Source organism: Tachypleus tridentatus, chromosome 13 (genome assembly GCF_004210375.1).
Source record: "Tachypleus tridentatus isolate NWPU-2018 chromosome 13, ASM421037v1, whole genome shotgun sequence".
Taxonomy (NCBI): domain Eukaryota; kingdom Metazoa; phylum Arthropoda; class Merostomata; order Xiphosura; family Limulidae; genus Tachypleus; species Tachypleus tridentatus.
This window is the reverse complement of record NC_134837.1, coordinates 200,582,756-200,726,934: the sequence shown is the minus strand read 5'-3', so window position 1 is coordinate 200,726,934 and position 144,179 is coordinate 200,582,756. Positions and strand designations below refer to the sequence as shown.

The 144,179-nt window shown below is 32.7% G+C and overlaps 2 protein-coding genes across 19 annotated transcripts; both read left to right on the top strand.

Moving 5' to 3' along the window:
• Nucleotides 1-31,792: 31,792 nt before the first annotated feature.
• LOC143239868 (splicing factor 1-like) lies at nt 31,793-71,151 on the top strand. Its single transcript, XM_076481460.1, has 11 exons — nt 31,793-32,207; nt 39,927-40,079; nt 42,069-42,144; nt 54,428-54,580; nt 55,002-55,122; nt 57,542-57,694; nt 60,062-60,361; nt 62,195-62,362; nt 62,975-63,115; nt 64,699-64,837; nt 68,623-71,151. Exons 1-11 carry the CDS (start codon nt 32,051-32,053, stop codon nt 68,949-68,951), a joined length of 1,890 nt encoding a protein of 629 aa, XP_076337575.1. The 5' UTR covers nt 31,793-32,050; the 3' UTR covers nt 68,952-71,151.
• Nucleotides 71,152-79,219: 8,068 nt separating this feature from the next.
• On the top strand, nt 79,220-143,475 carry LOC143240771 (tRNA (guanosine(18)-2'-O)-methyltransferase TARBP1). 18 transcript variants are annotated; one of them, XR_013021946.1, is made up of 27 exons: nt 79,220-80,803; nt 88,100-88,163; nt 89,439-89,608; nt 90,049-90,101; nt 91,727-91,827; nt 92,679-92,811; nt 95,873-95,969; nt 98,205-98,526; nt 100,723-100,974; nt 102,491-102,585; nt 103,930-104,067; nt 108,577-108,764; nt 109,946-110,138; nt 112,964-113,134; nt 114,776-114,936; nt 117,292-117,363; nt 119,597-119,819; nt 119,908-120,060; nt 121,552-121,823; nt 123,882-123,970; nt 126,470-126,595; nt 127,761-127,842; nt 130,895-131,081; nt 131,939-132,106; nt 136,588-136,712; nt 140,278-140,414; nt 141,846-143,475. XR_013021946.1 is itself a non-coding variant. In XM_076483777.1 (25 exons), exons 1-25 carry the CDS (start codon nt 79,481-79,483, stop codon nt 142,000-142,002), a joined length of 4,977 nt encoding a protein of 1,658 aa, XP_076339892.1. In that variant the 5' UTR covers nt 79,226-79,480; the 3' UTR covers nt 142,003-143,475. The 18 variants fall into 18 exon arrangements, 5 of the variants coding, with proteins under 5 accessions (XP_076339894.1, XP_076339895.1, XP_076339892.1 ...); XR_013021943.1 differs by having other exon boundaries at nt 119,594-119,819; XR_013021937.1 differs by lacking the exon at nt 123,882-123,970 and having other exon boundaries at nt 119,594-119,819; nt 126,470-126,562.
• Nucleotides 143,476-144,179: the final 704 nt, after the last annotated feature.

Sequence of the window (144,179 nt, the reverse complement as noted above, 5' to 3'; positions counted from 1 at the left end):
ATACCTTTTCATACCTGTCAACTGCTTTGAAAACGAAACCGCATACCTTGTTATACCTGTAAACTGGTTCATAAACCAAACCAGAATACCTTGTCATACCAGTCAACTGGTTCAAAAACCAAACCAGAATACCTTGTCATACCTGTCAACTGGTTCAAAATGCAAACCAGGATACGTTGTGATACCTGTCAACTGGTTGGAAAACCAAACCAGAATACATTGTCATACTTCTCAACTGATTGGAAAACCAAACCGGAATACCTTGTCATACCTATCAACTGGTTGGAAAACCAAACCAAAATACCTTTTCATACCTGTCAACTGGTAGGAAAACCACCAAACCAGAATACCTTGTTGCACCTGTTGGTTCTGAAACCAAACCAAATACCTTCTCATACCTGTCAACTAGTTAAAAAAACCAAAACCAGAATACCATGTAATACCTGTTAACTGGTTTGAAAACGAAACCACATACCTTATTATACCTGTCAACTGGTTTGAGAAAACAAACCAAAATACCTTTTCATACCTATCAACTGGTTGGAAAACCAAATCAGAGCACCTTGTCATACATGTCAACTGGTTGGTAAACCAAACTAGAATACCTTGTCATACCTGTCAACTGGTTCAAAAACCAAACCAGAATACCTTGCAATACCTGTCAACTGGTTCAAAAAGCAAACCAGAATACTTTGTCATACCTGTCAACTGGTTTGAGAAACCAAACCAGAATGCCTTGTGATACCTGTTATCTGGATGGAATAAGGAAACCAGAATACGTTGTGATACCTGTCAAGTGGTTGGAAAAAGCAAACAAGAATATCTTGTCATAGCTGTCAACTGGTTGGAAAAAGCAAACCACAATACCTTGTTGTACCTATTGGTTGTAAATCCAAAACAGAATATTTTGTCATATTTGTTAACTGATTGGAAAAAACAAACCAGAATACCTTGTTGCACCTGTTGGTTGTAAAACCAGACCAGAATATATTGTCATGCCTGTCAACTGGTTTGAGAAACCAAACGAGAATACCCATTGATACCTGTCAACTGGATGGAAAAAGCAAACCAGAATACCTTGTGATACCTGTCAACTTTTTGGAAAAACCAAACCAGAATACCTTGTCATACCTGTCAACGTGTTCAAAAAGCAAACCAGAATACTTTGTCATACCTGACAACTGGTTTGAGAAAGCAAACCAGAATACGTTGGGTTATCTGTCAACTGGTTGGAAAAAGCAGACCAGAATACCTTGTTGCACCTGTTGGTTGTAAAACCAAACCAGAATATATTGTCATTCCTGTGAACTGGTTTGAGAAACCAAACGAGAATACCTTGTGATACCTGTCAACTGGATGGAAAAAGCAAACCAGAATACCTTGTGATACCTGTCAACTTTTTGGAAACACCAAACCAGAATACCTTGTCATACCTATCATCGGGTTGGAAAACCAAACCAGAATACCTTGTCATACCTGTCAACTGGTTCAAAAACCAAACCAGAAAACTTTGTCATACCTCTAAACTGGTTGGAAAACCAAACCAGAATACCTTGTCATACTTGTAAAGTGGTTGGAAAACCAAACCAGAATACTTAATCATACTTCTCAACTGATTGGGAAACCAAACCGGAATACCTTGTCATACCTATCAACTGGTTGAAAACCAAACCAGAACAGTTTGTCATACTTGTCAACTGGTTGGAAAACCAAACCAGAACAGTTTGTCATACCTGTCAACTGGTTCAAAAACCAAACCAGAATATTTTGTCATACCTGACAACTGGTTTGAGAAAGCAAACCAGAATACGTTGTCATACCTGTCAACTGGTTGGAAAAAGCAGACCAGAATACCTTGTTGCACCTGTTGGTTGTAAAACCAAACCAGAATATATTGTCATTTCTGTCAACTGGTTTGAGAAACCAAACCAGAATACCTTGTCATACCTGTCAACTGGTTGGAAAAGCAAACCAGAATACCTTGTGATACCTGTCAACGTTTTGGGAAAACTAAACCAGAATACCTTGTCATACCTATCATCGGGTTGGAAAACCAAACCAGAATATTTTGTGATTCCTGTCAACTGGTTCAAAAACCAAACCAAATACCTTGTCATACCTGTCAACTGGTAGGAAAACACCAAACCAGAATACCTTGTTGCACCTGTTGGTTCTGAAACCAAACCAAATACCTTCTCATACCTGTCAACTAGTTAAAAAAACCAAAACCAGAATACCATGTAATACCTGTTAACTGGTTTGAAAACGAAACCACATACCTTATTATACCTGTCAACTGGTTTGAGAAAACAAACCAAAATACCTTTTCATACCTATCAACTGGTTGGAAAACCAAATCAGAGCACCTTGTCATATATGTCAACTGGTTGGTAAACCAAACTAGAATACCTTGTCATACCTGTCAACTGGTTCAAAAACCAAACCAGAATACCTTGCAATACCTGTCAACTGGTTTAAAAACCAAACCAGAATACTTTGTCATACCTGTCAACTGGTTTGAGAAACAAAACCAGAATGCCTTTTGATATCTGTTATCTGGATGTAATAAGTAAACCAGAATACGTTGTGATACCTGTCAAGTGGTTGGAAAAAGCAAACAAGAATATCTTGTCATAGCTGTCAACTGGTTGGAAAAAGCAAACCACAATACCTTGTTGTACCTATTGGTTGTAAAACCAAAACAGAATATTTTGTCATATTTGTTAACTGATTGGAAAAAACAAACCAGAATACCTTGTTGCACCTGTTGGTTGTAAAACCAAACCAGAATATATTGTCATAACTGTCAACTGGTTTGAGAAACCAAACCAGAATACCTTGTGATACCTGTCAACTGGATGGAAAAAGCAAACCAGAATACCTTGTGATACCTGTCAACTTTTTGGAAAAACCAAACCAGAATACATTGTCATACCTATCAACTTGTTTGAAAACAAAACCAGAATACCTTTTCATACCTGTCAACTGCTTTGAAAACGAAACCTCATACCTTGTCATACCTGTCAACTGGTTCATAAACCAAACCAGAATACCTTGTCATACCTGTCAACTGGTTCAAAAACCAAACCAGAATACCTTGTCATACCTGTCAACTGGTTGGAAAAACCAGACCAGAATACCTTATTGCACCTGTTGGTTGTAAAACCAAACCAGAATATATTGTCATTCCTGTCAACTGGTTTAAGAAACCAAACGAGAATACCTTGTGATACCTGTCAACTGGTTGGAAAAGCAAACCAGAATACCTTGTCATACCTGTCAACTTTTGGAAAACCAAACCAGAATACCTTGTCATACCTGTCAACTGGTTGGAAAACCAAACCAGAATACCTTGTCATACCTGTCAACTGGTTGAAAAACCAAACCAGAATACCTTGTCATACCTGTCAACTGGTTTGAAAACCAAACCAGAATACTTTGTCATACCTGTCAACTGGTTGGAAAACCAAACCAGAATACCTTGTCATACTTGTCAACTGGTTGGAAAACCAAACCAGAATACTTTGTCATACTTCTCAACTGATTGGAAAACCAAATCGGAATACCTTTTCATACCTGTCAACTGGAAGGAAAACACCAAACCAGAACACGTTGTTGCACCTGTTAAGTTCTGAAACCAAACCAGAATACCTTGTCATACCTGTCAACTGGTTAAAAAAACCAAAACCAGAATATCATGTCATACCTGTCAACTGGTTTGAAAACCAAACCAGAATACCTTATTATACCTGTCAACTGGTTTGAAAACCAAACCAGAATACCTTTTCATAACTATCAACTGGTTGGAAAACCAAATCAGAGTACCTTGTCATACATGTCAACTGGTTGGAAAACCAAAACATAATACCTTGTCATACCTGTCAACTGGTTCATAAACCAAACCAGAATACCTTGTCATACCTGTCAACTGGTTCAAAAGCCAAACCAGAATACCTTGTCATACCTGTCAACTGGTTCAAAAAGCAAACCAGAATACTTTATCATACCTGACAACTGGTTTGAGAAAGCAAACCAGAATACATTGTAATACCTGTCAAATGGTTGGAAAAAGCAGACCAGAATACCTTGTTGCACCTGTTGGTTGTAAAACCAAACCAGAATATATTGTCATTCCTGTCAACTGGTTTGAGAAACCAAACGAGAACACCTTGTGATACCTGTCAACTGGATGGAAAAGCTAACCAGAATACCTTGTGATACCTGTCAACTTTTTGGAAAAACCAAACCAGAATACCTTGTCATACCTATCAACGGGTTGAAAACCAAACCAGAATACTTTGTCATACCTGTCAACTGGTTCAAAAACCAAACCAAATACCTTGTCATACCTGTCAACTGGTTTGAAAACTAAACCAGAATACTTTGTCATACTTCTCAACTGATTGGAAAACCAAACCGGAATACCTTGTCATACCTATCAACTGGTTGGAAAACCAAACCAAAATACCTTTTCATACCTGTCAACTGGTAGGAAAACACCAAACCAGAATACCTTGTTGCACCTGTTGGTTCTGAAACCAAACCAAATACCTTCTCATACCTATCAACTGGTTCGAAAACCAAATCAGAGCACCTTGTCATATATGTCAACTGGTTGGAAAACCAAACCAGAATACCTTGTCATACCTATCAACTGGTTGGAAAACCAAACCAAAATACCTTTTCATACCTGTCAACTGGTAGGAAAACACCAAACCAGAATACCTTGTTGCACCTGTTGGTTCTGAAACCAAACCATATACCTTCTCATACCTGTCAACTAGTTAAAAAACCAAAACCAGAATACCATGTAATACCTGTTAACTGGTTTGAAAACGAAACCACATACCTTATTATACCTGTCAACTGGTTTGAGAAAACAAACCAAAATAACTTTTCATACCTATAAACTGGTTGGAAAACCAAATCAGAGCACCTTGTCATATATGTCAACTGGTTGGTAAACCAAACTAGAATACCTTGTCATACCTGTCAACTGGTTCAAAAACCAAACCAGAATACCTTGCAATACCTGTCAACTGGTTCAAAAAGCAAATCAGAATTCTTTGTCATACCTGTCAACTGGTTTGAGAAACCAAACCAGAATGCCTTGTGATACCTGTTATCTGGATGGAATAAGCAAACCAGAATACGTTGTGATACCTGTAAAGTGGTTGGAAAAAGCAAACAAGAATATCTTGTCATAGCTGTCAACTGGTTGGAAAAAGCAAACCACAATACCTTGTTGTACCTATTGGTTGTAAAACCAAACAGAATATTTTGTCATATTTGTTAACTGATTGGAAAAAACAAACCAGAATACCTTGTTGCACCTGTTGGTTGTAAAACCAAACCAGAATATATTGTCATACCTGTCAACTGGTTTGAGAAACCAAACGAGAATACCCATTGATACCTGTCAACTGGATGGAAAAAGCAAACCAGAATACCTTGTGATACCTGTCAACTTTTTGGAAAAACCAAACCAGAATACCTTGTCATACCTATCAACTTGTTGGAAAACCAAACCAGAATACCTTTTCATACCTGTCAACTGCTTTGAAAACGAAACCTCATACATTGTCATACCTGTCAACTGGTTCAAAAACCAAACCAGAATACCATGCCATACCTGTCAACTGGTTCAAAAAGCAAACCAGAATACTTTGTCATACCTGACAACTGGTTTGAGAAAGCAAACCAGAATACGTTGTGATACCTGTCAACTGGTTCGAAAAAGCAGACCAGAATACCTTGTTGCACCTGTTGGTTGTGAAACCAAACCAGAATATATTGTCATTCCTGTCAACTGGTTTGAGAAACCAAACGAGAACACCTTGTGATACCTGTCAACTAGATGGAAAAAGCTAACCAGAATACCTTGTGATACCTGTCAACTTTCTGGAAAAACCAAACCAGAATACCTTGTCATACCTATCAACGGGTTGGAAAACCAAACCAGAATACCTTGTCATACCTGTCAACTGGGTCAAAAACCAAACCAAATACCTTGTCATACCTGTCAACTGGTTTGAAAACCAAACCAGAATACTTTGTCATACCTCTAAACTGGTTGGAAAACCAAACCAGAATACCTTGTCATACTTGTCAACTGGTTGGAAAACCAAACCAGAATACTTTGTCATACTTCTCAACTGATTGGAAAACCAAACCAGAATACTTTCTCATACTTCTCAACTGATTGGAAAACCAAACCGGAATACATTGTCATACCTATCAACTGGTTGGAAAACCAAACCAGAATACCTTTTCATACCTTTCAACTGGTTGAAAAAACGAAACCAGAATATTTTGTCATACATGTCAACTCGTTCAAAAACCAAACCAAATACCTAGTCATACCTGTCAACTGGTTGGAAAACCAAACTAGAATACTTTGTCATACCTATCAAATGGTTGTAAAACCAAATAAGAATACCTTGTCATACCTATCTATTGATTGGAAAACCAAACCAGAATACCTTGTCATACCTTTCAACTGATATCAAAAATCAAAACAAATATTTTGTCATGCCTGTCAATTGTTTTAAAAACCAAACCAGAATACCTTGTCATACCTGTCAACTGAATCAAGAAGAAAACCAGAATACTTTGTCATACCTGTCAACTAGGTTGGAAAACCAAACCAGAATACGCTGTGATACCTGTCGACTGGTTGCAAAAAGCAAATTAGAATACCTTGTCATAGCTGTCAAATGGTTGGTAAAAGCAAACCAGAATACCTTGTTGTACCTGTTGGTTGTAAAACCAAACTAGAATATATTGTCATACCTGTCAACTGGTTTGAAAAACAAACCAGAATATGTTGTCATACATGTCATTTGGTTGGTAAACCAAACCAGAATACCTGGTCATACCAGCCAACTGGTTCAAAAACCAAACCAGAAAACCTTGTCATACCTGTCAACTGGTTTCAAAAACCAAAACAAATATTTTGTCATGCCTGTCAACTGTTTTAAAAACCAAACCAGAATACCTTGTGATACTTGTCAACTGGTTCAAAAAGCAAACCAGAATACTTTGTCATACCTGTCAACTGGTTTAAGAAACCAAACCAGAATACGTTGTGATACCTGTCAACTGGTTGGGAAAAGCAAACTAGAATACCCTGTCATAGCTGTCAAATGGTTGGTAAAAGCAAACCAAAATACCTTGTAGTACCTGTTGGTTGTAAAACCAAAACAGAATATTTCGTCATATTTGTTAATTGGCTGGAAAAAACAAACCAGAATACCTTGTTGCAACTCTTGGTTCTAAAACCAAACTATAATATATTGTCATACCTGTCAACTGGTTGGAAAAAACACACCAGAATATGTTGTCATACATGTCAACTGGTTGGTAAACCAAACCAGAATACATTGTCATACATGTCAAGTTGTTGGAAAAAACAAACCAGAATACCTTGTTGCACCTGTTGGTTGTAAAACGAAATCAGAATAATTTGTCATACCTGTCAACTGGTTTGAGAAACCAAACCAAAATACCTTGTCATACCTGTCACCTGGTTGGAAAACCAAATCAGAATACCTTGTCATACATGTCAACTGGTTCAAAAACCAAACCAGAATACCTTGTCATACCTGTTAACTGGTTTCAAAAAGCAAACCAGAATACCTTGTGATACCTATCAACTGGTTGGAAAAAGCAAACCAGAATATTTTGTCATAGCTGTCATCTGGTTGGAAAAAGCAAACCAGAATATTTTGTCATAGCTGTCATCTGGTTGGAAAAAGCAAACCAGAATACCTTGTTGTACCTGATGGTTGTAAAACCAAACCAGAATATTTTGTCATATTTGTTAATTGGTTGGAAAAAACAAACCAGAATACCTTGTTGCAACTGTTGGTTCTAAAATCAAACTTGAATATATTGTCATACCTGTCAACTGGTTGGAAAACCAAAGCAGAATAACTTGTCATACCTGTCAACTGATTTGAAAACAAAACCAAATATTTTGTCATACCTGTCAACTTGTTTCAGAAACCAAACCAAAATACCTTGTCATACCTGTCACCTGGTTGGAAAACCAAATCAGAATACCTTGTCATACATGTCAACTGGTTCAAAAACCAAACCAGAATACCTTGTCATACCTGTTAACTGGTTTCAAAAACCAAACCAAATACCTTGTCATACCTGTAAACTGGATGCAAAAAGCAAACCAGAATACTTTGTGATACCTATCAACTTTTTGGAAAAAGCAAACCAGAATATTTTGTCATATCTGTCAACTGGTTGGAAAAAGCAAACCAGAATACCTTGTTGTACCTTTTGGTTGTAAAACCAAACCAGAATATTTTGTCATTCCTGTCAACTGGTTTGAGAAACCAAAGCAGAATAACTTGTCATACCTGTCAACTGATTTGAAAACAAAACCAAATATTTTGTCATACTTGTCAACTGGTTGTAAAACCAAACCAGAATATATTGTCATACCTATCAACTGGTTTGAGAAACCAAACGAGAATACCTTGTCATACCTGCCAACTGGTTCAAAAACCAAACCAGAATACCTTGTCATACCTGTCAACTGGTTCAAAAACCAAACCAGAATACCATGCCATACCTGTCAACTGGTTCAAAAAGCAAACCAGAATACTTTGTCATACCTGTCAACTGGTTTGAGAAAGCAAACCAGAATACGTTGTCATACCTGTCAACTGGTTCGAAAAAGCAGACCAGAATACCTTGTTGCACCTGTTGGTTGTGAAACCAAACCAGAATATATTGTCATACCTGTCAACTGGTTTGAGAAACCAAACCAGAATACCTTGTGATACCTGTCAACTGGTTGGAAAAAGCAAACCAGAATACCTTGTCATACCTTTCAACTGGTTGGAAAAACCAAACCAGAATACCTTGTCATACCTATCAACGGGTTGGAAAACCAAACCAGAATACCTTGTCATACCTGTCAACTGGGTCAAAAACCAAACCAAATACCTTGTCATACCTGTCAACTGGTTTGAAAACCAAACCAGAATACTTTGTCATACCTCTAAACTGGTTGGAAAACCAAACCAGAATACCTTGTCATACTTGTCAACTGGTTGGAAAACCAAACCAGAATACTTTGTCATACTTCTCAACTGATTGGAAAACCAAACCAGAATACTTTCTCATACTTCTCAACTGATTGGAAAACCAAACCGGAATACATTGTCATACCTATCAACTGGTTGGAAAACCAAACCAGAATACCTTTTCATACCTTTCAACTGGTTGAAAAAACGAAACCAGAATGTTTTGTCATACCTGTCAACTGGTTGGAAAACCAAACTAGAATACTTTGTCATACCTATCAAGTGGTTGTAAAACCAAATAAGAATACCTTGTCATACCTATCAATTGATTGGAAAACCAAACCAGAATACCTTGTCATACCTTTCAACTGATATCAAAAATCAAAACAAATATTTTGTCATGCCTGTCAATTGTTTTAAAAACCAAACCAGAATACCTTGTCATACCTGTCAACTGAATCAAAAAGAAAACCAGAATACTTTGTCATACCTGTCAACTAGGTTGGAAAACCAAACCAGAATACGCTGTGATACCTGTCGACTGGTTGCAAAAAGCAAATTAGAATACCTTGTCATAGCTGTCAAATGGTTGGTAAAAGCAAACCAGAATACCTTGTTGTACCTGTTGGTTGTAAAACCAAACTAGAATATATTGTCATACCTGTCAACTGGTTTGAAAAAACAAACCAGAATATGTTGTCATACATGTCATTTGGTTGGTAAACCAAACCAGAATACCTGGTCATACCAGCCAACTGGTTCAAAAACCAAACCAGAAAACCTTGTCATACCTGTCAACTGGTTTCAAAAACCAAAACAAATATTTTGTCATGCCTGTCAACTGTTTTAAAAACCAAACCAGAATACCTTGTGATACTTGTCAACTGGTTCAAAAAGCAAACCAGAATACTTTGTCATACCTGTCAACTGGTTTAAGAAACCAAACCAGAATACGTTGTGATACCTGTCAACTGGTTGGGAAAAGCAAACTAGAATACCCTGTCATAGCTGTCAAATGGTTGGTAAAAGCAAACCAAAATACCTTGTAGTACCTGTTGGTTGTAAAACCAAAACAGAATATTTCGTCATATTTGTTAATTGGCTGGAAAAAACAAACCAGAATACCTTGTTGCAACTCTTGGTTCTAAAACCAAACTATAATATATTGTCATACCTGTCAACTGGTTGGAAAAAACACACCAAAATATGTTGTCATACATGTCAACTGGTTGGTAAACCAAACCAGAATACATTGTCATACATGTCAAGTTGTTGGAAAAAACAAACCAGAATACCTTGTTGCACCTGTTGGTTGTAAAACGAAATCAGAATAATTTGTCATACCTGTCAACTGGTTTGAGAAACCAAACCAAAATACCTTGTCATACCTGTCACCTGGTTGGAAAACCAAATCAGAATACCTTGTCATACATGTCAACTGGTTCAAAAACCAAACCAGAATACCTTGTCATACCTGTTAACTGGTTTCAAAAACCAAACCAAATACCTTGTCATACCTGTAAACTGGATGCAAAAAGCAAACCAGAATACCTTGTGATACCTATCAACTGGTTGGAAAAAGCAAACCAGAATATTTTGTCATAGCTGTCATCTGGTTGGAAAAAGCAAACCAGAATACCTTGTTGTACCTGATGGTTGTAAAACCAAACCAGAATATTTTGTCATATTTGTTAATTGGTTGGAAAAAACAAACCAGAATACCTTGTTGCAACTGTTGGTTCTAAAATCAAACTTGAATATATTGTCATACCTGTCAACTGGTTGGAAAACCAAAGCAGAATAACTTGTCATACCTGTCAACTGATTTGAAAACAAAACCAAATATTTTGTCATACCTGTCAACTTGTTTCAGAAACCAAACCAAAATACCTTGTCATACCTGTCACCTGGTTGGAAAACCAAATCAGAATACCTTGTCATACATGTCAACTGGTTCAAAAACCAAACCAGAATACCTTGTCATACCTGTTAACTGGTTTCAAAAACCAAACCAAATACCTTGTCATACCTGTCAACTGGTTTCAAAAACCAAAACAAATATTTTGTAATGCCTGTCAACTGTTTTAAAAAGCAAACCAGAATACTTTGTTATACCTGTCAACTGGTTTGAGAAAGCAAACCAGAATACCTTGTGATACCTGTCAACTGGTTGGAATATATTGTCATACCTATCAACTGGTTTGAAAACCAAACCAGAATACCTTGTTGCACCTGTTGGTTGTGAAACCAAACCAGAATATATTGTCATTCCTGTCAACTGGTTTGAGAAACCAAACCAGAATACCTTGTCATACCTGTCAACTGGTTTCAAAAACGAAAACAAATATTTTGTCATACCTGTCAACTGTTTTAAAACCAAACCAGAATACCTTGTCATACCTGTCAACTGGTTCAAAAAAGCAAACCAGAATACCTTGTCATACCTGTCAACTGGTTGGAAAACCAAACCAGAATACCTTTGTCATACCTGTCAACTGGTTTGAAAACCAAACCAGAATACCTTGTCATACCTGTCAACTGGTTCATAAACCAAACCAGAATACTTTGTCATACCTGTCAACTGGTTGGAAAACCAAACCAGAATATCTTGTCATACCTGTCAACTGGTTCAAAAAACCAAACCAGAATACCTTGTCATACCTGTCAACTGGTTCGAAAACCAAACCAGAATACCTTGTCATACCTGTCAACTGGTTTGAAAACCAAACCAGAATACCTTGTCATACCTGTCAACTGGTTGGAAAACCAAACCAGAATACCTTGTCATACCTGTCAACTGGTTCGAAAAAGCAAACCAGAATACTTTGTCATACCTGTCAACTGGTTTAAGAAACCAAACCAGAATACGTTGTGATACCTGTCAACTGGTTGGAAAAGCAAACCAGAATACCTTGTCATAGCTGTCAAATGGTTGGAAAAGCAAACCAAAATACCTTGTAGTACCTGTTGGTTGTAAAACCAAAACAGAATATTTTGTCATATTTGTTAATTGGTTGGAAAAAACAAACCAGAATACCTTGTTGCAACTCTTGGTTCTAAAACCAAACTAGAATATATTGTCATACCTGTCAACTGGTTGGAAAAAACAAACCAGAATATGTTGTCATACATGTCAACTGGTTGGTAAAACCAAACCAGAATACATTGTCATACATGTCAAGTTGTTGGAAAAAACAAACCAGAATACCTTGTTGCACCTGTTGGTTGTAAAACGAAATCAGAATAATTTGTCATACCTGTCAACTGGTTTGAGAAACCAAACCAAAATACCTTGTCATACCTGTCACCTGGTTGGAAAACCAAATCAGAATACCTTGTCATACATGTCAACTGGTTAAAAAACCAAACCAGAATACCTTGTCATACCTGTTAACTGGTTTCAAAAACCAAACCAAATACCTTGTCATACCTGTAAACTGGATGCAAAAAGCAAACCAGAATACCTTGTGATACCTATCAACTGGTTGGAAAAAGCAAACCAGAATATTTTGTCATAGCTGTCAACTGGTTGGAAAAAGCAAACCAGAATACCTTGTTGTACCTGGTGGTTGTAAAACCAAACCAGAATATTTTGTCATATTTGTCAATTGGTTGGAAAAACAAACCAGAATACCTTGTTGCAACTGTTGGTTCTAAAACCAAACTTGAATATATTGTCATACCTGTCAACTGGTTGGAAAACCAAACCAGAATAACTTGTCATACCTGTCAACTGATTTGAAAACAAAACCAAATATTTTGTCATACCTGTCAACTTGTTTCAGAAACCAAACCAAAATACCTTGTCATACCTGTCACCTGGTTGGAAAACCAAACCAGAATACCTTGTCATGCATGTCAACTGGTTCAAAAACCAAACCAGAATACCTTGTCATACCTGTAAACTGGATGCAAAAACCAAACCAGAATATTTTGTCATATTTGTTAATTGGTTGGAAAAAACAAACCAGAATACCTTGTCGTACCTGTCAACTGGTTTGAAAACCAAAGCAGAATAACTTGTCATACCTGTCAACTGATTTGAAAACAAAACCAAATATTTTGTTATACTTGTCAACTGGTTGTAAAACCAAACCAGAATATATTGTCATACCTATCAACTGGTTTGAAAACCAAACCAGAATACCTTGTCATACATGTCAACTGGTTGGAAAACCAAACCAGAATACCTTGTCATACCTGCCAACTGTTTCAAAAAACCAAACCAGAATACCTTGTCATACCTGTCAACTGGTTTCAAAACCAAAACAAATATTTTGTCATACCTGTCAACTGGTTTAAAAAAGCAAACCAGAATACTTTGTTATACCTGTCAACTGGTTTGAGAAAGCAAACCAGAAAACGTTGTTGCACCTGTTGGTTGTGAAACCAAACCAGAATATATTGCCATTCCTGTCAACTGGTTTGAGAAACCAAACGAGAATACCTTGTCATACCTGTCAACTGGTTTCAAAAAACAAAACAAATATTTTGTAATACCTGTCAACTGTTTTAAAACCAAACCAGAATACCTTGTCATACCTGTCAACTGGTTCAAAAAAGCAAACCAGAATACCTTGTCATACCTATCAACTGGTTGGAAAACCAAACCAGAATACCTTTTCATACCTGTCAACTGGTTTGAAAACCAAACCAGAATACCTTGTCATATCTGTCAACTGGTTCATAAACAAAACCAGAATACTTTTTCATACCTGTCAACTGGTTCAAAAACCAAACTAGAATATCTTGTCACACCTCTCAACTGGTTCAAAAATCCAAACCAAATACCTTGTCATACCTGTCAACTGGTTCGAAAACCAAACCAGCATACCTTGTCATACCTCTCAACTGGTTTGAAAACCAAACCAGAATACCTTGTCATACTTGTCAACTAGTTGGAAAACCAAACCGGAATACCTTGTCATATTTATCAACTGGTTTGAGAAACCAAACCAAATACCTTGTCATACCTGTAAACTGGATGCAAAAAGCAAACCAGAATACCTTGTGATACCTATCAACTGGTTGGAAAAAGCAAACCAGAATATTTTGTCATATTTGTTAATTGGTTGGAAAAAACAAACCAGAATACCTTGTTGCAACTGTTGGTTCTAAAATCAAACTTGAATATATTGTCATACCTGTCAACTGGTTGGAAAACCAAAGCAGAATAACTTGTCATACCTGTCAACTGATTTGAAAACAAAACCAAATATTTTGTCATACCTGTCAACTTGTTTCAGAAACCAAACCAAAATACCTTGTCATACATGTCACCTGGTTGGAAAACCAAATCAGAATACCTTGTCATACATGTCAACTGGTTCAAAAACCAAACCAGAATACCTTGTCATACATGTTAACTGGTTTCAAAAACCAAACCAAATACCTTGTCATACCTGTAAACTGGATGCAAAAAGCAAACCAGAATACTTTGTGATACCTATCAACTTTTTGGAAAAAGCAAACCAGAATATTTTGTCATATCTGTCAACTGGTTGGAAAAAGCAAACCAGAATACCTTGTTGTACCTTTTGGTTGTAAAACCAAACCAGAATATTTTGTCATATTTGTTAATTGGTTGGAAAAAACAAACCAGAATACCTTGTCGTACCTGTCAACTGGTTTGAAAACCAAAGCAGAATAACTTGTCATACCTGTCAACTGATTTGAAAACAAAACCAAATATTTTGTTATACTTGTCAACTGGTTGTAAAACCAAACCAGAATATATTGTCATACCTATCAACTGGTTTGAGAAACCAAACGAGAATACCTTGTCATACATGTCAACTGGTTGGTTAACCAAACCAGAATACCTTGTCATACCTGCCAACTGTTTCAAAAACCAAACCAGAATACCTTGTCATACCTGTCAACTGGTTTCAAAAACCAAAACAAATATTTTGTAATGCCTGTCAACTGTTTTAAAAAGCAAACCAGAATACTTTGTTATACCTGTCAACTGGTTTGAGAAAGCAAACCAGAATACGTTGTGATACCTGTCAACTGGTTCGAAAAAGCAGACCAGAATACCTTGTTGCACCTGTTGGTTGTGAAACCAAACCAGAATATATTGCCATTCCTGTCAACTGGTTTGAGAAACCAAACGAGAATACCTTGTCATACCTGTCAACTGGTTTCAAAAACGAAAACAAATATTTTGTAATGCCTGTCAACTGTTTTAAAAACCAAACCAGAATACCTTGTCATACCTGTCAACTGGTTCAAAAAGCAAACCAGAATACCTTGTCATACCTATCAACTGGTTGGAAAACCAAACCAGAATACCTTTTCATACCTGTCAACTGCTTTGAAAACGAAATCTCATACCTTGTCATACCTGTCAACTAGTTCATAAACCAAACCAGAATACTTTTTCATACCTGTCAACTGGTTCAAAAACCAAACTAGAATATCTTGTCACACCTCTCAACTAGTTCAAAAAACCAAACCAGAATACCTTGTCATACCTGTCAACTGGTTCAAAAAACCAAACCAAATACCTTGTCATACCTGTCAACTGGTTCGAAAACCAAACCAGCATACCTTGTCATACCTCTCAACTGGTTTGAAAACCAAACCAGAATACCTTGTCATACTTGTCAACTAGTTGGAAAACCAAACCGGAATACCTTGTCATATTTATCAACTGGTTTGATAAACCAAACCAGAATACCATTTCATACCTGTCAACTTGTTTCAAAACGAAAGCAGAATACCTTGTTCTTACCTCTCAACTTCTTTGAAAATAAAACCAGAATACCTTGTCATACATGTCAACTGGTTTTAAAACGAAACCACATACCTTATTATACCTGTCAACTGGTTTGAGAAACTAAACCAAAATACCTTGTCATACCTGTCAACTGGTTGGAAAACCAAATCAGAATACCTTGTCATACATGTCAATTGGTTGGTAAACGAAACCAGAATACCTTGTCATACCTGCCAACTGTTTCAAAAACCAAACCAGAAATCTTGTCATACCTGTCAACTGGTTTCAAAAACCAAAACAAATATTTTGTAATGCCTGTCAACTGTTTTAAAAAGCAAACCAGAATACTTTGTTATACCTGTCAACTGGTTTGAGAAACCAAACCAGAATACGTTGTGATACCTGTACAGTGGTTGGAAAAAGCAAACCAAAATACCTTGTCACAGCTGTCAAATGGTTGGTAAAAGCAAACCAGAATACCTTGTTGTACCTGTTGGTTGTAAAACCAAAACAGAATATTTTGTCATATTTGTTAATTGGTTGGAAAAAACAAATCAGAATACCTTGTTGCAACTGTTGGTTCTAAAACCAAACCAGAATATATTGTCATACCTGTCAATTGGTTGTAAAACCAAACTAGAATACTTTGTCTTACCTGTCAAGTGGTTGTAAAACCAAACCAGAATACCTTTTCATACCTTTCAAATGGTTGGAAAGCTAAACAAAAATACCTTGTCATACCTGTCAACTAGTTGGAAACCCAAACCAGAATAACTTGTCATACCTGTTTATTGGTTGTAAAACAGAAACCAGAATACCTTGTTGCACCTGTCAACTAGTTAAAAAAACCAATACCAGAATACCTTGTCATACCTGTCAACTTGTTTGAAAATAAAACCAGAATACCTTGTCATACCTGTCAACTGGTTTGAAAACCAAAGCAGAATACCATGTAATACCTGTCAAATGGTTTGAAAACGAAACCTCATACCTTATTATACCTGTCAACTGGTTTGAGAAACCAAACCAAAATACCTTTTCATACCTATCAACTGGTTGGAAAACCAAATCAGAATACCTTGTCATACATGTCAACTGGTTGGTAAACCAAACCAGAATACCTTGTCATACCTGTCAACTGTTTCAAAAACCAAACCAGAATACCTTGTCATACCTGTTAACTGGTTCAAAAACCAAACCAGAATACCTTGTCATACCTGTCAACTGGTTCAAAAACCAAACCAGAATCCTTTTTCATACCTGTCAACTGGTTTGAAAAACCAAACCAAATACCATGTCATACCTGTCAACTGGTTCAAAAACTAAACCAGAATATCTTGTCATACCTCTCAACTGGTTCAAAAAACCAAACCAGAATACTTTGTCATACCTGTCAACTGGTTTGAGAAACCAAACCAGAATGCCTTGTGATACCTGTTATCTGGATGGAATAAGCAAACCAGAATACGTTGTGATACCTGTCAACTGGTTGGAAAAAGCAAACCGGAATATCTTGTCATAGCTGTCAACTGGTTGGAAAAAGCAAACCAGAATACCTTGTGATACCTGTCAACTGATTGGAAAAAGTAAACCAGAATACCTTGTGATACATGTCAAGTTGTTGGAAAAAACAAACCAGAATATCTTGTTGCACCTTATGGTTGTGAAACCAAACCAGAATATTTTGTCATACCTGTTTATTGGTTGGAAAACAGAAACCAGAATACCTTGTTGCACCTGTGAACTGGTTTTAAAACCCAACCAGAATACCTTGTCATACCTGTCAATTGGTTGGAAAACCAAATCCCAAATACATTGTCATACCTGTCAACTGGTTGGAAAACAAAACCAAAATACCTTGTGATATTTTTCAACTGGTTGGAAAACCAAACCAGAATAACTTGTCATACCTGTCAACTGATTTGAAAACAAAACCAGATATTTTGTCATACTTGTCAGCTTGTTGTAAAACCTAACCAGAATACGTTGTGATACCTGTCAACCAAAGAATATCTTGTCATAGCTGTCAACTGGTTGGAAAAAGCAAACCAGAATACCTTGTGATACCTGTCAACTGATTGGAAAAAGTAAACCAGAATACCTTGTCATACATGTCAAGTTGTTGGAAAAAACAAACCAGAATACCTTGTTGCACCTGTTGGTTGTAAAACCAAACCAGAATACTTTATTATACCTGTAAATTGGTTGTAAAACCAAACAAAAATACCTTGTCATACCTATCTATTGATTGGAAAACCAAACCAGAATACCTTGTCATACCTGTCAACTGGTTTGAAAACAAAAGCAGAATAACTTGTCATACCTGTCAACTGATTTGAAAACAAAACCAAATATTTTGTCATACTTGTCAACTGGTTCGGAAACCATACCAGAATACCTTGTCATACCTTTCAAATGGTTGGAAAGCTAAACAAAAATACCTTGTCATACCTGTCAACTAGTTGGAAACCCAAACCAGAATAACTTGTCATACCTGTTTATTGGTTGTAAAACAGAAACCAGAATACCTTGTTGCACCTGTCAACTAGTTAAAAAACCAATACCAGAATACCTTGTCATACCTGTCAATTTGTTTGAAAATAAAACCAGAATACCTTGTCATACCTGTCAACTGGTTTGAAAACCAAAGCAGAATACCATGTAATACCTGTCAAATGGTTTGAAAACGAAACCTCATACCTTATTATACCTGTCAACTGGTTTGAGAAACCAAACCAAAATACCTTTTCATACCTATCAACTGGTTGGAAAACCAAATCAGAATACCTTGTCATACCTGTCAACTGTTTCAAAAACCAAACCAGAATACCTTGTCATACCTGTCAACTGGTTCAAAACCAAAAATACCTTGTCATACCTGTCCAAACCAGAATCCTTTTTCATACCTGTCAACTGGTTTGAAAAACCAAACCAAATACCATGTCATACCTGTCAACTGGTTCAAAAACTAAACCAGAATATCTTGTCATACCTCTCAACTGGTTCAAAAAACCAAACCAGAATACTTTGTCATACCTGTCAACTGGTTTGAGAAACCAAACCAGAATGCCTTGTGATACCTGTTATCTGGATGGAATAAGCAAACCAGAATACGTTGTGATACCTGTCAACTGGTTGGAAAAAGCAAACCGGAATATCTTGTCATAGCTGTCAACTGGTTGGAAAAAGCAAACCAGAATACCTTGTTGTACCTGTTGGTTGTAAAACCAAAAGTGAATATTTTGTCATATTTGTTAACTGGTTGGAAAAAACAAACCAGAATACCTTGTTGCACCTGTTCGTTGTAAAACCAAACCAGAATATATTGCCATACCTGTCAACTGGTTTGAGAAACCAAACGAGAATACCTTGTGATACCTGTCAACTGGATGGAAAAAGCAAACCAGAGTACCTTGTGATACCTGTCAACTGATTGGAAAAAGCAAACCAGAATACCTTGTGATACATGTCAAGTTGTTGGAAAAAACAAACCAGAATACCTTGTTGCACCTTATGGTTGTGAAACCAAACCAGAATATTTTGTCATACCTGTTTATTGGTTGGAAAACACAAACCAGAATACCTTGTTGCACCTGTGAACTGGTTGTAAAACCCAACCAGAATACCTTGTCATACCTGTCAATTGGTTGGAAAACCAAATCCGAAATACATTGTCATACCTGTCAACTGGTTGGAAAACAAAACCAAAATACCTTGTGATATTTTTCAACTGGTTGAAAAACCAAACCAGAATAACTTGTCATACCTGTCAACTGATTTGAAAACAAAACCAAATATTTTGTCATACTTGTCAGCTTGTTGTAAAACCTAACCAGAATACCTTGTCATACATGTCAAGTTGTTGGAAAAAACAAACCAGAATACCTTGTTGCTCCTGTTGGTTGTAAAACCAAACCAGAATACCTTGTCATAGATGTCAAGTTGTTGGAAAAAACAAACCAGGACACCTTGTTGCACCTGTTGCTTGTAAAACGTAATTCAGAATATTTTGTCATACCTGTCATCTGGTTTGAGAAACCAAACCAAAATACCTTGTCATACCTGTCACCTGGTTGGAAGACCAAATCAGAATACTTTGTCATACATGTCAACTGGTTTGTAAACCAAACCAGAATACCTTGTCATAGCTGCCAACTGGTTCAAAAACCAAACCAGAATACCTTGTCATACCTGTTAACTGGTTTCAAAAACTAAACCAAATACCTTGTCATACCTGTAAACTGGATGGAAAAAGCAAACCAGAATACCTTGTGATACCTATCAACTGGTTGGAAAAAGCAAACCAGAATATTTTGTCATAGCTGTCAACTGGTTGGAAAAAGCAAACCAGAATACCTTGTTGTACCTGTTGGTTGTAAAACCAAACGAGAATATTTTGTCATATTTGTTAATTGGTTGGAAAAAACAAACCAGAATACCTTGTTGCAACTGTTGGTTCTAAAACCAAACCAGAATATATTGTCATACCTGTCAATTGGTTGTAAAACCAAACTAGAATACTTTGTCATACCTGTAAATTGGTTGTAAAACCAAACAAAAATACCTTGTCATACCTATCTATTGATTGGAAAACCAAACCAGAATACCTTGTCATACCTGTCAACTGGTTTGAAAACCAAAGCAGAATAACTTGTCATACCTGTCAACTGATTTGAAAACAAAACCAAATATTTTGTCATACTTGTCAACTGGTTGGGAATCCAAACCAGAATACCTTGTCATACCTGTCAACTAGTTGTAAAACCAAACCAGAATAACTAGTCATACCTGTCAACTGATTCGAAAACCAAACCAGAATACCTGGTCATACCTGTCATACTGGTTGGAAAAACCAAACCAAAATACATTCTTTTACCTGTCATCTGGTTGGAAAAAGCAAACCAGAATGTATTGTCATACCTGTTGGTTGTGAAACCAAACCAGAATACCTTGTCATACCTTTCAACTGTTTGGAAAACCAAAACAGAATACCTTGTGATACCTGTCAACTGGTTGGAGAAAGCAAACGAGAATACTTTGTGATACCTGTCAACTGGTTGGAAAAAACAAATCAGAATACCTTGTTGCACCTGTTTGTTGTAAAACCAAACCAGAATATTTTGTCATACCTGTCAACTGGTTGGAAAAAACAAACTAGAACACCTTGTTGCACCTTCTGGTTTTAAAACGAAATTAGAATATTTTGTCATACTTGTCAACTGGTTGGAAAACCAAACCAGAATACTTTGTCATTGCTATCAACTAATTGGAGAACCAAACTAGAATACCTTGTCATATTTGTTAACTAGTTGGAAAACGAAACCAGAATACTTTGTCATACGTTGAACTGGTTCGAAAACTAAACCAGAATATTCCTGTTGCCTTTTTGAAACTTTTCATCTTTTGAAGAATTCTTCAGTTGCATGATTGTTGATGGTGTTGGGTCTTTACCAAAAAAGATAACATTTCTATTTATGCACGTGTATATGCTATGTAATTTTGTGATCGTGAGATTATTTGTATTGATTTTGCTGTATACTGACATGATTATTGAAGTTGTATAATTTTTATAATGATGCATTATATTTAATGTTTTCTTATTATTGTACATATATTGTCATATATGCATATAATATCTTAGTTAAAAATTTTTCTAATACCAACTTTTAAATCTCTAAGGAGAGAGGTGTATTGGATGTGCTGATATATATTTATTTTAACATTGACGTTTGTTTTAGTTGTATATTTATAAATGCATGTATTGTTAAATGTGTATTGTGAAATTCTCACATTCGCTAAATTTGTTGAAGATTCTTGAGCATAAGAATCAACATCGTATGCATCTATGTTAATACCAGTATCGTTGCCTCACCTGAAATTTCTAAAAAAATTCCTCTCAAGCTTATGGAAGGTGACCAACACAGTGCAGAGAGACTCTTTTATATTGTTGGTTTCCTATAACCTATAAACTTGAAAGTTATGACTGTGATAAATGCTTATCGGTTGGGAAACTCTCAAGCTTTCTTTTAAACTCACTCAAATTTACTATCTACACAACATCTGAAAGCAACACATTCTTTAAGTCAACCACAGTATTTGATAAGCAAAATTATCTTATGTGAAGAAGGCTTCTACCTTGTCTAAATCTATAATCCTTACTGTTGAATATGAAAAATGTTGATGCATCAACATTTTCAATTCCTTTTACAATTTTAAACACTTCAATTAGATCCCCTCTAACTCTTCTTTTTTCAATCAAAAACAATTTTAAGAACCTTAATCTCTCCACACGTGACAACTCCTCTATCCCAGGTACCATTTTAGAAATCCTCCTCTGAACCCTCTCCAACAATTTAATGTGTTTATTAATGTAAGGAGCCTGCAACTGAACACAATAGTCCAAATGTGGCCTAACCAGTGACGTGTACAGTAAAATTATAACCCGTATAGACATCTGATATTTAATTCCCCAGCTCACTAAATGATCTAAATCATTTAGTATATCAGCACCATCCTCTTCACAGTCAGTTACACACAAGAGCTTGATATCATCAGCAATTTAAGTTATTTATTGACTAATCTTTCATATTTGTTATTAATGTAAATTAAAAACAGCAGTGATCCTGAGATACCTCACTTGTGACATAAATCCAGTTTGACTGAACTCATTTATAACAACCCTCTGCTTTCTTCCATCATGCCACACTTATATCCAATTAGTTGACGTATACCCCATACCAGTAGAGATCATTTTTACAAGTCTTATGTGGCACTTTGTCAAATGCTTTCTGAAAATTGTTGCTTCCGTTCAAAAATCATCATTCCTGATTTCCATATGCAAGTAAACATCAAAACTAATACAGCAATGATCACTTGTACCTAGGTGTTTCCCAATTTACACCTTTTCAAACCATTTTTATATTAGAAGTTAACACTAAATCTAAAATAGTTTTATTTATAGTAGTTTCCTTGACCAATTAATTAAGAAATCCATCGTGAATAGTTTCCAGAAACCTTTCTTTCTCATGGTTTGACTAACCTTTCCAAATCTATATGCCTGAAATTAAAATCACCCATAATTACGACTTCATTAGCAGCTGAAATTTTAATCTCACTGTAGTTTCTCACTAAGTTCATCAGTTTCATTTGGTGCTCTGTAACAAATTCCCACTAAAAGATTTTTCTCTTTATCACTGACAGAAACCCAAATGGATTCAATCTCTTTGCTCTTTTCCTTAATATTTCAACTTCAACGGGATGTAACTCGCACTTTGCATATAGAGCCATTCCTTCTCCCTCTCTTTAGCACTTTGCTCCTATTAAGTAACGTACAACTATGTATTTCAAAGAATTTTCTCCCATGAAAATCATCTACATTTAACTATATTTCAATTATTCCCAGTGCCATGAAGTCATCCGTTTTGTCTTAAACTTCTAGAGTTACAGTAATAATAATTAAGCATATTCTTATATGCTGACTTTCTACGCTAAACTTTCCTGTACGTCTCAGATTTATTTCATTTAGTTTATCTTTGCCCTACTTTAAAACTTCCCTTACAGCTGAGTCAATAGCGCTTACAGACATACCAGACCCTTTTCTACTTAAGTGTAAACTATCTATTCCAGAAAGTTCTCTCCTCCCACTGAACTGAGCCCACAAGTCCCTTACGTATTAATTTTAGCCTAGCATTTATCCCTAGTGACCTACTCAGACTTTCATCTCTACAATGAATTCTTGGCAGCATCCCTGATACAATTAATTTATAGCCTTTTTCAGTAAATGTTTTTATCAACCCCTTGTACTTATTAATCAGCTCCTCTGATTTGCTTTTCCTTGCATTGTTACCCCTACGTGCAAGACAAAACTCATTGATGATAGTCCCTTCATTATATCTCTTGCTCTGTCAGTTGTGTTTTCCATCTGTACCCCATGGTAGCATAATCTGACTTTTTTTCTCCCTATTTATTCCATACGTTATTCTATTGACATATCATGTCAAGGAATCACTTGTTACTTTAACATTTAGTTCATGATCCAAATCCTTTTTTATTCCTTTTGCTTTTCCATCCTCCAATAGTCTATCGTCTACATAAGCCAATAGCTGATATCTATTGTTCAATAGAATACATATAAAAGCTTGAGCTGCTCTTGAAGTCCTGCTGTCATTTCCCACAGTTTATACTTCTGTTTATCTATTTCCTTAACTTTAGTTAAAATATCGTCCAACTTTTGTTCCAACCTGCAAAATCTACATATAAATTAAATATCCTTACTACCAGCTTCCTTAGAAGTGCATAATAGTCCAGAGTTTCCGAATAAAACCCATTAATTGTACTTATCACACTTAACAAACTGGAAACGCTTAATCCCCGAACTCGTCTTAACCATTGTATTATTTGCAGAATTAAAATAAACACTCGAGAGTTAATGAAACTTTGTAATTATATACATTATCTTAATAAAAATTTAAACTAAATGCCCAAAGACAGTTGCCCAGCATGGCCAAGTGGGTTAAGGCATTCGACTCTTAATCTCAGAGTCGCGGGTTCGAATCCCCGTCGCACCAAACATGCTCGCTCTTTCAGTGGTGGGGGTGTTATAACGTTACGGTTAATCCTACTATTCGTTGGTTAAAGAGTAACCCAAGAGTTGGCGGTGGGTGGTGATGACCAACTGCCTTCTTTCTAGTCTTACGCTGCTAAGTTAGGGACGGCTAGCGCAGATAGCCCTCGTGTAGCTTTGCGCAAAATTCAACAAAAAAACAAAGACAGTTGTTCAATTATAAACACTTTACTCCATGAGAACAACAATAGGGGTTATAAAGGCTAGTTCAGTGTTCTGAGAGGCCAAATGGTTAAGACGCTCGACTTATAATTTGAGGGTCATGGGTTCAACTCCCCATCGCACCAAACATGATTGCTCTTTCAGCCGTTGGGGCGTTATAATGTGACAGTCAATCTCACTATTCATTGGTAAACGTTTGGTTTTTAGTTTGTTTGTTTTGATTTTCGTGCAAAGCTACTCGAAGATAGCGTCCCTAATTTTGCAGTGTAAGACTAGAGGAAAGGCAGCTTGTCATTACCGCCAACTCTTGGGCTACTCTTTTACCAATGAATAGTGGGGTTGACCGTACATTATAATGGCCCCACGGCTGAAAGGACGAGTATGTTTCGTGTGACGGGAATTCTAACTCGCGACCCTCATATTATGAGTCGCTTGCCTTAACTACCTGGCCATGTCGGGCCTAGGAATTCTGTAAATAAAATATGGAAACTGTAAGGTGAAAAGAAGAATTATATTCTTAGTATGAAAATCAATTTTCACTCAGACTGACTCTGTAAAGGTTTCGTAAGTTCAAACACAAATCTTAAGTAAAAATGCTTTATTAGAAACCAAATTTTATGTACAACAAACTTGTAATGTTTTGACCTTCTGCATAGGGTCATTAATTCAATTTATATTGTAATGAAATAACTATTTCCACTATCATGATTGGATATTTTTTAGAATTTTGTTGTTGTTGTCGTTTCTTTAAAAAACACATTAATTTGTTCTTCAAATTCACAACCTAATCTGTATTTTTACTTTTACATTTAACAAATCTCCATAACTTCTGTATATTAATTCTTCGGTAGTATATAACGAATTTCTAATTGTTGCAAAGACCACGCAACTGTGAAAGAGGTTATTCCTGAAATATCATAGCTTATTCTAATTGGGCCTGGCATGGCCAAGCGCGTAAGGCGTGCGACTCGTAGTCCGAGGGTCGCGGGTTCGCGCCCGCATCGCGCTAAACATACTCACCCTCCCAGCCGTAGGGGTGTATAATGTGACGGTCAATCCCACTATTCGTTGGTAAAAGAGTAGTCCAAGAGTTGGCGATGGGTGGTGATGACTAGCTGCCTTTCCTCTATTGGTACACTGCTAAATTAGGGACGGCTAGCACAGATAGCCCTCGAGTAACTTTGTGCGAAATTCCAAAAAAAAACAAACTTATTCTAATTATTTCAAAGGTGAAATTCATTTTTAATTTTTCCAAACTCATTTTCTTTTGGTTCCTGTTGAAAAATACATTACAACACGGTGAAAGTTATGGAAGAGATAGGGATAGTGATACGATAACACCAGTTAATACAGTAATTCTTCTGTTGCGTGGTGTTCGCGTTCCTTTATGGTACCTACGTAGAGGCTCCCACATCCATCAGATTTACTAGAAATAACTTAAGGAAAATAAATGGTGTTATGTCCAATAGTTTCATCCTGACCACCTTCAGATCAGAGAGAATAGCCTCGTGTCTGTTCCTTACAATGTGATGGTTAGTTCAACTGAGTATGGGTTGGTACATATTTCTGAAATCAAAGATAGAGTTTTATTCGATGCAGGAGCACCTGGAATTCTTTTTTGACTTTCAGATGTGCCAGTTATTGCCAGTCAATAACCATTCAAGTCAGTAACGTCAGGTTGGATATACAAGACTATTTGGTGTATGAGTTATTATTTAGTTCATTTAGTGATATAATGTTTCATGATTATTTAGTTTTCATAACAAGAGTGTTAAAGTTAATTATGGCGATAGTTATAATAAGTTTCATTATGTATTGTTGCATCATAACGTTTCCTTGTTTGTAGAAAATTCCAGGCCTCAGTTGGGCAAGGTATATACAGCACTGTGCAAAAGTGTTAGGAGAGGATAATATTTTGTCTTTTTTTTTTTCATTTTATGAGGCTAATTCTTCCATGAATGTAAATTTCAACACTATGTTAATACTTCAGTGATCCCTGTTAAAATCCCCATATTCTTGTGCCAATGACATATCATAATGGTTTTACTTGAATGAGCACACTGATGAAATTTAGGGTCAGAAATAACTGTAATGGTACCCCATGCAATGTCTTAAATATATAGAGACAGAAACTAGCAAAGAACTACCATATGGTACCAGTATATGCTAGAAGAAATCGGCTTAATAACACTTTACAAATAAACCTTGATAAAAACAGTGATTAACACTATATATTAAATTTTGTTGGCATTCCACGGCCCAAACATGCATAAAAAATTGTAAATAAAGTAGAGAGTTCACGTGAAAGATTAATGGGATGATAGTTGTACTCTACAACAAATTGCTTACAATGCTCCCCATACGCTGTCAAGTACATTTTAGATCATGAGACTGAGATAGATATATTTGAAAATAGAAAAGAAAGATGCATAACACTAAAACACAGTGATGCTGATCTTAAGTATATTCGTTTATGCAATCTCCAGTAAACAAGGAAGACTGCTACTGATCTCAAGCATAAGATAAACGACCATGTATCAAATAACATAAAAATATCTAGAAGAATCAACTATGAAGGAATATTTGGTCGTGTAGCAATTAAAAAAAACCTTTATTTCAATCTCCAAATATTGTCAAAAAAGAGTCTTAAATTTACTACAAAGTAAAAACACTTGTATGGGTATTAACACTTTTATTGATAAGGAAAGAACAACGTTTCGACCTTCATAGGCCATCTTTAGGTTGTTCTCTCCTTATCAATAAAAGTGTTAATACCCATACCAGCCGTTTTAAGATACATTTTTATTTCAAGTGGGTTTCTCGTGATCAAGAATTTGCTCTTTCTCTCTCTCCAGTAAGCCAGTGGTTTTCCTGCCTTATGTGAAGTAACCCGATTTGTTCTTCCAACCATATGAAGGATAATCATTTTGATGACCATTATATCCAGGATGACTAGATATTTATCTTCACTGAGAATTGCCAATGTTTTCAAACATCAAATTCTATAAGCTAGCCTGGAATCATCATGGGCATAGATATGTTGCTGTCTGAACGTGGGGAACTCACTGCATTTGTTGTGAGGTTCGATCTGTCCATCCCCATATAACAATAGTGGATCATGATAAAGTCAAGCTAGTGTACACACTGTTTGCAGAAGGAACAACATCAACAACCATTCCACTGTCTCTACAGGAACTGTCCAACAGCTCTCAGTGCAGTCACACTGCTAAAGGAAGAGCCATAGCTGTGAACTAAGAAATAAAACCCACTGATTAGTGGTTCCATAAAATGCTGTATTGTAATTACCAATCAACGCTATGAAATGTGTTCTCATATTTAATTGATGAACTATATTCTGAAGTTCAAGGAAACCTTTCAAAAGCTTTGATCATTTAGAAGGTTAATCAAGCCTTGGGAAGGCAGGGTTAGGATAGGTTTGCTTAATGAAGAATTTAATTCTCAGCATATAATTAAGTTAAAACTTAAAACGTGTATTATTGTGCTATACTCCTCGTTTTCTACTCCTTTCAGTTTAAAGTTAAGCTCATTAAATAGTTTTCTTCTCCCAAGGCTGGAACATAGTATTACTCAAGCAGGTTTCTAACTTTTTTTAATGTAGAATCTACCAAGATTTTTACCAAATTCCGTTTATGTAAATCTTAATGATATATGAGCAGGTTAAAATAGTTAGATTCATTCTGGACTTAACTTCTATATGAGAACTCATATAGTTCCCACTTTTAATTTCCAGTGACAGGTTTTCATATTTCTGTGTAATTTTGGTTTCCAAGGACTCTTCAAGTTCTCGTTTAACTTTAAAATTAACTGAGTAGGGTTGTTTGTGCAAGCGCCATTTGGTTTTCGCCTATAATTTAGTTAAGTACGTGTTAATTTCGCCAGTGAGTAACTCGTGCATAACTTCTTCAGAGGGTAGTGGAACAGAGAATTTTATTTATAGTACAATTCATTATTGCTATTTAGTGAGATTAAGAGAGAGTCAGTTTTAGTGTGTATATGTTAACTTGGGACACTCTGTATTTACAATTCCCTCTCTCATATACTAACCTTAACGACAGATTGGAACATATGCATTGGCAAAAGCACATTATAATGTCCTTGTCACTCTTACTAGACACACATTTCCATCTATCCTTAAATATACCATTACATGCCTTATATTGTTATACTAGAGCTTTATTGTTTCGGTAAACTCTAAAGATCTCAATTAGATACTGGTTTCTTGTACAAATCAATGTGTCCTGTCTCATTGGTTGTTATCCAAATATCAAGCCTTTCGGTAAACATAACCATATACGAGATCCACAAAACTTTGGAGATACATTAGTCACGCAACTTTAAATTGCACTTTGTACGTATAAAAATGTCTCAATCTCGATGAAATTTGCAATCTTTATATTAGGAATATAGAAAAAAAATCCCATTTTAAGTAGGCCCAGGTGGTTAAGGCACTCGTAATCCCAGGGTCACGGGTTCGAATTTCCATTACATCAAATATGCCCGCCCTCTTAGCCGTGGGGGCGTTATAATGTGATAGTCAATCCCACTAGCTTTGCACTGCAAAATTATGGACGGATAGCGCAGATAGCCCTCGTGTACCTTTGCGCGAAATTCGAGACAAACCAAACCACATTTATAACTTGTAATTATACTCGCTTAATCATTTAGACTAATTAACATAACATTATTATTTGTTATTATGAGGTGTCGCTAAGTATGTGGATGTCCCGCATGATTAATTGTAGCAATAAACAGAGAAAAATGCCGTACAAGTAAACATACTTTTCAAGTAATTGATGTTTAGAAAATAACAACATTTGAAGGAAACAAATATAGAAATGTACTGCCCTGCAAGTAATCTCAAATATAATATAAGCAAATATATTTTTAAAGCAATAATGTTTACAGACAGAACAACATACAAAGCAAACGCTTGGAAACATGTTACACTACAATTAACCTGTTGATCAATAACTGATGCTATCAAGGATCAAATAAATACAGGGGCATCACTTAGGACATTACTTCAGAGATGCACATCGAGGGACTTCAGTAATGTGTTTAGATTGAACAAATAGATGCTCTCGGAGTTATAGGAGGTTATTTAAGCTATAAACTGAAGTTGAGGAAATGTCTCATGAATGTTAAACTAAATAAGCAGACGTCAGCGAGCTTGTAAAGAGATATATAAACTTAGATGTTGAACCTGAAGACCTCGATTAATGAGATGACGCTATAATCGGATTATTGTTTTCCAATGGTGGAGGAAATACTTTACATATATAGAGAAGAGGTCATGTGGTCAGTTAACTCAACAATGCCCGTGTTAAAAAGAGGATTAGTAAATAACTGGAGAACGTAGGAATTTGTAAACAAAGTTTGACAGTTTAATTGTGCATCAGTAAGAGTTTTCTTCATGAAACAAACTCAGAGCAATAGAAACAGGAAACCAGCTGTTTATTTGAGTAGGCCAACAATCACCCTCCTACTAATATAAAATGGCTTGAAAAATAAGCCCAGAGAGTTAATTAGTTAGTCAGCTAAGTAAGTCAAACAGCTCAGTATCTCATTCAGAACCTCAACGAAGAATATAAAGATGCTTTCATACCCACGTTCTTTGTAAGTATTATTATTGCCATTATTCCTTAACATCAGTCACAATGGTAATAGAATTAACTAATTGCTTATAATAAACCTTAACAAGTTAGACTGTATGTTTGTGTGCAGTGTTAAATGTTTGAAAGTATAAATAAAGTATTTTATTGGATGTCACTGGTTCGAGTCTCTTTTGTTTGAACTATAAAGCTTTGAGTTAGTGCCTATGAGCTTCATTCGCCACAAACTCCACACTTAAAAATAAATTTTGCACGTGACAGCTGGTACTATTAGTCGAAGCTCCAATGACTAAACCGATTCAACCCACTTTGTCTGCCCACAGATCAGCCCACAACCCCATCACGTGACAGTTAAGCACAAAGTTACACAAGGGGACATTGTGCTCTGCCCACCATGGTAACGTGAAGTTTTGAGACAACGTGGGAGGTTTTGGTCAATCTTGACTGTTCCATCCTTTACACTAAATTAAAAATATCAATTGATAAATTCAAAAAGCATCTAAAAGCCAGCCCTTATCACTGATCTACTTATCAAGCTTTCTCTTAAACTTGCTTAAATTTATTGCCTCCACAACATCCGAAAACAATCCATTCCAAAGACCAACCAGTCTGTTAAAAAAACAAAACTATCTTAGCTGAAGATGACTTCTACCTGCCAACATTTATATTTGTGTTCCCTTGTCCTACTATTCTCACTGTTAAGCATGGAAAGAAAATTCCCTTTTCAATCTTAAAAAAACACTTGAGTAAAATACCCTCTAACTCGTTTTTTTTTTTCAAGAGAAAACTGTTTTAAGGATCTTAATCTCTCCTCATATGATATTTACTTCATCCCAGGTATTATTTCAGTAACATTCCTCTGAACCCTTTCCAACAATCCAACGTCTTTCCTGAGGTAAGGAGCTCAAGAATGAACACAATATTCCAAATGTGGCCTAACCAGTGACCTGTATAATGAAATTATAACCTTTTTAGGCTTATATTCAATATTTCTCTAGATACAACCCAAAATCCTATTTGCCCTACTACTAACAACGACACACTGTTTGGATAGCTTTAGAGACTAATCAGTTATTCCACTAAGATCCCTTTCTTTCACGATACTGTTAAGGCCGTTCCATTCAAACCATGCTTACAATTCAAATTATGATAAGATGTATTATCTTACATTTACCATAATTAAAACCTATTTGACATTTATTTGCCCAACTCACCAAACAATCCTTTTGTAAATCAGAACAATCCTTATTACAGCTAGCAACACTAAGGATCTTAATATAATCTAAAAATTTGTAATTTATTAACTATTGTTTATAAGACAATGATCTTATTTAGCTGTCGAATTTCTGAACCTTCATGAAGAAAAGAAACGTAACATTTTCGAACTGTGCTTTATATAGATCATATTCATACACTTTTTTCTCTTCACCATTATTGTACTGTGAGATCGCTTAGAAAATGCGGCTGACTATAATAGATATTTTGATTATAGTGTTAACAGACGTGTATCGAATTTTTCAAATAGCTTTCGCGTGGACATTATGTTATTCTTTCTGGTTGAACACCCGCAGTTAAGTTCTTTTATTGCACAATAGGTAGCAGCACAAGTATATGACAGGGTTAATCAATATTTGTGATCGCGCTCGTTGTGGGTTATTGAAAAACTTTCAAAGTAACAATAGGACTTTTATTTCTTTTGATTGTTTATTAAACATAGGGTTATTATATATAGCTCATGTGAAAAACCAAAGCTTTAGCATATCTAAACTTAAGCAAAATTTAATAAACAGAAGACTGTCCATAATAACATAAGTAAAACCTGGTAACTAATTTAGGCCTAAGTGGTAAGTAGACAGTTAGGAAAATGGCGACAGGAGCTAATACCACACCTTTAGGTCGTCTCAATCCGACTTTGTCTTCCAACATGAAAACACCAACAGGAAGCTCGTTATTAAAACCAAGTTACATGACAACACAGACTTCTGGAAAACGATCAAGTGATGAATCAGGTCTTGAACTACGTGAGTTTTTGCAAAAAAATATTTAACTTCATTCAATTAATATTGAAATAATTACGTTACAAAATTCTAATAGTTTACAGGGCAGTCAGTAACACAGGTTAGGCCTAAAAGTAAAAAAAAAATTAAAAATCAAAGTACATTCATATATTAATATAAACGATAGTAATAGTAGTGATATTACTCATATTGCCCTCAATACCATCATTACAAAAGTAAATTCAAAGATATGGAAATTATCTTAATTTAGGCCTTTACAAAATTTAGCAAAATTGTGATTGTACTGACTATTCACTTTAGTAATTTTAAGAATAAAATACATTGTTAATATTATCATCATATTACTTTGTACTTTTAATATTAAGAATTTAGGTGACTTATGTGTGCATAACTTTGCTTGCTTTGAACTTGTATGAACATGAATGTATTGCATTTTATTGGTTTTTTATAAACTTACAAAATTTGAACTGAAACCAAATTAAAGTAAAATACAAAAAATTAAGCTCACAGTTTGAGTCATATAATGAATGAAACAGATAGTATTAAAAGAAATGAATGAGAAAATAGTCCTTTTATATATTAATGTAATTTTTCAGTGATGATTGACAAGGTATTCATTTATTGACAGTGATAGGATTTAGTCCTATTAATAACTACAAATGTGTAGTTTTACTTATTGCAACAAAGTTGTAGCAGATTACCACAAATATAAGTGGAAATGATTTTTATAACCAACGAAGGTCAATCAGTTTACTTATTTTTCTTAATTTATGTAATCATACTTGTGTCTTTGCTACAGTATAAATGTTTTTGTGACTTTTAATACTCATTTATTCTGGTAAAGTAAGTACATGCATTTAAGACTGAACTGAAATGTAATCTTACAGTCAGTTTCACATGAGCACAGCGAAATAATGAAATGTATTAGCTAGAGTTTGGTGATAGGCTCACTTAATTAAAATTAGTGTTTCCAGTTATTACTGTCTTTGACCATAACTATCCAAGTAATCAAAATATTGCCAGTATGATTTTTTATTATTATTTTTGATTAGCTCAAGTTTGTTTAGCTCAGTTTCCAATAATTACTATTTACAATTATTTTGAGTCTGATGTGAGAACAGTTGATTAACTGAAAATAATTGATTAATAAGCATGACATTTAATCAGTTATTGAAATAAACAAATCATCGAGCTGTAGTGTGAACATATATATTTATATTCACACAACAAGAAGAGAGATATATAATCAGTGATGTGAGACATACAGTATACAGATCATACTGTTAGGCTTAACACACCCAGCAGGTATTCCTGTCTTGGGAATTCTAAATTCTTGATCTGAATACATCTTTGTGCTGTGAGTGTGTGAATAATTTGCATGAGATACGTCTGTTTCATACTCTTATCGAAAGTGATAGTTTGACATTACACTACATCCAGTAGTGGTTCTAATGACTTTAAATTGGCTGTGGTTGTCATATGACTTGATGAAGTATATATTCAAAATTATTTTAGTATAAGTTACTCCATTCTATGAAATAAAAAAAATTATCTCATGAGATTCTTTAAAACATTTTTCAGAGAAAATTGAAAGTTACATTTACACCATTCTACTGGATTTTATTACATCTTTTTTCCATCAAAGAATATTTGAACCTGTGATCTTCAACTAAATAAAGTATCCTTCAAAGTATATACTATCTTATATCAACTTTTCTCACACATAAATACATCTTCCAATGACAGTCCTCACTTCTTTTTTCAACTCTCCTCTGCTGGTTTTTGAATATCAGTTAATAATGTTCTCACATGCAAGTCTGTTTTTTTAAAAAAAAGCCATCATTTTGGGTGTTTGTACTGATATATAATTTTATATGGCTTGAAAGCAATTTTTGTGTGTTAGTGTTTCTAGTGAAATGGGTTTTCTTGCCTTAAGCTGCAATTAGTTATCTACTTTTAACCATTTGCTTCCATACAAGCATATTTTTCACTAATCATTTTCCAGCCTTTGGAAAATAACTTTATTTTCCCCCCATTAAAATCCTTAAATATAGATTGTTGTGAGTTGTGTTGTATAGTGAATGCAGCACTGTTTGAAATTAGATGTTTGTGATTTCAAAATACTAAATATATACTTTTATACAAATTAGAAACTTAAATTACTAATATTGACAACCTAGAATATAAAAAAAAGAACCTCATATCTTTATTTTACTGATATATGGGTTATGTACTGAATCAAAAACAGTAGCCCCTTTCAACTCTTTCCATTTTTTACATTGGTCCCTTTTATATACTTCAGTATATCGTAAATAACCAATTAGTAGATTAAAATTCCCTCAGAGTGGTTTTCTCAGCCATTTTAATTTGCAAAAAGGCTACCACATTCTTCAACCCAAGTTTTGAAGGAGGTAAGTTGTGTCTTTAGTTCACTCAAAGTTTCATATTTTATAAAATTTAAAAAATCTAAGTTACAAAGGTTAATAAATTATATTGGAATTCTGTGGTATTGAGAGAGAAATTTATTAAATTTGTATAATTTTTCAAGTGTATATGAAAAAAAACCTGAAAAAAAATTGTTTTATATCGTTCACATGTAAAATTTTAAAATACTTAGCAACCTATGTCCAGCAACAACTGAGTTCATAGGTTGTATCAAGAAGAGATAATTGTTTGGTTTACTTCTTTAGTTATTGTTCTACATTTTAAGAAAAATAAGTTTAATAATTTATTTCTAAACAGTAATAACTTATATACAAATATATAATGTATAATAAATGAAATATGACTGCATATTACAAAATAGTTCATTAAAACACACCAGAAACAGGGAGGAGTAAAAGTTAGTTTTATAATACTGGATATTGTGACTTGAGAAAATGTGTACCACGTCAATGCAAGCTATGTAATGTCAGCTAGACATGACTGGAAGGTCAATATAATAAAAAATAAATATATATGTGCATATATATCATTGTGAGACTTAAGCTACTTAGACTAAACATTTGTATTTTCATGTAATAATATGTAATCATTCTAGCATGAAAAAAGCATAACATATTTTAATTTCCTGATTTTTCTTGATGGTTACGAGGCTGGTCAAATAACAGACCCCACATAGAGTATAGAAAATAACAAAATATAAAGTCTTGCTGAAAACATACATTTAAAATGTCTTTAGGAGGTTTCAGAGATTATACAAATAATATTTGAGATTTTGGAAATGAAGAATAGCTTTTAATCTTAACATGAAATAACTTTGCACTCAGACTAGTGATGAAACAGACTATTTTCACAAACAAACCTTTAGCAAAAATATTTCAGTAATAAAAATCTGATTTTCTGAATACAAAAATACTTATCCTTACTAAGTATGCCATATTTTTTGAAGATGCACGTGCTGTGTCAAAAGTTACAGTGCAAATGTGTAGAAGAACTTGCATATATTATACTGAGCCCCATTGAGAATGTGTTAAAGTTGCAAAATCCTTTCTTCATCTGAAAATTCTGAAACCATATTTGCATAATATCTAAAACCTCCTAAAAGAAACATTTTTTTTTTCAGAAAAAATTTTATTGTTATTTTCTCTACCCTGGTTCTACAAGTGCTGCTCAGTTTGACCAACTTTATAACCAACATGAAAATTTAAAAAATCTAAATTGTACATTTTCTTTATAAAATTACTGCAAATTATAACATGAAAAAACAGTTGCTTATCCTAAATAGCTTGTGATCAAGACAGTATTCATCTGTTAATACATAATTATATTGTTTTATTGCCTTTAGTAATATCACTACAAAAGTTGTAAATGGCTTGGTGTATGTGCAGCTCATGTCACTATAATGAATTACCTAATGCATGAGCTGCTTGTGAGCACACCTTGTAAAGTATTTTACATTATTTTATCTAATCTAGCCTAATAAGTTTCTAATTTTTACATTTTAATTACTTTGATGATAATAATAAAGAATACACATGAAAAATAAGTAGTTAGTTGGGTCTTCTAATTTTTGCTGTTGACTGTTGATGAAAGTTAAGCCTACTTTTTATTCTAATGGTACTGCTACAGTAAATAATTTTTATTTAAGTAAATAATGCACGTGGTCACAGAATGGTAATGTGTACAAGCAAACATTGTCCTATAAATATCTAGCTTTCTAACCATGAAATAAGAGCCTTTTAAAAACTCAGCTAATGAATGTAATTCCCATGAGAAAAATGTTTAAACTGAGGGTGAAATAAGTAATTCTCTACACAGAAAGAAATTGTAGTATATGTCATTTGATGTATTAAAACTTTGGTTTTCTGTTGGTTATAATCTGTGTAAAAGATGAGGAAAAGCTATTAGCAGTTTGTGAAAAAGAGAATGTTATAGTTGGGCATAGCAAGTGGGTCTTATTCTCTAGTTTATGGCTCCATAAACAAATTGCATTGAAGCCGATAAAACTATTCTTGCACTTACTTATACCTATATTATAATGAGTGATATACATTAAATTCCACACTTCTGAGATAGGTGGTAAATTGGAGAAGAGGGAAGACCTAGAGAACAAATGTCACAATTCTCAAACAAGGAGATATTTAAAATTTGATATTTGTTTCTTAAATTAAGAACTTAAAACTCGTAGAATGTTGATATTTGATTTATTAACTATGTTTTGATACTATTACTAGGCTCTCTGCAAAGCATTATTTCCATCAGTGCACAAATATTTTGAAATTTCTTTTTTTTGTATAGAACCACATGCTTCCAGAGATTAGTAGCTTTCATTCTGCCTATATTGTACTTATCAATTCTGAGCTTATCTTAGGTTTATTAAAATTGTCTATTTTGCTGTCTGATGAAAATGCTATGCAAGTAAATGTAAACACTCATTTTCCCTGGTGGTGTTACTCGAGTTTACTGTATTTGACCTAAACACTTTGATACAGGGGAATCTTGTGTTAGGATAAATCTGTACACTTGGAATGACTATAATTCTGTCTACAGCTTTCTCAGCACAGTATAGATTGTTTGTCAGAGTATAGTTGATACTGACACTTGTGTATTCCTTGTTTGTTTTTTATTTTTTCCTTTAAATAAATGCTTTAAAGATTCCAATAACAAGGTTTCCTTTTCAGTTTGAGTTTGAACTTTTTTTAAAATATTTTTATGTGTGTACCCATATTTAAGTTCCTGTAAGGCATTCTTTGCTGTTTTTGTTTTACTGTAAGCAGGATCTTAGAGAATAAAATATTTTATTTTTCAAACTGTATAGATATAATATAACTTCAGTACCTCTTTGTACAAGTAATATTATGACAGAAAAGTAGTTTTTTTTTGTTTTGTTTTTTAAGACTCCTGAAAATGTACCCAATAATAATCTCTCCTTCCAAATGGCAAGGGAATTCTCCATTGCACTTTGGGAAAATTAAAATGCTACACACCAAATACATTGGAACTTTTGTCAAAGTGGCATTTGGATTGTCCAGGTCCTTTGAATAAAGAATATATTGTTGTCAAGAAGTCTTTCACCTCACCATGTGACTTAGATACACTTGTTTTTAAATGCCAATTCAACTTTATAGGAAATTGAATGATTATCTTAAAGCCATGTCAATTGTATTTTTTCAGTTTTGTTGTCAGTCTGTTAGTAAACTCTAGTATAAACTAAGGTTTCATCATCTGTAGCTGAAGTGAATGCAGGTGTATTTCTCTTTTGTAACTAAAACCTTTCCATTGTCTTTTGATAGGATATATCATCAATTTTCTTTAGATTACTTACATCTACATCACCGAAGTTACCTGCTCTGTAAGGTAGCACAGAAATAACAGGTATACCTTGCTTGTCAGTTACTTTTCACAGCCAGTTTTAGTTTTTCTTACCTGAATTCCATCACTAAGTACTTCAGAACATAAAACCACTATTACTTTCTCAGGAATAGCTTCTGTAATAATCTTAATAAATTTTATACCATTAACCATCAAAATTTTAAATCAGCTGTACTCCATTTTGTTTTTTCACTTTAACTGTAGTTTTACATGCTGAGCTGTTTTCCAGTGTTGAGAACAAGTGGTGGAAGCAGAAAGACTATCACTAGCAGTACAAATGGTACCTAAAATAGTCTTATCATCATGAAATAACTTTTTAAAGCTTTAAAAGCACAACTGTATAAACATATGATTTTTGCGTAATGTACATTGTGATACAAAATAAAAACAGTAAAGATGAAATGAGTAAAATAGACACATTTATCCAAAATAAGGTACATGTAAGCCTAACAGTACATAAAAAAAAAATTAAATCAAAGAAAAGATAATACTGTATGTAAAATAACATTTATTTTTAAATTGGTACTTAAATAAAAAGGATACAAAATCAGTTATCAAATTGTCTTATAGATATTAGTAGATGTTCACTTGATGCACAGTTAACAAACAACTACATCTAAATTTTACAAGCAACTTAAAAATAATTTAAATGATCATGTGCAGAAGTTAGGCCTTTACCAATCACAAATAAATGTGTATGGAAAGTCAATGGCAACACTAATATAAAATAAGTGTAATTAAATTGCTGAATATGTTTAACACACTAATAACTATTTGAGTACAAAGTGTAAGAGCTTAATTTACATACAGACTTAGGCCTATGCAGGCAACATTTGGATTGACCTTAAAACCAGAGGTGGTATCATAGCATACTGTCTGTAAAGTGTAAGAAGTTGGTAATAAAGGATGTAGCATAATGAGAAACAATGAAGGGGTATCATTATAAACTTGAGTAATAAAGTAAAAACAACAACAAACTATTTAGTCCAAAGTTTACACCAAGTTTCTGTTATAATGTATTTTCTTAAGGTGTTCTTTGAAGAAGAAAATGCACTTTGTTTACCAAGATTCTGTTGTAGAATGTTGACAACAAAACGTTTTCACTTGCTCAACTGAAACATGTTTACAGTTGAAAGTGAAAGTGAACTGTGATGATTTGTTGTCAGTATGACAGCTCTTCCAGCCTTTTGTCATGCAGAAATTCAGAGTAGTTCATGAAGTGCACTTTTTGCCATAATCAAATTTGAATCTCTTGTTCTGAATTTGTTAATAATTAATAATCAATTTACAGTTTTAAAACTGATGTAATTTCTCAGATATATTGGATGTATGTGTAATAAAGCAGTGCTTGTAATGTTGCTAGTCTAAACCTTTTGAAATTGAAATACCCTGGTCATAACAACTGTGAAAATCAGAGTTATGTGTGAGCCTATTCTGGATGAAAAACAACAGCTGATTACATGAACTTGGTGATATATTTGATGATGATTCAAATAATCCCTGGCAAAACCCATATTACAGGGACTGACAAGTATCCACTACCTGTGGAGGCCTTATGCTGAGAGGTATAATTTACATAAACATGTACAGTAATGTTTTGAGGCAGACATTTCCAGAAACTAAAGTTTCTCTGTATTGTATATTTAGTTAAGTCTGTGTAGGTTAGGTATGTACAGTTTTATATCAAATTGTAATGACAGCAGTTAATGTATCCACAAAACTCTGTTAATTTGTGATTTGTTCACTTCCATGAATGTTTCCACAGTTCATTCCACTGTGCAAAACACAACAGCAAAAGGCTGTGATATTAAAGAACAACAACTCCCCTCTGCAAGTTGAAAGTAAACAATTATTGAGACACATACTACTTACATGTATGAATGCACTGACATAAACATTTTGTTACAGAGTCTACTAACTGGCCTCCTGAAATGCCCGAGCGATCTAGAAAGAAAAGACGTAGCAGATGGGGAGGGGATGATAAAGACAAAGTGTTTATTCCAGGAATGCCTACTGTATTACCAAGCAGTCTATCTTTTGATCAAGAAAGAGCTTACCTTTGTAAGTTACACTTGTTTAAATAATTTCATATATTTGTATGTTTTCAACTTCTCTCTTATATTTGTTTTGCTAAATATTTGTATGGGAACCAGCAGTATAAGTGCATACATATTTTTTGTTATTGTTTTATATGCTGTTAACAGTTGTAAACTTTAAATTATATTTGTGACTTGTAGTGCAAGCTGTAATTATTATATAGTAATGGGTCAAGTCTAAGAAACAGATACTTCATTAAACCTATAATTGTTTTTTGTTGGCTCATGTTTATTTCTCTCTGACTGTATCTTCAGAATTCAGATTATTTTTAATTCACATTGCATAGAAAATGTGTCTTGCTAACATAATATAGGGCTGTATTTACTCACTTTCATTCAGTAATTGTTCTTGAAAAGTGAGTAAAATTATAAATAAAAAATTCATTCATTTGTAGTTCAAGGAACTAATGTATCACAAATTATAAAAATTTTATAAGTGTTTGAACTTTTGAGAAAATTTGGTTAATGAAAGGTTTAAATTTCTCAATATGTATGCACAACAAAAGATTTAAATTTTTCTAATTATCATGTAATTAAAATTTTCATTTTTGGCCTGATTTAGTTCTATTTCATATAGTGTTCAAACTGTAAAGGTTGTTGTATGAAGTACTGTTTTACGTTATTTAATGTGTTTACAGTGTATGACAGATGACTTCATTATACATTTATTTTGGGTTGATTTGTCTTCTAAACATGCAAGGGAACTTTAAACAGTTATAGCTGAAGTTTTTTTTGGAAGATTTTTATGGTATTTTTATAGTGAGTAATATATTTTAGGATTTCAGGAACCTGTAACTTAGAAATGACCACCTTTCACTTATTTTACCTGAGTATTGTTATGTTTTAGGAAAATGTTAAATTGTAGGCTGTAAAAATAATATATATTTAAATATAGTCATGACTTGTTACAATAAATATTTATATATATATATATATATATAAATAGTTTTCAAAAAAGTTTTTATTTGTGAATATAAATTTTGCTGCAATATTTGTCATTGATATTAAAGATTAAGGTTGACCAGCTGGTGTCATAAAGTGATTAATACTCATAATATTATTACCTATACAATTTAGTAGTGGTAAATTTATTTTAAAAAGTAACATGAAATAAACACAAGTTGTTTTGTAAGAAACATTATTGTGAAAGTGGTGTTTTTCAAACAGCATGCTGTTGAGTTAATACATTTATGTAATTCTTACTCGGGTGCTGTGAATTATGAAGATTTTTATTCTCTTGTTGTTAAGAATTAGTATAATTAATTGAAGATGTGTTTATTGCTTGGCAAAGTGCAGAATATGACTTTTTATAGTGTTAATATGTAGCAGATATAATCATTGACTTTTTAATAATTCTGTATGCTGTGTGTGTAACATTGTTATTACAAGTTGTAACTTTAAAACTTCATCACACAGGTTGTTTGGAAACTAACATTTTTATATGTTAAAGTTATATATGACATGTATTTAAGGGCATTTTATAAATATTCTATTTGAGTAAGTATGGTATTAGAATAGGTAAGGTTTAATAATTGAACTATCTTTGGTTGGTAAATGGTAGATTTATTTGTGAATAGTCAATGATTATATCTATTACCTGAATATTTGTTATGAAACTTTTGAAGATTTTGATACATCTCTCCCTCTTTTTTTTTTAATGTAACTGCTGTTAAACATAGTTTTATGGCATTTTGTGGTCTTGAAACCAGATTTAAGAATTATTTATAACAATGTTTTATAACTCCCTGTGTTATATAATTAAGCATTGTTTGTTTTTTACATTTTAAAGGATACACTTATGATGTAACTATTTCAGTCAATAACCAGGTCTAGATTACTATAATTTATTTTCAGGGTAGTATTTATTTGCAGATATTCTGTGGCTGATTTTTTCGATGAGGCGTGTTGTAATTTTGGGGGTTTGCCCCCCTTTTTCTAACCCCATCTATTTCAGTGCAACTGCAGATTGAAGAAATAAGTCGCCGTCTTCGTACAGGGGACCTTGGAATACCACCTAATCCAGAGGACAGGTTGGCATATCCTGTGGAATCGAAAGCTTTAACTGGTTTTTTCTTTCTTTTAATCCATTTTAATCTATTTTCAGTTTTGACAGAGTGAAGATAAGCATTAATCTCCAACTTTATCTCTTATTACATATGATAGTCTTATTTGCCATGTAAGAAAAACTGACACATATCATGGTCCATATATGAGATGAAGGATATGCTCAGTTTAATTTACACTGTAGTTCAGAAACACCAGTTTTCTAATTGTTTGTTCCTGGTATTCATGTGTGTCAACTATTAATGAACATGTAAATGTAGAATGTGAGAAAATGCTGTGACATATTGAAGGTTTTTGAAGACTTAAAATGCATGTTTATTTGGTTATTTCACTAGTCAGTCATGTTGTAATAGGTTGTCTTCACCTGGTGTCAAGACTTTAAATTTAAGATTTAGAAGTGCAGAATACAGATTTGTGGTTAACATTATTAATCCAGTAATTTTTATGTTTATTTTGTTTGTTTTTAGTTGTATTGTTTGATCAATATTTGATTTATTTAATATATTCTACATAAGAAAATAAGATATGTGATAACAGGTTTCAAGTATAGTTCTTTTTAATGTTTCAGCTCAAAACTAGCTAACTATCAAAACATATTACGTTTGTCCAAATATAATGTGTATATTATACTACAAAATACAAAATGTGTAAAACAACTAGACTGTTCTCAGTGAAATGAAAAGTGATACTGAACTGATAACTGTAATAATGCTTGAGAAAACAAGTTATTTGTGAAGTTGCTGACAACACCAGATATTTATGAAACATTGTGATCTTAGGTACTGTACATTATAGTATACCAAATTGAGATAATTTTAGAAAGTATTAAATTCACTCCACTGAAACTGAAATGTAGTCGTATTAGCAAAATGACAGATATTAAAATGTCTTAAAACTTTGATGTATTGTCAGTAGGTACAATATGAATGTCATAATATAAGCATAAAATCTTATTAAAAAGAATATTCTTGGTCTTACACTACTGACATTTTCATTTCTTGATAGGTTATGCCAGTAGTGTGTTATTGGAGCATGTTTGATTACAACTATTTGTTAAAGGACATGATGTAAAAGTATAATTCACCAAACCAGTCTGAGTTGTGTCTGAGAATATTTTTTCACTGTTACATCTTGTAAATTAGGTTGGTCACTGTACAAGTCTTATTACTTCCTTTGAGTGCTATAAAAAACTGCTATTACTTTTAGAAAATACCAAATTAAGTGGGCGAGTGTTAGGGCAGTAAAATAAATGGTTTAACCAATGGGTAACTAGAGATGAAAAGATGCTGGCAAAAATACTGAACAGAAAAAAAGAAATGTTAGTAGATTTTTGTTAGTTTTTTTTTTTTTTTAAGAATATTATGAAACTGTGAATTAGGCTTAACAGAGTAAAGTTATAAAGTGTCAGTGTTTTCTTAATGATTGTAAATAAATAATCACGTTGGGAAGCTTTTATATAACAGTTACAGCAGAAACACTAACAACAAGGCTGAGAAATATTTAAACTAGCAAAAATAGATTCCTGAAAAACATAAGCAATTAAATGTTGACTATGATTAATTTGGTTAATTTAAATATTCATTATCAATTAACTTGTTAGGTCTCTCAGTGTGTTCCAACTAATATCAAACATTCATCATCAGTCAACTTGTTGGGTCTCTTGGTGTATTTCAACTAATGTCAAACATTTACCATTAGTTAACTTTTTGGGTCTCTCATTGTATCCCAACTAATACCAAATATTCACCATTAGTTTGCTTGTTTGGGTTTCTTGGTGTATTCAAACTAATATTAAACATTCACTATTAGTTAACCTGTTGGACCTCTCGTTGTATTTTAACTAGTGTTAAACATTCACCATGAGTCAACTTTTTGGGTCTCTCAATGTATCCAAACTAATGTTAAACATTTATCATCTGTTAACTTGTTGGGTCTCTCAGTGTGTTGAGACTAATATCAAATATTCACCATTAATAAACGTGGGTCTCAGTGCATTCCAACTGATATCATACATTCACCATTAGTTGACTTGTTGGGTCTCTTGGTGTATTCAAACTAATACCAAACATTCATCATTAGTTAATTTGTTGGGTCTCAGTGTCTTCCAACTAATGTTAAACATTCACCATTAATTAACTTGTTGGGTCTCTCAGTGTATTCCAACTAATGTTAAACATTCACCATTAGGTAACTTGTTGGGCCTCTCAGTGTATTCAAACTAGTATCAAGCATTAACTGTTGTTAGTTAACTTGTTAGGTTTGTCAGTGTATTCCAACTGATATATTTATTGCTGCAAGTTTTCATCAGAACATCAGTTACACCCAGTTGACATCATCTTTCATCATGTTATCCTTAACCTCACATGAGTTGGGAACAGTACAGCAGTGAACTTGTGGCATAAATTACTTTCTTACCAGATGATTTCTGCACATAGCTGTAGCAGGAAAGATTATAATGTATGTAATTGAGTTGTGTGTTACTGGAACAGTCAATTGTAGTATGTTTTGGGCACTTGTGATTTATTATTTGACCTGGTTTTTTTTAAATATTTAACACTTAGGGTTATACTAGATGTAAGTTTATGTTATGGGGGGTGGATAGTAGCTTGTATAATCTTTTTATAAGTTTTACTGTCATCTGAATAAGGATTATCATGTATATAGCATTTGGAATAATATTCATATAGACATCACTATATTTGATAGTTTCTTATAATTTGAAGATATAATCCTAATTCTCCACCTTTTTTATCTTGCGCACCTTCCTTTAGGTCCATATTTACAGAATGTTTGAATGATTTGATAACATTATTTAATTTCAATACCTATTAACTACCTATTCAACATATAGCAGATATACATAAAATTAGCTTTGCTTACTGTTTCTAGTGCAATCAAGGCATTTTGTCAAATATTAGGGTTTTTTTTTCATCATATATTTAACATAGTTTGTTCAGTCAACATTACTAATTACTTGTCCAGGTTATCTGAATCAGGGTTGAGTATATTTATCAGAATAGTAAGTATCCAGCTTGAGTTTAACAAGTAGACAGGATGAGTAAATACGTTTGTGTGAAAGGTGAACACCAATTTTGATTTTAATTTTAAATAAATGCTAAATGTACATCTTTTGCCATGACCTATTGACCTGGAACCATGTTCATAAACAAATAATTAACCAACATGTAAAATGAGCATCCACTAAGTTCAAGAAACCAGTTTTTAAAGACATACTTTTTACACTTTTACTGCTTAGAGAATCTAGCACTGCACCTCAACTGTTTCAGGTATACAGTACCGAACAGGCTACTAAGGTAAGAATTTGCTAGAAGCTGTAACATTTTGCTCATTATGTTGTGTGTACATATTACTGATATTGGTTTAGTGACTATATTCTACAGTTGACAAACTACCTAAACTCAGCCTGGGTAATTAGGTTGTTCTGGTATTATCTCTTTTATTGTGAAGTACTCATTTTAATTCAGTGGTGATAATAGAAAGTTATATTAGTTGAAGCCTACAAATAAAGTTCATGTTTATTATTATAAGTTAATAATTTAATTTTGGCTAGAAGTGTTTTAATTTTATTTACTGTCTCACATGCATAACTCTTCAATGCTTTTTCACTGACATCTATGGAAAAAGTGTCATTTAAGATTGCTTTCGCTTTGGAATTCTTACATATTAATTCACAATGCTGTTACATGGTTTTTGGTGATATGTTTATTATGTTTACTATTTCCTCTTAGAAAACATGGTTACTTTGTTACATTATATATTTTTCCTTCCTAGTTTTCCATTGTTCACTCTTAATAATAAATTCATCCTTCTGCATTAGTGTATTAAACCATTTTTTGTGTCTTCCATGGACAGAATTTAAATTTAAGACACCTCACTACACAAGTATATGCCCTACCTATCAGTATGATTTACAGTGCTCTTTCCAGTGTTACTTTGAATTAAACTAGTAATGAGAAATAGTCTTCAAGACATTGTGCAAGGAATGATATCAGATACAAATTGAATAAAGAGGAAAGTTTAACAGCCAAGAAAATGGTTTTCAATGTGACTTAACTACATAAATATTCAATTTAACGAATGAATAAATGTTTTCTGATACAAAAGTTAAATAGACTGTGTGATAAACATAGTGTTGTGGCTCAAGTTGAGTTATGTTGTGCCAAATATTAAGTTATAATTATTTGTAAAATATACAAAACCTTATGCTGCTGCTTTTTTGGGGTGGGTAGAAGATGTTGATATTTCTCTCAAAACAGAAAATATATTAATTTCAGCACATTTAATTTCTTGTCTATTCTTTCAACATTTAAAACATTTTTTAAAATGTTTTTTATCTTTAGAGTGGATATTCCAATCAGTTCTGTAGTACATCTTGGCTTTCAAACATTTTAAGGTGGTTTTATTAATACTTACACTCTTGTTTACAGGTTTCTAATTTGAGCTTGTTTTAGGTGATATATTTCTCTATTAGACTTTTGAAAGCTGAGAAATATATTTGCTTAGGAACCACTTCCATCTGAAGTAAACACTTTGTCTGGATTATGTGCTTCACATTTCTAATACTGTTTTGGACTGGTCTCTTGGTTCTTTAGAGGACAACTAAATTATTTGTATCAGTTTTTCCAGATATGAAAGTGTATGGCATCTGGATTCAACATAATTCCCCCAAATTTCTTTTTCAGCACACTATTAACAATAACATTATTTCAACCTTTAGACTTTGCAGTTTTGCAAATGATGTGTGAAGGTATGTTTCACATTATTAGCTTATTTTTACTTCATTTGTGTAAGTGATTTATGAATGATTCACAGAGATTATATTGAAATGTTTTCTACTTTAAGATCTAAAGAAAGATAAGGAGCAACAGTTCCTTACAAGAATATAGGACTCAGTTAGTTGAAATGAATATGTGGGAACCAGCACATGGTAGTAATAACTTTGGCCAAACACCGTCATTATTACATACAGCAGTGCTCAGCTGAGTTTTATATATTATAGTGTAATTCTTGGTGATGGCTACTTGTCCTAGATAATTAAGCCTCTTGTGTACAAGATGTTTGTTTGTTCATGCTATAAACCTGTTTTTAAAATAACTATAAAGTATTTCTTCTTATAACTTTGTGAGAGATCTTAGAAAGATATTGTTTCCTTTAATCCAGCTGGACATTGCTTTTAGTTCTTCTAGTCTAACTGACTTAATATATATAATTAACAAATGTATGTCAGTGATGTGAATAATCAGGTGTTCCCATTAATATAATGTATTCTGTTTATTTTCACGTGGAGAGGACCAAGTAAAGGCTGAAATTTGCAAGTTATCAGGAGTTCACATGTAACTGTACTTGTGATGTTACTCTGAATAACAACCAGTTAATAAGTAGCTTCTGGAGGTATTTCTGACTCCCTGTAATGGTTATATCAGATCTATGAACACTGACTGAGAAGTTTTAGTTGGTATGAAGTTTTCATAGTATAACCTTAGTGTTGGTTGTCCAGGACAGCAGTAATATCTTGTCCTACTCCAGTGTAATGTAAAAAGTGATTTGTTTAAATACATTATGGTTAAATAATTGTGTGTCATGATTACTTGTTCTTTTATAAACCTACTTCTTCCTAGTTTGGTTTTTAGCTGATGTAAAACATGTAAATGTGTTTATATGGTTTCTTTTAGTGAACTTATTCTGTTCTTTAAAACCACTTAGAATACTTGTTTATAAAAGAGGCACTACTTTTCCATGTCCTCAGTGTAATATTTCAACAAGGTTCATTATATAGCAGGTATTTTATGTAGAAACAGTGACGTGTTAGGGTATGTTTTAGTAACCACTTTTCCTTGATATTATGTGATACCTTATAAGCCCAAAAGTCCTTTTGAGCAAATAAATTGGGCATTTAAGAAGAATAAACTTTATATATATAGATTGTTATGGAACCAAGATAACTGTAGATAATTATTTCCACATTCCTATTAGTTATCTAGTGTGGCTTAAAATCAGAAGTGTGTAAAAATAATATCTGTAGTTAACTTGTTTTTATGACAAATTTCAGACCTGTTGGTATTTCTAGTACTTTACTGAATTTAGGCATTTGAACTGTAACTTGTTAATGTAAAAACTGAAAACAAACTTTGCTTATACATAAACATATGTCAATTTCTTGTTTAAGCATTTATTTGGAAGTCATTAATATTGTATAGGTTGTATTTTGCCTCTAATAGGGTTTTAAAGTAATGTTTAGAATAAAATTTGTATGCTAACTTGAAACTAGGTACACCATTCTATAATTATATTGATACTAAATTAGGTTATTCGATTGGTAGCTGACATTTTAACATATTTAGCCTTTCCTACTTTCAAAGTCAAGAAAATTCATTTTTTGCAGTTTGCTCCCTGTCTCTCTCTCTCTTATGTTTTGCCTTTATTGTTGATTTACAAAAACAAACTGCTTTTCATTTTGAATAAGTTATTTATGTGCCACTAAGTTTTTTGGTGGTGGATGTTAATTTAACTAAAATCTCCATGCACATACCTGGTGTTGGTCAGTGTTCAGCCACATAAAGGGAAGTGTTCTATCAGCAGGGCAGGGTGGTTGTTGTGTTTAATATCAAAATAGTGTTTTCAGGTTACTGTTATCTATAAACATATTATTTTCATAGTTTTGTTATGTGAACTAAAATGTACTTGAGTCCTTAATTTGTCCATGAGTATAATAAATAAATAAAAAATAATTTTTTTTAACTTTTTGAATTTCATTATTTATATAGATTGTTCATCTTTCTCCATAAATTTTTAAAACCAGAAAGGTTGCTTTCAATCTTGACAGTAATTCACAAATAAAGATATTACATTTCACTTGATGTGTCGGTTAGTTATTCATATATTATTGAAATGCCTTCATTGGTTTTCTTAGCAACTTTCAATGCCTATTGCTATTGAGACTGATTTTGTAAGGCTGTGTTCTTTTTGCCTTTTGTGTCCAATGGTCCTTATTACTTATGTTCACGTAACGTAAACAATACTTGATTAATGGGTCACATTAAAAGAGTATGTCTTACCTTCATCTTGGAAGGGTGGAATCATTATACAAGATCATTCTTTCCACTGTTGTCCCTCTTCAGTTAGATGTCCTTATCTACATGGTGCTGCCAACTTCATCCAGTTTACACCCAGTATCAGTGATATATTCTTCAGACAAGTGTGGAAAGTAGAGTTACTTCATCCAGTTTACACCCAGTATCAGTGACTAGATATATTCTTCAGACAAGTGTGGAAAGTAGAGTTACTTCATCCAGTTTACACCCAGTATCAGTGATATATTCTTCAGACAAGTGTGGAAAGTAGAGTTACTTCATCTGCTTTGTTTTCATGTCAACATTTTTCAAGTTAAATCTTCACTTTACCATTTTTTAAAAATGTGTTGGGCTGTTTCACCGTCTTGAGTATTTTCTTCTGTCATCCATAGGAGGGCAGGCCATGAATAGTTGACAAAGAGCATTAACAGACCTGTAGGAGAAATCTTTAGTTATTAACTCCAGTGTTCAGTGTTTGTAATGGTTTTATTTGACTATATTGTTCTACTATTATACACACAAGTTTTGGAATGCTGAATTCCTACATGGGAGTTGGATTACATCTTGTTTAAAAAAAGAATGGTTTTCATACCTGATTTGTGAAAAAGAACCAATGCATCCTTAACTTGTATATCATTTGATCAGTGTTATTTTAAAATACGGGATGGATATTGCTGCACAATTAATTTGTCAATCAGTAAGATGCGAGTCAAAAACTTATACAGTATACAAGTAACTATTTCTTTCTTATTTTTCAATAATGTGCCACAATTATGATGTTATATGTTATGCAAAAAAACCAGCTGCATACAAATGAGAGATAGTATAGCATTGTGTAGCATAACTCACCTATAAAGAATTTATAGAGGGAATAACAGAGATGCATATACAGTATTATGTACAAAGTATGTGAAAAAGTAATAAATACTAGACTAAAACAAACAAATATTCTGTGCTTGTATTGTTTAAACACTTGGCTATTTTGGATGAGGTCTGTAATTTAAAGGTTTACCCACATACCAAGGGGCTCCTACGTTATTATACAGGTATTCACAGTATTCAGTGCAGGTTTTAGTTTGACTAGTTTTTGACTGACTTGCCACTCTTAAGACACGTGCTGTTTAAAGCTAGAATTATAACATTTTATTTCACTTTTGTCTTAAAAGTTGTTTCACAAGAGAATTGGTATGACTTAATATTAATTCTTACTGTCCAAAATATCTAAATACATGATGTACAGGAACACAAATAGTCACCAAGCATAGTTAAATGAGTCTATAATTTTCTCACAGCAAAAAATATCTTTAAAATCATAACTGTAGATAGATTACACATTGTGGAATTTAACACGAAATACCACCATATGGGTTTGAATAGATGTTTGTGTGTGTATCTTAAAAATGGAATCCTAGAACACAGGTTGTTAGACTGAAATACTTTGTTACTCCAGCCAGATTACAGTGTTCACCACTGCTTAACTTGTTGGAACTGTTAAACCCCATTCCTCATATTTTTTGACTGCATGTGTTTTCCTAATAATTAGATTGCATATTTGTTCTGTTACATTTTATATAGTCTTTCACTATAACTAGTTGGGCACACACTGTTTTTTGTCCAGGCAACAAGCACAGGATGGATGCCATATTTGTCTGAGTGACAACTCCAGGGTGGGTATCATTTTTGTTAAGGTGACAAGCAGATGATGGATACCTTTATGAATTTTTGTTTTATACAGTATGTCAACTGGTTGCATAACGTATCTGGCATGATTATTGCCCATGTACCTGATGTTCAGTCTTATAGTACATACAGTTTGGCTTATTTAGAGATGTGGAAGATAAATGTAGCTTGGATTTCTGTTAGCTTACTGTCACCATCAGATACTGTTGATGGGATTTGGTATAAAGACACTAGCATGGATTTCTCGAAGATGTCTTAATCCACATTCAGGTGATCCTGGTATGTTACGTACATGTGTTATACAACACATCTTTTCTTCTTCAATGTGACTTTAGTGTGAGCACTGGAACATACTTAATAAGTAGTATGTTAAAAATTAGTGGTTTTCTGGCTAGCCTCAATTCACTGAATAGTACAGTTGACTCGACTGAATAAGTTTTGATTTTGCTGGTGATATGTAAGTTGTATGTAAGGTTCATTGGTTGTTTGGTTGATGTGTAGGATATATGTGAGGTTCATTGGTTAATATGTAGGATATATGTAATGTTCATTGGTTGATGTATAGGACATATGTATGGTTCATTGGTTGTATGCAGGATATTTGCATTACTAAATCAAAGGTTTAACATGTGAAAATAGTAAAACAGATGAATATTAACAGTTTTTAATGATGAAACAGCCTGTAGAATCTCCAGGTATCTGTTATTATGTATATAATCTCCTAGTGTTAAATAGAATGAAAGTATTTGCAACCAAATGTGGTGGGGAAGGGTAAAAAAAGTGACTAAAGTGTTGTGTGTGTACTATTTCCTACAAAAAGAAAGAAGAAAGTAAGACCCCCCCTTAATGTAGTTTTGCCTATAAACATGTTGAAGAATGGACTTGTTTAGAGATGGTCCACAGTTGGAAAGAATGATCTAAAATTGAGCAAAATGTATACAAGTGGTCCTACACATGATACATCACACTGCTTTAAAACAATGATCTGGTGAAGAAACGTCTTCATTTCTCCAGATTTATCATAGTCATTGAATAATGAGTGAAGGAACTTTTGTTATAAATATTTATTTTGTTGTCATTATTTGTTGGTAAATTTCCAGCTTTACAAAAAAGTTGAATTTTCATTAAGTGAATCAAGAAATTTAGTTTTAAGAATTTCAGTAGTTATATGAATGTCAATTTTTCCATTTACTGCTTCACACATTCCACGTTAAAAATTCATAATTCTAACTGTTGGTAGATGTTAAATAACAGATTGTTCTAAGGATGTAACAAGTGAGACATTTAGTTACATTACTCATGAAGTTAAACGTGGTAATTATTGTCTAAAATTAAAATGGGACATTTTTATCCAAGAAACTGACAGTGACCTGAACTGTTACTTCTTGTTTACAGGTTTCTGTCCTTAAATTTTACTACAGTACACCAGTTACAAATTTATATTCTGTCATTTTATATGGTAAATTATTCTTCAGTTATGTTTGGTCATATTTTTTTTTTATAATCCTTCTGGGAGTTAGTCTATGTAACCACAAATCTACATAATGTTTTTGTAAGCTAAGTTGCTGTATATTTCATTACATAATGTTGATCATTTTTGCTTGTATAAAGATTTTTTGTTAACTTGACATCTTTTGATAGGCATTCCTCATCGTTGGGTTTATTCTAGGTAGAATAAAAATCCTCTTATAAGGTTGTCTACTGAATTTCGTCATTAAAGAAAATGTTTGCTATGGTTTCATTGAATGTATTATTTCCGAACTTTTAGCCAAATTGCCCTTCTAATTAAACTTCACAAATCTCTTTCCAGAGTTTGTTATTCTATATTTAAATATTTCTATGTTTTCCAGAGTTAATTAGTTTTCTTTGAAGTTTTTATAGTGAACTCCAGCTGTTATAGTTTTGTGTGTGATATATATTTTCTGTGATCCAGAGTTTGCAGTACTGTAGGTCAGCCTTTAGTGATGACGTTTGTAAGGAACGTGAAATGCATTGACACAATGTTGAAACTATTCTGTCATTGAGCTCACCTCTGTAGGAAATCTAATGTTAATAAAAGATGTGAAAGTGGACTTCACATATCTAGTAACGTATTAATTGTACATGGAATCATTCTTTGTCATGACATTTGTTAGACACCTTCTGTGGCCACATAAGAACAGGCTTTTTTCAGCTTTTGTAAACAGTATGACTAACCAAAATACATTTAATTTCTAATTTTCTAGAAAAAGAAAGTTCATTTATGCTTCTAATTGTATGTAGTTGTCAAGAATGGCTTTAAAATATCCACTGCACTACATTAAAACCACTCTTGATTGTAGTCAGTTGCACTTCCTAATTTTAATGAAACCATTATTGAATTCTAGTAACCATGCCAGCATCCATTGTTGATATCTCTAATAGGAATATAAGGCACAAGTTGAATTGTTGTTTAATGTGAAACACTAAAAATGTTTAATAATTATAATTCAAACATGGTAGGCTAAGAAGTATTTTTGAATAACCATCAGGTGTTGTCTATTAATTGTAACAAGGTTATGAAACAAAAACAACACTTTAAAAAAAAGACTAAAAGACCAAGATTTGGGAATATCCAGTTTGATATGAACTTATTAATAAGACTCTCCTCCACACACAGGAGGATATAAATACATTCCAATAACTTCTGTGGATGAATGTGGAGTTTTGTAATGGCATTGTAATACTATTGCATTGATTTTATCATAGTGGTTTTAGGGAGTGTACTTTAATGATTTTGTTAAAGTTGATTTCAAAAATGTATTTATTTTTCTAATTAATTGGTGACTTTCAAGTTTCACCATATTTATAAATGTAAAATGTTGAGGAACTTGTAGCATTATTTTACATGGTTAGTTTCCTTTGTGCCACATGCTATCCATATCTCTTAGTTACACATTTCTAAAATCTGTATTCTGTACAATGTTCAGGTAATCCATAAATTGTTGTAATATGGTGTATTAGTGTCATTGAATGTCGAACCAATGAGTATTAACATGTTTTAGTGTAATCATTATATTATACATATTAGTAACAGAATATAATGTTGAGTCCTATGATACAGAATACACAAAAAAGTTTTGGAGGAAGTAAAGTAATATGTGGATTGACAAAAATATTGTTGACAAATATTTAGACAAATAGTAATGTAGAATTAATTACATCGTGTTTCAAAGGAAATTGAAAACTGATTTTCATAGTTTAATTCAAACCATCCTTAGCATTTTATAAATGATTTTAAATAGTTCTTGCTTTATCATCCTTTTCAGAATAAAGCTGGAATCAGTGGGTTTTATAAATAGTTTGGATTAACCTTAAAGGTGCTTTTTTTAAAATAAAAAAATAATTATTAATGTTCTTAAAAGGTTTGAAAAATAACAATCCTCTTCTGTGGTATGTTTGTTTTATTGATAGAAGAAGCTAAACAAAGTGTCACTATCCTTTCACTTTATATGTCCAGATCTCCTTCACCTGAACCGATCTATAATAGTGAGGGCAAGCGTTTAAACACGCGGGAGTATCGTGCTAGGAAGAAGCTCGAAGATGAAAGGCATAGCTTGATTCAAGAAATGTTTTCTATCAATACAGATTATAAACCACCTGCAGATTACAAGTGAGTTTAAGTGTCAGTGGTTTGAACAAAATAATTTCTAATTAATTAGTTGTCTCTAATTTTAGTGCTGTTTTTTAAGAGTTAGTATATTGTGCCTATTTTAAAATTATTTTTTGTCCATTCTTGTTATTTTGATGTTTACCAATTTTTTACTTTTCTCTTAGCCTAACTAATTTTTTAAGTTAGTCAGTATAATTGTACATGTATCCTTAATGATTAAATATTTGTCACAGCTATTCTTAATTTGTTTGTGTACCAGTTATTGTCAGTCTTACCTAAAAGTGTATCCCTGTTTCCAGCAGATAATCAGTATTTCTATTAACAAATATTCTATTAGAATGTGTACAGGTGAATCTCTTTAAATCATCAGTTTCTTTTCTTGTATGGAAACTGTATTGCAATTGATTTGTGGTACTTACAGACCACCAGTTGTACGAGTGAGTGAAAAAGTGATGATACCTCAAGATGAACATCCTGATATCAACTTTGTAGGACTTCTGATTGGTCCTCGTGGAAATACTCTGAAATCAATGGAGAAAGAAGTGAGTGGATTTTTATATAATAGGAGAAAAAACATTGTTGTATTTAAGTGTGCGTGAGTTCTTAGCAGTTGCACTGGGGAATTATAATTATAGGTTTGTTGTATACATTAGCATTTTTATAAGAAATCATTTAGTGATGTGAGGAACAGTAATTAGCTTAGTCTTCTACAAAAATGAGAATACCATTTGGTAGATTTTCATCATCCTTATTGTCAATTTGTCCATTCACTCAACTTGTTAGAGAGGGATACAAAACACTGGTACTGTTAGAGAGGAGGGTATGAAATATTGGTATTGTCAAGCTCAATTTCTGCTTGCCTTGTCTATGATATTTATGCTGAGCCTAAATCAGTATCTGAGGCTCCTTGAAATGGTTGATTGGCACCAGCCACCAATTGTTTATTGAAGTCAGGTGTATCCTCAGTAATACATTAACTTAAAGTGAAAAGGACCAGCATACAGGTAGGCTTTCAATCTTTTGACATGCACTTTTCACTTCATATCTGCATTAAATATAGGCATAATCCAATGAAAGCTGAAGGACATAAGTATATAACAAAATTGTCTTAAAAATGCAAATGAGAGTATATTATGTATGTATTGAATTCACAGATTCTTAGGTTATTTTCAGCCTTGTAGGTTATGCTGTGCATAGGAAGGTTAAAGATATGGAGGTGAGACACTTCAGGCACAAGAAATTATTCTGAGTGCACTTTTTAAAAGGTAGACATGTAACATCATGTTTGTTCATACATCTTGTCTTCTACCAGATGTTTCACCTTTATGTCTGATTTTTTTTATATATCTAAAATTCCAAGTTATGTACAAACTAGTAATTTAAAGTATTCAGGCAATTCTTAAACAGATCACTTTTCACTAGGACAAAGTACCAACCAGTCATTTCCAGTCTTTTAAAAAGTAAAATTTAAATATTGGTTAATAATCTGCCCTAGTGAAAACTAACTTGTATAATTATTGCCTTGGTATTTCATGAAATGACCAGTTTTTAATAAATTGGTTTTATCAGTGCAGTGTGTTAACAATTCCATAATTTGACCATTGAGGTGTGAGTTAGTGACAGAAGTCTAGTGTTTACTGAGCAGTAAATAATGTGAACCTTTAGTTCCACAAGATGGCCTAGAAGGTACCAGAGACTTCCTCTCGTTTCTGGGGACTTGAATTGTACCTGGATTCCCAGTCTTTATAGACTGAGATCTAGGATCAAGCAAAATTGTCAGTTGCTGTTCTCACCCCTGCTTCTTCCACAGTAAAGAGAAAAAGGTCTCTGTTAAAAGTAGCAAGATTCAGACTAAATGATCATATATGAAGTGTAACCTCTGATTGGAAGTATTAAGTTCTACAATTGAATAACAGTTGATTTTTGATTATTTTTCTCTCATAAACATCTCACAATAAAAGTTTATAATCCCACAACAAAAGAAAAGAACAGAAATACTAAATAAAAATGAATAAATAATTTAAATTAGATATTATTTGATTTGTACTAAGTTCCATGCAGTTTAAGTATATCCACTGTGAGAAGGGAAAAAAGAAACATTGTTAACATATATCTTGTCAAGGTAGAGTTATTTGGGCTATTACAATTGAGACAGTTAAATTGTATTTAGGTTTTACTTTTCTTAGTTAATTATTTACTATTTATGTTTATAAATATAATTGAAATGTTTAAAATTTTGTTAAATAAATCTCAAACTTTGCTTCAGTTCTTATGACTTACAATCTTGCCCATGTGGAAGATAATTTAGCTGAAGGCTTGCACATCTCTGCTCAGGTTATTGTAATACACCTTGAGAGCATCGTTGACTTTTATCAGGATGAATAATAAATGGTAAAGGACAATAATAGAAAGCAAAATATTTCAAATTAACTGTATGTAAAGAGGAAAAACCTGAAATTGCAAACTAAAGGAAAATATCCTATGAAAAACTGAAAGGTATATATAATTTTTTTATTTGTTAATTTTAAACATTTCATTGTACTGTATGCTGTAATATTCACATTTAGTGATATATTAGAGAAAATGAAAAAATTAAATGTACCCTAAAAACATATTTATTCAGGAGGTTTAAGTGATTATCCAGGTAAAACTCTAAAGCTGTAAAAATTTGTACTTGTACTCAAACTTTTCAGAGTTTCAGTGCAAAAAACTACAGTACATAAATATGTTTAGTAGAAAGACTTAATTCAAATAATGTTCATGTACAAGATACTTTTGATCTTTAAAAGAATCTTACCAGTTTTTGTGAGGATATGTTAAGAAGTATTAGAGTTGCAGTATGTACTGTGGTGTAAGTGTGCTTCCCCTGTTGGTCTCCTGCTAGTTCCAGGAGACTGTAGGAGAGGGGATTAAATACTTTATATGTTGTCCACTGTTTTTATTATGGTGATTACTTTATAGACTGGAGCCAAGATCATCATCAGAGGCAAAGGGTCTGTAAAAGAAGGTAAAGTTGGGCGAAAAGATGGTCAGCCACTGCCTGGAGAAGATGAACCACTTCATGCCTTTGTAACTGCTAACAACCCTGAAAGTGTTAAAAAGGCTGTAGATAAGGTGAGGCTTTATTCTCATTTCAAGACATTTAAATATAAAGATTTATTTGATATTGCCATTACACATTTCTTGAAAATTTTATTGAGAAAGAATAAGGAAATACAATAAAGACTTGTTCCACCCACCTTTGTATGTCTATAAGTGATGGTTTTAGTTGGTCTCCAAATCTGAAATAATTCTAAGTGCTCAGATTCATTTGATTTATTGTTATAACTGAGTTATGTTACCTAGCACTTGCAGAATTGTATAAAATTAAATAAATAATTTGCTTTTTATGGGCTCTTCACTTATCCAAGAATATCTGTGTTCCAATTGTAACCTATTTTTGACCAATCAGAGTTGAAGTATACACATAACATACATAAGGAACCTGATGAACAAAAATAGGTTTTGGTTTACTAGTTCTGCAATCTAGACTTCCTAAGAAATACATTTTTGAGAAATTATCTTCTATGCCAGAACCACTTTTCACTTAATGTTCTGACAGTATACATGATCAAAGTTGTATATTGTTCAAATCAGTCACCTCTACAATCACTTAAGTTTAGGATGTTTGTCTGTCTTGTGATTAGGTTGTAACTACTAACTAATTTCCCTTCTGTGTTTTGATTGTTGTCTGAGGAAAATCATAAGAAAAGCTATTTCTATATTTGTATTAGCCAGGATTCAATCCTGGGTCCTCCTGCCATAGAAGCTAATGTACTATCTACACATCTGTGATATTCCCCATGTTTTCAAAAAGTGTACAGATTGTGCTGACTTCTATGTTAGGATGGACTTGTTTTACCATTAAGTTGCATCTAGTAGGTTTCCTTTAATGTTTTGTTTTGCTCTTCATTTGTGGTTCATATTGTGCTATTTCTGTATTCAGTATATATTGTTCTTCTCTGACATGGTGAGTTATTGGAGAGAGATTAGTATTACATGATATGTATCTAAAGCTCTAAAGGATACATTATGATGACATTCACTAATAATACCTTATCAAAGACACCTGAGGTGTGGACAAAAAGGATTGAGCTACAGAAAGTGGAAAATGCTAAACTATCACTCCTGTCAGTAACACATTGTGTCCCACAGGTTGTTTTGGTCACATGACACTACTTTGTGTCTTGAGTTTACTCAAAGCCATAAACTGAGAAAGATTTTCTCTCATATTGCCATGTATGAAAAGTATTATCTATTTGTTAGCCATCCTTTTCTTTATCTAAATTTTTTTGATAAGGTACAAAATATTTTTAATTCGCACATCCAAATTCCAATATGACATTATCTTTGAAACATTGACACGTTAATTACACTCATCCCATAACATGTTCAAAGTCCAATAGATCTTTTGATCAACAAGACGTCCTTTACTTTGTTATGAGCAGTTGTACCATACTGGCCAGAATTACTTGGTAAAATCTCTAGCTATAAGTAATTTGTCTATTTGTCTCCCAATTTTTAATCCTAACATTTGTGTATATGGGCAGTGTAGTAAATAAGGCAAACTTTAGTTCCTAACTTGTGTAACACTTCTATCTGTACAGTTTTAATTAAGTACAGCTTTATGGCAGAATATTCTTCTTAGTGAATTTTTATTTTCTTTATCACATGAATTAATTTTGAGTTGTTTTAGGCTGCTAACTTTCTTATCCAGCTTGTTTTAAAAATTTTCACTCAGACAGTAAAGATGATATAAATACTTTATTATTTATTATTATTCATTTCCTTGAATACTTTACCTGTCCAGCAGTACTTATTTTATATTATTGTGACTGTTTTAATTTTGATAGATATTTAATGGATATCCTAGTCCTAGGTTTCAAATTAGTTACCAGAGATGAGTTACATGGTTATTATTCTTAGTGTTGATTGAAAGAAAAATAGAAATGTTTACTAAATTAGTTTTGTGAATTACTTATTTAGTAAATTCACATATTTAATGTTCACTAAATGTTTTTGTGTTTTGTAAAAAGGGTGATGAAATTATCCTTAGTTGACACTTCTTGTATTACAAGTTGCAGTCCATTTGATGTTCATGGTTCACTCAGTGTTTGTATGGATCCTTAGAAATAAAATTATATAACTGTCATTCTGTTAACTGTTTCTTAGTAATTTAAGTGGTTTATGGTTTTACTCTTTTACTGTCATTATATATAAATTGCTCTCCCATTGTTAAGTTTAATTTGTGGTTCAGTATGAAAAAAGCAAAAGAAATACATATAATATTTATCTGAAACTGTGCTCTTTTGGGAGTTTGAAATGTTCTTTCTTCAAGGTTGTACAATATTTCTATTTCTATTGTTCCTTGAGTGTGGTACAGTGTTTCCAACTCTGTCCTTCCCTGAGTGTGGTACAGTGTTTCTAACTCTATTCTTCCAGATACAAGAGATTGTTCGACAAGGAGTGGAAGTTCCTGAAGGACAAAATGATTTACGTAGAATGCAGTTGAGGGAGCTGGCATTACTTAATGGAACTCTTCGAGAAAATGACAGCCCCAGATGCTCTAATTGTGGAGCTACTACCCATAGAGGCTGGCAGTGTCCCGATAAACCCAACGTTACGAACAATGTGGTGTGTACAAATTGTGGAGGAGCTGGACACATAGCCAGAGACTGTCGAGAGAGAAAAGTTGGAAAACCTGCATTTGTGTCTGGGGATAAATCAAAAATTGATGAAGAGGTAAAAGGTTGTAGTGATATTGTTAAACCAAACATTGATCTAGTATGTATGGGCAGAATTAGTAGTATACACTTGATGGTGGTGGTGTTACATTTCGCTAAAGGTTATAGATCATCCATGTTTAATAACATTGTTAAGACACAGTAATTACTTCATATCCATTTTTAATATTAGCAACCAATGAAATTAAAATTTAAGGCTGTGCCCAAGAACATTATTGTATGTTTTCTGTAATAACCAAATATTCCACTTTGATTCCACATGTCTTTATAATTTTTGAGTGCATACATCAAAGATAGCAGTATTTTGATATTGCAGTGTAATGGTGGAAATAAATTTGCTTTACTGACAAATTAAATGCTTATATTCTTGATGACGAGAAACCCACTTGAAATAAAAATGCATCTCAAAACAGCTGGTATGGGTATTAACAGTTATTGATAAGGAGAGAACAACATCTCGACCTTCCTAGGTCATCTTCAAGTTGAAGATGCTTATATTGCACCATGTTATTGAAAATTTTGTAGTTCAGGGTACTAAACTTAAAATTTAATGATAGTTGAACTTTAACTGAATAGTATAGTATCACAAGAGTAAAGTTTCCATCATACATCCAAATTTTCTGTTGACTGTATGCTAGTTACTTTTTATGTTGATATCTGCTCAAGTGATAATAGTTCATGTTAGTCAGTTGGTAGCAAAGGATGATGAATATATGAGTTTATTTCTGTATCTCAGACCAAACAAAGTTGTAAAAGTACTGTCAGAAAATAGACTTGGTGAAAAAATTATTACAGTTTCACCACAAAGCAACATTACAACCAGAAACATTTGAATACTTGACTGTTCTTCATCAGGAATGAAAAAGATTAAAGTCAAAGAGTGAAGAGGTGATAAGTATGAACAACATGTATTTGCTGAGAAGGCTCCAACATTTCCTTCGACAAGTGTCTTGCACTTCTTCACTTGAGAAGTGGATACCTCTACGAACAGTTCCTGCTCATACAACTTGTATTCTCTTTTTATTTCCCTCTCAAATCTTTACCATTTCTACTACTGAAGAATTATTTGAAACTGTTAGTTTCTTGGGTTTTCAAGATCTACTCTAGAAACGTGTTTCTGATAAGTGATGGATTCAGACAGAATTAGTGAGAGAACTTGTATGGCAGTGAAAAGTTTGTAACTGTATTTATATATGAAAATAACTTTTGTGTTATTTGAATCTTTAACATTGCAAATCTCATAATGTCCACTAATGATGGTTGGTGGTATTTTATTTAGATTATTTTGTTGCAGTGTTTATTATATCTGTTTATTTCTAGTGGTCAGAAATGTGCTATTTTCTATATATAAAGCCACATTAATTCAGCCATGTGTCTTTATATCAAATTCAGGATTATTGAAATAACAACCTAGTTGGTGTTTGGTAGAAATTAGATGTTTCTCCACTTTTTAATAAATTATAGATGTTATAAATGTATTTTATTCTTTGCTTTTAAATTTGAAGGAAGTGTATATTTGTTTTGTGGTAGTAAGACTAGTTATATTGTGGTTTTCATGATATTAGGCCATAAATGTACTAGTGTGCAGGAATGTAATAACAGTGTCTAATTTTTATCATTTTGTATCAAGACTTTTTGAAGCTATGTGCTTTTCTGACACGAAAGTGTCAAAGTAGTACAATAAGTGTGTGTGGTTTTCAGTCAGTCAATTCAGTATTGAACAGTTACATATAGGTATGGTATCTATTATATATCAATTAAACAAGAGTAAAGAAGTACAAGTTTATTTTAAGAAAGTGTAGTTCACAAGATGTTTTGTTTTTCGTCATAGTACATGTCTTTAATGGCTGAACTGGGAGAAGGCCCACCACCACCATCTAAGACAGGTACAACTACCACACAAATAACTCATCAAGGACCTTCAGTGTTGGCTGGGCCTCAAGAACCGCCTCGATCAATCATGGCGCCACCTACTGTTCAACAGACACAATCATCAGTGGTAAGTACAGTCATGACTTACTTTTATACAGTAGACTTACACTAAAATATCAAAATATTATTAGTTATTAAAGGTGTCTCCTAGTAATTGTTAGCTGGTTGATGTTGCAATGTATTTTTACTGCAACAATCATTGTCTGATGTGCTGTTCAACATAGTGACAGTATAAACAATTTTATTTAGAAAAGTAATTTTAATAGTGTAACCATGACACCTTTACAAATTTAACAAACAATAAAATACCTTTGTATCTTACTTTAAATGGTGCTAGGTCTAGCATGTAGATGTGTACAGAAACTGAGATGTTTTTAATGATTTATAATAAATGATGCTAGGTATAGCATGTAGATATCTACAGAAACTTGGACGTTTTCAATAATGTATACTAAATGATGCAAGTTCTAGCATGTAGACGTGTACAGAAACTGGGATGTTTTCAGTAATATATACTAAATGATGCTAGGTCTAGTTATGTAGACATGTACAGAAACTGGGATGTTTTCAGTAATATATACTAAATGATGCTTGGTATAGCATGTAGACATTTACAGAAACTGGGATGTTATCAGAAATATATACTAAAGGATGCTAGATTTTATTTTGTATCATATAGGTGCATCCTTATTCTTGGACATCGAATCCTCCTGCAAAACCTTTATCTGCAGCTCCTCCACCACCTAATCAAGTTCAGACCCTGATGGTTCCTCCACCTGGGATGTTCCCTCAGCAGAATATGTCACCTTGGCAACAACAGGTGTGGATTTATTACTTTTCATTACTGTACATTGTTGAATTTACCTGTAAGCTAATAGAATATTGCTATTTTATGTATGAATGAGATAAAACAGACATTCACTCATTCAATTCAGAAAATGTGCTAGGCCTCTCAATTTGTATTTTCTTTTTGGTGCATTTGCTGTAAGTTTTGGTGTTTAATTAGAACATCGTATGTTTCATTCTTCTCAGGACCAAATAAGACATATTTCTTTCAGTAAACCTGTTGCCAAATTTCATTATAAGTAATGAATACTTAAATTGTATTTGAATCACTACTGTGTTTGTTGGTCTCTAATGGCCTGGTGACCTCTATATTGAATGAAGTGCATCATCAGTGTGGTTGAAATAATATTATACACTTCTTTGTGAAAGACCCAAGGAAATGAATAAAGAATGCTGTGTTAATAATTAATATGCTTAATACCAATTTCTTTGGACAAGGATAATGAATTTGATCAACTTTGTGAGTCCTGTATTGAGCCAAATACAAAGACATTCGAATAGTGGACAGTGTGGTTTAAAAACCTATACACTCATTACAAAATCATAGGGAATTGAATAAAAAATGTAGTGTTATAGGCCTAATACTAATGTCTTAAGACAAATATAATTAAAATAATATGTTTCTTACAGTATACCATTCTCTAACTTTCAGGCAAGATTATAACTGTGTGTTAAATGTCACATTTAAAATAAATACTTTCTCTAATAGTGAAGATACTATTAAAAATCATTGACATAAGACATTTGCAATCTTAAGAATATGAAAGATGTGTTAGCCAACTGATGCCAAAAGGGTAGACTAGGAGTAAAATAACTGTTAACCATATGAGTATAGCAGTGGAGTAATGTAAGTGGACACTGGAATCATTTGATCTTCGGTTTCAGTTCTTGTTTGATATGTTTAATGAATCTTGGAACTAATTTACTTCTTAAACTTGCTTTCAGTGGCCAGACAATGTCTGAATAAGTAATGATAAATTACCAACATGCAAAGGAACTGAAGTAAGAGCCTTACTTTCTATCCAGGTTGTACATCACTACTGAGTACACTTGACATTTGCTAGAAATTTTCTACTTAAAAAAAATAAATATATATATATATATATTTCCTTAGATCTTTAGTTTTTGTACAGTCTTCAACTGTTAAATACTCCTGGTTTTGTGTACAGTCTTCAGCTGATGCATAGCAGTTGTGTTTGAATATTATACTTGTATACTTGTTGAGAAATTGAACAGCTTAGGAAGAGAAATTCATTGACTGGTTTGCTTTTGAAATGTTCTGTTTTCTTTCAATACATGATTAATTTAAACTATTTTAATAAAATGATTTAAGCATAAAATTTTCTGATGCTTCCAAATGATTTTTATTTTTGTTATCAAGATATTTACAGGTATTGAATAGCTTTGACTGTTTTATGGTGTTTGCTGTGACTGTAGTGGTACCAGTAGATCTAGACACACTGTTAAGCTTCTTGCTAGCTTTTTTGTTGTTTTTGTATTTATAAGTTTGAAAATGTGATTATTGACAAGACTACAAGGATACATTTGTTTCTTAAGCCTGGCCTTGCCATTCATGGTGTTCCTCCAGCACCAAACTTGTTAGCACAGCCTCCACCTCCTCCACCACCTACAACACAGCCAACTGTTTCTACAAGTGTACCATGGATGAATCCTCAACACACAACAGGGTCTCAAGGTATGGATATCTTTAAAACTGGTTTTTTGTTGACTGTGTTTAACAGAGTGCATACAAGAGTTGCAGCTGTATTTCACACTTTTAAATTGGTGTTTTGTAAGTGTATCTTTCATGATAATTACAACTTAATGTAGAATTGTTTCATTTGATAACATTAGATGAATATTTTAAAATAACCAAATTTTGTGAAGTTTCCATTAGTCTTTTCACAACTTCAATCAAATCAACAAATCTAGATCTGTTAAGTTATACATGGTAATACCTGCTATAATCTTGAATTTACTACTACTCTTCATAATGTTTAACAAGCTTTTTAAAAACATTCCAAGTCTGTTGTACACAAAATACATTTGATAAAGCAGTTTTTAAAGATTTGTCTGCATACTTCCAAAAATTTTACTGAGTCAGTCTAAGTAAATTTCTCAGCCTGGGTGGTACTGCCCTCTTGTGTTCATTTTTAAATTTCAGGGGGCAGACAAACTTTTTGAGGGTTTCAAAGTTATGTCTGTTAAAATTAAACCACAAGAAATTTTTTTTTCTTTCAACACGTTTGAGAAAAAGTGATCGTGTGAGTGTGTTTGTGGTAAGCAATGTCCACCCCAGTGCTTTTGTCCATTTGTTAAGCATGTATTGTTTGGCACCACTTTCAGTGGTTTTCATGCTAAAAATAATATTTCTTTTAATCGTAGATAATCTTAGAGCTTTTAACATGAAAATCTAGTTTCATCCTTTTTAGCAAGACTACATTACTTACCTCCTTTTCTTCTGTAACCTGTCATTAACTGTATGTAGCAAAATTATCAATTTACAGTGAAATGGGAAAATATGAGAAATTTAATACAGATTTTTTTCACTGCACTGACTGTACTATTGTTAAGAAAGTTCCATATTACTTGACTTAAACCTTTGGCTCCCAGATTCACTGTCAGAAAGAAGGTAATGCCCCTATCATCAAATTCTGTTACAGAAATAAAACTAATGGGTGAATTTCTTTGAAATTTGACAAAACATTCTTAAAAGTATGTAGTTTCAGAAGAAATTAAATGTTTAATTTTTACTTCTTTACAGTTTCTGATAAAAGTTTGTATTTTCATTTAGTTATTTGCACTCAGACTAAATAGTTCACTGGAAAGGAGATTTTATACGAAATATAAAAACACTATTTTTACCTTTACAGTTTTATTTTTGTACATTATTTATAGAATATCATAAATGAATATCAAAAGTTTATTAATAAAGGTAAAAGTGTATATTTTCCATTTCTTCTACTCTATTTATCTATTATCTTTAACATACAGTGCAATGAAATGCTTAATTTTAAGTAATGGAAATGCATACATACTTTTCAACTTCTTACATAAATCCATTAGAATAGTGATACTTTTCTTGTATGTGTAATTTCATATCTTTATTTTTTCACTTAGTCTATTTTTAACCTTCCATTCAAATTCTTTTTGTGTTATCATTTATGCTTATAACTTCAACAAGTGCCAACAGGGCTTTAAGAAGTTATTTTAGCAGATTCCCTGCATAAATCTGTTGCTGAAACAAGATGACACTTACACATACCGTCTTGTAACTTCAAGTTTTCACAATCCAGACTGTTCAAATGTGATTTCTAAAATACACATAATTAACCAAAATATAGGAATAAGACCTAAATGTAATTTGTCTCTCTGTTTCAGTGAAAAAAAACACCATAAGTGCTATACTTGATCAAGGAAACAGCAATACTGTAAACAGTTACATCTATTTCAATACAAACAAAATGTATATGATCTCTTTCTAACAACTGTATATATGTATGCAACTAACTACATGTATGTTGTAGATCTCAAGATAAAGAAGGCAGGCACAACATCTGTTAAGGGATGGAATATTTATAGCTGTTTCCCAGCTACATGCTTTAAATATGTGTCAAATAGGTTAAAGATATGCTGTTAGTGACAACATATTTGTATGTATTGCCATCTTATGCAAGTAAGAGAACTACAGTTAAGATCAAGATTTTTCATAGCTCGTGGATTACCTTGCATCAAAACTGCACTTTAAGTATTTTTTTAGGTTTCCTTTGAAACAAATTAACTAAAACTTAGATAATATAAAAATTTAAATTATACATTATAATGTTAATTTCATGAATGTGTATTGATAGTAAAGTTAAGTTTTGAATGTAACACAGTACATATGCAAAATGAAATTTAAAAATGCCCCTGGGGGCCAAAGGGTTGACAATTTCAACATTTTCACATTTTTTAAAAATAATTTTATCGCTGTGATTCATGTTCATATCAGAAGTAGGAAATTGTGCCAGGAGGCTTTTAGCAATTACCTAAAGAACTGAGGTAAACACTGTTGTTATAGGTATTCAAGTTTGGGAAATTTGACTGAAGATTTGTTAGGATAAGCTGTAAAGTTTCTAATTTTTACATTGTAGTTACTTTTGTTATAAAATATGTAATAATAACTAGAATATTAAATATAAACAGAAACCTTTTGCATTTTCATTATTTGAGCATTTAACTTTGACATTAAATAGTTTAAAACCCCAGGAAGTTTGTCCAAAAAGACCAATAATTTTATTGTTTTGGTAGCCCATAAGAACATTATTATAGCTGCATTTTTGTTCAGAATTAGCAATTTTAGTGTTGACTGTGTGAAGAAACATCCAAAGTAGGGGCTGCTGATTAAATATGTGTAGAAGACAAACAGACGTCTTTTAATTAGAAGCTAGTTCATGTATGTTGGGAAAACAAACTTAAAATAAACTTTTAAGTTCTGTTTAAAGACCTGGTATGAATAACTACTGTGGCCATTAGAAAACATTATATAAAACTGACTTGTGTGATTAACTTGTTGGGTGGGTCCCCTAGTGTGTTAGTGGTGAGCTTATGAAGTTACAATGCTAAAATTTGTGGTTTGATTCCCTGCAATGGACAAGAGGCAGATACTTCACTGTGTAGCATTTCATCTAAAACATAACAGTGATGGCTAATTGTATGCACCTCTGTGTTGCACTTCTGAACTACAAAAATAATTTACAAAATAAATTAGATGCTCTTCAAAACTTTTTAAAAACAAGATTGTTGATAAAATTGTAATGAATAACATTGTATAGTTGTAATGAATGACAATGTACAGTTGAATGATCTGTTAGATCACTAAACTTTTTTCCTTGAATATTAATTCATTTTAGTAAAATGCTCTGCTCTTAAGGGCATACAAGAAATTGGTACTTGAACCTGAACCCCTAGTTTTAATTTTATGTTTGTTAAATGAGCTAACACATTGTTATGTTATTTAAACACCCATCTGTGAAATATTTAAGAAAATATTTTAGTAGTGTAGTGTAGAAATGGTTGTAATTTAAAATAAAATTAGAAAACTAAATTTGATTCATAGAATTCATGTTTTTGTATCTGGAATATATTGTACAAGTGAATAATAATGTAAGTGTAAAAGAGTACAAAAACTGGTTTCTCTACTGGATAAATCTTGAAATGCGAAGTTAAATCTTAGTAGAAATATGAACATGTTTCCATTTTTTATTTTTTATGTGGAATTTAATAGGAATTATTAAATGTTTGTAAAGCTTGTACTCTGTTGAATAAGTATTCACCATTAAAAAAGAATGTAATTTACAAGTCAAACTAATCTCATCAAAACCTAATCTGTTAAAATTTCCATTGAACTGTCAGTTGTACTAGATATAAAAAGTTTTAGAGTTTGATATAAAGCTACTGTTACACTAATATCTAATGTACTGCTTCATCCCTTCTGCTCAGGTAATACCATGGCAACAGTTCTTCCTCCTTGGCAACCTGGAAACCCGAGCCAATCCATGGGAGCTGCTCCAATGCCCGTACCACCACCGCATGGTAACCCCATTTCTGGAAGTCAGTCATTTCCTTGGCTCACAACAGGTTACATGGGGGTACCACCACCTCCTCCAGTCCAGCCACCTCTTCCTCCTAACTTAGCAGCTCCTCCACCACCACCACCTCCAGCATGTAGTACAGCCACCACAACCAGCCAGGCTGTCGATTTAAACAACTTGACTCAAAGTGGTCTCCCGAGTCTTTTGACTGCCCCTCCACCGCCTCCACCCAGCTAGGAAACACATACCAGTCATAGATCCTCTAACAATAATACCAAGTGTTGAAGGAAGAAACCTACTGTTTTGTTCCACTTATACAAAATTTTATTATGTACTTCTGAACAGAAACCATTTTTTCCTTATAAAAGAAGGTTTGGAGTTTCAAAATACCAGTACAGACAGAATATTTACTAGTTATATTTCATCATTCATCTGTGTCTAGACGGTTTACGCATATCTCATTGTAATTGCTACAGTATGTGTGCTTAAATTTTGACATTCATTGTTTAGTGTAATTTGTGTAAGACAGTAAATCTGAAACATTTCCTCCCTTATATATGAATTATTGTTAACTCTTTCCAACATACATGTTTTCTTCTTTAAATAAAAGTATGGTTCTGTTCCAGATACAGTAATTTTATTATTTAACTCATATTATCAGGTATAGTGTCTCTTTGTAGCAGTTATTTTTTGTTTTAACAAAAAAAGTGTAGTACAAACGTTTTTCTTGCAAATTTAATCCATAGATTTTGGCAAGTAATTGATAATTTTGCTGTGTATTCCATCAACATAAAAGTTATACTATAAATTTCTGATGTGTTTTTTGTACACAGCCATATCTTTGTGGTTTTTTTTTACTGTCTGGTTGCATTTTGAGAAGGTTTCATTACACAATCTCTTTGTGTGCTTCAAAATATTTTTGTAACTTGTATTTCTCTTGGTAGCTCAATGAAATAATTTCTCATTAGTAGGGGGTAGTGATTTTTTTTCCATGTGGTTATTAAATATAAGAATGTTTAACACCTAAGTTTTTTTGTATCCTATTATTTTTTCTGTGTAATGTTTTTACAGTCATACATATGTGAAAGTAAAGTTCTAAATACAGGGTGTTTGGAAAGTCACTGTGCAGTTTTGTCTGTTAATAAATATATATGAGTGCACAGTGACTTTCCAAACACCCTGTATGTCTGACACACATACTGCCCTTCCATTGAGAAGAGATCTTTGTTTTTAAAGAAAGAAACTAAAAGTGGCACATACTCTGTCCATTGTTTATGCTCATCAGATAAGAAATACTTAACACAACTGTTGTATGTTCAATTTATCACTTCTGTCAATTCACTGTTGTTACTTAAATGTCTACACGAGAAGGGTAAATTAATGAGAGTTAATGCATTTTTAAGAATTTTTTTACGTATTATTGTACAAAAGAAAATGGTTGTAATTTCTGAAATAAATTATATGACAAAAAATGTAATAATCACATGAAATTCACCAGGTAGTATTTTTGTTTTCACTTTAAAATTTTCTTTTTGTTGGGAAAATTGAAGAATTACTCATTAATTGATTTTTATAGAAATTAATATTCAGTTGAAACTTAAAAGATTCACATATAGTTAACCTTATGATTGTTTCCCATTTATCCATTGTTGGATCAAGGGTAAATTTATAAACTTAACAGTATTACACTAATTCCCCATGGTGGACAGAGTGCAAATAGTTCCGATATGTAGCATTGCCTTTGCATGTGTCATTTGGTAATAAAAAATAAACAGTGGTACATCACTGAATTTGATTGGACAGTTTTTGTACTATGTGATTTATACCTGGATATGTAAAAATTTTATGGTGTACAGAATATTAAGGAAGGTATTGAACCACAGCTCGAATACTTCATTATTGAGTTTTTCATAGAAGAATGAAATGAATAGCTCTGTTTGTTTTACACCCATGTATAAGGTTATTCTGTTTTATAGTGCAAAGTTTTGTAGGTTAATCAAATATATTGAAAATTAATTTAGTTAATGTTTGAACATCATTTCTGGAGTGATATATCTGACGCTGGCAGGTTACAAAAAATACCAACGTGAAATATTTTGGTCATTAGGAATTTAACTATAAGAAATGATACCCAGTGTGTTTGTCATTTTAATAATTCTACTAAGAACTGATTTGATTGTGTGTTTATAGACATATATGTGCATTCACAAAATTTTCCAATAAACAAAGTTCATTAAAATGGTAAATTTTGATGATATTATGAAACGTAAAAATTAAAATAAAAAGTGTTACAATTAAAATTTCTTAATATTTTTTTTACATAGCTCTTATTACATAAACCGTTTCAAATATAGTTTTAAAACCACGATAAAAGTGCTTCACAGTGATAAATGTAAACCTGTGTCATCATGTGAATAAAAATTATCTTAACTTGCAACTCTTAGTTCTCTCTCTCTGTCCTTTTTCTTTTTAGGTAAAGTATAGCAATCAAACACTGCCAGTAAATGATAAAATTTGTGTGTGTGAGAAACGTGAGCTTGTATTATTTTGTTTCATTCCCATAAACTACAGCAACTAAGAACGAAGGTATTTGAAATCATATCACCATAGTAATAACCTTATTTATTTTTACAAATTTATTGAAATATCTAACTGAAATTGTTTTCTGACCAATATTTCTGTAACAATACACACAATAGTCGAATCCTCGTCACTCCAAACATGTTCGCCCTTTTAGCCATGATGGCGTTATAAATTATCGGTCAATCCCACTATTCGTTGGTAAAAGAGTAGCCCAAGAGTTGGCGGTTGGTGGTAATGACTAAGTGCCTTCCCCCTAGTTTTATACTGCTAAATTAGGGACAACAAGCACATATAGTCCTCATGTACCTTTGCGCGAAATTCACAACAAATACCGAATAGAGAGTGTAAATCGTTTGTGTAGTATTAAGCTGCCCATAATTTTCAGTTCTAAATTTGAATCTGTACCATTGTATAAACTGTTGTTAAAAATTTAGTTAAAATGTTAACTATAAGCCACCTGTTTTTTTAATATAAAAATCAGTATTTTAGAGCCATGATGTGAATTTTTAAAGGAATTCAATGATGATGAACTAATAAGTGCGTACAATCTACGTTTTGTTCAGTTTCTAAACCAAAATGACTTGTTGAAAGTCTTGTCTGAATGGTTCCAGTAACTCTAAACTGATCCACATTGCTTCGTGCTACATTGCCACTGAGTACAGTGCATACCCTCATTTTGTACATGCTAATTATCTGATGTGAGGGTATGAATACTTGAATCAAAAAGGGCTGTTACATACTCTTTCCAAAGCAATCAATTTGCAGTGGTATTATACAGCCTGGGTAATGTCGAACAGTATAAAAATGTCATTCTGAAATATGCAGCTGCATGTCGGATGTGACTGTCACATGACTTTACGATTTGCATTTTCAGCGTAGTTATACTTTACGGTGCTTAACCTCTCGGGTTTTTGCTCTAAGTTATATTTTCTATCTAATAGCGACTGCGGTACTTAAAACTACTATAGGGAGGATTAGGATAAATTAACATAACTTCTTGTTTCTGTATTTTTGTGCGCCAGTAACACCAAGCGTGGGGTGCGTCTATTCCCAGTCCGATTTTACTATTCATCAGGATTTCCACCATCCTACCTTCAACTTGAAAATACTTTAAGCTTAAGCCACATGTTTATATATTTTCCGGAATACACAAAATATGTTGCAGGGTTATGAATAAAGTGACCAGGTGGTTAAGGTACTCGACTCGTAATCGGAGGGTCGCGGGTTCGAATTCCCCTTACACCAAACATGTTTGCTCTTTCAGCAGTGGGGTCGTTATAAAGTGATGTTTAATCCCATTATTCATTGCTAAAAGAGTGGGTGGTGATGACTAGCTGCTTCTCTCTAGTCTTACACTGCTAAATTAAGGACGGCTATTGCAGATAGCCCTCGTGCAGGTTTACGCGAAATTGAAAACAAGTGAACATTTAATAAAGTTTGTAGAATGACGAAGCGGTAGGTAAGGAAAACCCATCGAACAACTTTGTGTTTGCCAGCACACGCGTACCTTTTTTAAATGGATTTCTACTTTTGTTCACAAGAGATCTGGTTAAATGAATGTACACTATTTTTAGTTTTCCTTTCGTACCTTAAAGGTATTCCACAAGGTAGGACTGTTAGATACCCTTATTTGAAATATAATGTTTTTTTCTTTCCAAAAACAACCTTTTTAAAGGTGCTCATTTTCATTGTGCCAATAATAAATTTCTATCATGTGCAGCGAATCCCAGTTTTTTAAATCATCCCACCCGTTGATTTTTCAAACTAAACCTTCCCTCAATAATGTCTTTTCAGTTGATGTGATCTATAATTTGTTTAATGTTGCTCTGGTGTTCACTTGTTATGCATTCACTTCTACCTTTCATAATTATCTGTTGTTTCACGTTGATAGAAGTTCATTTAAACAGTTTTTAAATGCTACTTACACTACATGGCCAAATGTATGTGGAAACTCCTTTCAATTGGCAGGTTCGGCTATTTAGGCCACGTCTATTGCTAATAAGTACGTAAACTCAAGCATACAGCCATGCAATCTTCATAGACTAACACTGGCAGTGGAATGGGTCGTAGTGAAGAGCTCAGTGACTTTCCACTTGGCACTGTCATAGGATGCCACCTTTTCGACGAGTCTATTTGTCAAATTTCTGCCCTGCTAGACCTGCCCCGGTCAACTATAAGTACTGTTATTGTGAAGTGGAAACGTCTAGGAGCAACAACAGTTCAGCAACAAAGATTGTTTGTTTGTTTTTTTTAATTTCGCACAAAGCTACTCGAGGACTATCTGTGCTAGCCGTCCCTAATTTAGCAGTGTAAGACTAGAGGGAAGGCAGCTAGTCATCATCACCCACCGCTAACTCTTGGGCTACTCTTTTACTAACAAATAGTGGGATTGACCGTCACATTATAACGCCCCCACGGCTGAAAGGGCGAGCATGTTTGGCGCGACGGGGATGCGAACCTGCCACCCTCAGATTACGAGTCGCACGCCTTAACATGTTTGGCCATGCCGGGCCACGAAGAGATAGGTTACACAAGCTCATAGAACTGGACCGCAGAACGTTAAAGCACGTAAAATTCGTCTATTCACAGTCGCAACACTCACTACCAATTCCAAACTGCATCTGGAAGCAACGTGAGTAGAAGGATTGTTAGTTGAGAGCTTCATAAAATGAGTTTCCATGTCTGAGCAGCCGCACACAATCCTAAGATCACCATGCGCAATGCCAAGCGTCGGCTGGAGTGGTGTAAAGTACACCGCTATTGGACTTTGGAGCAGTGGAAATGTATTCTCTGCAGTAATGAATCACGCGTCACTATCTAACAGTCTGACAGACGAATCTGGGTTTGGCGGATGCCAGGAGAACGCTACCTGCCTGAATGTGCCAACTGTAAAGTTTTGTGAAAGAGGAATAATGGTCTGGGGCTGTTTTTCATGGTTTGGGCTACACTCTTTAGTTCCAGTGAAGGGAAATCTTAATGATGCAATATACAATGACATTCCAGAGAATTGTGTGCTTCCAACTTTGTGGCAACAGTTTGGGGAAGACCTTTTTTTGTTTTAACGAGGCCCATAAAGACATGGTTTGCTGAGGTTGGTGTGGAAGAATTTGACTGGCCGGCACAGAGGCCTGACTTCAACCTTTGGAATGAACTGGAATGCCGACTGCGTGCCAGACCTTCTAGCCTGACATCAGTGCCCGACCTCACTAATGCTCTTGTGGCTGAATCGAAGCAAATCCCCGCAGCCATGTTCCAAAATCTAGTGAAAAGCCTTCGCAGAAGAGCGGAGGCTATCATAATAACAAAGGGGGGACCAACTCCATGGTTTTGTAAATAGATGTTCAACAAGTACATATGGGTGTGATGGTGAGGTGTCCACATACTTTTGGCCATGTAGTGTGTCTCATTATACTTTATAGTTTCATGTTTACAAACGTCAGTCTTTAGTTCTGATCTGGTAAATTCTTTGAAGCACTTTGCTAATGAAACGCTAGGCGTTACTTCCTGTTACAAGGTTCATCCAATTTGAGTAGTTCCTAGGACAGGTGTAGTTTATTCAGTATCGCCCTGTGCACTTAATGCTTATCGTATGGAGAACTTCTCTAGATACTTGTGACCTTTTGTGATTGTTCTTGAGTCAGCTACAAGTAGAATGCAGATCGTGAGAATTGGTTTGACATTTTAAAGGCTTCATTTCTGGTGCCGAAAGAATCCATTACCTCGTTTCTGCCTCTACAGTATGTAATATTGTATCCATATTTCCTTTTAATTAGTCGTATGAACGATTTTCATGAATTATAACATTAATTTTACTTTCATTTTTTTACCTTTAATTCCAGTTTATTTCACTCTTTTTTTTTGTTGTTGTTAAAATTCAATGGCGCAATAAGAACATTCGGCCAGTGTTGCGTAGTCAAAATACTTCTTTTTATCTTTATAGCATTTCATTTTGCTTACCCTTCTAAAACCTCAATCCTATTATTGAGAATATCATTTACGTGTGTGTCCACCTCCTTCTAGTTTTGGTCTGTTATCTGAGGGATTTTATTACCGTGTCTCTGCTTTGACATTTTGCGTGTCTGGTACATGACATGAAGTTTAAGCTAATTTACCTCACTCGGAGGCGTAGAAAAACGTTTTGTTAGTGATCCCTGGCTCACAAGTTCGTCAACTCTTAAGAACATTTATACTTAATCTATTATATCTTTCAATTTTTGTTATGTATCTCACTTCACTGTTAGTATATTCAGTTAAATCAAAAAGTTTACAGTATTAATTTCTACGGAAGATATATGAAGCTATATACTTTTGTTTATGATAATTACATCTCGTGATGTCTGCATCTTCTGGAACTCTGTCCATGCTTGTTTGTTTGTTTGTTTGTTTTGGAATTTCGCACAAAGCTACTCGAGGGCTATCTGTGCTAGCCGTCCCTAATTTAGCAGTGTAAGACTAGAGGGAAGGCAGCTAGTCATCACCACCCACCGCCAACTCTTGGGCTACTCTTTTACCAACGAATAGTGGGATTGACCGTCACTTTATAACGCCCCACGGCTGGGAGGGCGAGCATGTTTGGCGCGACTCGGGCGCGAACCCGCGACCCTCAGATTACAAAGCGCACGCCTTAACGCGCTAGGCCATGCCAGGCCTAGCACCTGTCCGTGCTGCAGATAACCATACAACCACAAGTCGATAAATAACTGGACTGTTCTTCTATCTCAGTAACAACTACCACACTCATAGAGTGATCAGTCGGTTTAACTCTAATTGACCTAAATATAATATCCCCTCACTCTTTCAGGCACCATACCACAATTTATTATTAAAATATATCACTTTTGCTCACTGCCTGTTCGTGTTACTTAGTTTATTGCCGATTCAACTTCAACACTTATCTATTTATTAAATTACTAATGAACTCTTTTTATCATAGAGGTCTAAATTCATCCTACAAATTAATAGAATCGATCAAATTAACTACATAAAGTCTTGGAACCTGGGGATAAAAAAAGATATGTGTGTTTAGCCATTTTTCTAATAGGACTACAAAACTTTATTTGTAACTTGTCACCTACAGAGCTATATAATTCCTGGAAGCCACCTATTTTACTAATGAAGATCAGCTAATCTTTACTGATGTTATTGTTTGTTTATGAATTTCGCGCAAAGTTACACGCGGGCTATCTGCGCTAGCCGTCCATAATTTAACAGTGTAAGACTAGAGGGAAGGCCGCTAGTCATCACCACTCACCGCCAACTCTTGGGCTACTCTTTTACCAACAAATAGCGGGATTAATCGTAACATTATAACGCCACATGGCTGAAAGGGGAACATGTTTGGTGCAATGGGGACTCGAACCCGCGACCCTCAGATTACGAGTCAAACGCCTTAACTCACCTTGCATATTGATGTTATTACGCCAGCACTGAATGATGACATAATTCGTATACTTTGGGTATACCATGTCAAAGTAAAGTCCATTGGAGAACTTATGAGTTTATCAGTCATTGTCTCTTTCCAACTTATTATTAAGGACATGACATTTTCACCCTGTAGAATTACATGCCAAAGAGACTTGAAAAGATCCATGAACTTACATTTTATCCCAAGACGAGTTCAGTCCTACAGATTACGCAAAAAGAGAAACTACATCTAAAATGTGCCTCTCTTTTTCTCACAGTTCTTAATTACAAAAGTTTGGTGATTATTTTCCACAAACAACTATCAAATAGCTATTTAGGATCATTTATAGCTTGATCTAACTTTAAAACGTTAAATTCCTTTCACTCAGAACTTGGTGTCAACCTCAATACTACAATTTGTTTAAATGAGTTTACTGCTTTCAGTAATTTAAAATTCCTGACTCCACTTTCATACTTGTCTTATTGTTGTTTTTTTTAATAAGTTTACTGCATTTTCTGAAACTTATTACCCTACCATCTTGTTCTTCCCAAATTTTATGATATTTTGCTGTTCTTGGCCAAGTGTGTTAAGGCGTTCGACTCGTAATCCGAGGGTCGTGGGTTCGAATCCCGGTCGCACCAAACATGCTCGCCCTTTCAGCAGTGGGGGGCGTTATAATGTTACGGTCAATCCCACTATTCGTTGGTGAAAGAGTAGCCCAAGAGTTGGCGGTAGGTTGTGATGACTAGCTGCCTTCCCTCTAGTCTTACACTGCTAAATTAGGGACGGCTAGCACAGATATCCCTCGAGTAGCTTTGTGCAAAATTCAAAACAAACATGCAAACAATCTTTCCCACATAAGGTTTGTTTTCATTTTAAATGTAATACTCTGTACTTCTTTCCTTGTTAACTTTTTATTTTTATGTTTATTTTTTTATTATTTTCCCAGTTTATTCTGCAAATGTTCAGTCTCCTTCAATCTCTTTATTATTTCTACAAGTCTTTCTATCACATTTTCAACTATTTTATTGTATATTTCTTGTAGTACTCACCAATACTTTTACAAAAATGTAGCTATCTTACTGATTATAGGCCATTGCTTTGCGGATGTTTCTAATCTACTTTTTCTCCTTTCCGGTGTATTTTCTAACAGTCCATTGCAAGCTTACCTTATTCTCTCCTTGATTCTTACTTTATTCTTCCGTTAAGAAATTTGTCATTCAGGAAGTTTTTTAGTGTTTCATTATTACTTTTTCGCGTTTCTTCATTGTACATTTCTCAAGTTTGTTTGATTCGTCTCTGAGGATGAAAATACAGATGCATCTGGAGATTTCTAGGAAACGATTTGAAAATTTAACTTGATCAGATATGTAAGTTCTAATGTATTTTGGTCAAGAGCAGTGGAATAGATTTGCAGTATCACAGGACATACCATTAGGTTTTGGTTTTTTTTACAGAATTTCCGCATGGCTGAGTAGTAAGGATGAAATAAATAGACTATAAAACAAAGTAAAAGTGCGAAATCACAGTCTTTGTTAAAACAATAAACATTAATTTAGTGTGTCTACTTGTTTTTGATGTTGAAGTGTTACTTTTACTGGATCGTTTCTCAGTTCTATTTACTCTTTAACAACATGTATACCGATGATGTAAACATTATTAAATTTCGGGAATCAGGTGCTATTGGAGCTTCAAAAAAATAATGCTTGGATATACATTTCGCCATGTGGAAGTCTTCCATAGGACCCAACAATCAGTGAGTCAGTGATAAACTTCTAGGCTTACGATAATAAATATAAACGATGGAACATACCCAAATTTGGGGAGGCATTCTATCTGTTATGTTAACCGTACCTATTCAATTATAAATTGAAAAACAACAACTTTACATGATAGTTATAAACAATTATTTATTGCATATTTACAATGACACTTCACTTGGTTCACAGGAGGTGAAACCAGGGGCCTAAAATCTCCGAGAGTCGCCAATAAGTAATCCATTATAACATTTTTGTAAACACTATTTACATTTATTCCAGAGGTTCTCAATCTATTGTATTAATGTATCCCTTGTTAATTTTCAACACTATCATGTATCCCCTCCACACCTTGACATAGTAAGAGATGTTTTATATTGCCCCATAGTGGCGACAACAGCGTTTCTGCTGCGCTGAAGTATAGCTACTATGCCGAAATAACGCCTTGTACCTCTTGGGAGGAAATTTGTATCACTGTTTGAGAACCACTGGTTTATTCTCTTTTGTTGTTTTTGTTACAAGATTTAATACGCTTTGAAATAAATTTTGGCTTATATTAATTATTCCCATAGAATAAGCAAACACGAGAATACAAAAGAAGAAAAAAAAAAGCAAAGATAAAACACAGAAAATTGAAAATCTTTCTTTATTTTGATATTCACACAATGTTTTTATTTATTTTTTGAATTTCGCGCAAAATTACACGAGGGCTATTTGTGCTAGCCGTCCATAATTTAACAGTGTAAGACTAGAGGGAAGGCAGCTAGTCATCACCACCCACCGCCAACTCTTGGGCTACTCTTTTACCAACGAATAGTGGGATTGATCGTGACCGTATAACGCCCCCACGGCTAAAAGGGCGAGCATGTTTGGTGCGACAGGGGGGAATTTTGATTTGATATATTACTTAAAGTCTAAAGGCTTCAATAATGGGGATAATTACTATACAATAAATAATGTGTAGAGATGACAGGCAGGACACCAGCGACTTGATCGGCTGAATCTCATAATATATATTTAATATGAACGTTGAAGTAGACTGTGGTTTGCCACGTGGTTTTGATATCTGTATGGAAGGACAACAACAGAAAATGGATATAATAGATTCAGCACTTAAATTAATAACTATACAGCTGAATATGGAAAGTGATAAAAAATATGAAATGTTTATTGAATCGGCAAAGTATCTAAAAAACTGTATGGATATACTTCAACCAGAAAGCTGGATGGCTGCTATTAAACGTAAGTCTGGTAGTACTAGTGGTAACAACTGCAACACAGAGAGTATCAATATTGTTACTGTTAGTAAAATAGGCTTAAGCGTGAATCAAACTCTAGTAAATGGCCTAGACCTAAAGGTAGACGACATGGAATCACAAGTTAACAATGAACCCGGATTTGTAGTAGAACAGCGTGAAAAAGTAGCAAAATTAATTGATATTTTCTGTATCAATTACATTAGTAGACTTGACTCTGCTAATTCTAGTTTGGAAAGTTCTTCGAAACTGGACAATGGCATAGACGATCAGCAGTGGGTGGCAGTTTGTGAACTGCTTGAATGTTTATTAACAACCTTGGCAAGGTTTGGAGTGTTTGAAACGTTTAGAGATAATCTTACAAAGGTAGCCAAAAAAACCCTTCAGAAAATAAAACAAAAACTCAAGATGTGGACATATCCCCAGAGCAATCTTGGTAGTAGTAATACTAATAACACTGAAGTTGAGTTTATAAACTTTACAGGTCTCGTTAGGATAGTTGATGTATTGTTAGAAGCTGCAAGACCTTACATGGATGTCTTAGAAGGTATGGAATGGTTAATAGAACTTTCATATTTATATCAACAGATTGTTAAAGAATGTGATTCTGCTGTCACTTCCATCATCATGTTGTCATTCATGAAGTTCTTAAGGTACTGTAAAAGAAGGGAATATGATATGATAAATGAGATGTGGAAGCTAGTGACGACGTTTTTCAAATATGGAAGTTCTATGTATGTTATAGAACAACAGACCACAACCTACTTAATATTGTGTAGTGTTTGTGACTTTGTGTTCTCTCCTGAGGCAGCAGATACTTTAGGTTTGCTTCTTGTTTCTGATATCAAATTTTGGAAAATAATTCAACATGGTCTGAGTCATGAAGAAAGTATAACTAGAAAAAAGGCTCTATTTCTTTTTAAAAGAACATTAGAATGGTGTGAAAAGTCGTCTATCAATATAGCTGTGCATCACAATAAGGAAAAGAAATTGCCACCTGTTTTTCACTGGACCACATCCACATGTGAGAAGATGAGACAGAGTTTTGAAGATATGATGGTTCTTTTGGAAGTGTTGGAAGAGAAACAGGTATATTAAAAATTAAATCATACAAATATTAGCTTAAGCTATTTTATACTTTTAGCTTGAGAATGATTAATTAATACATATAGTCTAATCATAATACAGATATGTTAAACAGGTTTAAATAATCACAGATTCAAAGTAAATTTAAAAGTGCTTTAATTTTTCCTTTGCCAAAATTAATCCAAAATAAAGAATGAATTAACACAGTTTTAAAATGTTTGTATATAAACTTTTTTAAAGTAATTTATTCAGTATAAAGCTGCTTTAATGAAAGTATTAAACAAATCTTCAAAAGGTTGCACTTTCAATACATTATTGTCCATTGGTCCAAAGTTAAAGTTGGATCAGGGCTTAAAATTATGAGTATAATTTAATAAACCAATTAAAAACCTCAAGAATAACTTAACCAATGGACAACATGTAACCACTTGGTCCTTCAAAGACATGTCCACTCTTGAGAAAAGTAGTAATTCAGACACAACCATCTCAGCATACAGCACAATGAAGTTAGAGATTTTAATCCTTATCAACTCTCTCTGAAAATGTCTTATAAACTTCATTAAGATCACTTCCTACCTCATTAATAACTATTTTTATTAAATCTAATATTGAACATAAAATCAATTAATCAAGAGTTGGATGAAGAGAAATATAAATTCATGACCATCTCTGGTTCTAAACCAAAATACCTACCATTATGACAACTTCTTTTCTCAAGAGCACAGAATTCGAGAAATTTTAACCTGTCCATAGAAGATGGCCCCTTCTATCCATGTAGTTATTCTTTTACTACTTATCAGTGATTTAATGTATATAAGCACCCTTTATAAATTGATAAGGTATAAGGGATAGATTAACTAATTGGATAGAAGTGTGGCTTTTTAGAAGAAAGCAGAGGGTTGTTATAAATGAGTTCAGTAAAACTGAATTAATGTCTCAAGTGAGGTACCTCAAGGCTCAGTCTTAGGACCAGTCAAACTGAATTAATGTCACATCAGTGACCTGGATGAAGGAGTAATTTGTTAAATTTGTTGATGATATTAAGGTCTAATGGTGATGGCTGTAAAGAGGATGCTTCTGCTTTACCAAAAGACTTAGATCATTTAGTGAGTTGGGCAAATAACTTTTTATTCTGATAAATCCAAGGTAATGCATGTGAGATATCATGATTTTAATTAAAGTATTATTCTGATGGGAATATCCTTTATATTGTTTTAGAAGAAAAGGTTCTTGGTGTAATAGTTGATCAGTCTCTTAATCCATCCAAGCAGTGAGCCATTGCTACTAGTAGGGAAAATACTATTTTAGGTTGTATCTGGAAAAAATATTGAATACAAATCTAAAGAGGTTATAATTTCATTGTATTTGTGACTGGTTAGGCCACCTTTGGAATATTGTATTCAGTCTTGGACTCCTTATTTTAGGAAGGACATTGAATTGTTGGAAAAGCTTTAGAGGAGGGCTACTAGTATGCTACCTGGGATGGAAAAATTGTCATACAAGGAGAGGTCAAGGTCACTGAACATGTTTTCTTTTGAAACAAGAAGTAAAGAGTCTTTGGCTGAGGTGTTTAAAGGAATTGATATTGTGGATGAGGTGCTCTGTCTGTATAGGTCACTGGTTAGGCCACATTTGTAATACGTGTTCAGTCTTAGGCTCCTTACCTAAGGAAACACATTGAATTGTTGGAAACGGTTGAGAGGAGGGTTACTAAAATGGTACTTTGGATGGAAGGGTTGTCATTTGAGGAGAGATTAAATTTCTAAAATTGTCTTCTCTTTTCAAGAGAAGAATTAGATATCTGATTGAAGTGTTTAAGATTGTAAAAGGAATTGATATATTTGATGCATCAACATTTTTCATACTTGACAGCTAGAATTATAGAACTAGGTGACACAAATATAGATTTAGACAAGGTAGAAGCCATCTTCAGCTAAGACAGTTTTATTTTTCAAATAGGTAGGTTGACTTGTGGAATGGATTGTCTTCAAATGTTGTGGAGATGGTAAATTTGAGTGAGTTGAAAAGAAAACTTGATAGATATATGAATGATAAAGGCTGGCTTTAAACTTTTCATATTTTTAATAGTTTTAGTTTGGCTTAGAAGATGGGACAGCTGAGATGGACCAGTATGCTCCTAAACATTGTTATGCTGTTCACAGTATTCCAAGTGAGGCCTAACTGGCGATTAGTATAAAGAGATGATTATTTCTTTTTTTTCAACCTTTTATCAATAATTTAATCAGTCTACAGAATGAAACAATATTTTATATCAAAGACAAAAAACACGTGTGAGCGTGAAGTGTATACTTGCATAACCTAGGACTCTGGACAGAAACTTCCCACTGGACTCATTAATTCATTAATTGTCGTGTTATTTAAAACACATATATCTGTTCAAAACTGTCTATTGACAGAAAATTAATGTGAAGAGGATTTTGTAGTCCACTCAGTATAGAGAAAAATACAGTGGTACCTTGGTTCTCAAACTTAATCCATTCCAGAAGGCTGCTCAAAAACCGAATTAATTTTTTCTCATAAGAAATACTGTAAATTAAATTAAACCATTACAGACCTCCAAAAATTATGCATTATGAAGCATTTTAAGTAAAAATATTGCTTATTTATACCTGTATAATAATACTTACATGCATAAAGTCAACCACAAAAATTATAAACACAATAAAAAAACAATTAATGAAAATTTAACTGCACTTAAACCTGTGCTGAGGAGAGCTGATGGCATAAGTGAAAGAAAGGTGGTGAGGAACGTGGAGAGTAGGAGGGTTATTATTGTTTGGAAGGGGAGTCACCTTCCATAAAAATGTCAGGTAACTCTCCTTCTGGGGTTCTTTTTCTTTTCTGTCTCTTTGCACTGCTACAACCTGTTTGAGGCTCACTGGACCTATTTCTCACTAAAAACTTGTCTAATGAGGTTTGTTTCTGCCTGCATTTTAAAATGTTTCTGAAGCAAGACATGGCATTATCATTGAAAAGGTTTATGCTGCAGTTTGCTAAAGCTTTGTCAGGGTGAAATTTTTCCACAAAACTTTGTAACTCTTCCCATTTTCCACACATTTCCTTGATTAGTAAACTAAGAACATCCTCCCGTCCCTCCTCCTCATCTGAAAACACTTCTCAGTTGCCTTCTGTTGCTGCTCCTTCTGAAGGTCTTGGAGTTCTGCTATGGTGAGCTCAGTGTTGTGGTCTTCCACCAACTCCTCCACGTCATCACCACTCACATTCAAGCCCATACACTTGCCTCGTGAGACAACATCCTCGACAACAGGCTAGGCTCAGCCTCAAAGCCTTTAAAGTCTCTATCTGCTACTGAGCCTGGCCACAATTTCTTCCAGGCTGAGTTCATGGCCCTCAAAGACACTTCCCTCTGGGCTTTGTTTATGATCCTCAAGCAATGGAGGATATTAAAGTGATTTTTCCAGAACTCTCTGAGGGTTAACTCTGTGTCAGAGGTCACTTCAAAGCACCTTTGAAATAGTGCTTTGGTGTAGAGTTTCTTAAAGTTTGATATGACCTGCTGGTCCGTGGGCTGAATGAGAGGAGTTGTGTTAGGGGGCAAGAGCTTCACTGTAATGAAACTGTACTCCTCCACCAACCTGTTCTCCAAGCATGGTGGGTGAACAGGTGCATTGTCCATCACAAGAAGGGCCTTGAGTGACAACTGTTTTTCCTTGAGGTAATTTTTTACACTTGGGGCAAAAACCTCGTGGACCCACTCCATAAAAAATTGCCTGGTTACCCATGCTTTACTATTAGTCCTCCACATGACATTTAGTTTACTTTTCAAGACATTATTTTTCTTAAAAACCCTCAGGTTCTCAGACTGGTACACAAGCAAAGGCTTAAGTTTTGAGTCCCCACTTGTATTACTACATAACAGTAGAGTTAGCCTGTCCTTCATTGGCTTGTGTCCTAGCAGTGACTTCTCCTCCTTGGTGATGTAGGTCCTCTTTGGCATTTTCTTCCAAAAGAGGCATGTCTCATCACAGTTGAACACTAGTTTGGGAATAAAACCCTCAATTCTACATAGTCCTTAAATTCCCTAACAAATTTATCAGCAGCATCTTTGTTAGAGCTGGCACCTTCCCCATATCTCACCACACAATGTATGCCACTTCTCTTCCTAAATTTTTCAAACCACCCCTAGTAGCCCTAAAGGCATCACTTGTATCAGCACTTGTTCCAGGGGTGTTTTTCAGGAGGTCAGCATGCAACTGCTTTGCTTTCTCATGAATGATGGTCTCAGAAATGCTATCACCAGCTAACTGTTTTTCGTTTACCCAAATCAACAGCAGTTTTTCTACTTCTTCCATTGTTTTTGATTTTTGTTTTGTAAGCACTGTCACACCTTTTGCAACATCAGCTCCTTTGGTGACCTCTTTATTTTTCAGTATGGTGCAGACTGTAGACTTCACCATACCAAACTGTGTAGCAAGGTAAGACACGTGAATACCACTCTTATACTTCGCTATGAGATCTTTTTTCACCTCTATTGTGGCTCTAGCAACTTTTCTTTTTAGTTTGCTGCTTTCATTATCCTTTTTTGATCCCATGGTGGCTTATTTAATCAGAATATTTATAAAAACAACAACAACAAAGAACAATGAGAACGTTCACAGCAGATTTTAGTGGGGGCGTGGACTGATCGACAGGTGCAGGTAAAATGTTTTGGGCAAGCTTGGTGTGGGCCGAAAATGGTCGAAGGGTTGTTCAGGTCATCAATCGGGTTATTTCGGTGGTTCGGGTCACGACAGCTTGGTTCAGGGAACTGAGTTTATGTTCGACAACTGAGACATTTTTTTCTCAAACAATATGTTTGAAAACCGAATTGTTCGAGAAGGGACTTGTCAGAGACACCGAGGTACCACTGTATAAGAGAATATTGGTTGGAGCTGACCCACTGTCTGTACTTGTAGTCTTTTCGAATGTAGGTTGTCTTTGCTTTAGTCATCTTGTATTTTCTGTTGTCAACCAGTCTTTGATTTCTACCACAATGTGGTAGTAAAATGCTGAGAGTGGACCAAAGCAGGAACCTAAGAAAAGAACTCCAATCAAGTGTTTTGATCCTTTAAAGATTAACCTTTGACACTTTATGGAGCCTGGCAACTTCATGATTATATTTTATTATGTAATAAAACATTACACATATATATGTGTGTGTGATAACTAGTAAAACATGTGTAAGATAGCTAATAAAACATTACATATATGTGTGTATGATAGCTAATAACACATTACATATGTGTGTGTGTATGATAGCTGATAAAACATTACATATATGTGTGTGTATGATAGCTGATAGCTGATAAAAACATTACATGTAGGTATGGTGTGTGTGTGTATATGATAGCTAATAAAACATTTCATATACATATATGTGTGTGTGTATGATAGCTAATAAAACATTACATATATATACATTACATATGTGTAACACACATAAACACACACACACACGATAGCTGATGGCCATAAATCCTAAAACATTACATATATATACACACACACACACACAATGAACATAATGAACATAAAGAAAAATATGCATTTTTTGTTGTTAGACTCAACCACTTATTTGAGTAGAGCTTCGAAAGATTAAAATAAGAAAAGGGAAAATAAAAATAAAAACGTTTTTAGCATTTAATAGGGAAAATGTGAACACTATGAAATTAACATAAATACTAGCTGGTCAAAAGTTTAAGACCATACCAAACAGAAGTCCTAAACAGGGTAGGAAATGCCCAACAAGAGGTCTCCGTAGTGAGTTGCATGGCTGTCATTGTGAATAACTTCAAAAATTCACTTTGGCATGGTGGATATAAGTGTTTGTAGAAGGCTGGCTGGAATGTTATTCCAAGTGGTAAAGATGGCTTCATGAAGATCGTGCACTGTTTGGAATTGATGTCCGTTTCAATAGACTTCCCTTGCCATCTACCCCCAAACATTTTCAGTGGGGTTCAGTTCGGGCAAACACGCTGGATGGTCCAAAAGAATCACGTTATTCCTCATGAAACAGTCCTTTGTCCTGTAGGCATTGTGGATTGCAGTGTTGTCCTGCTGAAAGATCCAGTTGGCCAATGTAGCCAGCCGCTGTTTGACACCCCTGTATAACCTGAAGCTCCATTGTTCCATGGAAGGAGAAAGCACCCAAGATTATAATGGAATTTCCTCCACTGTTTCGTGTAGGAAATGTCTCTGGTGGGATATTCTTATTGTGCCAGTAACGTGAAGCCATTTGGACCATCCAGGTTAATTTTTTCTCATCAGAGAACAAAACCTTTATCCACTTTTCTACGTCCTATATTTGGTGCATCTCAGCAAAGTTTAACCAAGCTGTTTCGTGGTGTGGAAGGAGGCGTGTCGTTTGAAGACATTTACGGTTTTTAAAGCCTTTCTCTCGTAGATGCCATCTTATTGTTCTTGAGCTGCATTCTGTGTCTGTAAGGGCCTTAATCTGGTTCGACAATTGGCTGGTGTCTTGCCAGATAACCCATCAAATCCTTCTGCTTAACACCGGTGAAATTTTTTTGGGCCAACCACTTGAAATTCTTGTTCCGTATCCCTCAGGGTCTTTTAAGAAATTTGCAACAGCAGTTTTACTTTGCCCAATCTTACCAGCGTTGGAACATTGAGAGAGACATTGCTTTTGCAAATTCTGCCACGTTCATACTCTGTCAACTTTTTAGCCTTTGCCATGTTTTTACCCAATGTAACACAGGAGATGTGAGTGGGAGATGTTGACAACACTAATGCTTGAACACAAATGACTAAATTTCGTTATGCGTTTACCAATTAACACTTCGTTTCAGTATGGTCTTAAACATTTGACCAACTAGTATTTAGGCTAATTTCTTAGTGTTCACATTTTCCCTATTAAATACTAAAAATGTTTTTTATTTTTATTTTTCCTTTTTTTATTTTCATCTTTCGAAGCTCTAATCAAATAAGTGGTTGAGTTTAACAATGCAAAATACATATTTTTTCTTTATGTTCATTGGTCTTAAGATTTTGGCCAGCAGTGTGTACATGTGTGTGTGTGTATGTGTGTGATAGCTAATAAAACATCGCATATATATGTGTGTATGTTCTCTAATAAAATATATGTGTGTGTGTGATAGCTAATAAAACATTACATATATAAATGTATGTGTGATAGTTAAGAGCTTTAGCACTATGTGCCATTGAAAATTTAGAAGTATATTAATAAACCTATTTGTAAAAAGGTTTTAAAACATCTAGCAATGAATTAAATTTTCTTTCCTTTTTGATTTATTTTAGGTTCATGTCATTAAACCTGTTCTTTATAAACTAGACTGTCTTGTTGGAGCTTCTGTATTTACTGGTAAGTTCTTTTTAGTGTGAGGTTCAGTCCAGCTTATCACTGCTGGGACAGAAACTTTCTTGTAAATTTACTATAAACATAGTTTCTGAAACTACGTTCCTCACTTGTATACATAGTTTTAATAATCTATTTTATTTTCATTCAGTCTAATGACGTATGATAAAAGTATGCTATAGGTAAGAAATATCTCAGTAGTTGACCAACACTTGCAGGAATGATTTTATTTTGATTGGGACCAATATGTTTCAAACTGAGAAACTTAGTATTACAGGCTTTAGCAAACATATTGATTGTGAGTCAAACATGTTGTTAAATTTTGCAACTTCTGTTGATGTAATCAAAGTATAAAGGTGAGTATCTTAACACTGTTTTTTTATATAGTTGTTTCTTCTATGTGCTTTACTTAATAAGTAACAAAATAATGAAAACAGTTTTAAGAGAAAAAATTTAATCATTGTTTCTGTTTGGTGATCTCTACCAGACTGGCAGACGAGATGGATTATTTAATTGATTGTGTGTGAGAACTAATTACATTTATAAGCACCTTGTAAAATAATCAGTTTATCAGAATTAGTTTCTCTAGTCATTAATACTTTTCTTTAGTCTAACAATTGACTGAGTTTGTTAACGTGACTACCACAAAAATATTATTTTAACAATTGAATAACTGAGTTTGTTAACTTGAGTGCCACAAAATTAATGAGGAGCTATTCAAAATTAGTTGTTCTGGTTACTCCAACTTTTGATTGATCAAAATTGTGATGAAATTGATTGCCACAAAAATGTTCATGTAATTAAAATTAGATATTCTGATTATTCCATCTAAGTAATCATATGTTTTCCTTGTGTAAGAAGAGATATATAATGGGTGGGTTCAGGGGATGCCTTGTGATTCTAGGGTCTTAGATTAGGTTCCTATCGCCACTAAACTTTCTCTTTCTTTAGGCAAAACTACTAATTCCATTTATCACTATTGCTAATTTTCAACTGCTGACTGAAAAAAAGGCACCTGGCTGGCAGCACTTGCTGTCAGTTCTGAAGCTACATGAATGTTAAGTTTGAATTTAGTTTTTGTAGATGGTGTTATGTTTCCTTTTTATGATGGCAAAATGTTATGTAACCTATCTTGGATCTAAAGAAGACTCCAGAGGGTACATACCCTTCTTTTCATTTTTTCTAAAAATTAATAACTGTTTTTTTAATGTTGTCAAGTAAGTGATTTTAAATTTAAATATTTTTGGCTCTTTTAATTTGTAATTTTTATCTTTCTTCTAGACTTCTTAAGAGAAAATGGTGATTTACCTCTACTACATACGTCATGGGTACTTCTGACACTCAAGAGAATGTTTCTGCATGAAAATAAGTTTATAGTGAAGTGGGCCATCTACTATACTCTTGACATGGATATTAAAGACTTCCCACTTTTTGAGCAGCACATGGAACATGTAAGTTAACTTTACCTAATTGATTATTTGTTCACTTAATGTGAGTAGCAATAAAAGGTTAGGTGAAACAAAATTATGAACTAAAGTTAATGAAAACAACTTAGTTTATTCTTGATGATGAGAAACCCATTTGAAATAAAATTGTATCTCAGAACGGCTGGTATGGGTATTAACACTTATTGATAAGGAGAGAACAACGTTTTGACCTTTCTTGGTCACCTACCAGCTGTTCTGAGATACAACTTAGTTTACTCTCCTTACTTGTTTAAAATCTAAATACTTCATATACTCAACATCGAGTTTGTAATAGAAGGTGTATTTAGATATTGTTACTTACACTAGTAGTACAGAGAATACTTAGACAAAGATTTCATAAGTTATACTTGCTATTTATTGAAAAATATTTTTTTGCTAATACTTTTCTTATAAAATCTTTACAGTTTGTGTACCAGCATCTTCTCTACATACTGAACGACAACTCTTTGTATGGAAGGTAATAAAACAATGAATTTTATGTGATTGGAGATTAAACTTTTCTAAGTATCCAACATACTTGGGTTAAAGTGAAAAGTTCACATGTTTGAGAAGGTAGCTGTTTTTAAAGTGTAAAGTTGACATTTGAGTTGGAAGCTGTTGTTAAGGTATAAAGATGACATGTTTGAGTTAGAAGCTGTTGGTAAGGTGTCAAGTTGACGTATTGGAGTCAGATGCTGTTGTTAAGGTGTAAAGTTAATGTATTTTGGTCAAGCTGTTGTTAAGGTATAAAGTTGATGCATTTGAGTGAGATACAGTTCATTACTTATATAATGAGGATAGAAAACATTAATTCATTATTGCTAAAAAAAAGTTCAAAGTTTTGATAAAGCAAACACTTTTAATTTTGAATCTCAAATACAAATATTTATAATAAAGTATGCTACCATAGTTATTGGTCAAACATAATGGAAGTTGTTCAATATTACAAGATTTTCTGGACAGATGTCACAAACTACCTTGCATCAGTTTCTTAAAAAAAAGGTTTCTTCTGAATATCAGTGTCCATGTATTATGCAGGCTGTGTAGAATGTTTTTCAAGATTTATTATTTAAGATTGACCTTGTTATGTTTTAAAATGCCTTCCAATAGGATTTTTAATGTTTAGTACATGTCTATGGGTATGAGGAGTACAATCAGTAAAGGAAACTTGTTCCAACAGCACCTGAAACAATGCTCTTAAAATTGTAATTAATATTTAGTGATAGAAACAGTTGTTCCAACAGCACCTGAAACAATCTTCCTAAAAATAGTAATTAGTCTTTAGTGATAGAAACAGTTGTTCCAACAGCACCTGAAACAATGTTCGCAAAAATTGTAATTAGTGTTTAGTGATAGAAATTGCTGTACCAATAGCACCAGAAACAATGTACTTAAGTTTGTAATTAGTCTTTAGTGATATGAACAGTTGTTCCAACAGCACCTGAAACAGTGTTCTTATAATTGTAATTAGTATTTAGTGATGGAAACAGTTGTTCCAACATCACCTGAAACAATGTTCTTAAAAACTGTAATTAGTTTACATATTTTCCATTTTACAAAAGAGTAAAAAAAAGCATTATAGTATTGTATATTGTTGCTGTTTGCAATATCTGTTTACCATATATCTGTGTATTTATGCATATGTATATATATATATATAAAAGAAAATTATCATTTTTTTTATAATATTGTGACTATAGCATTATAGATGTGGTATGAAGTGACCATAGAACATTACGGATATGGTATAAAGTGACTATAAAGTAACCAAGGAACATTATATATGCATTTAAAGTGTAGAGCATTACTTATGTGTTATAGTGTTTATAGAATCGTATTAATGGTATAAAGTAACCACAGACCATTACATGTGTTGTAATGTTTACAGAACATGATTGATGGTATAAAGTGACTATAGAGCATTATATGTGTGTTGTAAAGTGTGTATAAAACAGTATAATAGTTACAAAAGAACCATAGTGCATGACAAGTGTTATAAAATGACTATACATGATTTGGACATTTTGACTGTCTAACTTGAATAAAGTTTATGTTTTTTATATACTTAACTTATATACTCTTACAATTTATTTATATTGATAGATCAGAAAATGATATCTTTGGGAAAAACCTTTCCATCAATAGCTTATGTGACATCTTCTTCATGAACTGTTATCACTGTCTTTCACATTCTCAAAGGATAAGTATGTTTCAGTAGATAAATGCACTAGATTTTTAAACATTTATTGTTATATCTTGGTAATTAACATTATCAATCATATTAAAATAAATATTAAAGATTAGCATATAACAAAAAATGAGGGAATGTATTGACTATTACGTATCTTCTATTAAAAGAAAGTATGTTATATTAAATAGTAATTTCTATAACTTGTGATAGTAGTCCTTGACTTACCAGGTAAAAGAAATGAACTACTTTCAAAGTTAATGTTAAAATGTCTTGGTAAAGAAGTATTGAATAGTGAAGGACTAAATACATCATTAAAAAGAGATTCTTTGAATTATTTATTAAATGATAGTTAGTTAATTCACTGAATAGATGCTTTCAAGTAGGCTTAGCACTATAAAACAAGAAACAGAATTATTGAATAGATATTTGTAAGTAGGCGTAGCACTGTAAAGCAAATACCAGAATTACAGAATTAGATATTTGTAAATAGGCTTATCATTAAAGTAAGTACCATAATCACTGAATAATAATGCAAGAAAATGCAACTGGGACAACAAAATAGAGTTTATTACAATAAGTAAGGTAAAATTGTTGGGGAGTAGAATATGTCTAATGTTTGAGCAAGATCTTGATGTCATATTAAAAAACTGTTGTCAGATAAAATAAAATGGTATTAAGTGGGTAACTAACATGTAAGTAACTTAGGGTGAATTCTTATTTGTTTGCTTTGAAATGTTTTTTAATAAGTTTTAGCTTTTGTGTAGAGTAATGTTAAGATAGCAGTTTTTTTTCTTCTCATTCTACATGTGAAATAAACCATTTTGTAAAGGATAATATTTATCATTTTTTACTTTTATTTGGTAGCATTTTTTAGTGGTATAATTACATGGCTTTCCAAACAATCGTGGAGTGGAATAGCTCTTTTCAATGTTATGCAGGCTATCTCTAATGTACCAAGAATGAATGTTTTGGATGGAGCTGGATTGGATAATTTAAGGTATGTATATGGAAAGTCTATTCTTGATATAATATGGTATAATCATGTAAACAGATTTATTTCCAAGTATTAGATGAGTTCACTTAATGATAACAAGATTATACAAAATATATTATAATCATCTTAATTAAGAAAGTATGTGTTAATACACAATAAATATAAACCTCTGTTTATTGTGTATTATAACAAATATTTAAAAATAAACCTTTTTTTTAATTCCTAGAACTTTCAGAAAGCTTAAATTTGAAAACATTTGACAAAAATAAACACTTATATTTCCTTTAATAAATCTTGATTGAAAAAAAAACTAGTTTCCCTATAAAAACCAAAAGCCTGAAAGGAGAAGGTCTACTGTTAATAGGATAATAACCCTTTTGGCATGGTTGGCGACTGCAGTTGACTTGAAGGCTCAGCGAGGCAACAACCTTCCTTTATTCCTGTTATTCTTATGTATTGAATTTAACATATATAGTATTGGGTACAATCACTGAATATTTCAGGGACTTTTGCTGAGTTATTGCCGAGATATCATGCTTTTAGTACTGATACCGTAATTAGTTGAAGTATCAAACATATATATTCAGCGCCATGCCAAACATTAAAATTTGTTATTCAGTGCCGAAAGGGTTAACAATATGTTTCTCTAATACATCCATATATCTTTAGCTGTGTTATAATGGTCCATAGAATGACTCTGAGTTTGTCTTTATTTTCAAATACAAATATTTAGCTCATAGTTCTTTCATCTGTTGAAAAACTTAATTTAATTACAGTTTTGGTCTTTGGAGGTCAGACTCTTTCAGTTGATGTATTTGACAGCCCAAGGTTCCACAGATTAATTTTCTCTAATTCAGTCTAAAAGAATTTCAGCTTAAGGGTAGGTTGGTAGACATCCTGATAAATAATAAAATTGAGTCCAGTATATCAACATCTCATGCTTGTTATTGCTGGCACACAAAAATATTGCTAATAAAAAGGAAAAAAATGTTTCATAGATTACTTTAATCCTGCTTAAATGAAGTTCAAGTGCAGTGGCTACTGAGAATTCTCTCTTGTTGTAATAAATAATTTATTCATTTCACATGAAAAACCATTGGGAAACATTAACTAAAGATTGAATGACTGAGAACTGTTGGCACTGTTTTTATAAAGATACGTTCATTTTAAATCACAAACATTTATTATTCTGCTTAGTAATATTTTTGGATAAAATAATTTTTCCATATTTTCCATTGAACATTACAAACATCTGTGCATCAATTTAGTTTCACCAGGTAAGTGGCAACATATTCTAAAGACTTTACAAATTCTTGCTTCATGTAAATTTCTCAGAAAATTTAATATTTCAAAGACCATCAGTGTTTAGTACAACTGGAAGTATAATAAGAGAAGAAGATATTCAGATGGTTGGATAGTCTCATTCAAAAAATTCTAAACATCATATCACTTGAAAATATCTATAGAAATAAAAACAGAAATGTACAATAAGTTTGGAGTTCCTATCAGCAATATCAGTGCTTTAATGTGGTTGTTAGAAAATGATCTGCAGGAAAAAAAGAATATTTTTGGTTTAAAGATGATCAGTTGTTTGAACTTTGCAAAGGACAAAAAAAAGGATAATGTGTTATGAAGTGATGAAACAAAAATTGCACTTTTTTGAGTCTAGGAGATCTTACATAAGAAGTTGTGATCAGAAGATTTCGTGGAAATCATGAAACAAAGTGGTATTATCAGAAGTTAATAATATTATGAATTATTTTTATTTGAAAGGGGTTCTAAAAAGGTAATACTTAACTGCTTAAAATCCAAATGAGAAAAAGCATTAGCCAGTTAAGTCAAAAGATAATATTTCTATTGTTTTGCTAAAACTGTTTGCAATTCATGATTATACAGGGTCAGTATGCCATATAAAAAAGTGTTTTCTTATAGCAAAGCCACATTAGGCTATCTGCTGAGCCCACCGAGGAGAATTGAACCCCTGATTTTAGCGTTGTAAATTCGCAGACATGCCGCTGTAGTAGCGGGGGGCATATTAAAATGATTTTGAGTAATGTCACATCAGTAAGTCATATGACACCCACAGCCAATATAAAGTTATAGTGGAACAGCATGTATCAGAATCATTGTATAGCCTTTTAGATGTTAAATTTATGTATGGGTTTATAAAGAACAGAAAAATGGTTTCTCAGATAATATTCTGGAATGAAATATTTTTCTTAGCTCTGCCAAGATTTAGGCTCAGATGTTCAATCAATATCGCTATATCTTGTGATACACCATAGTTCATTGAACATTTCACTAGGACCTACAAAATGTTAGATTTTTGTATTTGCTTCAGGTTTTCTTGTTCAGATACTTTGGTTGATTTGTAATTTGTCATATGCCAACACATTTTTGTGGGATCATTAGTCACATATTAGTAATGTAGTTGTAGGACCATTAGTCACGTGTTAGTAATGTTATAGGGCCATTAGTGACATATTAGTAATGTTTTTGTACAACCATTAATGACACATTAGTAATGTTTTTGTAGGACCATTAGTGACACATTAGTAATGTTTTTGTAGGACTGTTGGTCACATATCAGTAATGTTGTCATACAACCATTAGTTACACATCAGTAATGTTGTTGTACAACCATTAGTGACTCATTAGTAATGTTGTTGGACCATTAGTGACACATTAGTAGTGTTGTTGTAAGACTATTAGTGACACATTAGTAGTGTTGTTGTAAGACTGTTAGTGACACATTAGTAATGTTGTTGTACGACCATTAGTTATACATTAGTAATATTGTTGTAGGACCATAAGTTACACATTAGTAATATTGTTGTGGGGCTGTTATCACTTTCCTTTACACTGTACTCTCTTATCAATTAGCTACTTTGTTTTGTTTCTTTATTTTGTGTTAATATTAAATTATTTGTGTAAGGTTCATACAACTGTTTTAACACTGTGCTGCTACTATTTGTTTTTATAGAAAGTGTAGGTATATTTCAAGACTTACTGTTATAGTAAATCAATTGTTCGTGTAAAGAAAAATAATAGACTTATTTTTCAGGGAACTCTTATTGAGTGCCTTAAGGACACACGAACATTTAATAAGAGGAGCTATACAATGTTATTTCTTAAAAACTGCTCTGAAGTTAATTGATTCTGTAAGTATATTTCTTTCTTTTCCTTTTCTAATACAAAACATTTTTTGATAAAACCTTTATGTACATAAATTTTGAAACCACAAGTACTTTTGTATAATAATGCCTGTATATCTAAATACATAAATGACAAATTGAAAAGTTGTATGGGGTGCAAGCCTACCAATGTTTGACTGGATAATATAAGATTTTGTCAACCATTCTGTTCTCCAATAGTGAGAGTCGGTGTTCTTCTAACTGGAACAACAAGAAAATTGGATGGAAAGATTTGAACATTCTTGTTATGATTCCCCACCAGAACAAACTCTGATTAAAAACAATTTTATCAAATAATACTTTAATCAGAAATGGTAATTCTTTATTTAGTACTTGTAAGCTTTTAGGAAAAAGTTTGTTTCACACAAAATAATTAGACGTGTTAGTAATATATTTGTACTCTAGATATGTCCGTGAACTGACAACATCAGTCTGGCTTCAACTCTGACATGTTTGAGTGCAAATGGTAATTTTGATATAAATGATAACAAATAGTGATCTTTATACGAATGATAATAAATGGTGGTGTTCGTACGATTGATAATAAATGGTGATCTTTGTACGATTGATAATAAATGGTGGTGTTCATACGATTGATAATAAATGGTGATCTTTGTACGATTGATAATAAATGGTGATCTTTGTACGATTGATAATAAATGGTGATCTTTATATGAATGATAATAAATGGTGATCTTGGTACAATTGATAATAAATGGTTGTCTTTATTTGAATGATAATAAATGGTGATCTTCGTACGATTGATAATAAATGGTTGTTTTTATTTGAATGATAATAAATGGTGATCTTTATATGAATGATAATAAATGGTGATCTTCGTACGATTGATAATAAATGGTGATCTTCGTACGATTGATAATAAATGGTTGTCTTTATATGAGTGATAATAAATGGTTGTCTTTATATGAATGATAATAAATGGTGATCTTTATATGAATGATAATAAATGGTGGTCTTTATATGAATTATGATAAATGGTGATCTTCATATAAATGATAACGAATGGTGGTTTTTGTATGAATGATAACGAATGGTGGTCTTTGTATGAATGATAACAAATGGTGATATTCATATAAATGATAAAATAATTTTGTGTGTTGTATCTTGCATTTTTATAACTTTTAGGACTTCTTTAGTTTTGTTTAGTATTATCCATCTGCCCTATTCTTTGAATTCTTGCTAAATCAGCAGTGTGGGGTAATAAGAATAGTTCATAACTTAGACATAAAGAACATAATACCACAATGGTATTGCGTAAAAAGTCATGCCTTATGCACTTCGACCATAACACATGCACGTAGGATTAAATGTTTGGAAACAGTTTTAAACATATAAGGCCCAGTATGGCCAGGTGGTTAGGTCGCTTGATTCGTAATCTGAGGGTCATGTGTTCAAATCTCCTTTACAGCAAACATGCACTCTTTTTCAGCCATGATGACATTGTAACGTTACATCCAATCCTTCTATTTGTTTGTAAAAGTGTAGCTTAAGAGTTGACAGTGTGTGGTGTTAACTAGTTGCCTTTCCTCTAGCCTTACACTGCTAAATTAGGGATAGCTAGTACAGACAACCCTCATCTAACTTTGCACAAAATTCAAAAACAAACAATCTTATACATGTAAATTATGAATACCAAGTTCCTCAGAACAAGACAATCATGTTATGATCCATGTGACTTTTGTTGATTTAATAAATTATCTTTTCACATGGAAAAATTATGTATGATTTTCATGAGCGAAGGACATGTTTCAGTTTTAGAATTGAATAACCGTGTTTCCTACATGCTCAGTTGCTTCTAATTTGACCCTCAAGCTTTCTACTAGTGTTATTTTCAACTTATAATGTGACTATAAAAATAGGCCTGTTGTAACCTTTTAGGTAGTAGTTATAACTATATGATTTTGTTGCTATCAAATGGTAGTGGGTGGTTGTCACAATTGCTCTTTTTTGAGATCTCTATCTTGTTCTTTATTATATTATAATAGTAATTTTATTCATATGATTCTCCTTGAATGAAATATTAAATTTAGACCTTCTAATAAATATTTTAATCTGTAAGGGAAGATGGTTTTAAAGTAAACAGATATATGGTTTTCCTTCTTGAGTTTTTTTTTCCACTTATGCTGCTATAATTAATGTTCATGTAGTTTTTTTTTTAGAATTATTGTTCTATTTGTTTAGAATTCTGTGACCTATCAACAACTCTCCAAATTTCTTGCTATCTTGAGAATCAATGAGTGCTTAAAAAGAGGTTCTGCTCAGTGGAATGAAGTTGTGATATGGATAAGAAAAACGTATTTTAATACTGAGGATGAAAAGTATCCTTTCTCACAACCTGGACATCAAGAGAATCTGTTTGTATCAGATCTCTTACATCAAGAGAATCAGTGTTTATCACAACTTGGACATGAACAGAGTAAATCTTTATCCCAACTTGGATGTCAAGATGCTGTCAGATTTGTCAGGGAGTTTGTGTATCATCACCTGTTGAACCAGAATACAGGTAGATACTTTAATGATGCTCTTTGCTATTAGAGGTAAACTTTGTTCACAGAAAAACTTGAGTTGTTAATGAGATAACTTTCATAAAAAGTTTCGAGTTGCTGCTATCGAATGTAAGCTTTATTGTAAGAAAAGTAATTTGCAACAAAGAAGTAAAACTTAGATTCAGAAAATTAACTGATATTTTTTTAAAAACTGGAAATGATGTTTTTGTTAAACAACAATTTGAATAGTTTATGTGAGTCTGATATTTACATAAAATTGTAGATTATATTTATTTGACTAAATATAAGTGGCATTTGGTATTGGTGTAATAAACTGAAAAGTGTAATAGACTGTTGTTAAACAAAGTTACATAATAGACTACCTTTGCTGTGCCCTGTATGAGTTTCAAAACCTGGTATTTAATGTGATAAGTCTTCAAGCTTACTGCTGAGCCACTAGGAACATTGCTGTGTGATGGGAAGGAAAAAGATGTTAAATACATATTTAGAAGTGGCAAATCTGTTATGTATTATTCAGATTTAGTGAAGGTTGATTTAAAGTATTTTAATCCAAATTTCTTAAATATTAATTAAAATAGTACTGAAAAAAATTATTTGTTAACTTGTGTCTTTAGCATTGTTTTTGAACCACAACTGTGACAAAATTTCAAGCTCTGGCACATTTTTACCAACTTGGTATACAGCATAGAGGGGGATGCTAATATGAATATTAATATGAAAACTGTTCATAAGCCAACATATAGACAAGTAGTAAAAAGTACAAGTATTTAAAACAGTTATGTTGTAAATTACTCTTGAAAATGATGCAGATGGTGTCGAAACTTGTAGGTTGGGTATTAAGTAGAAGCTGTTGGTGGCTTTAATAAGGTTCTTTAATTGGCTAAATATTAAACTTTGTGTTTTATTTATTTATTATATTCAATTAATCAAAATTAGTACCAATCAGAAATGCTTATTTTGGTGAATTGATTTTTTGTGTGAATCCTGACACTAATTTGTTAAGCTGGACAAACATGAATAAATGTGAAATGATGATGACAGATGTTGGTTACAGTGATGAAAACTGGAATAATCAATGGCATTTATAAGTTAAAACATTGGTCTTGATTTGTTGACTGTTTTTGTCACACTAACAAGTTTTATCATAAATTAGTAAATTACTTAAAATTATCCTAATCAGTTGACCCTTTCACAGTGGGCTCGATATAATATACAAGAGTTCGTCTACACGTTTGAATATATTAAGGTTTTGCACTATAACCGCTTGAACTAGTAGTTCCACAAAATTTTGAATTCAGATGTAATGAAATGACCTTTAATCTGTGACCCATTGTGAAAGGGTTAATCATATTTTTTGTCTGATTCTATGTAGGGGATGTGCAGAAGGCTTGTGGCATGCATTATAAAAAAAGTGCACTTGTAGAGGGCAGGACAAAATGAGAAAAATTAATCTTGTTAGTTGAGGGAAGTTCCTATCAGAAATACATTTTCAGTATAGGAGAGTTATAATTTTTTAACAAAGTTGCCAGTTTTATTCCAACTTCAGTACTGTGTCTAGTCTATTGTTGTATTTTAAGACTAGTAACATAGGTAAGTTAGTATGAAGAATTATACACAGGCTTTTTCCATGTATGCTTTTGACCCTCCTACAGTATTGGTAACAATGGACTGAGCAACAAAAATTTGTTTATCAGTGGAAAAGAGCAATTAAAGTAACTGAATAAGGTGCAGTATATTGTCGACCAATGAAATCTCTGATAAGAGGGCTAAAAGTTCACAAATAATGTAAAGTATTTGAACACGAAAAGTCCATGGATAATTCTGCATGTCTTGTTTCTTTCAGTCTACTTGTAACAAATCACAGCATGCTCTTCTATCTATTAGATCCCTTAATTTATAATTTTATGTAGATACGATGTGGCCATGAGCATGGTTTAACTTTGAGATTACCAATCTTAATAGACTAGATAACAGTTTTATTTTCTTTTACTTGAGTGTATAAAAAGACATCAATTCATATATATATATATTTTACAATTATTTCTGTTTTGTATCATAAAATCTTATCTCGTGTTCACAGCATAGAAATTTTAATCCTTTCTGTGTGACACATGTGACATGATTAAACTCCTATTTATTTCACTCAACATTAATATTATTTAATATAGATTTGTTGGATTTTTTCACTTTAGAGTCTCTGTCATCTACTTATAAAGTGGAGTGTGAAGAGTTCTCCAGAGTTATACTCCTGTTTGCTGATGCTGGACTGATAAGAAATGAGAAGGGTTCTTATGTAACATGGCACCAGATATTGAAACCTGTTGTAGAAATTTTGTCTGAAGCAAATTCTCGAGTCTACCTAAATCAAACTTTATATTATAAAGCAGTCTTACTTCTGGTGGAACTTATTTTGCATGCTGAAGCTCTCATAGAAGAAGACCTTGGTAAGAATTGAAGTATTTCTGAGGATGGAAACACTGATGAAAATAAAATAATGTTGGGTGTAGGTTATGAATCATTCTTTATGCCTAAGTTTGTGTTAGTGATTATATTATTCAAATTGTTTTTGTTTTTCTGTACATAGATTTTTGTTTACCATTTAAACTTCTTTGAATGTACAAACATTTGAAAGGTCTGAAAAGGGTTTTAATGGTTTTTATTTAACTTTATTACATCCTTTGATTTTTTACAAAATGCCATTACAATTTAGTGGCAGTTTGTGATAGAGGCAATAAAAGATACAGTGTACCAGGATATTAAAAAATGTAGATATGAAGGTTTTTTAGGTTACTTAAGTGTAATATACAAACTGTAAAATACACAAATGTATTTTTATTCTTTGCATGAATCTTGTAATCTTGGCTTGTTCTAGTCGGATAATATCATCAACTCACACATCTTGAGAGTACAAATACTTTTGTAACACATCTAATTTGTTGTGTAGATTTTGCTAAAAGCTTGTCACATTTTATGTACCTACATGTAAATTTGAAATTATAGTCAATATTACCTCTTCAATACAAACTTCTTGTTCAATGTTATATTGAAATTTTCTGAAACTTTTGGTGATACATATTAGTTAAAATAGATTTTATGTACAAGTTGTCACCATTCTTTGCTTATAACATAAAAAAATGAACTTGCAATTAGAACTTTGTATAGAAGTACTGTATGACAGTTTAAGTCTTTAGAAATGGGTATCAAAGTACATGATTTTATCTTATTTGGGTTTACACATATTTTTCTTATTGAATTTCTTTAAAGTAGAAGATGTTATATTGTCTTTTGAAATTAATACAGTTTTTATGTTTCAACTCAACTAATTTTATTGAGTTTTCATATCTTTATTAATAAACAAGAAGTTGGACTATAGTAGATGTTTAAAATATGGTCTAATTCTTGAACTCTGTAAAACTGATCTGCCCATCATTACCAGATTAGGATCGTTTTGACAGATGCCAGCAGCCAGTTATTTTGGTATCAGTCGAAACGATCCTTGAAGAAGTATTCAGTATTAAGAATAATTTTTTTTGTTTGTACTAGAAACTAATTATTGTTATAGGCCTAACATTAATGTCAAAAAGCTCACTAGATTGTACAATTTTTATTTTCCAAGTTCTTACACAGACTAACAAGTTATTGTTCTATTAGGCATAAGACAACTATAACAAATAGCACAATAATGCTCTTCTTTTTTCTGTGTTACTTTTACTTAATCCATTACAAATTTTAAATTAGAGGTTTTGAAAGTAGTATTTTAAATGTCTGTTAAGGAGAAGTTTTTGTTTAATACTTTGTGGTAGACATGTTGACAGAAAAAGTGTAGAGAATGTGAAAAGAAGAAAAAAAACATTTATAATCTGGTTCATTTATTATCAATAATATTACACCTTTAACTTTTCATTTTCATTGTTATAAAAGAACAAATAATGTTGAAGAATGTTTTTTTTTATTTAACAGATGAAGTTACAATGCAAATTGTAGAAGAAATAACTCCTGTCATGAGTGCAACTGCTGAATACCTTGTAAAACAAATGTGTAAAAGTCCATCAAGTGTAAGCATCTTTATGCATGTGTGTGTCTCTTTGTATATTATAAACAAGACATTATAAAGTTGTATAGAATATTTTAAAACTATTTGTTATTTAAAACAAAGAAAATGCACATGTATAAAATCATGACAAAAGATTTGAAATAGTGTACACTTATAATGTTAACCTGCTGTTATCCATGGTGGCCAGGTTTACAACAAACAAATAACATTCATAGAGTAAAAAAAGGTTCAGAGCAATGTAGTCTTACAGTGTTAACAAAATGCATGTAGAAATGTATTAAGAAGGCAAGTGTTTGTTTTGTTTCTGTTTATAGATTTATACACACAAATAAATATTAACTGTATGTGGACAATATTTGTATTGTCTTTGTTTTTATAATGAAGATACTAAAATATAGTACATAACCAGAATATAAAGCTGTGAAAGGCATCATTGCAAAACAGATTGGAACTCAGAATCATTTTTATAGTTTAAACCTTACTTAAAACTGTAGGTTATTAGTGCCTTTGTATGAGTGGCAGAACTAATTTGAATTAAATAGTTATTTGTAGTTGATGTGTTGTTCTTTACTGAGCCTCTCCCCACTCCTGGTGACTCAGTAGTGAGTCTGAGGGTTTATAATACTAAAATTTGGTCTTTAATACCTGCAGTGGGCATAGCACAGATAGCCATTGTATAGTTTTGTCTTTCAACAAAGAATTTTAACTGAAGTATGTTTAATGAAAATGACAATTTAAAATTAATATTTTAGTAGTTAGGAAGAAACAATCACCAGAAAAATAAGTAGATTTCAAAAGTCCCACACACTTTCAGAGAGGTAACTGTTCTTCTTCAGGATTAAGCTGTGTGATGTTAAATGTGGGATCGCTTACCTTGTCCTTGGGGTCTTTGATTTCACCATTTACCCTATTTCTCTAATATGGCGTCATTCCCATAAAAAACATTGAATACTTAGAACTAGGTCAGTTCTAGACGATTTAACTTTTCACTTATACTTGAAATCTTTGTTCCTGTATTAACAAGTATTCATTTTCTTATATTAGTAAATGCAACACATTGTTTATTCTTCTTTTAACATATATGACACATTTTTTAACTTAAACCTGAATAAAAGTTTTGTATGAATTTCAGAGTGACATTTCTAGCAGTAGCTTAAAAGCATTACCATGAAAATATCTTATTTTTCTAAAATTCATAGTTCAGGATAGTCTGAAACTTTAGATGCACAGTACACCATGTAATTTTAACAAAAGTTAGCCTAATATGTGAGTTTAGGTTTGAGGATTGAGAGAAACCTTCACAATTGTTGTTGATTACTGATCAAAACGTTTCTTGTTCTTCTAGGTAAATGATGTAGAAGACCTTGGAATATGTGCTCTGGCTTTGAAAACACTAAGCAAGAGGGTAGAACTAAGTCCAGTGATCCTGCCACATTTAACGGGGTTGTTAGACCACTGCAGATCAACATTTTTAGAAGATAAGGTAACCCATATGTGCTTGTTTTAGGTTAAATAAGACACTTCTTTTTTTTTACCAAATTTGTAGTGCTCTGTGTGTTAAGAATAACTTTAGTTAAAAATGGCTTAACAGTCTATAGTCCAGACCTGCATACTGGTCAAAGCAATACAAAGATCAATCCTTAATTACAGTCCATTTCCTTCTGTTTTATGTTTGTAAAACATATCCTGTTATTGGCACTCTTACTGGAGTCAACTTGGCTTGTGATCACCTGTTTCAAGTGGTCTCTTTGAACTCAATATTGCAGCCACCAAGGCTATCAACTACCACTACCTAATTAAGACTTGCCAGTCAAAATGAGGCAACTACCATACATCGATTGATATCAACCATGTATCGTAGGTGTTACAAACTAGATGACCACTGATAATACTTATTAAAGACACACTAATCCTACTCAATGCTTCACTGACAATCACATATACGAGATCAAATAAACAGTGTTTTCACACTCCTTTAATAAACTTTGTCATTCATAACATTTCTAGTTTGTATCTCTTTTGGTCTTGTTGTGAACAAAAGATTTGTTCAAAAAGGAAATACACACATCATTCTCAAGTTCTGTCATCATTTTGCAATAAATAGAGCTCTGATTTCTCAGTCAAATCAGCTGTCTTTATTGTGGCATACTGTGCACAAGTTGTTGATCACACCTTTATTGAAAAAAAATACCCATCCAAACAGATGACTGGAATTTGAAAAGTTTAGTTTTTTAAGAGTGTAGTGCCCACTGTTTCATGACATTAAGTTATCGAATCACTAGAATGACAACTTTGATTGCAATTGAAGAAGGTGTATGTTAAATTCTAGATTTTATTATTATTTATTATTAATTTTTTGCCTATTTTGATGTGAAAAAGCCTTCTTTCAGTTGAAATTGTTGAAAGTCTAGAAGTTCAAACTAAAGTTCCACATGTCTTTCATTACTGTCTGGAAAATTTCCAGTAATTTCTTGATGGGGGTTTAATGTTTTAATATTTCTAAGCTTAAGTTCAGCCACACCCACTTGCAGAGTCAAAGCTATGCTGTCAAGTGACAGTTTGAAGTTGAATGACAGAATTATAACCAATAGAAAGAGCAGATAATACACTATTCAAGTATAGCCTGAAAAAAACCTCTTATTGGTAGGAAGTTGTAGCATGAGATAGAAAAGAAACTTAGTCCATTGTTCTCTTGATGTGTATGTATTTCTTGGCAAGTGTTTCTCACATATATGTATTAGTTTGCTAAACAGTAAGATTGCATTTAGGATTTATGTTCATATTTTAAATAGTTATGAATTATATACTTTTATAAATGCATATTTGAAAATTTTATAATTGCATACATTTAACTTGATGTAGTTTGACTTGTGGAAATGTTTGAGTGTGCAAGTATTAGTGAAAAAAATTATGGACAACTTTTTCTCTATAATAACTATACAACACTACATTTTCACATTGGTAGGAACACTTTGACATACATGCATTGAAAATAAAAGACATGGGATTGGATAGGAAAATTACAAATAAATTATAAGTAAAAAGAAAGATGTGAAAATATGCACATGATAAAAAAAAACAAACATATTCTATAAAAATGTATAATGTGTGTGCATATTTCATTTGTTAAATTTACACATTTCGTTACACTGTACGTTAATGGTAATATCTAGAATTAATGATATAATAGAGAAAATAGAAAAAAAACCCAACAAACAATACTTAAAAATGTCTTATTCATTTAGGAGGTTCTAGAAATTATGCAAAAGAAATGTAACAATGTGAGATAATAAATAGTAAGTTTTATACTCAAAATGAAAATTACATTGCATGTGTACTACTCAGAGTTAGTGAAAATAACTACATTAAATAATGAATGTTTTATTATAAATTGTAGACAAAACAAAAATTATGTCTTACTTTTCTAAATCTACATAATCTTAGGATTGTTCAAGACAAATTTAAAACTATTTCATTAACTAGTTTCATTTTTATAAGGAACTTTATAAATATAATTAGGTTGTAATCATTGGGTTAAGTCATATTGTCATATATAATAATGATTACAAATTTTTTTTATATTACTTGTTTACCAGTCTTACTTTCAGGTTGAATAGCATTATCTGCAGCATCTGTGGATACTGTTATCACTATTTAGTAAGCCTACTTTCAGGTTGGATAGGATTATCTGCAGTATCTGTGGATATTATCATCACTATTTATTAGGCTTACTTTCAGGTTGAATAACATTATCTGCTGTATCTATGGGTACTATTATCACTTTTTACTAGGCCTGCTTTTGGGTTGAATAGCAGTATATGTTGTATCTGTGGGCAGTATCATCATAGTTCATGAGGCCTTCATTCTGGTTGAATAGCTGTACATGCAGTACTTGTGGATTTTATTGTCACATGTACAAACTCCTGTTATGCATGAGTGGTTCATGTACTAATGTGCACCACTACACAAAAATCCTAGAAACATGAATTCTTATAGAAGTAGTTTACTTGAAAATTTGTTAAAGCTGAATTACTTAGTCTCTGTTTAGCAAGTTAGATGTGACAAACTAAGGGAAATAAATCTGTTATTAGTTTCTTTAAAGTAGAAATTTGAAGTGAGAGAAATAAACAATTTAAACTTTTTTTAACAAGAATAAACTGGTATCAAATTAACAAGTTAATTTAAGTAGGGGCAGTTTTTAGTGAGTACAACTGGGACTTAAAGAAAGAACTGAAATTTTTATAGCATTTACTTTGAGGACTAATACTATTGAAGAATGCTTTAAAAGTAAAAGTTTATTTTGATAATAGGAGTTTTTAAAGGAAGCCAAATGGTTAAAAGTTTGCATTCTGATACATTTTTGGCATCTTCAAAGCATTGAAATTTTAATAATATATATTAGCCAAAAAAAGGGTCTAAAAACTAGTATACTTTTTTTTTTTTACAAGTTAATCAGTGAATGGAAGTCTTTTTATTATACTTTTTCAGTGAATTAGTAACAGTTATATCTGTCGTTCAAATTGTATTTATTTCAATTTTTATTTAGATTAAGCATTTTATTATAAAGCTTATGTTTATACAAACATAATACCTCCAGTACATGCCATGCATTATACATAAAACTTGAGAAAAATTGTAATAATGATTTCCATAACTTTGTCATTTTTTTATGTTTACTTAGTTAATGTTTTTGACTTGATGTAAAAATGGCTAGAAGATTGCTAAAAAAAAGATGGTTGATCACTTTTTGGCATTAATCGTTTTAAGTGAAATTTGATCAATTTATTGTTTTATTGTGACAGTGATTGATGTAAATTGCTGGTCAGGTAAACATGAGATTTTTTTTAAATACTTCTTTCATTATATTTTTTGAATGATAAATGGATTGTCACAACCAGTATTCACAACAACAACAAAGTCCACTGCTAGTATTGAAGAATAAATCATTAAGTCACTTGTGTATAAGCAGTAGATTTGTAATACAAATACTTTTATTTTTGCTACCAAGCTCCAGGTGTTGATGGCTGATTTTATGGACAAGTCCAACAATAATCAATTACGACTCTTATCATCCAAATGAAGTAATTCCAAAATTATTCCAAGCTAGGTTTTCTGAAAGTCAAATAACCAAAAAGTTTGGATTTGTAAAAAAACAATAGCATGAACTTGTGTTTGTGCATTGACAGTATTTTACTGGGTACTGTACAAAAAGGAAAGGCTATTTTCCAGCAGTGTTTAAACCTACATCTAAGGCTTTGATGCATTACACCAACTTCCATTTTCTATGAAGCTATACATGGCAACATTTACTGTAATTTAGCATTTATGGATGTATCTATGTAAAATCTGACAAACACTTAGTAAATATTACAGATGTTTTAAACAAAAAATCAAAATTAATATAAGTTTTGTGGAATTTGACAAGCCCTTAGTAAACATTAAAGACGTTTAAGAAAACAAAAAATTAAAGTTTTTAGAAGAGTATTTTTACAAAATATTTATATATGAATTCATTGTGGTTAGTGTCAATCAGAATAGCCTGAGTGCTGCATCAAATTGTGACATAACTAAGAAGGAAACAATTAAGTTTTCAGCTCCAAATTACATCTTACCTGCAGCCTGGTTACCAACATTTGATGAGTCTGTGGTGTTTTTTTTTTTCATGTGATTCTATCTTTAGTCATTTTGCATTGATTAGGTTAATGCTTCTGGAAATGAGAGCTTGTATGTCTATTTATGATTTATTTGTTTAGCTTTTATAACAGTTTTAAAACTAGTTGTTATTTTTTTCTTATATAAAATATTGTTTGACAAACTATGTCATGTTGTTTTTTGGCAGTGATGGGAGTTACAAAACCATGCTTTTGTCACTAAAAAGCCCTTGAATGAAAAACCAAATATGCATATGAATCCTTTATAAATGAGTCCATCTCTGTCTAGTTTGAGCTGATTCTGAAATGTGATGTTTGTTTTTTTATTTTTTGAAAAACAGGAAATGTGCGAGTCTCTCAGGTTGATGTGTGCTTGGAGGTCACTACATCTGGTTTGGAAAATCATCAAAGACATAGCTAGCTATGAAGAGCTAATGACCAATTTCAGAAATAAGATTTCCAGTATAATGTGTATGTGTATAAACAGTGGTGCAATGGAATTCTGTGTTGTTAGAAATCTTCCTAGCAGGTTATTAGTTTTTCTCTCTCCATTTTAGTTATAAAATTGAGGAAACATCATAAGTCATATAACTAGTATTATTTCTAAAGCAGAACAATAGTATATAACAGTTTATCTCTGAAATGTGGTAAATTGTCTGTGTATTAATTGGAATAAACATTAAAACCTACACAAGGTTCAAAAACTTCTGTTGAGGTTAGAATTTATGGATAAGTTTAATGTGATGTACTCAAGTGTGAACACTGCTTTTGCCTTTAATAAGTTGTAATCATAATGTGATACACTGATGTATTTCAGCTGTAGTTTTATGAGATGCAAAGCAAAATTATCTTAGGTATCTGACAGAATGATCTGTGTGTACAACTAAGCAACAGTGTTGTATGTAAAAACTTTAAATGTATAAGTTGTTGGTGCTAATAGTTTATTGAAATATTTGTTAAAACAGACTTGATTAAATGATTACTTGGAATATCATAATATTTACTTTAATAAATTATTTTATTTTACTTAAATATAATTTATAAATTGATGTTTTATAATATGTATTTTAATGGTTGACAGTATTCTGCTGTAGGTTAGGTTGATAATATCATGGAGAACAACCAACTGTTAGCTAAATGTATGTGGAAACTCTGTGATATGAAATGTGTTTATACAATGAAGAAATATTGTTTTTATTCCATTTGTCACTTCAGTGCACTAAAGTTCACCATGCTGTGTTTGTGTGTAATTCTGTACTGTATTTGCTGCTCGTTGTCCATTAAAACATAATTTAAGGAATTTTCAAAAGTATGTTAGGATGTTTTGTATGTTGGAATTTGTGGACAAAATTTAGTCTTGTTGTATAGAGATGTGAAAATTAATGTTATATAACTTTGTGAATCTTAACAAGAAATAATGTTTCTGACAAATGAATAACATTGTTTTAAGCACAATGAATACTTTTACAATAGTTAAATTAATTAATTTATCGTGGCAAAACCATTTTATTTTAATTTGAATATTAATAAAAGGGCTTGTCCTATATTCCTCATATTATTCAATTCCTCTTAAAAAATCAATCAAATGTCTTAAGTTGACCACAGCGGTTGCTTATATTGTAAGCCTACTGTATAAAGTTAATTTAGGACTAAACTTGGGTGTGTTTAGGTTTCCTGATGTCACAAACAATTTGTTGTTTCTTATTTTAGATATTCACAAGAACTGGCTAGTAATCTGAGGTATATTTGTGTCTCAGATATGTGGGAGTGTGTACGTTTCCACCTTGAAGCTCATACTAGTGTCAATCATAGTGTCTTTTATTTAGCAGTGGATTTTCTGGAGACTGGATATGGTACAGCTATTCCTTCAGTCATTCAATGTTTAAAGTACCTCGTTAAACAGGTAGTCATTCATCATGTGTTACCCATCATAGTTTGTGATTAGAAGTGTAGCTAAATGGAATTTTTACAGTTACCTTTTTTGAGGAGAAGCAAGTTCCATTTTATGATGTAATTATTACAAATTAAATATTAGTAATTTTTTGTAAGTTTAACTTGGTATAAGTATCTTACTTTTGTATACAACAATATTTGGTGATGAAATACCTATTTTGAGGTGACAAAGTTTGAAGAGAGCTTGAAGAAAACTAATACAAGTAAAAATTGTACAGTGTTTTGTACCTTCTGGTGCAAACAACTCGTCAAAACATTGTATGTTTATTTTTATTACATTTACTTTGTAATAAAGTTTTCTTCATTATCCATTTAAGTCATCTTTCACCTTTGCTATTCTCAATAATTATTTCTTTCTCAATAATATATGATTCCATAACACATTGCAATTACCTAAACCTCAAATAAACACTGAATAGTATTTTGCTGGTTATTGGCTTCTTATAAAAGTCTCTTTTGCTTGTAGCAGAGTCTGATTTTTGATGCTACTGAAATTATTACTATCAATTTAGACAGTTGAACTTTATTAAAACTTTCTTACTCCACTGTGTATTTTAATTCACTTTATATTTCACATTCTTTTATTTTTAGTTCATATTTTTTAAAACTGTTTTGGAGGTAAGTAGATAATCACACACACACACACACACATATTTAAGTTCAAAAACTGTTTTTTATTTTTTCTTCCAAAATTCAAGTCAACCATTGAACTCAAACTTGAAATAACGTTAGTTATAATTAAACATGACCGAAAGAGCTGTGCTTTTACTTTATTGGCTACTCCTCTGTTACTACTGTTTTTGCATTTTTGTAACACAGTACTTCAAATCCCTCTCTGATTAAATGAATTTGATAACTTTCTAGGGATGGGCAGTGTAACTGACACTTTGTTTCTACTTTAAGCTTGTCAAGTTTCTCTGATTCAGACTTGGAGAATGTAGTAATGCTGTTATATTGTTTCTTTTTTAAAAGTGAACTTCCCATATTGAATTTTTTGTTTTCAACATCATTCTCATTAGCAAAACATTTTCATAAAACTTGTTAATTATTTTCAGTGTATGTACTTTAGAAAACTTCTGTATTTTTGTGCAACTTCAAACTTCCATAGGCTTGAGCTGTATAACTAGTCTGGAGTTCAGTAAATATAATGACATGTTTTTCTTGTGTCTTTAGAACACATCCCAACATTATCTGTGGATTCAGTATATTTGCATTCAGTTCCAGTCTCAAACATTAAGGCTGTATTTAAACAAACTTTATGTCTTGAAGATTCTGTTTAGTTATTCAAATCTGCCTGTCGTATAAACTCATGTCAGTTTGAATCAAAACCCTGCCTGTGGACAAAAGGGGCAAAAAGAAATACAATGACTATAATTTTTCTTTATTTCATAAGAAGCAATTATTTTAACTATCATACTCATGGTAAAACAGCTTCATATATTTCATTAGCCATCATCTGTCCTTTTTATCTAATTAATGAAATTGTTTCAGGAAAGGATTATTCTCAAACTTCCCCATGTCATTTGCCAGGTGTTCTCAGCTTTGGACAATGTTTCTTCATTTTCCTATATGAAAATATTGTTGCTGAGGTTTGATGGATATATGCTTTTCTAGATTTGTCAGCTGGTAATTTTGGACATTAAATTCTCTTATGTTGTAGGACATTGTTAATTCTATTAACAAGTCCATTCTTAGTATTTTTATATTTTATCTTCTATAGATTTGCCAGCATTACTGAATCTTTATTTCTAGAACATTCTGTCATGTGGTTTAACCACACTATAAGTACCTTTTGTTTGTTATTTTAATTCTTCAGCTAACTTCCACTTAAAAGTCTGTGTTGCATCTGTTACAAAATTTTCGTGGTTTCAGACGTGCACTTTTCAAGGGCTTCTGTGGCTGTTTGTTTCCATTTGAATGAGCCATTCAGCCATATTACCATGACTGTAATGTTGCCTCTGTTACATTTTGAAGTTCACCTTGTGTGAAACAACTCACTGCTGACATATTGTATATGTGAGTGTACCTCTTTTTTGGACTCCTGTGTCTTCTTTCTCAAACGGTTTATTTTGTGTATTTCATTTTGTTTGAAAATCTAGTTTACTTACATTTCTTTCTTTCGAAATACCTATGCAGTGGTTTGGTAAATATTCTGTTTGTTACTGACAAATACAAGCAAGTGGATGTATGGGACAATTCCTTTTGAGGTTTGTCAATTATTTGTTTTGTAACTTCTGTTTCATTGTATACCACTAGGTAACCATAAATAACTACATCACAACTTTGTTTCATAACCTTGTCTATACTCACTTTAAAATTTATTTTTTTATTGGGATGAAGTTGTTTTATTAGTTCTGCATTTTCATTTCAACTTGCCATATTTTTTAACCTAATGGTTTTAGCACACAAGAATTAGCTTTCAATTCTTCAAGGACAACTGAGACATTTGCACCAGATGGAAGTTGCATTTTGTCACAGTCACCCAATAATATTTAATTATAGTTATTTAGATAGTGTTAGAGATTGTTAGGTTTTAATTAGTTTACACAAAATGTCTCATCTTGATGATTAGAATTTTTAATATTCTTGTTGTTGTCTGTTGAGAACTTTGTTTACTTGTAATTTTAATTCTTGTACTTCAGAAATGTTTATTATTTAAGATGAAGTAATTCAGTTTTTTAATTGTATTAAAAATATTTCTTGACAATCTTTGATGTATCTAGATTTATTTTGTGTGCACAGAAACTTCATAATATTTGTTTTTGAAATATACAGTTTGTACATTCAGAGAAAGCCATGATTATTCAGTGCATGAAAAGTAGTTGGAAAGCATGTTTGGAACTGAGGAAGAGTGATTTGTTTTTACCATCAGTAAAAGCATTTGTAAATATGACCTATCAACCAGATGTACTACAGTGCCCAATGCTATCTTCAAGATTGGAAGAGGTGAGGTACACTGTTGTTTGTTGATCTCAAGGTTTTGTTCTTTGAACATTTGTAACAAAACACTTGCTTTAATCAATTGGATATAAAACTAAATTGAATATTCAAGTGTGTGAATATAAAGGAAAGGTGGAATACTTTTATCAGGAAATTTTTAGATTAATTAAGTTCCTTATGTAAAATCATGAGTTACATTTCATAAACAATAATAAAAGTATACAATGGTTATTTTCTACTGCTTCATATTTATAGTGAAAAGAGTTTTTACTTAATGACCAGACTTTGTTCCTGGTCTTCACAAGAATAGAGAATCATAAATAGAAACAGTTAAATGACATAAGTGTTTATTGAAACATGATCTGAAATTTGATGTATTCAAACTTTGTGACAAAAACACTAATGGCCAGTTTAATCAAAAGAAGGGATTAATACCATGAAAGGTTTATTTGATTGTATTATTTCTTACATATTGAAAATATTGTTATGTTCTTGATTTAGTTCTTATATTTCTATTTCTTAACAAAAAACAAGTATTTTCTGTAAGAAAGTAACAATCTAACTGTACAATATTTATAGCTTTTCTTTAATTTAGACAAGTATTAAGATTTGCATGTACTTAAATTTATATGTTTGTTTGTTCCATCTGGCTTCTCTGAACTATGTATTGCATGTTTTCAGTTGTGGGTATGGTGTATGTAGTGTGGTTTGAATACTGATGTACAGTTTTTTTCTTCTTGAAAACCCTAAGGGACTGAATAACGAATGTGTTGTTGAAAATGTTACAAGCATAATGGAGAATATTAAACAATTAACTGTGCTGAAGTACTGTCAAGTCCTTATGACAGTGATACACACACATGTAACTTAAATGAAACAGTATAACTATTCAGTTTTCTAAAAGATTAAAATAGATCTCCATCAGTTCTAATGAAATGTGTTTTCTTTTCTTCACTACTTTTGCACAGATCTTTATTTTTTAGTTTACTCAATGCCACAAATATGTTTTTACTTGCAACACAAAACCATCTATTTTTATCATATACTTCCTCTGTTTAAGAGAATAAAACATATTACTTTCAAGATGATATGATATCATGTGTTATTCTACCTTTTGTAATTACTACCTGTGAATGAGTTCTTTAAGTTTGAGTGAGTTATTACATTGCATGATTCATAATTTATTGAATTATTTTGTATTCTTGCAAATGTACATGTTTCTGATGTTTCAGAAAATTTATGAACAACAACTTAACTACTGCTTGACTTTCAAGATTAATCTTGTCAAATTGAAACTGTTTTATAAACCTATCGACGTGGTTTGTGTTGACTTCTTCCTTCCATGTTTATCAGCTCATGTTACAACAATAGGCAGCTACTAAATCACTGAGGTGTACTGTTAGTTTTGTACATCTTGTTGAAAGTTTCAGTTAATTTCGTTAAACCTTGGTAAAGTTTATAATGATACATCTTGTATAATAAATAATTCATATGAATTTAATCAAATAAAACTATTTTGAGGTTAAAATTTCAACTTTTGTGAAGCAGGTAGTGCAGTAAAATCAGATATAATTTTTTTTTCATTTAGATTTTTCATAACAATAATTAAAATATCCAGGTTAAATTAATTAAATTTTTCTTTTACAGTTTTCAGATGAAATTTTTTCTTTGGGTGAAAATTCCACAGGAATATTCAGTATCCTTGTCAAGCACTGCTGTCAGTTGTGGATGAACCACACATCTATGGCCAATGTAAACATTTTATCCAAGGCATTAACATTTGGACCAGTACACAGAAAAGATCAAAAGTAAATAATTCTTATATACATTTTTTCTGAATTCACAGCTTTTAGGCCCGGCATGGCCAAGCACGTTAAGGCATGCGACTCGTAATCTGAGGGTGACGGGTTCACATCCCCGTCGCGCTAAACATGCTTGCCCTTTCAGCCGTGGGCGTTATAATGTGACGGTCAATCCCACTATTCATTGGTAAAAGAGTAGCCCAAGAGTTGGCGGTGGGTGGTTATGACTAGCTGCCTTCCCTCTAGTCTTACACTGCTAAATTAGGAATGGCTAGCACCGATAGCCCTCGAGTAGCTTTGTGCGAAATTCAAAAACAAACACAGCTTTTATAAATTCTAATGAATTTTTTTCTGAATGGTATCTGGAATAACTTACCATATTTTTGGTTTATTTGTAAAAGATCAACCCTAAATAGGTAAGGTTTGTGATTATAATTTTTGAAAATCCTGCAGAAACAAGTGACTAATGTTTTTCTTTAAAACAAATATTGTTGCCTCTGTGCCTACATCAGTTGTGTGGAACATCACTATTTACTAACACTAGTGAACCTTTATGATTTATGCAAAATAGCCACCACACACCAAATATATACTTCAAATAAGTAATTGAAAAATTAATTCATTAAATCATCACAACCTGTAGAGGACATTTCCAAGGTAAATGATGTATACGAGGTCTGTTCAAAAAAAATACGCGGACTGACGTCATAAAACAAAATGTACTTCATTTAGAAGTTACAGGTCTGGGACCCCTTCAAAGTACTCTCCTTCCATTTGCACACACTTATCCCAACGGTGTTTCCACTTGTTGAAACAGTCCTGGTACACTTCTTTTGTAATGTCCTTCAGCTCCTTCGTCGCATTTGCCTTAATCTTGGGAATCGTCTCAAATCTTCTTCCTTTCAAGGGTCTTTTGAGTTTGGGGAACAAGAAAAAAATCGCAAGGAGCAAGGTCAGGTGAGTAGGGGGGTGGGGAAGAACAGTGATTGAGTGTTTGGCCAAAAACTCACGATTTCTGAGGGCTGAATTTCGCAGCAACGTGGTGCATCTTCAATTTTTCGGTCAAAATCTCGTAACAAGATCCAACTGATATCCCACACTCTTCAGCAAGCTCCCTGACAGTCAGACGTTGATTTGCTCGCACCAGGGTGTTAAATTTGTCAACGTGTGGGTCGTCAGTTGACGTGGAAGGACGTCCAGGACGCTTATGATCTTCAATGGACTGTCAACCATCCTTAAAATGTTCATGCCACTTGAAACATGCCGTACGCTTCATAGCAACATCACCGTAAGCCGTGTTAAGCATAGCAAAAGTTTCAGTCGCAGATTTTTCAAGTTTAACACAAAATTTCACAGTAAGTCGTTGCTCCTTCAGGTCATTCATTCTGAATTCTGCCAAACGAAAAAATCGCACTTCACTTAAAACCGCTTAGCTAATACACAAATGAAGATATCTGCAATCGGAAATGGCGTCGTAATCAGCTGATCTGTGCTAACCTAGCGACACCAAGCGGATTCCCCTGAAACTAACTGGAGCCGCACAATTCAAACAGTCCGTGTATTTTTTGAACAGACCTCGTAAACAACAGTTACAATAGTGTTACAGATAAGTTGTATAAACAACAATTACAATACTAGGGCAATGGCTTGACATGCACGAAAAGAAAAAGATTCAAACAGTGGGTCTGAATAATGTAGAAACATTAAAACAAACCTTTGGGATTCCATCTATAAAAAAGCAAATTTTGTATTGTAAACATTTAAAAACAGATTTTGATTGTACAGTACAATTTATTTTGCCTTGCTTAACTATTGATAGTAAAATATACAAATAAGAAAGTTCAGAAGATTATTTCTGTTCTTAATAATACAGAATAAAGGTCAAATTCTAAACATAATTTTCCACCTGATATATGCAAGAAAGCGAGAATGGACTGTAGAAAAATTATGGTAACATGTTGGCTACCAACTTCATTTTTTGTTGTTGTTGGCCAACAGATGTAAAAATGAAGTCTGGTAAATTGTTGGCTACAAGTTTAGTTTTTGTTGTTGATGACCAACAGATGTAAAAATAAAGACTGTAAAACTGAAATAAGTATATCAAGTTTTTCTACATTTTAATAAATGCTTTTGTGGATAAATCTTTTACAAGAAAAAAAAGTTATTTGCAGTTAAGTCTAGATGAATAATTTATTTGTATGAACAAACTAATTAGCAACTTGAATTTTAGCAATGGCATGTTAGTTTAAAGATGTAATTGCTTTTGCAGTTGTCCTTAAAATTGTTTATGTGCATGAAAAAAGAAGAGAAATAAGAGTGTGGAGAAATACATTTTTGGTGATGTTTGTTTGTTTATTTCAGAATTATAAATGAAAATATAAACTACATATTTAGTGAAGGTGAAGCTCTGTCTGTCAATCAATTGGTGGAAAGGTTTGTTTGATTTTAGTGTAAACTTCTTTTGTTAATATTTTGTGATCAATGCTTTGTTTTATACTATAGCATTATAATATAAATTCAGACTTCTAATAAATGTGGTTAATATAAATAAATATTGTTTTTTTTAAAGATAGTGTAATTGTTTAAATATCTTATTTTTTTAATTTCATGAGGGAATAGAATTCTGTAAATGTAATTTTAGTTTTTTTTTGAAGTGTAGTTGTTTTTTGATGATTAACACAGAAGAGTTTAAATTCATACATATTTAGAACAGCTGGAATTGTGTGATTAATGATTCAACTAATATGAGTTAATGTATTAAGTTAATAGCATCTTTCATCTAAGAAATATTAAGTATCAATAGAATAAACTTTTAACTTATCAGAGTTCAACAGAATTTTTGAAAATAATAACTACAACCATTCTAGTGGCACAGTCTTAAAGAAGTGTTGAATTATGTACAACTATATTGAAAATCTTGCGAAGTGTTGGAAAGTCTTCTTAATGTCTATTTTTTATGTTTTTTGCATGTGGCAACTGATTCTATGTGTTGTTTGCAATGTTTTTTAATTTACTTTTGATTCATTAAATTGTGTTATATTTGTACAGGGAACTCCAGTTTAATTTGTTTTCTTCAATGATAAAACAAATTTGTTTTAAATGGAAAAAAAAAATTAATTGAATAGAACCCTATTCTTGAAAACTTCAGCTATCTATAGGTGACTAAGTTTATAACAAGCCACACTAGATATGAAAAGTAAGTTTTAAGGTATATTGATTATTTGTTTAGTGTTAATAATTTAGTAATAAGTAATGATATTGGTAACATTTCACAAATTCAGAACACCTCCCTATCAAGTGGTCCGGCATGGGCAGGTGGTTAGGGCACTTGCCGAGGGTTGTGGGTTTGAATCTCCGTCATACCAAACATGCTTGACCTTTCAGTCTTTAGGGCATTATATGTCATGGTCAATCACATTATTCATTGGTAAAAGAGTAGCCCAAGAGTTGGTGGTGGATTGTGATGACTAGCTGCCCTCTCTCTGGCCTTACACTGCTAAATTAGGGATAGCTAGTGCAGATAGCCCTTGAGTAGCTTTTTGCGAAATTCAAAATAAACCCTATCAAGTGCTGAAGCACTTTATTTAGATTTAGGTATGAAAATAATTGATAATTACAGTAATAATTGACAGGCAAACAATTTATTATCAAGTGTTCTACACCTAATATTATTACATATGTGATAAAATAAATGATTTCACATATCAAATATATATGGACTACTCTCAGTACATAGTTATTGTCCAATAAATGGTATACAGAGTATTAAGCATTCGCAAATTGTAAGATTTGTAACAGTATATAGTGTTTAATATCTCATATGAATATATTACAACAAAAAATAATCTTCAATGGCTTGGATGAAAAAAACCTTAAACAAGTACTTTAAATAATTTTATGATAAATATAAATGTTATTTACATAATATTGAAAATAATGATATTAATAAAATGATAAGATATACAACAAAAATAATCTAAATGTTATTGTTGAGGAAATAATTAGAATTTCTTATTTGGAGATTTTTGTATTTTTTATAAATGGATTAATCTAGTTATATCACCTTCCTATATAAGACCTATTACTGTGTGGATCTCTTTAGATCTAGAAGATCTAGATAGTAGCATGGTAGGCTGGAGAATGGTAATAGCAAAACTATAGTAATACCGTATCATTATAATGGGGCCTGTATACTAACATCAAGTACAGTTTTGTTTTCTTTCCCATTGATGTATTGAAGTAATTATGACCTTCTTACTGGTTTTTATTTTAAAGAACCATCTTGCCATTTCTGGCTGCAGACAATGAAAGGTGGTAAAGAAGTGGGACATTTTGGATTAAGAACACCCACATGTGCTCCTTTTTTAAGTATGTGAAGATGGTAGAATTGATGGTAAATTATCCCTATTGCAGCTTGGGTCTTAGTTTCTCCTAAAAGAAAACCAGGGAACATCATAGAATTACCTATATTATGCTTTGTGTCCCATGTTGAATATTTGCTTTATGGATGTGCTTTTATTTTTTCAAGTATGTATTTATTTTTCCACTCTGTACAAAATCTAATCTAACTAATGTGTGTATATGCAAACAGTTGTTTTTACATAATTAATGTTTGAAAACTTTTTTTTTTCTCAGTATTAATGTGATTCAAAATTCATTGTAGCAGCAAGCTTAAAGAAGACAAAGTTGTCAGGACCAACGCTGTTTGCTTTTTAACACTTATCAAAGAATCACACCAAGACCTAGCTAATAGGATTGTTGACTCCCTCTTGAAGCTAAATGAGGAACTAAATGCTTCAAAATCATGTTATTTCAACAATTCTCTTCATCATCTCACGAAGACTAGAATCTGGCAGTCCATATTGATTCTCTACCCCTCTTTAGACAAGGTCTGAATACGTTTTCAGTATTTTTATTAAAACATTTAATTCACCATTTGTTATAACTTGAGTAACAATTACATTTTCATTCATGTAGGTAACCTGTCATAAGCTTCTGAAATCAGCTTACAGACTGTTAGAAGAAGAAAATCAACAGCCATCTGTTCGGTACCTCCTGGAGTTTTTAGCAGTTCGGGTTCTTTTGGATTATCCAGAATGTCAAGATGACTTGGAAGAGAATCTAAATGAAGTACTGTATTTGTAAATAGGTGTTCAATTACATTTGTAGTTACTACCACGTACTTATTCTCAAAAACCTGTGTTTTTGTGCCATCAAAATTTTGATGATAAAATTTTTCGTATATCAAGACTAAGAATTTATATCTGAAATGTACGTATATCTGCTACTAAGAAGTATTATAATTAAACAAAATGACAAACAAATACTCAAAAATCAGAATTTAATACTAATTTTAGGCAGAGCAGAGAGAGCCAACTTTATGTTTAACAATAAACATAAAAAAGAAGAAATTACAATACTTGAAAAAGTTACAATGCTTTGGGTTGAGAGTATAAATTTTGGAATAACATTTGTATAAGTATTAAAACCTGTGCATACCCAAACATAAATATTAGGAGTTATACAGTGATTAACTGGGTACAAATATGTATTTGAAGCAATATCACATAGTATTGGTTTTGACTATAAACATGAAATTAGGTAACTGGTACGATGGTATGGTATAATATAGATGTGTACATATTAATATATGTATGAATGTATATGTGTATGTGTGGATGTATAGATGTGTACATATTAATATATGTATGAATATATATGTACCTGTTAATGTATGTATATGTGGGTGTGTGTGAAGGAATGGATGTGTACATATTAATATAGGTACATGTACCTGTTAATGTATGTATATGTGGGTGTGTGTGAAGGAATGGATGTGTACATATTAATATAGGTACATGTACCTGTTAATGTATGTATATGTGGGTGTGTGTGAAGGAATGGATGTGTACATATTAATATAGGTACATGTACCTGTTAATGTATGTATATGTGGGTGTGTGTGAAGGAATGGATGTGTACATATTAATATAGGTACATGTACCTGTCAATGTATGTATATGTGGGTGTGTGTGAAGGAATGGATGTGTACATATTAATATAGGTACATGTACCTGTCAATGTATGTATGTGTGTGTATGTGGATGTATAGATGTGTACATATTAATATATTTACAAATGTACATCTACTTGTTACTGTATGTATATGTGTGTGTGGAAGGATGGATGTGTTCGTTTTAATGTCTGTGTGTGTGTGTGTGTGTGTGTGTATATGTAGATGTACCTGTTAATGTATGTATACATGTGTATGTGGGTGTATGGATGTGTACATATGAGATGAACATATTCACTGCATTTTTCTCTAAAAATTTCAATATATGTATATGTAGATGTATGTATATTAAATTGTGTTCTGGGAAGTGAAAGTGTGATTGTAGAAATTCAAATTGTAATTTGTTAATCTTATTTCAGATGATTTTTTGTATACAAGGACAATCATAATGATGCCGTCAGTGTAAAAAAAACAAAACACAAAAAGAAAGGTGCTTGTCTGAGGTTTTAATATGGGAACTGTGATTTCCAGTATTGTTCTATATCTTTCAGGAGGTGTAGTTTTCCATCTGGATTAACTACATTGAGACATTTTTTGTTACTTATTAGGCTGGAAGAAGGAGAGTAGGCAGCGTAGTGTCCTTCCTCTCAATCTTGATTTTACTGAGTTCCTCACTAAAACCCGAACTGCTGGAAACTCATCTTGTTCAATGGATACCCCGTGTAACACCGTGGTGTATGGTTCAAAATATCAACACCAGGATATATGCTCAGGTTGCTTTGTTTAAACTGTGGGAACTATCCAAACGTTACAACTTGAAAGCTGTTTACAGATTATGTGAGCCACTCCAATTCTGCTTTGAATTCAGTACAGAAAATAGGTGAGATTTCATTTAATGTACAGTTGTCTACTGTAAATGTTTTGATGCTTATTCATGAATATGAAATCCATGTCTTATAAATATTAGGTCATATTGCATGACAAGATAGGGCTAAATGTAGCAACTCTGGACATTTTATGTTCACCAAGCTTTATCTTATGTTCTTTGTGTACAAAACCACTGTATAAAGGTATAATTATTTGTTTGAAAATCAGTTCCATTCAGCATGGCAACACAGCTGACCCCTGATATTTCCAGCAAGGCTTAAGCTTGTATGGTTGGTGACTCTGTCTAATACTTCAAAAAAATGACCAAAGTTTTCATAGAAATAGCTTTCCAAGTAGCAAATTAATGACAAAACAAGTCGCAAACCTTGCATTTCACAACCAACTGCATATGAAAAGCTGTTGTTAGTGATTGTGATAGTTAAAGGTTACATGTGATTGTATAAAAATAGGAAGATCACCATCAAACATTGAGGAATATTGCTGAGACAGATCACAAACACTGAAGAACATTGTTGAGACAGATCTCAAACACTGAAGAACATTGTTGAGACAGATCATAAATAGTGAAGAACACTGCTGAGACAGACCACAAACACTGAAGAACATTGTTGAGACAGATCATAAATACTGAAGAACATTGCTGAGACAGATCATAAATACTGAAGAACATTGCTGAGACAGATCACAAACACTGAAGAACATTGCTGAGACAGATCACAAACACTGAAGAACATTGCTGAGACAGATCACAAACACTGAAGAACATTGTTGAGACAGATCAGAAATAGTGAAGAACATTGCTGAGACAGATCACAAACACTGAATAACATTGTTGAGACAGTTCACAAACACTGAAGAACATTGCTGAGACAGACCACAAACACGGAAGAACATTGTTGAGACAGATCAGAAATAGTGAAGAACACTGCTGAGACAGATCACAAACACTGAAGAACATTGTTGAGACAGATCATAAATAGTGAAGAACATTGTTGAGACAGATCACAAACACTGAAGAACATTGTTTTTCATTTTAGGTGAAACCTGGCTTTATTGTTATACCAGCCATCAATGGGTAAGACTTCCCTTTATTGTTACCTCACTCATCAGTAGATGAGACTTGGTTTTATTGTTACAATGCTCATCAGCAGGGGAGACTTGGTTTTATTGTTACAACGCTCATCAGTAGGTGAGACTTGGCTTTATTGTTACACTATTCATCGGATATTAGGGAAACCTTGTCTCCTGCATAAGATGACAACGTACATGCATGTGTATTTAAAACACCATAACTTTTGTGTTTATATTCCATATTTCTGTCATTTAAGCATTAGTTTGAAGTTATGTTAAATATGACACTGTGCTTTAGTACTTGTCACGTGTATAGTTTCTTCTCATGTCTAACTATGACTACTCATCAGCAGTAAATGCAGTGTTGAGAATGTGTTCATGTGTGTTAGTTTTAGCCCTCATGTATGTTTATTATAATTTATGTGAAGGACTTGAAAGGGATCTGACCCAGTTTGCAGTGTCTGAAGACACTTGTTGAGAACTTGTTCTTGTGTGTTAGTCCCAGCTCCAAATGTATATTTATTATAATTTATGTGAAGGACTTGAGGGTGATCTGACCCACTTTGCAGTGTCTGAAGGCTTGTGTTAATTTAGTTAATACCTTGAGTGAACCAAGTTTAATTGCCTGTAGTCTTTTCTTTTGAACTAGATTTAAATTAGCCACTTGGCCCATCTATGTGGCATAAAAATAACTTGTTGGGTCAAAATGTGTTTCTAAAGAAATTGTTTATCCTTGGGTTCCAGGGTGTTCTAACTTTTTTGAAGGTAAAGATAGAATGGGCTGAATGTAATATAGATGGTGTCATTTCACTGATACCATTTATCTCTGCTTAAGTTAAAAGTCCTGCCTTCATAAGTTACTAAAATAGAACTATGGAAGACTAGAGTGTGTTTTAAATTTTTTGTTTGTTTGGCTGCATGTCTATTAAATTAGCTCCAAAACTATTTTAACAAAGTCATCTTTAAGGTACTTTTCCAGAAGTTCTAATGGGTGCTCTCACACTGAGTGTCGTGATTGGTTCTTCTGCCCTTGCAATGAATAATGACCCACAACCATACTGTGCATAGGTGAGGTTAACTTGTGTATTAAGTTTTCCTATTAAGTACTGTTCTTTTGATATCTAGTGCTTTTGAAAGGATAACTGCATTAAAACATGCTTATCTTAATGTAATTTTAGCTCTGTAAATTGTGTGCTCATAATTGTGTTTTGAGTTTTGTTGAAAACTTATATTGGTACTTAAAAACAATGTGCTCATACTTCTGATATCATAAACATTTGTGTAAGGTTTTGTAGACAATTAAAGATTGGGTTTTACATACTTTGAAACCTCTTGTGAAGTCCACCTATAGATTTCCAAGAGAGTTGAGTATTCTGTTAAAATGCATTTGAATTAAAATATTTCACAGAAACAATTTATTAAGAATTCTGATATTAATTTCCTAACATCTTAACGTTTACTAATTTGTCCTTAAATATTTATTGTTTAATTTACTCAGATGAGTTTAATGTTCAGCATGCTTGAAAGCAGTTGTGAAAGCCTAAACTCTCAAACTTAACCCATGAGGTATAATTCATAAATCCACTCAAAACCATTACCCATGAGGGATAATTTATAGGTCCATTCAAAACTATTACCCATAAGTAATAATTTATAAGTCCACTCAAAACCATTACCTATGAGGGTTAGTTTATTACATTTAGAGGTTAAAAAATCACAGTTGTTGTTTGACCAGGAGCTTATTGTACATTAATAATATTATGGGTAAAGATGGATAAAACATTATCATCACTTTCTTACACACTCATATCTCTATATATATATTAAAAAAAATATGAAGCCTGTTTGATTCACCTCTTGCCACCAAATTATATTGGTTTTATGGAAATCCTCTCCTGATTAAGACAAGGGCAACTTGAATGAGCAAGAACAGGCTTCATTTAGTAATGGACTGTGTATAATATGTATGCTGTTTTGAGATGTGTTCTACTCACAACCCTGAACTTGTATAAATATAGGTTCACTGTGTTCAGTAAAATAAATACATCATATTCTTTAGATAACTCAAACTTTTAAAAGAAATAAAATTTATTTCCTTCATAATTATCTGTGTACAATATGTAAGATCAACTGTCTATGCATTTGTTACTATTAAGCCTACTTTGCTGCAGAGTTCATATCTGTTAAAAGTAACTTCAAACTATTATTAATATGTGTACTTAATTGTTGTTACTTTAAATTACATATAAAATATTTTCATGAGTTCCTTTACAAATGTTTCTCTTTCCACCAAGTGAATATCAAAATGAGTGTGTGTGTGTGTGTGTGTGTTTGCTTGAAGAACTCTTCAAGGCTGGCTAACTGACGAGACAGTAGTTAGTCAATCAGTGTGTGTGTGCATAAAAAACTCAAGGCTAATTAACTGACTAAACAGTAGTGACTCAATCAGTGTAAGTGCATAAAAACTCTTCAAGGCTAATTAACTGACTAAACAGTAGTGACTCAATCAGTGTATGTGCATGAAGAACTTTTTATGCTACTTAACTGACCAGACAGTAGCGATTCAGTCAGTGTGTGTGAAGAACTCTTCAAGGCTAGTTAACTGACGAGTCACTTGTGACTCAGTGTGTGTGTGTGTGTATGTATGAAGTACTCTTAAAGACTAATTAACTGACCAGACAGTAGTGACTCAGTCAGTGTATGTGCATGAAGAACTCTTCAAGGCCAGTTAACTGACCAGACAGTAGTGACTCAATCAGTGTGTGTGCATGAAGAACTCTTTAAGGCTGGTTAACTGACCAGACAGTAGTGACTCAGTCAATGTATGTGTGTATATGAAGAACTCCAGAGGGCTAGTTAACTGAACAGATATTATTGCCTGATATTTGAGATGCATTCAGAGTAAATTTTCACTTGTTATCTAATTTTGTTCAACCATGTGTTTTCTCAGCAGACATGTTTAATGTCATGACACTAGGGTTTTGGAAGGTGGATTTAGACTGACAAGAACTTTCCATGTTTGTATCTATACAATTACCCATGATGGATTTACACTGACACAATCTTTATATGTGTACAAGGTATGATGGGTTTAGATTAGCAAAAACGTTATATGTTTATATGTGTGCAATTAGACATGATGGATTTAGACTGACAAGAACAATATACATTTATATGTGTCCAGTTAGCAACAATTCTCTGAAAGATTAAATTATTTTGTGTTAACACTCCTACGAAAAGTGGGGCCTAATAGGCCCCAGAGCAACTTGAAAGGTTATTAATATTGGGCTAATAATTTTGTATTTAAGTGAAATTGCCATTTAAATCCATTAATGAATGGATTAACAAGATTCCCACTGTCCCTATCTACTATCTAGCGAAACCACAGCCAGGGGAACGGACTTGAAGAAATCAGGACTAGAAACGTCTTTTCGTAGGAGTGTTAATTACTAATGAAAATGTGTTGAAAATTAAGAGTTTCTGTCAAAGACTTAATATCTGATAAGTTATTAGATATCTGTTTTTCACAAAAATGCTACAATTCTTTTCCATAATTCTATCTGTCAGGTTTCTGTGTGGACACATGACATTGCAGGGACACTGGACGCATGATATTATAGGGACACTGACAGTCTGTGAGCAGCACCCATCTTTCTGGTGGTAGGTTATGTGTACCACATTTACAAGGCAGTGGTGAGTTTAGAGGTTACATTTATCACAGTTACAAAGCAGTGGTGAGTTTAGAGGTTATGTTTACCACAGTTACAAAGCAGTGGTGAGTTTAGAGATTACGTTTACCACAATCACAAAGCAGTGGTGAGTTTAGAGATTACGTTTACCACAGTCACAAAGCAGTGGTGAGTTTAGAGATTACGTTTACCACAGTCACAAAGCAGTTGTGAGTTTAGAGGTTACATTTACCACAGTCACAAAGCAGTGGTGAGTTTAGAGGTTACATTTACCACAGTCACAAAGCAGTTGTGAGTTTAGAGGTTACATTTACCACAGTTACAAAGCAGTTGTGAGTTTAGAGGTAACGTTTATTACAGTTACAAAGTAGTTGTGAGTTTAGAGGTCATGTTGATAAATTAGAGATTCTCTCACTGTACTCATCCTTTAGCTGCTACTATTAATCAATATTATATTGCTTTGCCAGCCAATCAGTGCTTGTACTGAAGAAGAGAAATCTGTTTAAATATTTTTTGTTTTCTTTGTTAAACTAACCTTTTGTACATAGTATATGACTACTTTAGAAATACGAAACAAGGTTTTATGATGCTGTCAAAATATGCATGGATGATAATTTCTGGTTTGAACTTTTTTTTTAATTTAAGCTTCATTGAAGTCTAGGCTAGGTATATTATTGATGAAATTAGTTTGATGACAGCTAAATGTATAAAACACAGAACATGTACGTTGGGTTTGACCGTTCAAGGTTTTACAGTATACATCTGCTTGGAAATGCATTGTTTATGGTAAGAATTACAAAAAACAAACATTGTTTGGAAAATACAAGAAGACTACATGTGTAGAATGTTTTTAAGGCTGAAATAATTGAACACAAATTAATGTTTTAATTTGATATAAAGTCTGATATAAGTACCAGCACACCTATAGACTAGCTACTTTTTGGCAGGTGGCAAGATAAAGGGATAGCCTCAACCCATTGTTATCAGGTGGATAAATGTATTTATTGATATAACTTGTATTTGTGTGGTTTAGACACTTTTCACTGGTCACTCACAAAAATACAGCACTTGGAAAGTGGCACCATATGGCTATTTAAATTGTGACTTTTATAATTTGATCTGTTTTTTGGTTTGTTGTTATCACATTAATTTGTGTTTGTTATTTTCAGAAATGCTTCAAAAAATGCTCGGAAATTATTAGAGGATTTCTACTTTTCAGTGTTTGATCCTGTTCACCATTTCACTTTGGAGGTAACATATTTTAATTTAGTTGCACATGTTTGTTTAAGGTTTCATGATTAGAGTAACAAGGCTTTTTCATAAAAAAAAAGAAATATTGACTGTAAGAGTAAATCATAACCAAATATTAAGGTGCTAGATAATTAAAATTAAGTTACTAATAATGAAGGTTAAAGTGCTAGATAATTAAGGTTATAGTACTAAATAACTGAGGTTAAGGTGTTAGCTAATTAAAATTGAGGTACTAGATAGTCAAGGTTAAAGTACAGGAATACTAGATAATTAAGGTTAAAGTGCTAGATAATTAAGGTTATAGTACTAGATAATTGAGATTAAGATGTTAGATAATTAAAGTTCTCTAAAATAGATTAAGTTTTTGTTATAATAAATTTGAAGTTTTATCCTGCTTATAAATCTTTCTGTGTAAAGAAATAATTTTAAACCTCTTTGTGAAGATCATGGCAGAAAGTAGTGAATTATCATTGACAGTGTAATTCACTACTGTGTCTTAATTACTTAGTGTATTTTTTAGTGATGTCAGGTTTAACACTTTTTTTAGCCTTCTGCCAGACTAAAGTGTTATTTAAATGTTTAACTGGAATACTGGGAAGTTCCTTATAACTTGCTTTTCATACCACATGACAGCCTTTATATGGTGAAACTACAAATGTAGGTTTAACTTGTTCTATGATCTGAAAGGTTAAATGTCATATGTATTACTTTACTTTTAATGCCAACTGTATTTATAAACTAGACAGCAAATGGTTTGTAAAACTTTATGCTACCAACATATATTCATTTGTGTGCTAAACATCAGCATGAGACCTTCATCAGTTTTGTGAGTTTGTTATTACTTGGTTTCTTTTCAGGGATAAACATAATTAAACTTAAACATCTTAAGTTTTTTACATAAATCTGCTTGGCAGAGAAAGCTGTATGTAATTTTTATTTGAGGCAGTTTTATTTTTCAACCATGGTTGGATCAGATTTTAATTTTTTGTGTCATCACTTTCTTGCCAGTCTTAAAATATTTGATGTATTTTTTAATTTCTAAAGTAACAGCCATGATACAAGAGTACTGATAGATGACCTTCAATTATAATATTAAATATTGCATAATACTTTACCTTTGTTGGCCCTGTGTATTAAACACTGTGTAATACTTTACCTTTGTTGGCCCTGTGTAATAAATACTGTGTAATACTTTACCTTTGTTGGCCCTTTTTATTATATATAAAAATATGTGTAACATTAGTAGCTTTATAAGTGTTTTGAATATCCGAAAGACCATTTATAATGCTGTACAATTTGAACATTATTTTTTAAACATTTTACATTTAAAATCATAGTGGTACATTCTTCAGGTTGACAACTTAATTTTTGTTTTCTTAATGCTGAAGTTGTATTTCATAGTGATGGAGAATTATGAATAAAATGTTGTTTCTTTAATATGTTCTCTGTGTATTGTAGAACAATAAAACCAGCCCAGTATGAACTGCCACTATACTACCATTATTACTTCTTTAATATGCTCTCTGTATATTGTAGAACAATAAAACCAGCCCAGTATGAACTGCCACTATACTACCATTATTACTTCTTTATTATGTTCTCTGCATATTGTAGAACAATAAACCAGCCCAGTATGAACTGCCACTGTACTACCATTATTACCTCTTTAATATGCTCTCTGTATATTGTAGAACAATTAAACCAGCCCAGTATGAACTGCCACTATACTACCATTATTACTTCTTTAATATGCTCTCTGTATATTGTAGAACAATAAAACCAGCCCAGTATGAACTGCCACTATACTACCATTATTACTTCTTTAATATGCTCTCTGTATATTGTAGAACAATAAACCAGCCCAGTATGAACTGCCACTATACTACCATTATTACTTCTTTAATATGCTCTCTGTATATTGTAGAACAATAAACCAGCCCAGTATGAACTGCCACTATACTACCATTATTACTTATTTAATATGCTCTCTGTATATTGTAGAACAATAAAATCAGCCCAGTATGAACTGCCACTATACTACCATTATTACTTCTTTAATATGCTCTCTGTATATTGCAGAACAATAAACCAGCCCAGTATGAACTGCCACTGTACTACCATTATTACTTCTTTAATATGTTCTCTGTATATTGTAGAACAATAAACCAGCCCAGTATGAACTGCCACTATACTACCATTATTACTTCTTTAATATGTTCTCTGTATATTGTAGAACAATAAACCAGCCCAGTATGAACTGCCACTATACTACCATTATTACCTCTTTAATATGCTCTCTGTATATTGCAGAACAATAAACAAGCCCAGTATGAACTGCCACTATACTACCATTTTAAGTATTTCACTTGTGGTATGCTGTTGCCATGCTGTTAGTTTGGCCAGGTTTCATCTTGTAAAGTGTTAGTTGAAAATGCTATTATTGAGGGATTTTGGTGTGGGCCAACAAACATTATATATTTAAATTCTTCGTGGTTTTATTATCCACATGTTGCATATTAAAACTTCATCTTTTACCAACATAACCACCTAAAGAAAACAACTTAATTCTTATCATAGATACAAATATGATACACTTTACATTGGTAAAGATCTATTATATGAATTGTTTTTAACAACATGACAACCTGTAATGAATCAGTAAAGAATGTCTGAATTTACTTTTGTTTCTTTATTTATTTTTTGAAACAAAGTTTACCTTTAACTTTCACTGTGATGGGAAAAACAAAGGCTATGCAGTCTTCTGTGTGCATGTATTGGTGAGTTTTTCTTGTATTATAATTTAATGAATGTTTAATTTTTGTTTGTTTTTCTCTTCACCAGGAAATACCCTTGCTTTGTCCAGGTTATTTTTCAGTTCCTGTAAAGTTTTGTTCATTAGCTTTTTGCAATATGGATGTTGTTACTAAGTTCATTTTCTGCAGTTTTCTCAAAGTTTTTTGAGATAAAATTGTAATTAGAACACTGAACAGCCATCTTCATAGACTGAGTAATTGTATATTGTCATAATGCACACATTTTACCCATTTATCAGACAATCTTTTGGGAAATACCTCGACTTTCCAATGTTGCAGATGAAGAGTGGATAAGACCTGAAGACTTTTCTGATACATTTGGTTCATTTTCCCCCAAATTTGAAGGAATCCCCAACATTCCAATACACAATGATGACCAAAGACTGCATAATGCCCAGCCTAGCATCTGGGTTTTAAGAGCTGGAGGCAAGTTGAAAAGTATAATTATTTCATTGCTGTAAAGGTACTGTTTTATTAGAATGTTCAACTTTAGCATAAAGATACTGTTTTATTAGTATGTTCAACTTTAGCATAAAGATGCTGTTTTATTAGAATGTTCAACTTTAGTGTAAAGGTGCTTTGTTATTAGAATATTCAACTTTTATGTGAAGGTGCTGTTTTATTAGAACATTTTAATATAATGTTTTGTTAGAATGTTCAACTGTTTTATTTCGTTTTGATTTGATTATTACAATTATTTAAGTACTTTTTTTAATTTATTGTATATTTTCTTTTACGTGTATAAAGAGGTTCTGAAATATTTTATTGCATAGTATGTGTTAAATAGTGAAGGTATGGAGATGAACTCTGATAGATAAACTTGGTAAGTTGATAAAAATATTGGTATACAATCAGATGTAAGACTAGTTCATATCATTGGACAAGATGCTTGGTAAGCTTATCTTCTGGAGTTTTGTTTTAAAGTAAATCTAACAGTCTTAAGTGATGAGATACCTTAGTTAAGTTTGTTTTAAAGTAAATCAAACAGTCTTGATAGAGGAGTTGCATTAGTTAAGTTTGTTTTAAAGTAAATCAAACAGTCTTGATAGAGGAGTTGCATTAGTTAAGTTTGTTTTAAAGTAAATCAAACAGCCTTGATGGAGGAGGTACATAAGTTTGTTTTAAAGTAAATCAAACAGTCTTGATGGAGGAGGTACATAAGTTAAGTTTGTTTTAAAGTAAAGCAAACAGTCTTTATAGAGGAGATACATAAGCTAAGTTTGTTTTAAAGTAAATCAAACAGTCTTTATAGAGGAGATACATCAGTTAAATTTGTTTTAAAGGAAATCAAGCAGTCTTGAGTGAGGACTTGAACAATTTCCAGAAGAAAATTATGCCATGGAACTTAATGAGTGGAGATATCGAAGAGTTTCGCTCCCTGAAAAAACGTTATGTACAAAATGGCCTGGTTGTCTGTGCATCGTTAATTGACCGTTTACCAAATCTTGGAGGTATGTTTATAATTAAATTCTGGGAAAAATTATACTGAAAGTATAGATATGTATAAAATATCATTCAAAAACATTTGAGTTTGTTGAGAAGGAACCTAATTTGCTATGTAAATGGCACATTTACATGGTGTTTGAAACTGTATGTATATATATATATATATATATTGTTTTTTTTCTGCTAATGATTGTACTGTAGGAAATGTTGATAGAACTTATGAATGTTATGAAATGTATACTTTAAATGTTTTTGGGATTTAACAGACTATTGTAAGGACAGGTATTTTGAACATGTGTATAACTTACTTCAGTTAACATCTCTGTGATCCAGCTGATAAACCAATAGGCATGAAGATATATTTTGTTAAATATATAGTGGAGTTAATCATAAAAAGCCTTTCTCTAAGAATACCTATGTAGTTGATTGTCTTTCCTAAGTATGTTGAAGTGATTGATCTGTATGTGTACCCAATATGTATGTCAACATATGAAAAAAAATTATTTTGAAAACTAGTTTAATTGTTATGTAAAATTATCATTTAACAATTTAAAATATCTTGTAATAAAAGAAACCTTACTGTCACAGGTAAAGGTGTGTTAATGTCACTGTCATACACAGATGTAGCAGTTAGTCATAATCAACTGTCATGTGTAGCAGTCAATCATTTCCCTGTAATAGTTATATACAACAGTTGTATTCCACTTTCATTGTCATGTAACAGCCATGTTATACTGTCACCAGCTAATGTAACAGTTGTAGTTCAGTTTGAGTCATATTGTATTGTCACAATCATGTTTAGTATTTATGTTCCATTGCTTCAGTTATATACTGTAGTCATGTTCCACTGTCTCAGTTATGTACTGTTGTCATGTTCCAACTGTCTCAGTTATGTACTGTTGTCATGTTCCAACGTCTCAGTTATGTACTGTTGTCATGTTCCAACGTCTCAGTTATGTACTGTTGTCATGTTCCAACGTCTCAGTTATGTACTGTTGTCATGTTCCAACGTCTCAGTTATGTACTGTAGTCATGTTCCAACGTCTCAGTTATGTACTATACTCATGTTCCACCGTCTCAGTTATGTACTGTAGTCATGTTCCACCGTCTCAGTTATGTACTGTAGTCATGTTCCACCGTCTCAGTTATGTACTGTAGTCATGTTCCACCGTCTCAGTTATGTAGTGTAGTCATGTTCCACCATTTCAGTTATGTACTGTAGTCATGTTCCAGTGTTTCAGTTATGTACTGTAGTCATGTTCCAGTGTTTCAGTTATATCCTATAGTCATTATTCCACTGTGCAGAGAATGTAGTCAATGTTGTTATTTCAGTGTTTTTGTATATAGTACTGTCTTATTTTATGTGTTTTAGAACTACATATTTGTACAATATAGTTGAAATTGTTAATTATGCTGATATCAGTTATTCCTCATACCTTTGATGATCTATAAACAGGTTAATGCCTTTTACAAAAAGAATAACAATGATTAAGTCTGTGTTGATAGTATTACAAGCCTACAGACTTAGACTTCATGAATGTTGTTTTGTTTTTAATAACAGGTTTTCCATAATTCAGCTATGCATATTTCAAGCATAATATTTATTTTTTTTCTATCATATAAGGATTTCCTGAAAATTGGGGAAAAACTTTTTACTTAAATTATTGTTTCATTTAACACAATGAACATTACTTATTATTATGTTTGTTAACAAAAATACAAACAAACTGAAGAAAAGGGAAGAGTACTGGAGTCACATGAATATGTATCATCATTCATCGTGATCGTGTGAAATTTATGTCTTTGAATGTCAAAACTACGTGTTGTGGTCTTTCTGTTATGTATTGCATGTGGAGCATCTCAGCTGAATAATCAACTACCTTGTTGATATTTTCACCTTCCCTGATACATCTTTACCATTTTCCCAAGGTGTTGATGAAACATTTTCCTTGTTATTCACTGACAGCACTGAGATCTTGAGGGAAATAGTCAGTATGTGAGTGTAAAATATGGACTATCAAGCTTGTATTACAACCCAAATCTTAGATTTTTATCAAGCATGTTATTTACAATATTCATTATTTCATTCCATGTCATTACCTAAACATTTGTCAGTAACATCTTTAAATCTGTGCTTATTTTTCAACTGTTCATCCAAAGCCAATATCCTAATCTGAGGCCCAAAATATTTCCTTAAGTTTGGCTTCTGAAAGATTTGGGAATTGCCCACAGAGATTGATGAAACAGTCACCATCTTTGTCTAATACATTTACAAACTGTTTAATCAAGCCCAGTTTTATGTGAAATGGAGGTACTTTCTTTGTGCCAACCAAACTTTCAGATTTAATGTTTTTGTATCTCAGAATGGTTGGTATGGGTATTAACACTTTTACTAATGAAGCAGAGAACAATGTTTTGACCTTCTTAGGTCATCTTCAGGTTAACAAAGAAAGGCCAAAACACTGTTCTCTGCTTTATTAGTAAAAGTGTTAATATCCATACCAGCCATTCTGAGACAATTTTTATTTCAAGTGGGCTCTTGTTGTGAAGAATTCAGTGTGTTTAATCCTTGTATCTGGCTGATTCTTTGTGACCATTGCTTTTTTATCCAGTGCTGTTTTCTATTTTATTCTACCATTTGTACAAAAGGCGTGGAAACTTTGTATAACCGGATTGTTGACCCAACAACTTACACTTTTAAGTCTCCACAAAGTAACCAACAATGTTCTTTGTATCTGACCTCATTAAAAAGAGATTCAAGATTTTTGTATGTTTTCTTCAAGTTAACCAAATAAGAAATATGAAAAAGTGCATATATATTACCATTGTGAAGAAAAACACCTTTCAGACTTGTTTTGGAGGAATCGATGAACAATCATCACTAACTTGGTTTACAGACTGCAGCTCCTAGCATTGGTGTTAATTCAGCAATATTGTTGCAATAAATCTGAAAATTTTTGTAAAAAGTATGGTATAAGCTTTTTCACATGATTACTGTGCCAGCAAAATGATGTCACTGGAGAGAGTAAGTTTTTAACTCAAAGTTTGGACCCCAAAATATCTAAAGAATCCATTGGAAGACTCAAATCTGTCACTAAACCAGTAAGTTAACCATGTGTGAAAAGTTGTGGTTCACCAGATGTTTCAGGTTGAACACAATCCCTATCATCATTCCTGTTGGCATTAGATTCAAAATCAAAATGAAATATATCAAGATTGGAGTTGGTTCAGGTACATCATGTCCATAAGCAACAGTTCTTATAGCAGATTGAAGGTTTGGATAAGAAATGTCCTTTTTATTTCTAGTGTTATAGCTTTGCACATTAGAAGAGTGATAATAACAGCAGTCATCTCCATTGTTTCTAGGCTATCTTCAGACCATTGAAGTTCCAAAGAAAAATACTTTTTCTTACCTTTAGTCCATTGTATCAACTCTTCATTACAAATGGTGCAAACATTGTGCAGAGATCATGACTTGTCTTGGTCCCCAAGTTTTATTCCAAAATTCACATTGTTCGCTTTTCTGACAAATTCTGTAATGTTTTACCTATGTTTTTTACAATAAGTTTACCATAAATATAACAGAATATGATTGAGTCATTTACACTTTTTGCCATAGCAACAAATAAATAATATTGAAAAGAAAAATAATGTCAAAGAGTACAGACACAAACAAATACTATCCAGAAGTGACACACCATGCTGCCTTTTAACTGTTTACATACTAGCAGTGTGTTTCTCTTGAGTTCTAGAATGATTGAAAATATCTGACATCGTGATTGGTCTATAGATATCTGTTAGTGGTTGTTAACATTTTAAACATAATAAAATGTGATCTGATTTCAATAAAAATGATTCATTTATATAAAAGTGCATGTGATATTTCACAAAATGATACTCATTTTTCTCCATCACAAAAAACAAAACAATCCTTTGTATGAAATGCTTTGCTAAAATGTTGTTTTTATAAGTTTTTTAATAGTGGTTATAACTAATGTGTATCAAAACAAATATTTATTTTAGAAAATGTGTTATTAATTTCTGTATTTAGTAGTTTTACAATTGCTTACACAGTTAATCACCAAATGGTTTGTAGTTATTTAACTTTTTGGATAAAATACTTCATGGACTTGTGCTAATCATTCATAATGTTCTGTTTAAGTGATTTTATGTAATACTTCTGGTAAGTTGTTGTACTGAGTGTTGTAATAGGTGAAACTATGAAATTACTCCAAGTGATGTAATATGTAAATAAGTTGTTGTTTGGCCAATTAATTATAAATGTGTAGTTTCAAACCAAAAAGTTGTTTTGATAGTACAATCTATAAATCTATGATAATTCTTAAGAACACCATATGTTATTTCATAAGTGTTATAAAGACCAGTAATGTTTTGACTTTTATGAAACATAATGGTATGATATCCATTGATTTTAAAGTAACAATTGAGTTATAAGAGATATTTCAATTTTTGATGTTTACAATAGGCCTTTGTCGCACATGTGAGATATTTGGAGTCACCGAGTATGTGATGGGAAGTCTGAAATATACAGAGGACAAGAATTTTCAGAGCTTAAGTGTTTCAGCAAATGAGTGGATACCCATTACTGAGGTGAAAAAAATTTCTAATTCAAGTGCTTAAATGATTCATCTATTGCATATCTGTGAGTTTCAATGTGGATGATTCATTTATTGTACAGCTGTTAGTTTCAGTGTGAACAATTTATTGCATACCTGTTAGTTTCAGTGTGAATAATTCATTTATCATACAGCTGGGCCTGGTATGGCCAAGCATGTTAAGGCGTGCAACTCGTAATCTGAGGGTCGTGGGTTCACATCCCCGTCGAGCCAACATGCTTGCCCTCCCAGCTGTGGGGGTGTTATAATGTTACGGTCAATCCCACTATTCATTGGTAAAAGAGTAGCCCAAGAGTTGGCAGTGGGTGGTGATGATTAGCTGCCTTCCCTCTAGTCTTACACTACTAAATTAGGGAAGGCTAGCACAGATAGCCCTCAAGTAGCTTTGTGCAAAATTTAAAAAACAAACAAACAATCATACAGTTGTTAGTTTCAGTGTGGATGATTCATTTATCATACAACTGTTAGTTTCAGTGTGAGTGATTCATCTGTTGTATGTTTGTTAGTTTTAGTGTGGACGATTCCTTTATTATATAGCTGTTAGTTTCAGTTTGGATGATTTGTTTATTGTACAGCTGTTAGTTTCAGTGTGGATGATTCATTTATTTTACAGCTGTTAATTTTGGTGTGGATGATTTATTTATTGTACAGCTGTTAGTTTCAGTGTGGATGATTGATTTATTGTGCAGCTGTTAGTTCCAGTGTGGACGATTTGTTTATTGTTATATCATACAGCTGTTAGTTTAAGGAGTGGATGGTACAAAGTCACATTTTTCATAACACTTTGAATGCTTTTCTATTCTTTAGTTTACTTTTAATTTTGGCATGGTAAAAAAAAATATTAATTTGACTTTACATCAGTGGTCATAGACACACTGAAACTGTGCAAAGTTTACTGAATGAAGTAAAAGAAAAAATTTACAGTTTTATAAAGTAAAAATACTGTCAGGTAGTTTAAAAGAATGTAGGAAGGTAAAAAGGTTCAGCAATTAAAATATTAGAATAAAACTTCTTAGAATATGAAGGCTACAAATTCACACACACACATTACATATAAAAATATTTCTTTTACAGAGGCTATATAGCTGGAAGAAAGTTCTAAACTCTTCCATACAATAATTATTTTTTAAATGCAGTAAAATAAGTCATAGAGCATATTTTTCAATTATGTACATTCAGGTCTAATGGAGTTCAAGACCCCAACAGTTTAATGTAGTTAGAGAGAATATTGGCACTTGAATGCATTATGATTATTTTAATAAGATAAAATGAATAGTTGTTAGGATATTTATGTAACTAAAGACTATTTGTTTAACTGTGATTTTTACCCCACCCCAAAGGAAAAAGATAAGATTTGTATTCCATTCACTCTTTTAATGCGTTTTGCATTCTTAGACTCAACTACTTATTTAAGTAGAGCTTTGAAAGATGAAAATAAGAAAAGAGAAAGTAAAAATAAAAAACTTCTTTAGCATTTAATAGGGAAAATGTGAACACTATGAAATTAGCCTAAATACTAGCTGGTCCAAAGTTTAAGACCATACCAAAAAGAGGTCCTAAATAGGGTAGGAAATGCCCAACAAGAGGTCTCAGTAGTGAGTTGCTTGGCTGTCATTATAAATAACTTCAAATGTTTGCTTTGGCATGGTCAATATAAGTGTTTGCAGAAGGCTGGCTGGAATGTTATTCCACGTTGTGAAGATGGCTTCATGAAGATCATGCACTGTTTGGAATTCATGTCCATTTCTATAGACTTCCCTTGCCATCCACCCCCAAACATTCTCAATGGGGTTCAGTTCGGGTGAACACGCTGGATGGTTCAAAAGAATCACGTTATTTGCCATGAAAAAGTCCTTTGTCCTGCAGGCATTGTGGATTGCAGCATGGACCTGCTGGAAGATCCAGTCATTTCCACACAAGCAAGGGCCTTCAGTCAATAAAGATGCTCTCTCCAACATGCCAATGTAGCCAGCTGCTGTTTGACACCCCTGTGTAACCTGAAACTCCATTGTTCCATGGAAGGAAAAAGCACCCCAGATCATGATAGAACCTCCTCCACTGTGTCATGTAGAAAATCTCTGGTGGGATATCCTTATCGTGCCTGTAAGGCTATTGGAAGCTATCTGGACCATCCAGGTCAATTTTTTTCTCATCAGAGAACAAAACTTTCATCCACTTTTCTACGTTCCATGTTTGGTGCTTCTCAACAAAGTTTAACCGAGCTGTTTTGTGGTGTGGAAGGAGACATGGCCTTTGAAGATGTTTACGGTTCTTAAAGCCTTTCTCTCATAAATGTTATCTTATTGTTCTTGAGCTGCATTCGTAAGGGCCTTAATCTGGTTCGATGATCGGCTGATGTCTTGCCAGACAACCCATTGAATCCTCATGCTTAGTGCCGGCAAAATTTTCTTTGGCTGACCACTTGAAATTTTTATTAAATATCCCTCAGGGCCTTTTAAGAAATTTGCAACAGCAGTTTTACTACGCCCAATCTCACCAGTGATAGCACGTTGAGAGAGACCTTGCTTTTGCAGCTCGACAATTCTGCCATGTTCAAACTCTGTCAACTTTTTTAGCCTTTGTTATGTTTTTACTCAGTGTAATACAGGAGATGTCAGTGGGAGATGTTGATAATGCTAATGCTTGAACACAAATGACTAAATTTCGTTATGTGTTTATCAATTAATGCTTCATTTCAGTGTGATCTTAAACTTTTGACCAGCTAATATTTAGGCTAATTTCATAATGTTCACATTTTCCTTATTAAATGCTGAAGAAGTTTTTTATTTTTATTTTCCCATTTTTATTTTCATCTTTCGAAGCTCTAAATCTTTAAGATTTTGGCCAACAGTGTATATTTAATCTAGTATTGGTGGGTCTATAAAATAATTCATTAAGCCTAATGTTAAGTCTGTTTTATAGTTGTTTACATAAAGTCAAAACGAAGTTGAAAATCTTTCTCATGTCCTGTATTTCAGAATGATTACAAACCATGGAACCTGAATCTTCTATTATTCTGTGGTACTTTACAGTCACCTGTAATGTAGGATTTTTGTAAACACTGGCTCATATCATCAAAATTTTTTAGTCTTTAGAAAACAGTGCTTCAATTGTAGGAGGTGGTTTTTTAAGATTACACTTCATAAAACATAAATGTAAGCTATTTAAGGTTACAGTTTGAAAATAATCAGTTTAAAAATAATTATAAATATAATTTAACTATGTTTTATTTAAATACGTGGCACAGTTGTCCTCAATTCAAACAGCACACTCTCCAGTGGCACAGTAGTATGTCTGCAGATTTATACCACTAAAACTGGGTTTTAATACTTTTGAGGGGCAAAGCATGTTGCCCTGTGTGCAGCTTTGTGCTTAATTCCAGTCAATCAATCCAACCAGCACAGATGTCCATGATCCAACCTGTACAAAGGAACTTTTACTTAAAATCTATATTGATTACTAAATATATTTATTTAATATTTATTATGCCAATAGATAATGAAAATAAAGTTCTTCTTTCTTTGTTACATATTTGCCAGGTTAAGCCTTTTTACCTTCGGGAATATCTACAGGCAATGAAGAAACAAGGTTACACACTTGTTGGTGTGGAGCAAACGGCAGATAGCAAGCCATTAAAGGATTACAAGTTTCCAAAGAAAACTCTTTTACTTCTTGGGTGAGTATTTTTTGTTGGTAAAAACATTTTTTTTGATTATAAGTTTCCCAAAATAAGATTAAAAACAAAGTATAGGGACTAAAGTTATACTATGAGCTGATTTCACAGTAAAACAAAACTTTTCTTTTAAAGAAATGTCTTATTGTTTGTTTTTATTTGTTGGAAAGATTCAGTATTTTCAGCTATATAATAATTTTTGTAAAGAAAAAATTATTTTATATTATAAACCAGCAGATAGCCCAATGTGGCTTTACTATAAGAAAATACACACTCACTGTGGCTTAAGCCACTAACAAGTAATGTAAGTTAACATTTCATAGTTAGTTGTGATCATTAAACTATATTTACCAATCAGTCTTAGAAAATTTAACAGTACATCACTTATTTATTATTTTAATCAAATGAATAATGGAAAATTCTGAAATTACCATTTTTTCTTTCTAGAATGACTACAGTTGTAATGAAAAATTACACACTATTCGTTCTTGCAGTTAAAAGTAAAATATTTTTCAATTTTGATTTTTTGTTATTTTATTGCTTTAATGGTGCATTTATCAGTGATGTCGAGAAAACCCACTGGTTGAAAAAACTATATATGTAAAAACGGCTTGTTTAGGTTGAGATTTTTTTTTTACATAGAGGAGCAAACAACATTTCAACCTTCTTCGCTTTTCTACATAAAAAAAAATCTTAACCCAAATGAGCCGTTTTCACATATATATATATAATGCTGCACTTAGAATCCTTTAGTATATGTGGAAATTCATTTATGACAACGTGCAAATCAACTTATTGAAGTGTCCCCCACTAGTACAGCGGTGAGCCTATGGATTTACAATGCTAAAATCAGGGGTTTGATTTTTCTCGGTGGACTCAGCAGATAGCCCGATGTGGCTTTGCTATAAGAAAACACTTATCAAAGTAGAATTGCTTTGTTTAAAAAAATGTGTGAGTTACCAGTTTGCAATACACATTTGATTTACACAGTAATGACTTGTGATCGTACTGTCACAACTAATCAGTTTAATTTGTTACATTTTTCTTGTTTCATGTAACAAGTTTCTAATTTATTTACTGTTGTATTCATGCTGTTAGTAAGAATGTTGAAAATGTACACTAGTTTTTATTTCAAATATGAAATTTATAACAGAAAAGTTTATCATTCACAAAAAGTTGTTTAACTTATTTGATCTTATAACTGAGCTGTTAGATGAAACTGTAGGCCAGACAATTGAACTATCATCAGAACAAGACAGTATAAAACAATGAAAACCTAGGTCAAGTAAATTTAGAACTGTAATCAGAACAAGACAGTATCAAATGACAAAACTGTAGGCCAAATAAATCATTAATTGTTTTTAACATTAATGAGATAATTTCAAGAAATTATGTTAGTGTAGATAAAAAATTTGTTTGTTTTGCTTCTTCCAGAAATGAAAAAGAAGGCATACCTGTTGAACTGATCCAAGTATTGGATGTGTGTGTTCAGATTCCACAGTATGGAGTAACTCGATCCCTCAACGTTCACGTCAGCGGGGCACTTTTTATTTGGGAGTATGCCTCTCAACACATGAGTGACTTTTGTTGACACATATCTGATCAGTAGTATCAAAGTCACTGTATCAGGATGAAAGAATATTAATTTAAGTATTGAAACTTTTCATTAAAGAGAATTTCAAAATTGACTATGTTGTATTCATAATAGTGGTTTTAATCTAGCTTTTGGGATCTGTTAATATTTAGTACATCATTCAGGACAAAGTCCTTAAGTTGAAAACTCTTAAAGCTTTCGTTGCATGGACATGTAAGTATATATATATGTGTGTGTGCCCCCTCTAGAGCATTGCCACAAGCACCTATATGTGAGAAACTATGCTATCTTTATTTTAGCTTTCAAACATGTAACATTAAGTAAATGTTCTGAGAAACAGTGAAATTATAATTAGTCAAAAAAAAAAGACTCATCAGGTTTGCACATTATTTAGAAATTTTTAGAAATAGTTACAAAATACTTTTTCACTTCTTACACTGAATATACTTGCCCTTTCTGCCATGGAAGCATTATAATATAATGATACATCACAGTGTTCATTTGTAAAGAATTGTGTAAGAGTTAATAGTGGGTGTTCTTTTCCCTCTAGTTTAACATTTCAAAATTAGGTAGGGCTAACACAGACAGCCTTCAAGTAACTTTTCACAAAATTCAACAAATGTACTTATTGGATTTGTAGATGAAATCTATAGAGTATGTCAAGCAGTTATCTCTAAAAGATTTAATGTTGACATGAGAAGTGAAAAGTAAGATATAATTAGTATTACAACAAACTATTAAGTGTTTATATAAAAATTAATCTGGCAAGATTTTAATGTAGTAACTGTAAATGTTAGACATTTCCATATGAATGTAAGAAGGGATCTGTTCTTCAATGTTACTTACACACAAGAAGTTAATCAGAGTCACATGTGGCAATGAAGGAAATAAAACACATGTTCATTAATTGTAATTATTGAGTATTCAGTAATGTTAGAAAAAAGTTGTTCAAACGGTTGAACATGTTGCTGAAATACTATATTTGTTTTATAAATCTTCAAAGGTTTTGGTATTCTTAGTTATTTGAGTGAATGAATGAAATCCTAATGGAAGTAACAGCCCATGTCAGTCATTTTAGTGATGCTACAACAGTTTCAAGGAAAGCTGAACCTCTGGGTAATGAATTAAATTCAGCTGGTATTCTTTAACTTCGCCCATATCAACTTCCAAACGATGGATCATGTTGCTGTGAGCCTGTAACTTAGCCTCTATCAGCTTCCAAATGATGGATCACTTTGGTGTGAGCGTGTACTTCATCCTGCATCAACTTGAAATGATAGATAATATTGCTGTGAGCATGTAACTCAGCCTAGATCATGTTGAAATGATGAACCATGTTATTATGAACTTGTAACTGAGTTTGTATTCAGTTGACATAATGGCTATGAGCCTGTAATTCAGTCTGTATTTTATATTGTAAATTATATTAATGTTCCATAACTGTAAATAAATGTAAAGTGTTATTGCTGAAGATTTGGGAAATTAGTGGTAATTATTAATCAGTTAATTGATTAGTTAAGTGTTTCTCATACTATAGCATGTAAAATGTAGAAGAGGAGGTTTTGCAGTGAGTGCTGATAACCAGTCACCTTATCTCTAGTCAGCAGTTCAAGAAGGAAAAAAACTTAAATAGCAAGTACTGCAATCAAGTATCCTTCCTTGTAGCTACCAGTTTAAGAAGGAAAGCAGTTTTAGTGGCAGAAATATTTTCCTTGTTCTGTTCTAGTTGACAGTACCATGAATTCCCAGCTGGTGTCTTAAAAAAATGAGGATATTAAAGCATGATTAATATCATACTGACATGCAAAAAATTCACATATCTATGGGTTCAAGCCCCAGATCTTTTTAGAAACTAGCAAAACCTCTGTTTAGTGAAAAACAATGCTAGATAGTTGTCATTGCAGCTATTTAACAGCTACAAATTACTGATGGTCCTAGAAAGTTAGGCATAACAGAGACAGACCAAGCACAATTTACTGACAATGGTAGCTAGCCTCAGTAGGTTAGTCATAACAAAGACAGGATAAGCACAAATTCTGAAACTCACACACTGTAGCTTTATTACAGTGGAAGTTTTTTTCTCTGCCTGTCTAAACATTAGTATGAATCTTACCTTTCTTGCTCCACCCTTTATAACTCACAATATTTCCCTTAATGATTTAAATCTTGTGATT

Coding starts and splice junctions, on each gene's coding strand:
- LOC143239868 (XM_076481460.1), top strand. CDS start 32,051: ATGGCGACAGGAGCTAATACCACACCTTTAGGTCGTCTCAATCCGACT. Junction 32,208..39,926: donor TGAATCAGGTCTTGAACTAC/GTGAGTTTTTGC, acceptor ATTTTGTTACAG/AGTCTACTAACTGGCCTCCT. Junction 63,116..64,698: donor TGTCACCTTGGCAACAACAG/GTGTGGATTTAT, acceptor TTGTTTCTTAAG/CCTGGCCTTGCCATTCATGG.
- LOC143240771 (XM_076483775.1), top strand. CDS start 79,481: ATGAACGTTGAAGTAGACTGTGGTTTGCCACGTGGTTTTGATATCTGT. Junction 80,804..88,099: donor AAGTGTTGGAAGAGAAACAG/GTATATTAAAAA, acceptor GATTTATTTTAG/GTTCATGTCATTAAACCTGT. Junction 114,937..117,291: donor GTACACAGAAAAGATCAAAA/GTAAATAATTCT, acceptor TGTTTATTTCAG/AATTATAAATGAAAATATAA.